The sequence below is a fragment of the Tasmannia lanceolata genome, unplaced genomic scaffold, assembly GCF_043159265.1.
Source record: "Tasmannia lanceolata isolate RefF3 unplaced genomic scaffold, GAP_Taslan_0.1 ptg000024l, whole genome shotgun sequence".
Lineage (NCBI taxonomy): Eukaryota > Viridiplantae > Streptophyta > Magnoliopsida > Canellales > Winteraceae > Tasmannia > Tasmannia lanceolata.
In genome coordinates, this window is record NW_027518701.1 from 912442 (window position 1) to 1056620 (window position 144179).

At 38.8% G+C, this 144179-nt stretch overlaps 6 protein-coding genes and 1 pseudogene across 7 annotated transcripts; all 7 read right to left on the reverse strand.

Annotated features, from left to right (window-relative positions):
* Positions 1-2099: 2099 nt before the first annotated feature.
* On the reverse strand, positions 2100-41802 carry LOC143857151 (E3 ubiquitin-protein ligase UPL1-like). Of its 2 annotated transcripts, none has more exons than XM_077367477.1 (17): positions 41685-41802; positions 41455-41579; positions 32749-32844; positions 32463-32666; positions 25458-31926; positions 23936-24978; positions 22921-23226; positions 22637-22844; positions 21860-22125; positions 21117-21415; positions 14009-15119; positions 13416-13562; positions 12981-13061; positions 12679-12904; positions 12387-12526; positions 3036-3142; positions 2100-2392 (listed from the first exon to the last, which is right to left on the reverse strand). In XM_077367477.1, the coding sequence occupies exons 2-17, from the start codon at positions 41548-41550 to the stop codon at positions 2290-2292; spliced, it is 10902 nt and encodes a 3633-aa protein (XP_077223592.1). In that variant the 5' UTR covers positions 41551-41579; positions 41685-41802; the 3' UTR covers positions 2100-2289. The 2 variants fall into 2 exon arrangements, with proteins under 2 accessions (XP_077223592.1, XP_077223590.1); XM_077367475.1 differs by having other exon boundaries at positions 23936-24987.
* A 3799-nt stretch (positions 41803-45601) lies between these two features.
* LOC143857317 (large ribosomal subunit protein uL1-like) lies at positions 45602-56378 on the reverse strand. The gene is made up of 5 exons (XM_077367739.1): positions 56262-56378; positions 55989-56026; positions 46976-47195; positions 46515-46886; positions 45602-46051 (listed from the first exon to the last, which is right to left on the reverse strand). The coding sequence occupies exons 2-5, from the start codon at positions 55991-55993 to the stop codon at positions 45998-46000; spliced, it is 651 nt and encodes a 216-aa protein (XP_077223854.1). The 5' UTR covers positions 55994-56026; positions 56262-56378; the 3' UTR covers positions 45602-45997.
* A 20521-nt stretch (positions 56379-76899) lies between these two features.
* LOC143857214 (putative mannitol dehydrogenase) lies at positions 76900-89576 on the reverse strand (annotated as a pseudogene).
* Positions 89577-99991: 10415 nt separating this feature from the next.
* On the reverse strand, positions 99992-110016 carry LOC143857160 (putative mannitol dehydrogenase). Its single transcript, XM_077367533.1, has 5 exons — positions 109859-110016; positions 108492-108605; positions 101375-101888; positions 100980-101133; positions 99992-100367 (listed from the first exon to the last, which is right to left on the reverse strand). The coding sequence occupies exons 1-5, from the start codon at positions 109954-109956 to the stop codon at positions 100168-100170; spliced, it is 1080 nt and encodes a 359-aa protein (XP_077223648.1). The 5' UTR covers positions 109957-110016; the 3' UTR covers positions 99992-100167.
* Positions 110017-122083: 12067 nt separating this feature from the next.
* On the reverse strand, positions 122084-125882 carry LOC143857171 (putative mannitol dehydrogenase). Its single transcript, XM_077367550.1, has 5 exons — positions 125731-125882; positions 125062-125175; positions 123608-124121; positions 122752-122905; positions 122084-122575 (listed from the first exon to the last, which is right to left on the reverse strand). Exons 1-5 carry the CDS (start codon positions 125826-125828, stop codon positions 122373-122375), a joined length of 1083 nt encoding a protein of 360 aa, XP_077223665.1. The 5' UTR covers positions 125829-125882; the 3' UTR covers positions 122084-122372.
* A 2831-nt stretch (positions 125883-128713) lies between these two features.
* On the reverse strand, positions 128714-130048 carry LOC143857406 (zinc finger BED domain-containing protein RICESLEEPER 2-like). Its single transcript, XM_077367834.1, has 2 exons — positions 128833-130048; positions 128714-128733 (listed from the first exon to the last, which is right to left on the reverse strand). The coding sequence occupies exons 1-2, from the start codon at positions 130046-130048 to the stop codon at positions 128714-128716; spliced, it is 1236 nt and encodes a 411-aa protein (XP_077223949.1).
* A 4472-nt stretch (positions 130049-134520) lies between these two features.
* LOC143857137 (putative mannitol dehydrogenase) lies at positions 134521-138337 on the reverse strand. Its single transcript, XM_077367457.1, has 5 exons — positions 138178-138337; positions 137503-137616; positions 136034-136547; positions 135224-135377; positions 134521-135011 (listed from the first exon to the last, which is right to left on the reverse strand). Exons 1-5 carry the CDS (start codon positions 138273-138275, stop codon positions 134809-134811), a joined length of 1083 nt encoding a protein of 360 aa, XP_077223572.1. The 5' UTR covers positions 138276-138337; the 3' UTR covers positions 134521-134808.
* Between the last annotated feature and the right edge of the window lie 5842 nt (positions 138338-144179).

The following is a 144179-nucleotide window of genomic DNA, read 5'->3' on the forward strand; positions in this document are numbered from 1 at the left end:
TATATATCATCTTAGTTTGTCTATAATAAGTAACAGTAATATAATGAATGGTAAAATGGGTAAAAGAAAAAAATTGTAGATACGTATAGATGTAGGAGTTTTCCAGTAGATTTCCTTAACAAATTCTAGGTATGATTATTTTTTACGAGAAAAAAGATTTAGCAAACTTTCGATGGGAAAGATATACTGGCCCCCTTTCTTTCTTTGGACAGCCCCGTTTAGTGTAAATGAGTAGTGATAAATAGACTACTGGGGGTTGTCCGAAGTTAGAAAAATGCTAATATATCACTTGCCTTTTGGAAACTGCTATGGTGAAGGGGGCCCACCAATGAGAGTTGGTTTACCATATATTTTTTTTACGTTTAAGAAATAAGAAATTTTAGAAGGGAGAATGTCGAAGGGAAAGCCAAAATGGGTCAAAACGTTAACAACTTTGAAGGATTTTACAAGATTTTTGACGGAAAATATTGGAAGGGAAATCAAAATACGCTGAAACAGATCAAAGTAGAGACTTTTAATAAATATTTGATAAAAAGTAGGACTGCTCGGATAATATGCTTTTCTTAAGGACTAATAAGAAATTAGAGACTTCACAAGATAAATTCTCTAGAATAAACAGATACTAGCCAAATGTGGTTCTTCAGGCCCTGTTTGGATTGCAAGAATTGTTGTAAAGGGGGTGAATTTACCAGCCCCCTTATAAATAATATAAGTCAGATTATCTGTCAAATTCACATTTAATTTTGAAATTCTGGTTTAACTCCGAAAATTCATGTTAATCCGAATATGAAATTTTTTTCATGTTTGGCAACCGTGAAAAAAATATTCCATTGAATATGGCCAGTTGTAGCCCATAAAAAACAAGGAAAACAAAAGCCCAATTTGAATTCTTTTCACTATTTCTAAGGATTTTTCATGCTATCTCTCCCTACTCTGCTCTCTCTACCCGTGCCCTGTTAAAGTCTCCCCGCTCATCTCCTCTTTCACAATTGGGCTCACAGATATTCCATGGAATAATTTTTCATGGTTGCCAAATATTCCCTGGAATTTATATCTGGAATAAAAATATTCAACATCTTTAAAAAGATTTCCAATTATTCAAAGAAAACTATGCTCTCAAAAGCTTTCACAAGCTTAGCCATTTTTTTTTAATGGTAATAGATTTCATTAAAAGGATCGAGATAGTAAGAACATACAGAAGAATGAAATAGAGCGAATAACCCAACCTTATAGAAACAAGCAAGAAGACATTCAAAAGCTTAGCCATTACTGAAGAACTTCTCTTCATTGACATGCGTGCATGGAAAATATTACTCTCAACTTCTGTTCATTGACAAGCTCTAGTACTGCAGAAATATCAAAACATGACACTGCTGATATCATTTCTCTAAATAAATACCTAACAATTTTTAAGATTTGGCTCTAGTTTTACCAGAGAAAAAATTAGTCATAAAATCTGGTAATCTTTTGCATGATAATGTTTGTGAAATGGCCAGAGGTGCCTTCGGACGCGACTTTGAAAATCCCTAGCATTCATAGTAGGTAAGTTCTTTATTTTTTGGCAGTGTGCCACCCTCTTGTAATTTCTCATATTATCAATAAAATTTAAGGTTACTAAATAAATTCAGGGTTATTAAAAAAGTATTAGTGATGAAATTTATTGAATCATTTCCTACCAAATGGTTGCTTTTAGGTAATCCCATCCGTCCAGCTGGTCAAAAAAGCCGCATAAATCGCACTGTTCATGCATTAAGCATCTACGGATTATTTGCAGCATGTAATTCGGCGTAAAATACGAAAAACCATTTATGATTTTGCAGCATCTACTAATTCTAGAAAAAAAAACTACTATATCAGCCCTCCATCCCCAACATTTCTCTCAGCAGTGGAAAACAAAGATAGAAAGCAAATATGGTAGAGGAATTGGACCAGGGATTGTGAACATCATATGAACAACTTGTAAGTTACTTCTCTTTGTTCTGAAAATCCATTAACTTATCTAAATGTTCTCTTTGTTTTGAAATCCTGTGTATGTATTCTTTTGTAAATCTATAGCCATGAAACAATTACATGAAGAAATAATAAGGAAGAAAGTGATATATGATGAGAAGAGGCATGAATGGCAAATAAAAAACTGCCCAAGTATTTCTTTTTCAAAGCAAAAATACTGTACAGTAAATAACATATACCTAATTTGATCACACCTCCCCCTTTTCCAATTTCTATTTCCCTTTCTCTTTAAACAATATCTACATGAAGGGAGAAGGAACTGATTGACCTCTTCCTTTCTCAACCAAAACCGAACCCTTCGTTCCCTTCATGGATGGCCAGAAGCAATCTCTCCTGTAGCTGTTGTTTAGAAGGATACTCTGGTAGATCTAACTGGTTGAAACTGCAGCAACCAAATAACAGAGATGGGTGGGTAAGTTGGTACATGGATGATCGATGGGAGATCTTTCTATGCGCAATATGAAAAACATAAAGAGGGATCTAGAATGGAATGTTGCATGCAAGGTCTTAAATTTCAGCCGAAATTTCAGATCTCCATCAAGATGGAAACGAAATTCGCAAGGAATCATTTTTTTATAGGATTTCGCCGAAGGTGGAAATTTCCTTCTTGCAAAATTTCCACCAAAACTTCAGACACAACGAAAATTTTCATGAAGAAAGTGAAAGGGTGTCTCAAATATTTAAAAAAGGTTTGAAAATTAGCACTTCAATACTTCAAAATTAACGAATGGCAAAAAAGAACTCAATTACTTAAAATGAATAATGGGAAGCAAGGAGTTCAGGAGAGAACAAAAGGATGGTCAATTTTTCTAGTTTGGAAAACCTAGAAAATGACCTTAGGTCATTTAACCTTAAGGAAACCCCAGCTTCTAGGAGTCATGGGCAATCATCTTGGCCCTAGGCAATCATCTAGGAGACCCCAGCTTTAGATCTCCGAGGAAAGGTGATCTTTTACCAAATAAATCAAGAAAAATGAACCAATATGACTAATAAAGAAAAGACGGTCCATGAATATAAAGGCGTACCATGTATGAGCAGAAGGTAAGTGATCAGGGCTGCCATAGGCTTTATGAATTTGAAACCGCTGTGAGCCTGAAATTCCTTGAAGTGCAGTGAAACCTTCTAAAGGAACCTGCAAAATTGGTGAAAGGACACAACAGCACACCAAGTAAGAAGGCACTCCAAAATAGTCACCGAAAAGACCAATATCAATTAGTCTTTGACAATGCGTAAGCAACCCAGAGACTGGAATTTTTGGAGGATAATAATGCAGAAAGTCCACCGAAAAGTGAATATAATAATTAAGGAAATAAGCACTTTGAAGTTTATCGCTATAATCATAAATTTAGGGGCAAGTTTCCAAAAAGAAAATAGTGGTGATATATGGTGAAACATGTTGGTGTAGTGTGGAGATGGATATGATATGTGATAGCCCATGCCCTGTAAAAATGGAAAATGGGGTCCAGGACCTTGATAGGCCTAATATATATCTTGTGGCACTGTGGTTTTTGGCTGTCCAATACATACTATAAATCTTGATACTTTAAACCTAGGATTTCAGAGAGACGTTAACTTCAATTTTTAAAGATTATATTTAACTTTAATAGTTTTTTGTTTTAATTCCATGGCGAAGTTAATTCGTGCTTGATTTATATTAATGATATAGATATTGGATATCATGTAGATTATTTTCAATTCATTAATGACAATGCATGGATGTCTGTAAGGCATTCTTTTCCTACCTTTAGGCACTCACATGCACTTCTTTTAAGGATAATGATTAATTTGCTACTTCTTGATGTTTTCATAGTCGTCTATTGAATTATTGTCATTATCTCTTACCTGTTGATGCATTTCCTTTCATTAATCTTAACATTAATTTACTTATTATCAGAAAATAGAGAAACATCAAAATTGAAATCATACACCAGACAAAAGCAAACCAATATTAGTGGACCCCAGATAATAAGGATAACATCAATTGGGGGATTGAGATCGGAGTTTACTGGCAATTATTTCTTTAGGTAATGAAATCTATGAATTGTAAATTGTGTATGTTGTAATTTTTCTAAAAAAAATAATAAGGTTTGCAAGATCTATAAATTGTTATCATTGCATAGGTTGGCCACACCTGCTGTTGATATGGACCATGGATCAAGAGCAAACCTCTTTGCTTGCACAAGGTCCAAAATCACTTGGGGTGTGTTCAGTTGTGTCTAGGAAACAGAAACGGAAAAGAAGTTAGAACTTGTTTCTGTGGAAAGAGAGTTTTTAGTCGTTTTGTTGCCAAATCACGGAAAGCGCGGAGAAACCATACGTCCCACGTGGAATCCGAGAAATCCTACGTGTCAAGGGTCTTTCCGCGACAAGAAATCCGTGTGTAACCATCGGATTCCAATTTTTTTTCCTCGAGCAGCGCCTCTTGAGAAGCGACGAAAAAAAGAAACCCTAGCCTCCTTGGTCAAGCACGCCTCCTCGCATGGCTCTTCTCCAGTCCATCGCACTTCCTCGGGTACGCCTCCTCCCTTTCTTCCTTTCTCCATTTTTTTATTTTTTCCTGCATTTTCGGTATCAAATGTCTGGTTTCTATCTTGATCTTGAAGCTATGTTTTCTAAGCTATGCTTTCGTTTTATGTTGGATCTATGAGTTATTGTTCCGGTTTCCGTTTTTTGTGCCAAGTTTTGATGTCTTTCTTGAATCCATGCTCTGTAAACCCTAGTATTCCTTGAATCATGTCTTTCTAAACCCTCGTTTTCTATATCAAATGTTTGGTTTGTCTCTTGATCTGAATCTATGCTTTCTAAGTATTGTTGATGGATGAATGTTCTTTATTGTATTTTCCTTTTTTTTGGTGGCATTTTTGGTGTTTAATCTTCGTTTTCTGCTGTCTGATTTTTTTTAGGGTTTGGATTTTGTTAGCTTTGATATTAGGGTAAGGATTTGTGGGTTTGGATTTGAGGGGTCGGATTAGGGGTTTGGGTTCGGTTAAAAATAAATTTCGACTATATTTTCTGATTTGGTTGGTTTGGGTTTATTTTTAGCTTTGATACATAATCATCTTTTTGATATACTTTGTTTTGCAGGTGGTTGGTGTCTTCATTTGATTTTATTTTTCAAGAACTGTTCAACTGAATGCACATTCCTGTTGTTTCTTTACAGTTTCCTGGCAACTGAATGCGCACTTCTATTGCTTTCTTAGCAGTTTCTTTTCCTTCCCATTTCCTTCTGCCATGTCATTTCCTTTTCCTTTCCTGCGCGTGACTGAACGGACCCTTGATGAATCTCCAAAATGCTGTCATTCCCACAATATTTTATTTGCTAGGTTCATTTTCCACATTTACTGTTTGTGCATATCATTATATACCTTAAGTTTTGGGCGATGATATTTTCACCCCCCCCCCGCATTACGCATGCGCCCCCCTTATAACGTGATTTGACGTCAAAAAGAGTTAAAGTTGCCCACTTTTCACGTCAAATTACGTAATAAGGAGAGCGTGCACGTAATGCAAGGGGAGTGAAAATATCATCTCCCTAAGTTTTGTCTCCCTAACTTTTCTGAAGTCTTTTTGGTGGCACGTGACGCCTCTGGAGTTGGCATAGGTGGTGTTCTAAGTCAAGAGGGTCACCCGTTTTCTTTAGTGAGAAATTAAACGAAAACCAAGCCACGCTATTCCACATTTGACAGCATTCTAAGCAATAGTTCAGGCCTTACGTTAATGGAGACATTAATAAGTACCGCAAGAGTTTGTCCTATACCCAGACCATTCTCAACTCACAAAAGAAATTGAGTCATAGACATGTGAAATGGATTGAATTTCTACGAGAATATACCTTTGTTCTCAAACACCGAGCTGGTGTTGGGAATAAGCCTGGCGACGAATTGAGCCATATGTTCGCACGCATACTCTTTCTGAGTATAGAAGTAGTTGGCAGAGGTTGTTAATCAAAGACTTGGGGATCTTCTGAGATGTCATCTTTTGAGTTGTCTTATGGGTGACAATGTTTTTAGTTGAAATCAGGTCCTTCATATGGCTGTATTCGCTTACAATATAGCTCAGCCAACCATTTTACAAGCCCTTTTGAGATAGTCACAGGCAATCAACCTAGGAAACATGAAGATCTTATTCATATTTCACCCGACTCTAGGCCACCTGAATTAGCAGAATCCTTTGTCCAACACATTCATGAATTGCATGTGCTAACAACACATATTACAGAACATTTGCAGATTTACACCAGAAGCATCAGGAGTTCAAAGAAGGTGATATGGTAATGGTTCACATCAGACCAAAGCGGTTTACCTAAGGGAATAGTAAAGAAATTACATGGCCGGAAGGCAACTCTATTTAAAGTGTTAAAGACAATTAGGGCCAACACATATGCCCGCAAACTACCTCCAGAATAAGGCATCAACAACGTTTTTAATGTGGAGGATCTAGTATCATTCAGGGGACCAAATTATGCACATGACTTTGTTGTATCCTTCTAACCCGCTTGGTCAGAGCAAATCCCTGAATCAAATTCTTCCATTGTTGGATTAACTTATGGTCACGGAGCTATCACATCACACCTGCCCACTCCCTTGCCAACGCTTCTCCATCTCGTCCACCACCTCTACCCCCATTCCCCAAGAAACGAGAGAAAATTAAGGGTATCCTTGATGAGCAAATAGTCACCCAATGCTGGAGGTTATTGGGAATTCTTGGTGAAGTTGAATGGACGACTAGAGACACTACACTTGGGTCATGTCAAAGGAGCTTAAGCGGCTCAACCCTGACCTGTACGAGTGATACAAGAGTCTTACCACATTGGAGTTATCTACAAGATGGGTGGGGTTGATGGGGATATCCATCTACTATTTCGAGTATACCGGTGTAGACAAACGCGCCAGCAGTCACCCATCACCTCCATTGGTTCCTAGCTTTGATCGAGATGGATCCAGACTCCAGAGCACAGATTGCACAGAATTTCAAAAATCGTTAGATGTTTAGTTATTTTGTAATAGCCTACTATGAGTACAATATATGGTATAACATTTTTTATGTGTCTTCTGTGTATATTATGTTAGTTTGTAATAGCCTACTTTTTTTTTGTTTTATTTTGTCGTGATTAATTATATTGTAAACCCTCTTTTAAAGAGAGAACCCTAGGTAATTATGTCCTCTCACAACAGTCTATTGTCATATGTTAGTCTCACTTTTAAGGAAAGAGCCTTGGATAGTTACTCTCTTTTAAAGAAAGAGCCCCATATAGTTATGTAAATATCAGAACCTCACATTGCCCCTATCTCTTGAAAGAGAGTGAATGATAGAACAGATCCAAAATTTCGAATGTCTCTTTCTTGCAAGGTGTGACTCTTTGCAGCTTCCTAGGTGAGAGATAAAGGATTTTTTGTGTAAAGCAATGTACGTCTCAATCAGTTCACGTTTCTCTTTCAATCGCCCTCCTCTTTTTCGGACTTCTGATTTCAAACTCACAACTTGATCAAAATTCATTCCCATGGCCTTAAGGTTGCGTTCGATAACTGTTAACGGAATGGGTTATGCAGATTTTCCACCGCCGAGAATGGTAAAAACTAGAAAATGAAGTTCATTAGTCGAATCTGACGCAGTCTGTTTCTCCCTTTTCCGCTTAAAGCAAGGCCGAAGAACGCGGGAAAATGAGATTTTCCGAAGGGACTCGGAGTTGCTTCAAAAGATTCTCATCATCCCGTTTCTAATTATCTTAGCCCCCTTCATTTTCTCCAACCAAGACCAAAAGAAACTAAGGGTTTGTTCAATTGCTTTCTGAGACATGGAAAGGAAAGGAAAACCCATCTTCTTTTCCATCAAAACGCATTGACTGTGCGTTATGTCGGATTTCGGGAAAACCTTTTGCGTTTAAAAGGGTGCAAACATGGTTTTCTTGTCGGGTGAGATGGCAGCCGATTTTTCTTGCTAAGCAACAGAAACGCTAGGTTTCTTTCGTCTCGAGATCGCATCTCCTCTCTCGTCGAAGAATCATGCACCCCCCGTCCCCCCCCCCAGCAGCCCGCCTCCCCTAGTTAGAGATCCTCCATTTTTTATCTGCTGCTTCGTTTTCAGAATTTCAAGTGTTCTCTTCAGATTGATAACCATCTCGAAGCCGATTCCCGGTTATAAGATAATGACCAAGGGGAAGTATTATGGGCTTTCGCGGGCCCCATTGGGGAGGCCGGACACTATGGAGGCCGAGGTTCGCATAGCTCATCATGGCTTAAAGCTATTGGCTGCAAATAGACTGGAGAATGTTGTAGTAGAAGGGGACTCTTTGAATGTTATTTAGTGGCTAAAAGGGATATTCATTTCAACTTTGGCTTAATTTCTACATCTCCAATAGCCATGAGCCAACAAATCCACCCAATTCTTGTTGGGCGTGTGGCACATTCCTCCCATTTAACCAATCCCCATTCTCCACATCATATTCCATCCCATATCTCTCCAAAGAGTCCGGAATGAGAAAATGACATGTGGCAAACCAAATTTGAGAGGAAGGACTAAGGAGGAGAACACGTTTTCCCTTGTAGGGGAAAACGTGTGGAGAGAAAGAAGGAAAGAGAAAAATAAGGCGGGAGGAAAATAAGGGAGAGAATATTTGGGTAATCTTTCCCTTGTCTTTTTCCTATTTTTGAAAGAATGAGGAATCGCAAATTACTACACATGGGATGACTAGGACTTCAAGGAGAACTAGACTTGCTACTGGTCCTGATGTGATCTTAAGATTTAAATGGTAAGGCTAGCCACTTTTTAGAGTATTTTGAATAATGTGTCTAGCTTCGGTATTTTGCAAGGTTTTTAGATGAAATGTTTGATTAGATGAGACCTTTATCGCTACAGTTCAAGAATATTCATCGGTCGGCAAACGAGGTGGCCGATAGGCTTACTAGGGAAGGAGTGTCGAAAGAGTCATTGGCATTGTTTGATTCTCTCCCTTCATGACTTTCCTTTGTTATCTTTTGTATCTTTCTTTATTTTGTTTGTCCCTCTTCCTTGTATCTTGACCATCCCGGTCCTTCTTTTTTTGCAATTACATTGGCGATCATTCAAAAAAAAATGTCAGGATATTGAAAGCGGATCTGTTTATGTTGCGCGGGAGACCGGGAATAGCATTGGCGATAGACACAACTCGGATGAAGAACCAGTTTGAAGGGTATAAAAAAACCACCTGTTTGAGGGGTTTCAGTCTCCATGAAACGATAGAAGGATATGAGAAACGAAGGGGTTTCTGTCTCCATGAAAAATGAATTAAGAATCTAGGTGTTTCCATCTCCGTTTATAAGAAAAAATCGTCATCGTATTCCTCAATCATCGCCAACCTCCTCCTTCGCAAAGAACACCTGACCGATCTGCACCGAGATCTCAGGCAGATGAAGGAAGAATGGATGCATTTCTCATTTTCAAGTTTCTTTGTGTCTTTAAAAAAAAATCTATTCTTTTTTTCTTTTTGCCATGCCATTTCCTCGGGTTCTCCGACCCGCAAAAAGCAACTGAACAAACCCTAAGGCCCTATTTGGACACCATAAACAGATACTTTTTAGGGAATTTTTAGGCATTTTATGACACCACATAAGCATTTTCTGTCGCTTGGTTGCTACTTTAGCCGAGCAATCTCTAGTGCACTTCAGGGATATCGGGTGGTTGTCGGGTGATGTGGCATCCCCACCGCATACTCGAAATATTCCTCAAAAAATAGAGGTAAAAGAGAGGAAAGTTCAGGGTTGCTCTCTCTCTCAAATCCCTCATGCCAGAAAAACCTTGCAATCAGAAGCCTTCTTGTTGGGAAAACCAAGGGTTTTACAAGCTCAGGTAATCTCTCTCTCTCTCTCTCTCTCTCTCTCTCTCTCTCTCTCTCTCTCTCTCATTGCCTCGTCGGAGAAATCCTTGTGCAAGCTTATAACCGTATTCCCGACGCTTAGTAACATCATAATTGCACTGGTGACTATCACCTCCACCTTGAGCCTCCGACCACCATCTCTCCCCTTCTCTCTGATCCTTTCTTCCACTACACTCACTATCTGGTAGGATTTCTTCCTTTTCAAGTGGTGCTTAGCCAGAAAAACCAAAAACCGGAAAAACAAAAAAAAATCAATGTCGAAGAAAGGAAGAAAGCAGAAAAAACAAAATTGGATATATAGAGTATTTGACAAAAATAGATAGCATACAATTGCCATTTTTTTTATTTCATTTTATGTTTTCTTTTTTATTATATTTATAATTTTTTATGTTCGGGATTTTGGATTCCAACTAGCCAAACATCATAAAACCTAGGTATTTCCTGGGTTTTGCGATTCTTGTCTTCTCCCTGCATTCTTCTCATCCTTCTCATCCCGCTTCTCCACATGCATCCAAACAAGCCCTAAAGGATTTTTTGGAGAAAAGGATGTGGCGTCCCTCCATGTAGAATGTAAAAACATCAACAAGTGATGTTTTTTGTGCTTGCGAGCCCTACCTCTCTCTTAGCTTTGTTGGACCTCAAATTTTAGCCCCGAGTCCAGATTACCATAGGCAACATTTTAAATTCCAGTTTCGGCCACCACCGACATCGAAATATTTCAGTTTTGGAGGAAATTTCGGCCGAAATCTTGTAAAATTAAATGAAAATTTTCGGTATTCGTAACATTTCGGTGGAAAATCCCTAAAATTTTGGTGGAAATTCCTGAAATCTTCGGTGGAATCCCAAATATTTCGATGCAAATCCTTATAATTTCATTGGAAATCTTCAAGAAAGGCGAGAAAATGAAATTTCACAAGCTGAAATTTAATTTCGAAATTTCGTTGAAATCTTGAAAAAAATGATTCCACGTGAATTTCGTTTCAGCCACATTTTGGCCGAAATTTTAAACTTTGACAACAGGTTGATCTGATCAAACCCTGTTGACTAATAAACAGACCAAAACGCCCTTTTGCCCCAATTGGTAAAATCCACCCCAAATTGAAACCAAATTTCAAAATTAAGCTTCAGACTATTCCTTTAGCCTTCTTTAAACCCTACTACTGTGTTTAATTGATTGCAGTAAACCCTAAAACCCTAAAACAATAAAATCCCCAAATCTTAGCTTGCTCCTTCAGAATTTGCCTTGAGAGGTCAAACCCTCCATATTGGGGGGCTGTTTGTGCCTCATTTAAGGTTGTGGACAACAAGCCTAATATCTATTTAAAGGGGACTATACTTATAGAACAACAACAAAGGTCTCAATCCATTTCTGTTGGAGCTTTCTTTGGTGATCTCATGGTGCCAATTGTAGGTGTTAATTTTCAACAGTTTTTTTTGGTAATGTCAAATTGCTGGGTTGATTAAATTAAGTGGTTCCAGCATGCTATTTGGGTATGATTATCATTGTTGCACTTGTTAGACATTCTCTTTAGGAGCCTCAAACCATAAGATACAGCCTTCTACACTTATCTAAAGTTTTACCAATTGTAGACACCTGTCCTATTTAGGTTCTTAGTGTCAAACGTTGTAGGATTAGTCCACTTGCGACTTGCCCTACATCAAATCTGTCCTGATTAGGTCTGCTTCATTGTGTTTTGTTTTGTTTTGTCTTTACCGGACGAAACAGAGTGAAACACCATGTTTTGGACAAAATTGCACTAAAATTTTGGAATATTTTCATATTTGTAATTTTCAGATTTCCCATTTTAATCTCAATCAATGACTATTTTATGAATGTTTGTAGGCATTTGAAGTTTTTTAACCCTCTCAAACGAATGGGAGGGTTAAAATCACATCAAAACCCCGTCATTTATCATTTTTGCAAAATTCATTTATTCACTAAAACCTTAATAAAGTTGGAAGACGGGGATTTTTCGCCATTTTCTTGGGGGAATCTCTTCATCATATTCTACACAAATGTGGGGATTCTTTGCTTCCATCAATGGGGCGATTCAAAAGACGAGTTTGGAATGATGAATGGTGAATTGATGTTTTTGCACTACATTTGATACTAATTAGGCCCATACGATCTAATTTCATGTCTAGGATAGATGTTTTAAATTTTAAGCAATAAAATGTGTCTATTGTTATATTTTTTATGTAATAGTTTTTTATTTTTTCCAATATTTTTTTTAAGATTTATAACTATTTTAAAAAAATTCACCTGTCATAACGAAGTTTCCAAAACGAAACACCAAAAAATGGATGAGACACCGGTACATTCCATTCCAGTGAGCAAAACGAAACGCTCACCAAAACAGAATTAATGACTGAACAAAACCACATTACATATTTTACACAAACCATTTTTCTGCAAATATAATTAGCCATGTTTATAAAAAGAATCTGTAAAGCACAAAAAAAAAAAAAAAAAAAACGCACAAAGAAAAAGAAGAAAAGAAAGCTTCAGGCGGAACTATGGTACCTTTGAGGTGCCAGTGACGAACTGCAAGAGACGAGCTTTATCCTCCTTGCTGAAGCCCTGAACCACCTCCCAAAACCATTGGACAACAGGTGATATAGCGCTGTAGCCAGAATACTCAGTGTTTGCCCTCATATCATCCACTGCATTCCAGTAACCACAAGAATATATATAAATAAATAGATATATTGAACCATTATTTTTTAGTACCCCCTTAGAAAAATAATGCAAGTATCAAAATGCCATCATGTACTGCATTATCATTGAAGTAGTCCAAATGATTATGAGAACTCACAATCAAGATCAGGAAGTCCACTAATCAACAATTCCAATTCCTTGTCGTTAAAGATGGATATCAAATTCCGAGGGATCAACTCGTTGAAACCTTCCATGAATGCGTTTATTTGAGGACGAATAGCAGTTGTCAGCCTATGCTCAACAAGAAGATCAACATATTCATGTTTATTCTCCTCAGTGACTCTAATGTTTCGTCCACCAGGAACAAGCTCATAATCAGTAACCTGCGGCATTACCAAATAAGTTGACCAGCAAATATTTAAGGCATGTAATTTATATAGGGATGGTGGTATCCACTACCTCAGCTCTTTCATACAATATCAGCTTCTCCTCGTCAGCATCCATGCTAAAAGTAAGGTCTAAAACATCACTTATATCATTCTGCAAAAGTTGACAAATAACCAGTTAAGATGTATAGGAAGAAGCACAAAGTGACAAAAAACTAGAAAAGGAAAACATGAATTCCTTGAAACCAATAGGGGCCGTTTGGATATGCAGATTTTAGAATCTTGGATTTCCTCAAAATCCTGGATGGCAAACATGGGAAGAAGGAGACCCTCCCTTCGTTTTCTGATTTCTCACCCCTCTTTTCGTCAAGCGAGAGAGTAGGAGATCGTCCTAAATTCAGGTCTTACTTAAAATCCAGGATAATGGATGTAAAATCCAGAATTTTACACCACTTTCAAAACAAAACCCTGATTCTAAAATCCACGTATCCATAATGTATGAGCATACCTCAAGCATCCACTTCAAGTTTTTGTAGTAATAAGGATCAATGGCCTCGATGTCATGATAGGTAACCTTAACCCCAAGAATGTGCTTGTAGAAAGATCGAGTGAAATGAACATCGAGAAGCTGCCCATCAAATAGAGCCTTCCCAACCTGGACAGGAACAAGTAATCAGATATAAATAATAAAAGGGCGGCCCAGTGCACTAGGCTCTCGCCATTGCGGGGTCTGGGGAGGGCTAGATGTACGCAGCCTTACCCCTGCTTTGCAGAGAGGCTGTTTCTGTGACTCGAACCTGTGACCACCAGGTCACAATGGAGCAACCTTACCGTTGTGCCAAGGAATCAGATATAAATATAAACATATATTTTTTTGATGACATAGGGTATCCCCACCCCTATTTTTAGGACGGGACTATTCCCTACGGATGCACGCAATCACCCGTAAACCACGTGCATTGGGTAAGCCCGGGGGGATTCGAACTCGTGTCAATGGGGAGCATACCCATGACTTTAAGCCAAAGAGCCACACCCATACGGGTTTAGATATAAATATTATCAAGGATTGGAAAACAACAAGACAACAGAGAAGGAACATACCACTCTCCCGATGAACTTGAAATACGAAAGGTGCTCCGTTTGATAAACAGAGTTAGGATTTGGCTGAAAGGTTGACTCATTGCCCACAGTTGTAAAAAGTAGAGCACCCTTGTCAAAAATGACCCTGGACAACAACTGATACCACTCCCTTGTAAGTCCACCAGCATCAATACCTTCCTCCCCTTGGAAATGAACAGTCAACAGCCCCTTGAGATCTTGAGCGGAACGCATACGCAGTTGATTATATGAATCCTCAAGAATGTATGCTCTCCTCACTGAAATTCTTAGAGAACTGTGATGATGATCGTGCTTTATTTTCGACCGGAAATGGGCTCGTTTGTTATCAAAATCAATGAAACGGGAGACTTTCAGCAAGAGCGAGAATGACTTCTCAAGCAACCCGGGGTTTTGCCGAATAAAAGCGTTTAACAATTTTCTATGCTTTTCAGAGAATTTTACAAAAGCAATTTGTTTTTCATCAACTTTAGCATGGGACCCAGATACCTTTTGTCCACCTGAAGTTGTGGCATCTTCGACATCGGAGGTAATGACAGTGCCTAAGTCATGAGCAACACCTGACTGGCCAGGGCGTAACTTTTCACAGGTTACAAAGAAGGACTCTATGTAGGGCAAAATATTTTGGGTACCTGCTGGAAGTGGAGGCATTACACCGGTGCTAGAGGACGCAGAGCTCCCAGAAAGAATAGACAAATCAGATGCAGACTCTGAATAGCTCTCTATTTTGCTTATGCAAAAGCTCAATTCTATCCACAATGGCTCCAAAACCGCATTTATGTCCGACACCTGAGAAAGAGTGTCACTATAATCTTTTTCAGGGAGTAGCTTAGGATCCTTGTCTTTCTCGAGTAATGATGAAATAAGAGAACTCAATGCCTGCAGAACTCTTAAAATCGCAGTCCCATCAGTTGAGGATGTGCTCAGAAGGGCCTTTTCTGCCTCGCCATAGCCGTGCAATTCACTCATTGCAGATTTAGTCAATTTTTGCACAGAATTTGCTAGCTCGTTGATAAATAGACGACAATGAATTGGAGCAATGGCAACTAATTTCCTCAATACCTCACCCACGAGAACGTATGCATTATCTGACAAACTGGAAAAAGAAGCATATTAGAGAAAACAAAATAAAGACAGCAATAACATTTCACAAAATGCACTAGGACTGAAACTATTTATTATAAAAGCTGTGGTAATGTACATTTTTTGAAGAAGCATGCCATAACAAAGGCTCACTCTTTCCTCCTAGCAAAAAATTGTACATGAAAATTTTGAATTCACATAAACAGGTCATTATGAACATAGTAGAGATTAAATATGATTGACAAAGAGCCTAGACCTTTCAAATTAGATATATCCTTATCTGAGATTTCCGATTTCCTACAATAAAATAAAGGAATGGTGGGGAGGGTTCAAAGTAGAGGGATAAAAACAATTCATTCTTTGTATGAAGTTTAAGGCTCCAAAAGTAAAGATAAAGGAATGGAAAAAATGATGATTTTTAGAAAAGAGATGATTTTTGAAAAAATCAAGAATTTTGATCAATTGGAAGAAAATCGGGGCCTGGAGGAGGGGAAAAAATGGCAAAGACAGGCCCTAAAGGTAGAATATGAGGAAATCTTGACGAGGGAGGATATCGGTTGGCGGCAAAAGTCTCAGGTATGGCTCAAAGGAGATAAGAAAGTTCTTCCACAGGATGGTGAGCACTAGAATAAGGATTAATTCGATTAAATGCCTTGTTAATGGGGAGGAATTAATCGAATATACGGTACGGATAAAGAGCCTAATTGTACAATGTTTTTCTAAGCTTTGTGCAAAGGATCATGCTTGGAGGCCCAAGTTGGAGGGTTTGGGCTTTAAGCAACTCAAGCAGGAAGAAATTGGTTGGTTGGAAAGAGAGCTCAAGGAGGAGGAAGTCAGAGCTATTATCATTGGTATGGAAAAGGATAAAGCCCCAGGTTAAAGGCATTCTATCAAAAGTATTGGGAGGTGATCAAAGAAGATGTCCTATCCTTCATGACCAAATTCTACAATATAAGCAAGCCGAGGAAAGAAATGACACTGACATTTGTAACTCTCATCGAAAAGAAAGAATGTGCCAATGAGCTTAAGGACTTTAGATCAATCAGCTTGGTTCACAGTGGCTATAAAATCTTGATCATTATTTCAAAGTTGCAGGGAGCAAAGTTGCAGGGAGCATTTGTGAAAGGAAGACAAATTTTGGACGGTATTCTAACAGCCAATGAAGCCATTGACACTGAGATAAGAGGTGTAGAAAAGGCGTTATATGTAAGATTGATATGGAGAAGGTGTATAACCACGTGGATTGGAACTTTGTGGAGTTCATTCAGAAGAAGATGGGACTTGGCGAAGAATGGAGGAATTGGATAAAAAGTACATTTCTACTCTTTCCTTTTCTATCTTGGTAAATGAGTCCCCAGCTGGCTTTTTCAGTAGTTCAAGAGGTATTAGACAAGGGTATCCTATATCGCCTTACTTATTAATCATGGTGGTGGAAGTGCTCAGCCTTCTCCTTCTAAAGGCAGAAGAAAGGGGCTTTATCAGAGGTCTGAAACCGAGTAGAAATGTACAAACACTTTAACATTTCCAGTTTGAGGATAATACCCTTATTTTCCTCCAGGAGATCAGACTAGAAATCTGAAAAGAGGATTCAGATGGTTTGAAATGACATGGGTTGAAGATCAATTTCTCCAAGAGCTTCATTGCTGGGATCAATATGCAGAAAGAAGAGGTAGTGGAGGAACATGTGTTTGGACTTGGATGTAGGAGAGAGAAACTGCCAATCAATTACATTGGGTTACTCCTGAGACATGGTGTACCAAGGGCCTCGTTGTGGGATCCCATGGTAGAACGGATGGAAAGGAAATTGGCAATGTCGAAGAGGCATTATCTATCCTTAGAGGGTAGAATTACCATCATTAAGGCGTGCAGAGAGGAGGGAAGACAACTAGAAAATTAAAGCACCTCATGAGTTGGGATAACGTGTGCAGAGATAAGAAACATGACAGCCTTGGAATTGTAGAATAAGGCTCATAAACAAAGCTCTCTTGGGGAAATGGCTTTAGAGGTATGGGGACTGAGAGGAGGAGGCTCTATAGTACAAAATGATTAAAACAAATATAAGCAGGGATGGGGATTGGGAGAGTGTGAACCCTCCATTAGGAAAGGTTCGAAAGCATGTAAGTCTATTTGTGTATCTAGACACTTGTATGAGCCTTTAGTTAGATTTATAATAGGAAGAGGAAAATAAACTCAATTTTGGATAGAACTATGGATAGGTGAGTCTGTGTGAGTCTGTGTTGTGCATGCTTTCCCATACTTGTACCGTTTAGAGACCGATAGAGGGGCAAGAGTGTGTGACTATATGGAAACAATGGGCGATGGGGGAGGGTTTGGGAAGTTATGCGTAGGGTAAACCTCAAGGAGAGTGAGATAGGTAGCCTTTCATTGCTTCTTGGACTCCTAGCGACCCAGTACTAATCATCTTCTAGCCCTGACCATCGTGTTTGGACCCCTAACCCTACTTGTTCCTTTTCTGTTGAATCTGTTCTTTCTTTCATAAGTTCAATAGTGATGTTAGTAGTGGCTCCAACTTCGCGAGGTCATGTCGATCGGCAGCACCCCCATGGGTGGTAGCCTCTGCTTGGACGATGGTGAACAGAAAAATTACTTTATGCGGTAGTCTTAAATTCTGCAACAGCCTTAAAAAGAATTTTCAACTTGGCAGTCGGTGTATCTTGCGTAAGAAGGGAGAGGGTTTTTTTTTATCACGTTCTTTTGCATTGCCCATTTGCTCTAAGGATTTGGTTGGCCATTCTAAAAAGCTTTGGTTTGACGTGGGTATTTCAGAGATCTATTAAGAAAACCGCCTTGTATTGGAGTAGTGACCCGTTTGATAAAGTGGGATGTACTCTTTAGCAGTTAGTATCTCTTGCTATCATAGACCACATTTGGGAGGAAAGGAACAATCAGATTTTTTTAGGAGAAAACGAATGTTATGGAAATCAAAGCAGAGCTTGTGGCAGATAGTCTTGCACGTGGTGGTGTGGGGAGGCCGGGTTTGGAGATGTTTGACTTCCTCACCCGTGATTTTATTGTGTTATTTCTTGTTCTTTCCCTTTCCTTTTCGCCTCTTGTACTTTGAGGATGACTGTCTCGGTCTTCCCCTTTTCTTTTGAATGAAATTGCAACCATTCAAATTGGCTTGGGGAAGGAAAGGGAAATCCTACTGAATTGGGAAATGGGTATATGGGCCAAAACGGCTAAGATTACTATTTCTCCAAGGTGGCGTCCAACCCCCCCGCCGGGGTGAAGTTCAAATTCGATGAAAGTTCTAAAAGGAAATCCGGGAAGCGTGGGTGTGGGGACTATTTCGACATAGCAATGGACATATGATTCAATCATTCTCTGGACCAGCTTGGGGTGTGCGACTCAAATGAAGCGGAGACGAAAGATCTTATAGGGGGGTTGGGATATTATTCGAGATCATTGTTCGACCCTCTAACGATTGAAAGGGACACTTATAAAGCGATAGCGTATGCATGCAACAAGGCTCCGGGTCCTTGGAAACTAGCAAGAATTATATTGGAGATACGAGATCTTTGCAAGATGGTGCGCCCAGAATTCAGCCATATGTAGTGGTCTGCCAATGCTCGTGCATACAAGGAGGCAAAAGACAGAGTAGAGTACCAGATTTTGACGTTCTCAGTTCCATGTGGTTTGTTGTTGTCGTTGGGTAGTGTATGGCCTAGACAGGAAAGCATGGGGTTGTAGCTGCTGTATAGGATCAGTGGGACGTCTTGCCCCTGTTGCATGTAATATTTGCTATACTTCGAATAAATGGTGTTTACAAAAGGGAGGGTGGATGGATTTACAAAAGGGGAGAAAGGGAATGAGAATGGGAATGGATTTTTGTTAGAGATGGAAGAGTGCTAGGTTTTGCGATGCGGAGGGATTTGGGCTTTTGGGTGGAGATTTGGGGATTTGGGGTTTTGGATGGAGATTTAGGGATTGGGGTTTAGGGATGGAAAAGAGAGAAGAAACCAATTGACCAATTGAAGTTGCTTACGGAGGTTCGGGATTAGGGATTTGAGATAATGGATGGAGAATGGGATTTGAGAATAGGTTTGGGGGTTTTGGATGGAGAATATGGAAGAATAGGTGGTGGAGGAAGATGGGATTACAGTTTGGGTGGAGGTAGTGGGTTTACGAGAGAGAGAGAGAGAGAGAGAGAGAGACAGGGAAGGTACTGGTTTACAGGGATATGGGCTTACTGGGTGGGGATACTGCGTGGGAGAGCTATGGGGATACGGGGTGGGGCCAAGGGAGTGAGGACTTTCGGAAAACAGAAAGAGAGGGGGGGGGGGCTAGAGCACTGGATTTGAGAGAGAGAGAGAGAGAGAGTCCTTTCGTCTTTTCTCTTTCCTTTTTCTTTTTTTGTTTTATTGGATCAGAACTTGCTTTGATACCATGTTAATGGATAAGGAAGAGAAGGAATGAAGAAGAAGCGCGAGAGAGAAGATGGTGAGTCTCCACTTAAGGGAGCTCACATGTAATATGATGTATACATAGGCCCAACTTAGGGTTACATGGTACAAGTACTATAATACCCTTCAACAATACATGTAATGACCAAAATACTCTTCAACACACACACACACACACACACACACACATATATATATATATATACATATATATATATATGAGAGAAGTGTTTCTACTAGATCGAGTAGATAACGTATCTACTTCGTCGGCCACAAACACAGTGGGCCCACATTGTTTGGATGATCCAAAGCATTCATGTGATAGACCCTGACATAGACAGAGTGTGCCCAAAAAGTCAGCTCCATAAGATCATCCTAACCCTTCGACGTTCGATTTATGAGAGAGGAAAGCATGATACCAAAACAAGTTTCATATCAAACACTGAAACTAACAGAACAGTACAGAAGTATGTTATGATAGATTGAAGGTGCATGATTCAACGTAAATGGATGCGGCTGACATACAACCAATCCAAAGAGACAATACAATCCTGTGGGTGTCAATTTCAGTGTTTTTTTTTTTTGGAATGACTGTCAATTTCAGTTTTGATGAAAACACAAGCACCAGCAGTTTGTTCCATGCTTCTTAGATACGTTCAGGTTACAGATGGACAAAAATTAGAGGGTGCATTACTATAATGGAACAACATGGATCCCTTTTCCCAAGCCCAAAATAGATTGGCGAGACTGGCAGCTCTCAACAATTTTGGGATTGCATGTGTTTGTGGTGAGTCTCTTTTATCAGGACCAAGGCGAGTTAGTGAGAATGGCAGCTCTAAAAATGTCTTAGGATTGCAGGAGTCTGGTTACTTCAACACTTTGAGGTGATCTCGCATCATGGATTTGGGAGCCAAAAAACCTTTCAGAATGTTAGTGAAATTCTTCCAACAGTTGACCTACCCCTTAAGAAAAATGAACATCGGAATGTTACAAATATTGTGCTAATATAATTAAATTAGAAGATTGAGCATGAAATTCAACCCTCTAGAGGAAATTCATATCATTTCTTCATCCGGATTCGAGGAGTCACTATTCGATGATATGAAGGGGTGGTTTTCACTTAACAACATCACTGCACAATAAAAGTTTTGATACATTCTATTGACTTTGAGTTGAGCTAACCCATCCTGTAAACTCGAGAACACATCAAAATGATGTAAGAGAGTATTGACTAGAATAGAAATAGCAAGGAAAATGGGACTAAAATACATGCTCGTAAAATAGTGAGTAAAACAGCGGAGCTAATGAAGGCAACGTAAGAGTAAAATGCATAGCTACGATATCCATGTATAAGTTCATCTCAGCATTGCAGTAGTACATCATATCATAAAAGATATTAAGACTTATTAGATTGAAATCAAGCCCTTCTGGCTAAAATGATGCGGAGTTACAGTTATTCCTTCCCAGTGAAAGAATATTTAAATGAGCAGATATTCAAACTTCATCTAAGAAGAAGATAAAGTGAGTATAAATCTTTCATCATATCCTATGCCATAAAAAAAACAAAAAAAAAACTATCATCATACCCTTCACGTGCAAGTAAAGAGCATAAAAGTCGAAGTTCTGGCTGTGGTAGGCTGAGTAGTACAGCAAGTGTATCAAATTCATTGTTTGCACCAGAGGTTGAGGGCTTTGAGTACTCATCAGTCTTGGTTGATTTAACATCCCCACTAGAAGAAGACCCGCCAGTGTCGATATTTATATGGGCATCTGGCAGGGCACTCTGAGAGCCAGATGGTTGCGCAGATGGAGACACCCCAGACTTGTCAGATAGGCCAGAATTGCTTTCTGCATTATCTATCACGACTTCCAATAGATTTAGCAACTGACACAAAGAAAAAGAAGGTATGGAGCATTAGTAATTCGAAGAAGTTTCATGCTGTCACAAATATCGTTCTCAGAAATTTCTCGGCAAGGGAAAATCCCTGATAGATTAATTTTTTTTATTTTTAGGGGTTTATATAGGGAAAAAAACAATAAAAATAAAATTATTTAAAAATATATATATAAATATATAAAATTTAAGTAAACATATAGAATTTAAGAAAAAATATAAAATAAAAATATCGTGATAATACCGTGATATTATCACGATATTTTATGATAAAAATGAAAATATCGCTATATTGTTAAAATCTCGGGATTATTTCGGGATTTTGTCGTTTTATCAAAATGTCGCGATAAAAAACGCGATGTTTTGAAAATATCGGAGATATTTGTGACATAGGTTCCGTGAATAACTGATAAACCATTCAGATAGAAGTATTACTTGTTCAAGATGAGCTACACTCCTCAAATACAGTGGTTGATTCAAGAGAATCAAAAGTAAGACTACAGGAAAATCTCCTTTCTGCTTCCTTTCTTCCTGGTCCTCTTCAATAACAGCTTTGCCGCGCACCTTATCAAGACTCTTCACCTCCTGTGCAGGTGGCCGTGGAAGTTCGAGTTGAAGTAGAAGCTTTGCCACGTATGGGTGATTTCGGGCCAAGTATGTAAGAGTCTCTAGAATACGGCGAGACACAAGGGGGGGAACTCCTAGAAGTTAATCAGTGAGAGTTGGGTAAGTACCTTAGTCAACCACATGGTTTTAAATTTCAGCCAACATCCGAAATTTCAGATTTCGGCTGGGACCGAAACCAAAATTTATACAGAAATTTTAAGATTTACACCGAAATTTCAACTGAAATTACCCCTGAAACCAAAACCGAAATTCCAAACCTTGGTCAACCATCACCAGCATAAATCAAGCCAATGATAAACTTGGCAGCAATAAGAACTCTACTAAGATATTTTATCAGAAAAAAAATCTACTAAGCATAAAAGAAATCACATCTCATAAACTACATAAAAAAAGAAACTAGGAATATACCATTCAAAAAAAAAACTAGGAATATATATATATATATATATATATATATATATATATATATTCCCTTTTTTTGGTTGCCGTGAGTTCATATTGAACACAGAGCACATATATAGCTTTCAGAAGGAAACAAAGTTGCAATAGGAGACAAGAAAAATGGTATCGAAAGAAAATTCTTACCATCCGAAAATTGAGGACAGGAATACAGAACATAACTCTGGCAAGCATACAGTCGATACGATGGTTCAGCAGTACCAGTTAATTTATTAGCAGGCCCCCATATATCCAGCACCAACATACCCATTAAAATTTGTACCAAAGCAGTTCTTATTTCACAATGTGCACACAAATTCAAGAGAAGTCTCTGTAATTGACCTTTATACAGAGGCTGCAAAAAACTTTGTCATTAGGTTGATCGTCTCAGATATGCATAGAAAGTTAAATAAAATCGAGCAAGTGATTACCTGAACAACACGAAGCAATCGAATCATGGCTTCCAGAGCTTCTCTGTCAACTAGAGGAGCCCCAATAGCTTCAACCAACTTTCCTGCTGCAGATCTGCGTGAAGCAATGGATCCCACAGCTCTATCGAGGCTTGATCCGACTCCTTCACCCCTTCTAGAAGACTCAACCCGCCGGTTTCTAGGGAACATTCCAAGAAGGGCACGGCTATGATATCGACGTGCAAACCTTTCACGCAACATATTTGCCTCCGCAACAAGGGCAGGTGTTAGATTGGCAAGAATAGCATCTGAGGATGTTAACAGCACCTGAAAATGACAACAATTTACGAGCCATGAAATTAATAAACATGCTTTCCACCATATAGAGAATATCTATCTATCTATAATCTATAATATATACTAAGCATGGTTCTTTTCATTTGTCATTCGCCTATTCCAAGAAACTTTTTTATTGGTACATCATGCTTTGTTTTAATAGGGCGGGGCCTAACAAGCATAGCATGGGTAGGGGCCACCATTTTATACTTATCTGGTAGGTCCACAATTTTACACGTCTGGCTAAGATGGGATGGCCCCCAAAATTTTATAACCATGCATAGCATGGGTGGAGCCCACCATTTTCCACTTCATGTTTTGATGTGTTGGGCCCACCATCTCCACAAAAACCCATGCCTTGGGTGGGGACCTAGCATTTTACATCTTATGTTATGGATGGGATGGGGCCAACGTTTTATACCTCAGGTTTTGGTGGATGGGACCACCATCTCTATCAAAACCTATGCACCGGGTGGAGCACAACATTTTACCCCTAACGTTATTGATGATGTGAGCAAAACCATTTCTATCAAACCTATGCATTTGGGTGGGCCCCACCATTTTACACCTCATGTTTTGATGGTGTGGGGCCCATCATTTTACACCCATGCATAGCATGGGCATAGAATACTAGTTGGATAAATAAGTAACAAGTAAACAATTCAAAAACCAGAACTGCCATCATCTATAGCTACCGTACCTCTTCCCGTATATCTGAAGGAAATGTTGCAATTATGGAAACAGTGTCCATTTCAACTGGTTGTCCTTCCAATTCCCGTGATTGATGTACTCTTTGAGCTTGCTGTTGTGCTAGTACTTCAGCTCGGATATCTGGGGGGAGGGCAGCAAGGAATTCAGGATCAATGTCTCCTGTAGATTGAGGTTGCTCATTTGATGCTTGTGGCTCTTGACTCTGTTGCGCAGAAATAACCTCAGCTCGTAACTCCTCGGGGAGCGCATTAAGGAATGCCGGATCAATTGAATCAGAATCTGCAGCCCCATTGATTCGCTGATCCTCAGCTGGATCACTCTGATCTGACCGTTGATTGGGATGTGGTGAAACTTCAGTCACACTTTGATGAGATGAATCTCCGCTGCTTATAGGGATAGCATTTCCCAGCGACACAGACACTCTTCTCAAAGGCATTGTCTCTATGGATCCTTGCCTTTCTCCACCATCATCATGCCCATCAGCACTTCCTATTTCCACTTCCAAACTACGAAGACTTTCCCCCAAAGTTGCCCCACTTCCACTGCTCCCTTGACTCACAGCCTCCACATCTCGTACAACCGCATCATTTTGCTCATACTGCATATCAATAGCCTGTGTTTCCGTATTTGGGGCACCCCTTTCTTGAACAAGGTCATTATCTGCTGACCCGATCACTGCAGGACCGGATGATGGGACAACAGCATTTCCATCAACACTGAAATCTGTAGGGTCAACTACCCTTACTCCTGTGTCCGATTCTCTCAACTGGCTGTCCTCACTTTTACATTGAGGCGGTATAGCAGTGCCATTTTGGTCAGAAGGTTGCTCGGGGGTTGGCCGTCTTAACTGGGAAACAAGCAATTCTTCGATGCCCTGGGGCACTACAGGTCCATTTGATCCACCACGGTGCAGGTTGTTACCTACCCACATATTGAAGTGATGTACTTGCCGCCCATTCCGCAGTGACCGGAAAATAGCATCCAACCGTGATGAACTATTCTCTAAGGTTCTATCAGAGAAACCTGTATCACCTGCGTTCACTAAAATAATTAAATTGTCAATAGTTACATGAGGTAATCACAATTAAAAAACAGATACATAGTTATCATTCAAAAAAAAAAAACAGATACATAGGGGCCCTGTGTTACAAGGATTCTTCTGAATAGTAGAAGAATCCGTGTCAGACACGTCTCGGATTCCAACACTTTAAAATTCAGACACTTCTAGGTCTCTTTCAATTGTTTTGTTTTTCTTGAATACTGCTACCACAACCCTAAAATTACTGCATGTTTTAAGTTTTATCCATATATATGAAAATAAAACATTATATTTACTCAACCTACTAAAAATTTTAATATATTATTAATTATAATTAAAATTTCAGAATTAAGAATCTTTCTTTTTGAGGTTTGCCAAATCCGACACTCGATACCCATGTCGGATTCCGACACTCGTACCTGTACTGATGCAACATAGATAGAGGCTAATCAACAAAAAAGAATAATAATACCTGTCCTTCTAGGAGCACCCGGATGCAATGAGGAGGAAGGTTCAACCAAAAGTGGATGTTGAAGAGGACCACCATGGTCACCAGTTCTTCCTAGAAGATTGTAAATAGACGTTGTACGACCTTGGCGCCGAGAACCGAAAACTTCAACAGGCATCATATGGAGTGTGTCATTTGGAAAATTACCATCTCTGCTGAAAACCTCAATATGGTCAATAACATTAATTCCATTGATACCCTCTTCTAACCTGAGTAGGACTCCATCCTCATCCTCATCCTCATCCTCATCCTCATCCTCTTCCTCCAATATATCCGCACCAAACTCATCCTCATCAATCTCATGATCATCCTGATCATGAGACATATGATGAACTCCATCTTCCTCCAAATCATTATTTTCTTCATCATCCCCATCTCCGTCCACTTCATCTCCATCATCCTCATCTCCGTCCACTTCATCTCCATCATCCTCATTCAACTCATCATCATCATCATCGTCGTCGTCGTCATCAGCATCACCATCATCATCATTCTCTTGCTCGTTGTGTGAGATCTCAAACGTTATTTCAACAGTTGTAATGCCATTTTCATGACCACCATTTTCCTCAGAAGTTTCATGCATAAAATCATCTTCAGTTTCATGTACAAAACCACCATTGATATCCTGGTCATGCTCCATATCATCTGTAACAGAATCTGAACTGTTAGAAGTTTGGGCTGTATTAAACGACTCAACCCGGTCAGGCAACAGTTCACTATGGTCAGGTTGGGATGTGGTTTCCAAGGATTGAAATCTTTCACCACCATTATCTGCTCTTCCTGTTTGATTCTGATCTAAAGGAGGCTTCACTGACGGCTCACCCTTCCCAGAATTGACATGTTCCTTAGTTATGGACTCAAGAGCTTTGACAATTCCAGTAACGATCTTAAGAGAGTCGGTATGATCCAAGTCTAAGACTTGGAGAGTACGAGTCAAAGAACGAACTAGTCCAACATCTATAAAAGTTGCTGACGCTTCTGCCGTGATATATGAACCTGTCGGTGAGCGAGCGGCTAGGATATCATTTAGCAGATCAGTGTAAGCATGGATTTTGCAGTCAGGTACCTTGAAACCATCAACTGGGTCAACAAAGACGTTAAAGACATTATTTATCTCGGTAAAAACCCTTCTGCGACCCTCAGTAGAACGAATACAAGATGCAACGAGAAACTGGTTTGCACTGCTAGCTAATTTGTGCCTCCAATCACCATCCACTTTCTTATCTTTGTTGTAATTTCCAGAATATGGGAGAAATTTGTGAAGAATATGATAAAATATTCCACAATTGCCGGGTCCAGTAAACCCTCGTTGAAGAGGATCTCGACAACTACTAAGTTCAGTATCTCTTCGGAGAAGGACATGCACGGATGACGCATAGGTTAAGAGAATTTCCGTCAACAACTTCAAAATGAATACTATTTTGGCAAGAGATGCTGACACCTCCTGATTATCGGGCTTGCTCTCTTCGTGTACTGTAGCAATGGCTTTTCCTTTTCCTTTACTTGCGGTTCCATCAATGTCCATGTCTACGGCTAGTGAAGGGGTATCACGGACCCCACCATCTTGTTGAGATGGCACAAAAGTTATGACAGAATCCAAGAGAAGTTCAACTACACTGACAAAACTCTGAGGCGATTTTCGATGAACTTTGACATTTTTTAAATTTGAGCTCACATCAATAGACTTCCCATCAGTAGCTTGTTGCCTGTCCTTCTCAAATGGCTTTTCTTTCTCCTTGGATTTCTCTTTATCACGATCTTTCAACAGCACAATCTGCAGCCTTTCTCCTACCATCTCAATTTGACATACTGATTTAGCGGCTTGCATAAAAACAACTGGGTCCCGGGAAATGACAGAAGCCAAATTTTGAAGAAAATGGCGTGGTGTGAGCCTTCCACTCGAATGTCTATTTGTCGCCTCTACTAGACTGCGTCGAATCTCGGTCTCCATAGCTTGCTGGAGAGTCTGGGGGTCTTCGAGAATATAACGGACTATGGTCGCAGCCACGCTGTCAAATCCAGAAAATAGGCTACTTGTCGGCAAAGAAAGCAACGAATGTAAACCTCCCGCATCAAGAAAACTCACAGCGATTGAATGAACTTTGGTAAGTGTAGCACATAGGTTAAGAACCACATGCATTGTTTCAGATGGGAGTTGGTTCCGGATACATTTGCAAGCAATCTCAATAAGTCTCTTTTGCTCCTGTACATTCATATACCGAGGAGCTAAATCCAACACGGATTGCAAAGAGTCCGGGTTACTCAGATCATCCTTTTTCAACTGTTCTGGAGCTGGAATTTCAGAATTCAATTTTGGATCAGCGAGCAACATTTGATCAATAGCAAGAAAAGCTGATGTTACCCACTTAGGGACTTGAGAGTTCTCCACATCAAGATAACTAGTCTTCCACTGAGACAGTAAGTCCAATGCGATCTTTATCAGACCATTTTTCGAGGCAACATCCCGTGCAACCGTGTCTTCGTGAAGAACCAATGCGAGAACATGAAAACAAGCAGACAACATAGTGTTGCCGCCAGTACCAGAAATCGAACTGCAAAGCTTCACCTGATCAATGATAAAGGTAATGACTTTGGACCTGTAATGACCATCATTTTGGGAGCATATAATGATGAGAAGATCCCTGACCGAAAAAGCTAAAGGTTCTTTCATCTGCAAAAGTCGTGTGCATGTTGATAACAATTCCTCAACTGGAGGAAGCTCAATAATTTCTTCTTCCTGGTCAGGATTGGTTGCATTCACGACCATATCGTCCTTTATGGATGTACCAGAGCTTCCAAGAGACATGGCAAGGGCACGGGCAAGTTCATCGTCGTCTTGGGGTTCCTCTGGATGTGAGAATAACCACTCCATTGCGATCTCCACACTGTTTGTTCCCAGTTGCCGCAGGGCTTCTTCTGCCCTAGACCTTGAAAATCCCATCTCCACAATCATTGAAATTACCGACTCATCTAAAGGAGGACCCGTTAACCGAGCTCCTGTGTTGCTATCAACATTCTTCACTTCAACTCCAGAATAAATGTGACGTACAATGGAGATAATTGCAGTAATGAACTCATAACTGCAGTCAATAAATTGGGGATGAGCCCAGATAGGAAGCACTGCCTTGAGGACCTTGGACTGTAGTACCTTTACAAACGTCTCAGAATCTCGCGGGAATGGAACATTTCCATTTGTGAGAGGTTGAGCAAGCAAATGTTTTGTTAAGGGAGAGATAATGAAAGATGATGTCACCAGGTGATCCATGAGTGTACCATAGCTAGCCAAGGGACCATAAATCCATGAATGATTTAATTCTTCGTTTTCATCGTGTTTTGAAATTCCATCATCTGTCTCCATCGGAGACGCGGGGACCCCATTAACTGCAAAAAGCAATTGACTCGTAGCTTCGAAAGTGGTCACGATGGCTTCAACAACTCCATGTCCAAAAAAGCAATTCACCAGAATTGGGTTGCAGGACTCTGGTCTGTCCAATAAAATGCCATCAATGAAATCAATAATCATACCAAGGTAGCGACACTTGGTTACTATTGATGCATTGGTATTAGAAGGATCAACATGTCCCCGAAAATTCAAGTGGTCCAATACAATGGAAGCAAATGTGGAAACAACAGATTTAGCAGACGGGGTCACATTTTGAGAATCATCGCGCCGGCGAGAAGGAGGCAACATTGCTTTTCCCAACTCCAAAAACAAATGGCTGATATGAAAAGCGAGCGACTTTATCATGTCACAGCAAGAAGAATAATGTGATGTCTGCTTGTCACCTCCCGTTCTGCTAATGTAACCAGCATTGGAGGAATTAGACACATTGAGTCTGTGATTGGATCCAAGTTGCAAGTTTGATGGACTATTCACAACACCAGTGGCACGACCAAGATCACGGTACAGGTTCATGAGGTCAAAAAATTGAGATTCAACACTCCACCCAGAGGCCCGCCGTCTCGATAATGGATCAAGAAATTGCCTAAAAGTGTTGAATCTTTGCTCTTCAATTTCATTTGTACTGGTGTCCATTCCCTGTGACTCAGCTGTAGAACCAGAACTGTCATCCTCCATCTCAAGCTTGGAATCATCAACAAGGGAAATCTGCCATAGAATTTCTCGGTGGACCAGTCCAATATCTTCGAGAACATCCTTGCTCCCATTTCCAAATTCCGAAAGTAATGCAGTCATCCAACGAGTATCTTTACAGGCGGCAAGAAATAGGAGAAATTCAACAATAAAAAGTGACGAAAAGATTTCATTATCTGGTGTAGTCCTCGGAACTAGTACAAATGAGACTGAAACCGAACTAAATCCGCTCAAAGCTTTCTTCAAATGGTCCCTGAGAGAAGAACAAAAGGCATGTGCGAGTGGAGCTGAGTGATGCTGCATAAACCCCTTAAAAACAACAGTGCTATGCAAAGCAATTGACATCCCTTCAGATGATTGTGCAATACCAGGCCGCAATAGAAGTCTCATCAAAGCTTCTATACCCTTCTTCTCCACAAATAGCCTACATGTCTCGGAATTCTCCATTATACGGTGAACCAATACCATCAAATGAAAGATACATAGCTGAACAAACCGCTCACTAGTGACGACATCAGATGTCGGGTCCACTGTGCTCGCCAAACATTCATTCCCTTCAATCTCTTTCCCCTCGGAATCTGTCTCCATAGCAATATCTCCGCCCAATTTCCCAGAGGACCGACATGTAGCTTCCCCTATCGAAACAAGTTTGTCAATAATTTCAAGTATTATATCAACACCAGTGCTTCTCAAGGTAGATACATGTCGAAAAAGCTCCTCCATAGCATTTGCTAGCTGGACTACACCTCCATTCATTGCTATCAGGTATTTCCTGGTTGTGAAGGTATCTACAAGGAACTGCAACGCAGATGTTTCCGTCACTGCCTCCAAACCTTTAGGATTAAGACAAATAGCACCAAGGCCATTAGGAACACAAGTAAGTGCTTTTGACGAAGGAAATATCCCTGATACCACTGAAGACAAAAAGGCATTTGGGAGACCCAATTCATGTAAAACAGAGAAGCATGTTGGGTCTTTGTGAATAATTTCACTCATAACAGTCACCGCTGAAAAATAAATATCGCCTCCAAATTTATTTGCATTGAGAAATATTAGTGATAAAGAAGAAGGTAAGGAATTATCATGGGAGTGCTGTGACCGAGTAGCATTTGTTGGAGCATGAGTAGCTGACCTAAGTGTCCTCAATAAAGCCTTGATTAGCCGCTTGTGGGAGTACAAGGCATCATCATCATCATTTTTTGATAGGCCGTCGCCATTGATTATTGAATTATTATTTTCAGAAAGACCAATAATCCTATGAATTTCAATCTGTAACCTCTGAGACAAGAGTTCTAGTCCCCCAAGATCTTTGAACAAAGATACAGACGTGTTACTGTAATCCATGAGTTTCTGAAGTGTTTTTGTAGCAGATAAGACAAGCGGCACATGAGAAGACTCCGCATCCTTCAGAAGTGGCAAAAGAGTGGGAACCAATCCTGACCCTCGAATAGCACTCCCCGAACTTGATGATGATATAACATGAACCAGGTAGAACTGTAGTAGAGCATCAACAAATGATAAGCATGATGGATCAATGGAGTTATCTAATGACAAGACGGCTTTCTGAAGCACACTTAAGAGAATCATACGGTTTCCCCCCGCAGAAATAATGCTCGAGCCACTCAATATCCGGGCCCGCTCATGAGATGACGAATGGGCTACCAACTGTGCTCCCAATGCAAACATGGCGAGTGTCCTGATGCTAAAAGCAATAGAATTTTCAGAGCAGACAAGCCTGATTAACTCATTCGTGTACTCAGGTTCATTTGCAAAGAAAGATACAAGTTCCTCATGGGCGTCATTAGACTGAACTAGCACCATGAATGCAAGAAGGCTAATTATACTGTATAATCTGCGGCTATTAGGGGAACGAAAAGAACGAGCAAATCTTATTCGGGTCAATAATGAGAACCTATGCTCTGGAGGTACATTGTATTGGTCAACACACTGCTTTAGAAGGAGTAAATCATCCTCTTTCCGGAGATGCAAATCTGGAATGTGTATAACACAGAAGCCCTGAGAGGTGAGATCATGGAATTCAAAATGGAGCGTAGAACCTAATCGATACTGTGATTTGTCACATTCACTTTCTAAATACAAAGACGGGCCTTCCTCATGATTTCTCTCATTGTCAACCACACATGAAAATAAACCCAAGCCTTCTTCTTTGCTTCCCCATGCCTGAGCTAGGGAGAGGAGACAGCCATTCATAGATCCACACCCAATCAATTTCCCACTCACATGTAGCTTGGAGGAATTTATTCTCACTAGAGCAGTAAGAGTCTCTAATGTAGCTATAAGAATATCCGGATCTGTGGACGCCAGCAAAAGCTTGAAATGCTAATACATAAAGAAGAAAACAGAAATGTCAGACCAACGGCACATGAGAATGATTGAAGAAATACAACACTTGAAACATAAAATGAGTATCAAAGAGAATAGTGAAAGGCAAACAGTTGTTAGCTTCATGGTGAACTACTTATCTTAAAATGGAAAACAGAATTTACAGATACTCAGGTGTAGAGCATACCTCCTAAGTCACAAATATCATTCTCGGGAATTTCTCAGCAAGAAAAAATCTCAGGATATATACATTTTCAAAAAAAAAATCTCAGGATATATTATTTTTATTTTTATTTTTTCAGGCTTATATCGGGAAGAAACGATAAAAATAAAATTATTTTAAAGTATATAAATTAATAAAAAAAATATCGTAAAAATACCATAAAAATATCGTGATATTATCTACGTAAATGAAAATATCGCTATATTCTTTAAATTCTCGGGATTATTTTGGAATTTTGTCGTTTCATCAAAATGCCTCGATAAAATCCCTATATTTTGAAAATATCGGTGATTTTTGTGACATAGCATACCTCTAAGCCACCAAATGAGCTCTTGTTGTGGCAATTCTCCAAAATTGTTCGCGTGACTCTTAAAATTTGCAGGACTGCATGCTTAGGAAACAAGTCATCATCTGAAATATTTTCGGATAAGAGAAGATCTTTCCTACAAGAAATATATGTCTTGAGGTATGTATCAAAATGTAGAAACAGTGGTCTCCAGTGATGAAAATTTCCCTGAAACAAAGGTCAGAAATTAAAATGGAAGAATAAACAGCGAAAGAAGGCAGGAGATTTAGTAAAGTATCATGTCGGTCACCTTATTGTAATCCCAATAAAAATCTGAAAGAGGAATTGCTATATCATGTAATGGAGTCTTGACCACTCTGTCGATGAATGCTTTAATTTTTGGAGGCTGCAAGTATTCGCAAGGTATATCAGTAATAATTCTTGAGATAGAAAATTTAAACATTCATATCATTAAGTTAATGTGGGTTGTATACCCCTCCATTGCATACGAGATCTCTTTTTTATCATCATCAATTCTCCATTGGAAACCCCTTTTTCCTCTTTCACCAAATGAATGACATTGAGCAAGTATGGTTTTAAATTTCGTCCGAAATAGAAAGGAAAATGGCAAAAATCCCCCCGAACCAGGCAGTGGGGAAGGAACAAAATCAGGCAAAGCTCATACATAACCAATATGGACGATGGAACATAATGGGAGATTGGTTTTGCAAATCATGTTACTATTGCAATTTCAAATGGCGGAGCAGATGCCGACGACGCCAATTAAAGAAAAGGAAATCATCCCCCCGAACCGGAGAAACCAAGGTTGCCAGAGCGGGAATCAAAACGGGAATCGAAGGCTCCCAAGGAAGAATCCTGCTTCCTTGGGAGAAACAACTTCGGTGGGGGTGATCTTAATGGGCAAAGCAACGAAGTTTCGGGATGGTGGTCTGGGGATTGGCAGTGCTCAATTTGTAATTATCCCAATTTTAAATGGCAAGGTAGATGCCGATGGTGTCACCAAGGCAGGAAATCCACAACTGTGATGAACCCTATCAATCCAGAAGTCTCAAGGATGAATGTCAGAAATGAGGGTGATCGGTAGCCTGATTCTGGGTAGATCCATTCATCTATTGAGGGAGGAATTCCGACTCTAACTATTTCGGGTAAGGAGATAGAAGTGCGAATGGATACCTTAAAAGCATGTCTGATAGGAAGAAATAAAGACATGGAAGGGTCCTTAGACGATTTATGGCTTTGGGCTAGAAGTTTTTGGGATATCCTCACCATTCCCTTCCCTTGCCCCTTGGCAAAAAATGAAGTTCTTTTTATGTTTGAGTCGGAGGTTTTAGCTTCCAAGATCCTGGCCAAAGGCGAAGAGGCCTGTGGGGATAAATTAGCCTCTCTTTCTGCCTGGAATTGGAACTATTCTCAGGGTGCGGAAGCTCTATGGATTAATTTTTACGGGGTCCCACTTCATGCCTGGGCTATCTCAACGATTGAAGCTTTGGGGAGTCTATTTGGTCCGGTACTGGAGGTGAAGATGGAAGGGAATCATAAGCAATGTATGCGTTTTGTATTGGCCAAAATTCTCGCCCTCCGGTGGAAATTGGCTTCTTCCTTTGCTACTCTCCGGATTTCAGACTATTTATCTAATTGGAATCGAAATCCAAGAAAGAGTTAGACCTAGCTCTGTTGCACCCAATTGTGAGTCTCCCTATATCTCTAGCCTAAAGATCGAGGGGGCCGGTGCCCTTGCCAGGGCTGGTTCATAAGGACGTTCCGGATGTGGAAAGGTCGCTGGCGACCATTGTAGGAGATCATCCGGTGACATCTTGGGGGCCCCTGGGCGGGAGAGTGGATGACACTCTGGGGCCCGCTATTTTGAATTCAAATTTCAATACTCAAAAGTATTAGAAGACAATGTTCAGGGTGCCGCTCCCAAGAATGTTTTATCTTTGCCTTCACTCTTGTGGTTGCTGATTACTCTTTGGGATTTGTAAGCAATCGTCCTGAGCAAACCAGCCTCTTACCTGACGGGTCTAGCTCCAAGGTGCTGGTGGGTCCCTGCCCCAAAAAAGTTCCTAACTCAATAAGTAGGTTTTCGGTTTCAAGGAAGTTTTTGGGTATCCTTCAAGGTGGGGCATCTAGAATGGGCCCTACTGGATCAATATTTAAGACTTGAAAGTTCAACTCTGGCTTGTCTCGGAGACGAGGAGTTGAATTGGAGCCTACCGGTATCCTTTTAAGGAGGTATTCACAAGGAAAATTACCGAAAAGGAAGATGGAAAATTTCATAAAACCACTTTCGAAAAAACCAAAGGATAAAAAACGCAACCAGACCCCAAATAGCCATAATCTCCCCCTGCTCAGCCCAGGGCATGCGCTGCCCTGGGGTGATTAATCCCTACAAAATCTTTAGGGGTCCCTCTAGTTTCAGTCAACGTTGAAGCTCGGGTAGGGGGAACAAGGGACTTTATTGATAAGGTTTTGAAATCTAGACCTGAGGGACTATTGAGAGGCAATAGATGAAAAGGGTGGCTAGTGCTAAGCTTTGGTTCATATGATATTAAATGGAAAATCATATGTAAAATAAGGTTCTATTTTCGATGGGGCAGAGTTGGCATTCTCCTCGACATGTGTTGATAATTTTTACTTGTTGTGGGTGATTAGAAGCCACTAAGAAATGGGATCCAGTTCCCCAAAACTTTTTACACTTTGTATACATTATCTAATACTTTACTACTTTCAGTTTATTGGGAGCCGAAGGGGTCGTCTCGATTTCATGTCAGAATGAATGAGTATTTCGGCTAAATGCTCTGATTTGAAAGAAGGGATTTCCCAACACACTATGGTGGGCGTAGGGGGATGGGCCTCTGGCAATTGGCCAAAATTAGATATAGAAGGTGATTGTAGGATTATTCAGGGGATTTGTCATACTCCGGACTCTCTGCCTTCTTATTGAAAACGATAAAAATGGAGCACCAAAGTGATATCTCCCCTTCCTCCTCCTCTCTTACTACAACTATACCCCTCCGTCCCCTTTTCTTCAGCCTTGCTTCCTAGTTTGATCCTTACTGTTATAACTACAATTACGACAGTTATTTTCCCTATCCCTACCTTGCTACTGTCCTCAGCTATTTCCCCATCTTCCTCATTCTTTCCCTTCAATTTTCTCCATCCCCTGATGATGAAACAATGCCTAGGCTGATCATGGATGCAGCTATCGCTCCAGCAACTCTTGGAGGCTCCTATGCTACGAAGTTCAAGACCAAATCCTCCATGACCAAGCTAAGGACTTCCCCCATATACCCCTGTTTCATCACAATTCGTTTTTCTACCTTCTTTGAGTCTCACCATTGGATTTACATGCATTTTTTTTTTTTTTTTGCCAGCCCCTTCCATCTCACCATATTTCATACCCTTTAGCTTCCCTGCTTTTATCCCTTCACACCTAGTTTCTTTGGGTCATACCCTCGTAGGTAAGATTTTACGTCTAGACCCATATTTCTTATTGGTTATGAATCTGATTTCTTTGGTTTGATTATATTATTTGCAAACTACTTGGCTGAATGTGCTTTTCTTGGTGATATATTTAGAAGACTAGGAATCTTTGTGAAAACCAAATTGTCATTTGACTACTATTGGCTGTTTATTCTGTCATTTGGATGTTTAGGTGCCGGTTTTACTAAAGTATAATCTATTTATGTTCCGAAAGTTCCTAGTGAATGATGCAAACCATAGGTTCGCAGTCGCACTATGTGTGTGTGCTACCTTTCATTATAATATCTAGAGACCTACATAACCCGATATGACAATATCGTCCATGATATGATTCGGCAGATAATTATAATTTGTCATTCATTAGTACTATTCCTTAAACAAAACCCCAAGTACTTAAACATTTCAAACATTTGAACACTTTGTTGAACAGTACAATGGAAAGAAATCAAGCAATTTCATTGTACAGATAGTAGCAGAATGGCACTAAACCCATTTCAATTCTATCTACTCTTTGGGCACATGTAAATATGAACAACTATCGTTTACTTATACAGCTAATCAAAACTAGTTGTCTAGAAAATATAAATAGGAGTATTGTGAAATAGCATTAGCCATGATGAATATTAGTGACAAGCCATTTCAGCTAGAGCCTAGAACTCAAGCTCTCAATAGCACGGCCAATAAACGGATTGTCAAACATACTCTTAAGGAGTCTAATTTCTATAGGGGAAATCAATTAGACGTAACCAAATCTACTATTCCTAAAGGTACTTGGCCTCATACAGTATAGCCGATAGCGTCTAGAGGTATCTAAAACCATGTATTGATGTGATTCAGCATTCTTAGTCATTAGATTCAGTTGTTTTGTACTGGAGATAGGTTATTTGTTTTCTTCTTTTATGTAAGATTTTCCTTGGATTTAATGACACTTAATTAGCTTCGACATGGGGATGTCCACATCAGAATATGGCCCACACAGGGGTTGAGCCTTTAGGTCAACTGGTTAAGAATATGTTATTCAACCTTGAGGTCGAAGGTTCAATCCCAGCTTATCTACCGAAAAAACGCCTACAGCCCACCACTACCCATTATCCATGGTCAATTACCCGAGCCCAAACACATCACTAATTCAAAATATGAACTTATTATTTCTAATAAATACAGACTTACTATTTTTAGAAAGTATGGGCTTATTGTTTTAAATAGTACGAACCTTGGCAAAAGAAGCCCTCCTTTTCAAAAAAGGAAAAAAAAAAAGAAATCCCTAGAGGAAAATTTTTAACGTTTTAAAGAAATCTTAAGGAGCTCCCAACTGCTAGCTATTCTCCCCCATTTCCCTCACCAGCACCTCCCCTCCGCTATTACTCCTCCCATTTTCTCATTTCTTATGTCCTACATTCATTTTTCTCTCCTTCCCACTTCACCCTTCCTGGCTGGGATTATAAACCGTTTCACTTTTCTCCTTACATTTCCTCCCCTTCGATATTCATTTCTCCTTTTCTTAATCTTGATATTTTCTGGATCTTGATCTCTTTCTTTTCTTGATCTTTTTTAGAACTTGATCCTTCTTTCTCTTTTTGATCTTGATCTTTCTTGATCTCGATCATTCTTGCCTTTGTTTCTTATTGTCTCAGCTGAGATCAGCTCTTCATTTCCTTCCTCTTAACTTTTTCTCATTCCTCACTCAAACATTACCTGTAGCGGGCAATCAAAGCATGACGCCAAGCCGTCACTCCAGAATTCATTTTATGCTCCTAAATTCCCATAAAGTCAGCTACGAACCCTAGGTTCGCACTAATTTGGTATCAGAGCATAGGTTTGCATCAAAATTGGTATCAGGGCTAGATATGCACCAAACTGGCATCAAAGAGTCTCACTTAATTATATGCTTTAGGTAAGTTCATCTAGCGCCCTCCAGGTGTTTAGTGAAATTCCTTTTTTTGGTAGGTAAGATGGGATTGAACCTCCAACCTCCAGGATGAAGAGCAAAGCCCTGACCATTGAGTTAGACGCTAAATCCCATTTGGCAAAATTCCTGATGCAGTCTAAGATAGCGAAAGTAGTTGAGTTTCTTAGCGTTGTCCTCGGCCTTAGAGCCTACCTCAGATTAACTAGTTGTCAGTTTTTGTATCGTGTCTTTAAATTCATATTTAAGTTTCTTAGATCATTCCAGACTAGTAAGGTTGTCATGCACGTCGAATCATCCACTTTCAACCACCGCTAGCAGGGTCAATGCTCTGCATCAGTGGTAAGGCGAGGCAAAAGGACACCGACGGTCTCTTCTGCCTCAACCAACAAGGCTCAAACCCCACTCTTCCTCTTAAGAGTTCGACCATGAGACCACCTATAGGTGAGACGAGGGGTGTAGACTTCTTGGACCTAACCTCAAGGTACCACCTTCAAATACTTCACACAGGTCACTAATTATCCACGTAGAACATTCAATCCTTGGACCAATCTAGGAGAACCCGTAGATGATGAGTATAGAATTGACCGTGAAGGAGGAAATGATCCTTGTGATGATGGTGCTCTACATGAGAGGACGAATGAACAATCCCATGAGGATGAGCACGATGCAACTGTACTTGATGGGGATCATGTGAGGATGGTTTGCGTGACTTAGTGCAGGGTAAGTCAATCCATTAAGAGTCAAACTCCCACCACCATCATATATTCCCCTATAGTCAATACTACTATGAGATTTGAGTCCATTGTTGTTATCATTGATAGGTTCTTTAATATCATTTCATATCGATTTGTATGGCTAGGTTCCCCGATGTATCACATTTCTGGAGAATTTTATGGGTCATAATAGGGGATAGATTTCAATTTGACAGCACATACTACTCCCGAGCAGATGGACATGCATAAGTGATCAGTCGCAGCTAGGGGTGCAACTCGGCTCAGGTTCAACCCGAACCTGTCGGGTTCAACCCGTCAAAATCACAAGTTGGGCTGTGTTTGTGTCGGGTCGGGTTCAGGTTTGGGTCGAGGAAGTTGAACCCAAGTCGGGCCAGGTTCGGGTTTGGGTTGAGGTGTAGGGTTAACCTGACCCGCATCAAAACCTGACATTTTAAAAAAATTATCATTTTTCTATTTTGTTTTTTTATAGCATAAAAACCTAAAGGGGGGAGATTTCACATTAACCGGGTCAACCCGACCCGAATTGGGAAATCGGGTCGGGTTCAGGTTGAGATATTAATTTTTCAGGTCGGGTCGGGTTAAGAATCGGGTCGGGTTGACGGTTTAGAGTTTCAGGTTCGGTTCGAGTTGGCTTCAACCCGACCCAACCCGAATTGCACCCCTAGTCGTAGCTCAGGGCACTTTTTGAAACGCTTAGCTTGCAAGGAATACCATCAATGGAACTTAATTCTGCCCACAACTGAAATTCCCGAAATTCGATCAAAATGGTCAGAACGACAAAAAATTGTTAAGATATTATGATTTGCATTTCATTTCATTAATGTAGAGAATGATATTTGGTAGGCAACATCATAGAACTGCACATCAACATAACTATATCTTACATGAGATGTCGGATCGGCATGGGACCATTAATAAGGCATTGACATAGAGTTAGGGTTCTTAGACCAGAGATCGGTCATTGTACTTTATTAGACTTCACTACATCGTACTTCTTTATTGAATTTATTGTTCCAAACATGTGTGACAATGCATGTCACTAGGTGTTCGATGTGATTAAGCCATTATGGATGGCTTTCTTGCCTATGTGATGGTTAATAAGTATGTATTTGTGCTTATTCTAGCATTTACCAAATTTCATCTTAAAATTTCATCATTTGCATATGTTTCCATACCATAGTTTCCAAGGTGGGAAACGGATTCGGGAAGCGAAACAGAAAACAGAAACGGGAAACGCGTAACGCAAGAAAAAAAATAGAGGAGAGACGAGAAATGGGAAAACAATAAAAAATCGTACAAGAAACGTATTAGGAAATACATTAGAAACGTTTCAGAAACAATAGAGAAACGTTAATGAAAACGTATGTGAAACACAAGGAGAACATAAAATATATGGTTTTGTAGATTTAGATTTTGTTAAGTTCAAATTTCTATTTGGATATTTCTTACTTTTAGTTTTTATTACGGTATACATTGTTTTTCCTTTTTAATATCTATTCCACAATATTTTGTATTTTTTTATAAATGATTTTCGTAAGTTTCACACATATTTCCCACACGTTTCACATACATTTTCTATAGGTTTTCCATACATTTCTCGTGTGTTTCATATAAGTTTCTTATATGTTTCTCATGCATTTTAGAAACAAATTTCCCACTTTTTAGGGGAAACGAGTTACCCACCTTTCCGAAACTGTTTTAGGGGAGACAGCTTTTTAGTTGATGATCCATTTTGTAGTTACTGGATGTTTTACCTTCTGTCCGTGGGCAATTCACCAGGTCATATTTTTGGGACTTAGGTCCTTGGTGTGTTTTGGATCACTGGGCTATATTGTAGAAACTTTAAGCTTGGAATTATGGAATTTTATTCTCCTCATGTTTGTTTTTGTTTCGCTGCACTCTGATGAAAAATTACTGCTTCGGCATCATGTCTTGTGGCAAGCATTTTAAACTTGTGGCGACCACTCGTACGCCTAAGCATGTGAGTGAAGGCTTCAGGGTTCGGGCTAGGGGCATCACGCATATCGTGTATTCAGAGTTGTTTGCAAAGGGATAATGTTTCAGAAACTCAAAATAACAGCAGACATTCATAATTGGAAACCAATGGGTAAAATTTGCTCGCCCTCCATCTTGAGGGCAAGCATTGACTACGCTAGGACAATGTCAGCCACAAAAATGAACGGCCTTTCTATCTTTTTTTCATCAGCCTTACAGTTCAGAAACAAAAGCCCTCACTCTTACTACTGGTATAGCAAGCTAGCTAGCTAGCCACATATACATATACACCAAGATCGAAAGTCAGAAATTTTATGATTTTTCTCTTTTTCCGACGTGTAAAAACCTATGAATTTTTAGTTTTTATTAGTCTTTACCCACTGGAAATTACATTCCTTATGTGCCCCTTGCATCCACCTATGATTTCTCCTCTCGAATCGACCCATGTCGAAAAGGCCTGATTTTTTAGGTTTTTTCTTCACTCTCTCCTTTCAAAACCCACAAATAGAGCTCATTCTCTCCAAATCCATTATTGACAAAAGTCTTCTGAGGACCTTTCTATCACCAAATTGAATTATTTAATACTGTGAAGCCTACTTAAGCAGTTACAAGTTTACAACCCAACCAGTATTCTGATTGATGATAGATTTTTCGTTGCAAACTAGAGTTACCTACATAAACCAACATATAAAGCACAAAAAAAGAAGAACTATCTCCAACCTAACAAAAGCCTTCAACAACTCACAAAACCCTAAAACCAATAAAACCCACATCCAACAAAATTCCCCAATAATTTCAAAACAAACAAAAAAATTGAACAAGAACAAAAACCCTAATAAGAACACAAATCGAAAAGGCAAAAAGGAATACTCACAGACTCTGACTCCAATTTAAGAGAGGGAACAACAGTCCCTTCGCCAGATAAAAGTTGCCGGAGCCGCCGCGGCAAGCTCGACCTTAGGGTTTCCATTTTTAGACCAGTTTCTCAACTATCAAAGACTGTAGAAATAAAAACAAATGATAAAATCATTAAAAGTAAGTAATAACAAGAAGAGAAACAACATAGAGAAGAAGAAGAGTAGAGAACAAGGTTTTGATACTTACACATCTAAGTTTTCACAATACAAAATCAATCAGAACCCAAAAGCAGAGAGAAAACTAGGAAGCTTTTTTTCTTCTCTTCCTCTCTTTTCCCACACACTGAAATAAACCCCGAAAGAAGAAAATGTGTTTATAAAGAGTGAGAGAAAGAGAGGTGTATTTATACGTGAGTATTTTTAGGTGTATATTCTATTTAGAGAGTAAGATTCTTCTATAGCATGGATGGGTATGTCAAGATAAATTCAAATGATCTGGGCCTTCAATTTTGTGGGCCATATCATATATGAGTCAATGTACATCGATTATATTGATTAGAGATGATCCCAACCGTTCGATTTGTAGAGTTCGACCTGTTGAGAATTGACATGTTAGCAATTACATTGTCCGAATGTGACAATTGAAATTCCTGGGGAATTATAATTCTGTATTGATAAGACCATTCACTATTTCTTGAAGCTCGATTTCTAAAATCAATATGAAGGGCATTAGTTGGAGATTAGGATTATCTGATTGCTCTGATTTCTTACAGTGAGACCTGTTTGTGGTCGAGCCCATGACATGAATGGTTCTGATCACTAGATCGTAAAGGGAAAAATAGCTGTATAGAAGTGGTTGAGTATGGATTATTGATCGTCTTTATTTCGAAAAGTTAATTATAGGATATTTATGGTATGGATCAATTTTCTATATATGAAACTTACCAAAATAAATTTTCTATATATGAAAACGCAAAACGGTGCTATCCGATCGGATCAAGATCGAGTAATCGTGATTGCTTAGAATAATCTTTTTTTAGGGAATTAATGATTTGGAAAATAAACAATTATGGGCCAGCAAGGCTAATTAATTTGAATCACGAATAAACCGGAAAGGCTATTCATCAAGAATGTGGTGAATGGGGCATCCCCGAGAATGCCACGAGTGATTGAGATACGAGATTTAGGGGTGTCAACGGATCCACTTCAGATCAGATCTACCTATGCCTTAGTCACAATCCATTCAAATCTCTTATCGGTCGGATCGGATTCAGAGTGTTCTTTGGATCCTACTTCCTATTTCGTGGTCACGATTTATGTCAAATCGAACCATCCATCAAAGTGTCCTAATAGGTCATACATTTTACACCGCTAAAATTCTCAAAAGAGGCTGAGCGCAAGCCGCAGTGGCAGTGACTGACGCATCTTATATGGTGTAAGCCCTTATAGTCCCATATTTTTCTAAACGTAAACCGCATTATAGGATGATCCAAACCGTCCACGTGATGGGCCACACCATAAATACGTAGCGCCCCAATAATCATTTCCATATTATGCTCCTAGCCATCCGATCTATAGTGGTTTCCAAAATATGCATTTCCTCTATAGATCGAAGGGCTCTGATCATCCTTTGTAAATAATTTTTTGGGCACAACCTATTTACAGTGTGGACAGTAACCCGAATATCTTTTGCCGACTTGAAAGTATCTGTTTCGTATAAAATACGTATAGGTGGGAGGGAGATACCTGATCTTTATTAAGTTAAGCTCTTTCTCTTTGCTTTTAGTGGGACCCATCTTTGAAGAAAACTTTTCTTCTAACGTGGTCCTTCCTATCAACGACCGACTATGTCACTCGCGAGTAATACTAGCAAGGCAAGGCCGCTTTTGGGAAAAGGTCTCATTGCCACGTGTCAAGTTATGAAAACATGGCTGATGATTAGGGTGGAAGCAACCATTTTCGTCGTCTTCTTTTAAAATGACCATAATACCCCGTACTTCATTCAACTATCTGTATTTCTTTTTCTTTCCAAGAAAAAACTTTTATTGGAAAACTTTTTCTTTATACTTTGTGGTTTGTTTTTTTTTTGATAGGCCAGGCCCCTAGCATTTTATACATGGGTGTGGCCCACCATTTTACACCTCGACCTTTTATGGGTGGGTCCCACCATCTCCTACCCAAACCTATAACAATAGGGCGGGGTCCGCCATTTCACCCGTATTGTTTATTGACGAGATGGGGTCCACCATTTTACACAGCAATGTTTTGGTGGTGTGGGACCCAGCATTTTTACACCCATGCATGCATGAGCCCGGAATACTAGTATTGTTAAAGGGCTGTGGAGCTCAGCCCATATTTTATTTAGAGGGCCCTTCAATCTCAGTACCCCTCTAAATAAACCATAACTATATAAATCCTTTCCAAATCATAAAAGGATAAAATTTAGAAACATTTTCCCTGCAATTCACTACTTTGTCAAACAAAAGTTGAACTGATTTATGATGGCCGATGTTAGTCATGCGCACTTTCGTTTTTTAATTCCATCCCTACATTAAAAATGAAGTGATTTTTATGGCCATATGCATCACGAGAATAGCTTTCACCATTGCAATTGGCAAACAGTTGTTTCCTCACACAACAATCAGGTGTTTGTTTTCCCTGTTTTTTTAGGAGAGGGGAAACCCTACTACCAAGGGAAAATGCCAAAATCTATAGCCCTGTTTGGATTGAAAGAAAAACATTTCAAATGGAAAGATTTTATTGGGAAATTTCTTTATTTCCACGATTTAGAGGGATATGATTATGGTTAAATTGGATAGATATTATCATAAATTGCAAGTCCCTTTCAATAAAATTTGAATAGGATTGGTTCCGATTATCTTTTTTTGTGTAGAAAAAAGTACGAAAATTTAGAATTATTTTTCCTTTCCAAACTTTTCCACAGAATTCTTGCCATCCAAACATGTAAGAGAAAGTTGAGGAGCTACAAAAAAGGGCAATGATAAATCGACCCCCAAATATCTTAAATCAACCCCCCTATGTGTCTTTCTCTCTCCTCTGGGTTGGAGAGAGAAGGAGGAGAGAGATAGGCACATAGGGGTCGATTTAAGATATATGGGGGACGATTTATCACTCCCCACAAAAAATCAAGGCCACTTTCGACAGCCTTTTGTTTTGGATTTTGAGAATTGATTTTTGAGTCCAAAACTGATTATTGGATGAGAATTGATTTGAGTCCAAAACTGATTATTTGACTCAAAATCACATTCAATTTTGACTCAAAATAAGTTCCGTACGGACAATCAGTTACCATGATCTAAAACCAACAGAGCCTAATCTTGCAATGTTCACTTAATATATATAAAAGGAATATAGACTTCCAATTCTTCAGTATTGATTTGAGAAGAGAGTTAACAATAGAAAAGAGCTTGCATTTGCAGTAAATTTACACCCGAAGAGGGGACCGCCATGTGAGTAGCAAATGGCAACCAAACAACTCTAGGAAATGGAAAATGCTTACTTTTTCTTAGATTTCCCCACTTTTGCTGAGTGTTTAAAGGGGAAAGTAAAATGACAGCATTTTACGTTTCCTAGATATGTGTAGTTGCCATGTATTGTTCATATTACTTGTGTTCTAGAAATTTTCTAAATAATAGCCTTTAGAGAGTCCGCCCAAATCAAGAGGAAAGGAGTAGGTTTTGACTTCTTTTTTTTTTTGCACTTCTACTTCTATTTAACATGCATCAAAATGGATAATAATAGCCTTTGAGCTTCCTCCCAAATCAAGATCAGTGCAAGATTTTAATTTCTACCTTGATTTTGCTTGGAAAATGATGTTATTTTACTTTCCTACTACTACTTAAGGTCATCCAAACGGACCTTAGCGAGGCAAAATTACCTCTTTCCAAGGAAGCACTATTTCTATGGCAATCGAAAGGCCATTTGGGCTCCGTTCAGTTGCATTCCTGGTGTCGGAAAACCCAAGGAAATGACGTGGCGAGAAGAAGATAAAAGTAAAACAACTGTTCTATAGCAATAAGAAAATCCTCAAAAAATGAAAAGATGAGGTGAAGGGCCGTAGGTGAACTGATCAATGGTCACAGTGAATCAAACAGTAAGACGGCTGAATAATCCAAATCCTTCTACCTAGAGAAGTGTACTGTGTAGAAGCTATAAAGAAAAACCAACTGTTTAACTGAAAAAGTAAAATGTTTCTCACTGTTTATCAATCATTAGATTCCACATCATTGATCAAAATAAGGTTCCCAGATGAGAGTAAGTTTCAAGCAGATTCCAAGGGTCTTGGCCCGAGTCTCAATCGCATGATACCAAAACTTAAGTTACCTCTATGAAATCCCAAGTACGTTAACAGTATCTAGCAGAGTTATACGAAGCTCACCATAACTAAGGGGTCTCTTACTAGGAATTTATAAAACCACATTAAACAAGAACTATAAGCAAAACTATCACATTCTTGAAAGGCAAAAGAAAGGGGAAACTGTGCGGTAACTTACTAAAACTAGCATCATCTGGATTTCTCAATTGGCTGTTGCAACACTCTTAGAATACTCGGTACGGCTTTCCCATCGTGCTCTTCAGATACAAGCATCTCACCTGGTTCACCATGAGGCAAAAATAAATCATTTCAACACACAAATGCTACAGATGCATATAGACCCAGTTGGGTTCAAGTATCAGACCCTACTAAGGTCCTGTTTGTTTTGGATTTTAAGAGATGATTGTGAGCCCAAAACTGATTAATTGGACTTAAAATTAAGGCCCTGTTTGTTTTAGATTGTGACAACCGATTGTGGAGTCTCCAACCAAATGTAATTTTGAATCCAATATAATCAGTTTTGAACTCGCAACCGATTCTCAAAATCCAAAACAAGCAGGGCTTAACAAAATAGGATAATTAACCCTCTGTCATAGTGGGCATGTGATGATACCAAAAGGACTTGGATGTTTTCCTCATGCAATTGTAAATGCATGAAAAAGAACATGAAAGTAATTTATAAGAACAGATTGTCTTCATTTATTCTGAAGAAAAAACAGAGGTCAAAGGCCTGAAACTTACATTTTGCCAGTTCTTTTTCAATAGCGAGACCAGGAAATTGACACTGAGCTGCACATTCTGGAAGATTTGTTTCTCCTCCATGCCACAGTTCCCAACAGCAACCCCCATGCAGAGGACCTTCTTAAGCTGGAATTTAACCATGGCTTTCGTCTCATTCACCTTGGATTCTAGAGACTCCTGGTGGGATACAAGCGTGGGAAACTTGCCTGCCTTGTTGAGGCCTGGGCCAAGAAGCCTTGGAATCTGCTTGATGATAGCCTCTGAAGCAAGGAAAGCATGGTATTTCTTCGCTAGTTTCTTGACCAACTTTTTATTTTTGTTCATCTTCTTTAACCCTTCAACGTCCATGTATTCTAATCCTATCTTCTCTGCCTGCAGTTCACAAAAACAGGACACAATAGTGTTCAATGATTAAGGGATGTAATGAAGATTAGGGATTTAAAATTTGGATTTTTATTCACCTCTTCTACATGCTGAGCATCACCAAGCATGCATACTTTCATTTTGGGGCGAGGAATATGAGGGAGTTTTACAGAGCCACTGAAACGCTTGTCCTTCTGTGGGTCATAGTTTTTAAGCCCAATTTGGAGCTCAATAGTTTCGGTAAATTTTCGGTTTTTCTCCTTGGCATCACCAGCAACTTGGGTAATGGCCTCCCTCAACACATCACTCTGAAGCTTACTGCAAGCAAAGATTAAAAAATAAAAGAACAAGTGAGGCTCAAACTCAAAATGGAAAACTACAGCTTGAATACTGACTGTGCTCCGAAAAAGACATATTCGCCACATGAACCAGCCTATATTGCAATAGAATAACAGAACATGTACAAAGTCCATTAACAGAAAAAGTGCAAGACCGTGTGTAGTTCTTCATATTTCTAACATAACTGCACATGGCAGTATATACACAGTGCAATAATGAACATATAATAGTTCCCAAAATTGGAAACACAGCCCAGAAACGGCTTCAACACACATCTGGGAACCCCTTTGAAAGAAGGTCCACAATACATCTGGACATGCCTAACAATTTCAAGGGTAAATTAGTCCAGTTAAGAAGACAAAGAGAGAAATCTCTAGACAGGCCAGATGTTCGATATAGATTCTATCACCAATATACCATAGTTGCCACGTCGGGCAACGAGTTTGGGTAGAGAAACATGAATAGAAATGTGAAACACGTGAAAAAAATTAAAAGGGAAACGAGAAACGATAGAAAAGTGCACGTGAAATGTATTGACAAACGTCTTTGGAATAGTTTGGGAAACACGAGGGACACATACACGAAACGTGACGGCAACACACATGTGAGAAATGCATCACACTGGTAGTAGATAGAAAATATACAACATAAGCAAATCATATGCAATTCAAAGTGATAAATATGTTTTTCATATCATATAAATTATGAAGTAAAATTGCCTCTATTACAATTAATCGTAACATATATGCTAAAAAACATAAAATCTTTCGAAAGTTTAACCAAGTCTAGCAATACTTCTATTCATCTGATATCCAAGTCTAGTAAAAGTTTAACAATAATATCATGACCATCCATATTAAACCCAAGTACCTAACAAATAGAAGTCAATGAAAAATGAAAATTTTTAATTAAATACATGTCAAACTACTAAAATATATAAAAAAATAGAAATAGTAGGTAAAAGTCAAAGAGTAATAAATGCACTTTGGTGACTTTTAGTTTTACCCAATGGGAGAGCCCTTTCAGCTCAAATTCGCATGGGCGCCTGTGTCTCTCTCTCTCTCTCTCTCTCTCTCTCTCTCTCTCTCTCTCTCTCTCTCTCTCTCTACACACACACGCACGCGCACACACACATATATAGGGATTTGTTAGGCAATTTGAGGAAAGCCATTTCGCGGCTGACTTTTGCATGAGAACAGCCACACCGGCTCACTTTTTGTCATATTCATAAGAAGTGGCTGTTCATTCATGCAAAAGTCAACAGTGAAATGGCTTTCCACAAAATTGCCTAGCAAATACCATATAATATATTATGAGGAAAGTGTTCCTGCGCTGCAGCGCAGGGAGCTACCTGCGCTTTAGTGGCTTATAAAGCCTCCCATTGGTCACATTTTGTGGACCCGCTATACGAACCAATGGGAGGCTTTATAAGCCACTACAGCGCAGGAACACTTTTCTCATATATTATATGTAATATATAATATATATATGGAAATGGTTTGTGAGCAGCTGCTCAGATAAGCTTATTTGAGGAGCTCACAAAGACATCTGGCCCCACATTTTTTGGGGGTCCAAAGCATTCATTTGGAAGGCTCTTCCATGGATAGCGTGTGTACCAAAAATCAGTCCTATAGGAGCATCCTAACCCTGCCATTTGTGGAGGGAAAAAATGGGCGGAAACATGGACACAGTGTCTGTCCACTCTCCCCTCCACCTTTGATTGGGTTAGGATGATCCTACTGATCTGAGTTTTGGTACACACCCTATCCATGGAGGGGCCTTGCAAATGAATGCTTTGGATCCCCCCAAAAATGTGCGCCCGTCTCCCCCCCCCCCAAAAAAAAAAAAAGAAAAAACCACCACCACCACCACATGGTTTGTGAGCTCTGCTCAGCTTATCTGAGCAGCTGCACACGGCCAAAACACCTTAAGCCAACCCTAGCTTAACCATAGGCATTGACAAAGTATCAATTTTAGCACTTAAATCAACCTAATCAAAGCTCACTTCTATATTTTAGAGCAGCCCAAAATTAAAAATTGAAAGTGATTACATCTTGCTGTCCATGAAACCCAAGAAATTAACTTCTAAAATTATTAAATTTATATAATTACAGTCTTAGGTAAAGGCAGAATTCAAGTTTTCTTCTCACAGGGCCCAACAAATCTTACTAAAAATTTCCCAAAATTAAATAAAAACATTAAAAATCTCCCAATCATAAAGGCCATGCCTAACAATGTGTGACAAACAACACTGTAGGGAACTACTGAAAAGTATGCGGATCGATACCCTGCATCTCCGTTCAAAAAAAAAGAAGTTAGCATGATGTTTGATCAGTACGACCCACATTTGTATCTCAATAATCCTTCCGTCACATCTGCCTTCATTTTATACTAGGGAAAGTAGTGGTTCCACAATAAAAAAAATACCAGAGAGATGCAAACTATGTGCGACGCAATTTAAAAAAGGCTTAACACCACATTCAATTAGTAATATCTCTTGTTAAAGGAAGAACTTACAATCCCAACGAGGTGCTACTACAGTTCAAAACATTGGCTATATCAAATACATAACAACCAATACAGCTCATACGAATACAACCCCTCAATTGGTATCCACTAAATTGGTGTTAACAGAAATTCACATGTTATAGATCTATGGATTGACATTTTGGTTTCAGTTTCGATTTCGCCCTTGGCCGAAACCGTAATTTCAGCTGAAATCCGGTAATAAAAAAAGTATTATTCTATAAATTTCAAACTTTCGGAATAATAATATTTAAAAAAATCATTTTTTTGCAAAATTGCCGAAATTTGGGATTTCGGGAAATTTCAGTTTCGGTCCCAACCGAAATCCGAAATTTCGGAATAATAATATTTTAAAAAATCATTTTTTCAAAATTGCAGAAATTTGGGATTTCAGGAAATTTCAGTTTCTGTCCCAACCGAAATTTCAGATTTCGGACGAAATTTAAAACCATGCATAGAACCCATATCGACCGTTAGGCTAGGTGTATCTACTATATTGGTATGTATCGGCAAATATTCAATACAGGCATCTTGTCTGTTACATTCAAGTGTTTTCTGGCTTTTTGGGTTGTGTAAAGTGCAACTTGAAACTATTTTTCAACATTTCTTGGTTGCTCCGTGTGACCTAAATTAGTCAAGATCTACAACATTCCATCACGAAAAACATAATTTGAAGAAATAAACAGATTAAAATCGTTTGAAAAAGTAAAATCAGTTACATTTGATGATGTGGATCCAATCAAGAGCCCTTTTTTGGCTCTTTATGCAAGGGCTCCCTTGTATCTATCATTGCTCATAAAAATTATGTAAGATTTATTAAATCTGCATGTTTTTCATGAGTAGTACCTGTGGGAACCATTAGTACTTCGTTACACAATTATGTTAGTATTTTAAATCTGTTTATTGCTCATTTGATCATTTTTCAATTAAAATAATCGGCTCTAAACTTTTGGTTGAAGGGACCAGCATACATAAAGGCGGCAAATATGCTCATCAGCAAAATTCCAATCTAATAAATCATAATTTTTAGTTGAAGTAAATGTTAAAAAATCATAAAAAATAAATGCAAACACACATATATCAAAACATTGTGCATTATTGGGCCATGAAAATCCTTATCACCCAAGCCGCTAAGCCTAACGACCTTTTCTGTGTCCCTAAAGGCATACTTGGCTGAGCTTTTGTTATTACAAGAGCCATTGAAGCTAAGTAAAATCTATCCTCTACCTACTCTGCATAGGTGAAAATATAACATCCAGCCACGATGTAACCGTTGCTTTCCTTAACCAGCTGACCTTACTCAGTAACCTTAGCCTCCCTTTCTTTATAGTTCGACTAAGTGACTTCGTAACCATAACTTACTTTCTCAGGTCTCACATCAAACGGGCGATTCGCCCCTCTTTTTTTGTTGAATTAGAAGGAACGGGATCCAGCTGGCCTCTCTCTTTTCCAATGCTTTAACAAATGGGCTACCAAAGGACTAGGCCCTCTCTAAACGCATGAATAAATGAGTTGTAAGTGGAAGCAATGCAAAATCAGTCTTTTAGTCAGGAGTGAGGGAGAGCCAAAGAGTCCATCAGCCCCCTATTATCCCTTATTAATATAGTACAAGCAAGATCAAATCAAGAGCAGCGCTATGTTGGTTGAGCCTACTGATATAGCAGCTATAGCAAAAGGCCAGCCAGCGAACCCGCATCTAGCAGTACTTGTTCTTAGTCTAGTCGTCGATCTGATACGATGAGGAATGGACTGGACTAGGAGCTGATGAGAGAGGAGAATAATCTAGTCTTTTAGTCAGGAGTGAGGGAGAGCCCAAGAGTCCATCAGCCCCCTATTATCCCTTATTAATATAGTACAAGCAAGATCAAATCAAGAGCAGCGCTATGTTGGTTGAGCCTACTGATATAGCAGCTATAGCAAAAGGCCAGCCAGCGAACCCGCATCTAGCTGTACTTGTTCTTAGTCTAGTCGTCGATCTGATACGATGAGGAACGGACTGGACTAGGAGCTGATGAGAGAGAAGAATAATAATTAGGAAGACGAGAAAGTTGAGTACTGACTGGCCAATGAGAGCTGGCCTTATAGCATCGATAGCAAGAAAGAATCTTCTCCACCCCCAGCCCGCCCCTGGGTGCTCGATCGGAATTCTCAGCTTATCTCATGCCGGAATCCCCCCCCCCCCCCCGGATTCACGAGGCTTGATGTCGGTGCGAGAAGGGATTTGGGGGGAGAAGTGGATCGGGATGACGAAATATCCATCCTGGAGATATAGGGGACTTTCATTTCTTCTCCTTTTGTTCCACTTCTTCCATCCCGCTCTATGCCTTCTGTCAAACAAATATTCAATACTAACATAGAATAGAAATTGGATGAATAGGAATCAGAGGTGCCTGGTGAATTGATTGGTCCGGGCTGAAATGTTCTCGCCAGTTCGAGTACGAGACTTCGGTGTAGTAGTACTATAACGGTTTTGTCACATACTAAGGACTCCTTTTGTAAAGCAGCTTATTGTGCTTTTATTCCAGCCAACGAAGCTCCGTCTAATAGGGGTTCGGTTCACCCATCATACCTACTAAGTAGAAGGCAGGCGAACTCGGACCAGTGCAACAAAGTTTGGACTCTCGCGATTGGACTCTATCACAGAAGAGGCAGTGCAAAAGGGAAAGGGGATGAAAAGAACCTATGCAAAAGGGGGTCTCACTCAAGTACTAGGAATAAGATTTCAGATTGTCTCGTATTTTCCACATAGTCCGTCGATCATATTATTGATTCCGATCCATCTTATGTGTCCCCAACGTTCTTCCAAACCAAACCTTCCTCTTGCTTTCTACTCGTTATCGTTACTGTACCTTTCTTGATTCACCCACATTCTGTTTATGTATTCATATCGAATCAATAGAAACAATGATTCTATACCCGGATCTTAATGAAAAGAATACACCAACGCCAACCGAGTAGAATATACCCTAAATCCCGAGATGGAAATCCCTAGGCATTCTACTACAAAAGAGAGAAAAATGAGCCAGACCTCGTCTTTGATTTTATCATATTAAATTCATTGAATATTTTCATTGAAAATGGAATATTTCCATTTTATTTTCACATAATTATAGATAATATAATTAATATTGAATTAATCTTTTTTCCACTGAAATCCCATCCCACACTTCCCTCATTCAAAGGCATTAGGAAATCCGATTCCACAATAACCTTGGGAAGATGCCTAGTAACTACCATAGACAACCCTTCTCTACCTAATCCCCCCCTCCTCTCTATAAAAGTGGCCCCAACCCTTCTCCTTGCTACTCTACCCCAACCTAAAGGGAAGGAAAATACTGATGCTTTCTTAAGGAAATCCAGAAGTCAGAATAGACTGTGGCCGAACCAGAGAAGCAGGATTCGTACCCAGAGTTGGGGATTCGCGAATCCCCGAATCGCGAATCTGAACCGTGATTTGATTCGAATCCCCGATTCTGGGGAATCCTGATTCCCAATTTTGGGAACCCCGATTCCCAATTAATGAAAACCCCGATTCCCACTTTATAGGAACCCCGATTCCCAGGCGATTCCCTGCGAATCCCCAGCAAATCCCAACTCCCCACGAATCCCCGACGAATCTCCGTCGACTCTTTGGCAAACCCACGATTCCCGCTTCCCACCATCCCAGGAGCCTTCGATTCCCGCCTTGGCAACCTTGGGCCGAACAGCTTAACAAAGTTTCTCCCCTTTTAGCTCTTATGTAAGTAAGCTCCGGTAGCAAGGGGAGCACGTTCAAGAGGGAAGAAGCAGCTCAGTGGGGAGAAGAAAAAGCAGGGCCGAGCTGAGCTAAACATCTGCATGGTTAAAGAAGTGTACCCAAGTTCCTGTCTTTGTTGGGGATCATAGAGACCGGACCAGAAGGGGGTAGATATTCATTCTAAAGGAAGGGTACCCGAACAAGGAGCGGATGAGTGAGCAGCTTAGACTCTTTCCGGCCGTTATGGCCAATTAACCAAACCACGAGCAATTCGTCTACTTTGAATTACCGCACGACACCTCTTTCTTCGGTTGGACCTCACTAACTAGAAAGTGCAATCCACCAGGATAATACTACTACTAAAAAGGGAACTCCACAGATAGGGAAATCTGACTCAAGAAAGAAAGAATGGGTACAATGTTGCATCATAGACTCAAAATGAGTCTCTCAAAAGGACCTATAGGGAAGGTCTGATATAATAAGATGATGATGTACCAGACTATCCTATCTGAAACAAGGTAGGAAGCTTGTTAGTGAAGCAGACGTCAAATCTTCGAAACAAGCGTCAACCCTGGTTCAAGCCTGCCTTCCCTCTGTCAGTAGTAGCTTGACTTCAACTACAACTTCGAATTCACATAAATAGTCACTCCTCTGGCCTGGCTTCCTTGTAAACTGAGCTTGATCTTGCAAGGGAAGTAGAGAGGCGGGAAACTGAATGCGTGAAGCAAGAAGCCATGGCTTTCTCGGATCGTAAGCAAGGGGTACAAAAAGCAAGAGTCAAAGAGGACATGGAGGAGGTAAAACAACTGTTTGACTTTGGCACATGAGGTGGAGGGTTTGGCTAGGTAACATAATGGAAATGTATCGGACTGGACTGCAAATCCTGGAATGACGGTTCGACCCCGTCCTTGGCCTCGGGGAGTGGCGAGCAGGACGGAACTTGAATCAATCAAATGGCATAGTATAGGAAGGCTTTCCTTTGGTTGACATCTACAGACAAAATTCTTGAACTTCAAAATAAATGCAACAAAATGAGAAGGAGCTTTTTAAGTTACGCTTCAATAGAATGAATTCGGTAAGGGTAGAATACGCCCCATGGTCGATCGAAGGTCCTGTTTCACTTGAACTCAAATCTTACCCATTCAGCCACAGCCCATAACAAAATGTAAGACCAAGCAAGTCAGGCTGAAAGTTATGAATTGGTTGAAGAAAAGGAAACCCCAGCGACCAAGCACTCCCGCCCCCAAAAGCGAAGATCGAACAACCGCCAGGTTGTCGAGGACACGTCTGAAGAGGAGGCGGGAGCCCTTTAAGTTGACCACCCCACCCATATCACGAGCGTAAGTGCGTAACAATGATGGGACACATCATCCTTTGGTTGATACTGATATTTTGAACTTTATGTATGAATAAGCTTCAACAATACTATTGGACAAGCAATTTCACTGATAGATTAGAAGCCAACAAGCCTACACAAAGTGAAAAACCCAACATTTTGAAGGGGGCAGACGTTGGTGCACGTTGTGATGCAAGGGATAATATCTAAAATAGGAACTGATATTTTGAACTTTATGTATGAATAAGCTTCAACAATGCTATTCCACAACCAATTACCCCTGTAGATTAAACCAACAACCCTACATAATGGCCCTACATAACTTGAACAACACAACATTATGAGGGAGGAAGACATTGGTACACATTATAGATACGTAATGCATGGGATGATAAATAAAATACTAATTACTAATCAATATTACGAGAATATAAGTGAGTGTTCACCATAAATCCCTAATCAGCAAAGTATTTCCCAATTACTGATCGAAAATTATGAAATGGCCAAAACGTTTAACTTTCAGGTTTTTGCCACAAACTTTTATTTTTGTATCAATACAAAACTACAATAATTTTGAATAAGAGGGACAATAAGGCTTATAATTTTTTGGCAAAAAAATAATTTTAAAAGTGACTGAAGCACATTTTTGCAACACATTAAATTCTACTTTCAACATATGTCCTTAGCTCTTCTTTTTTTAATGATAAAATGGTCTAAATCTAAAAGCATTTTTTTCAGAATTTTTTTTTTTTGTATCCCTATGAAACTACAATAGTTTTCAATATGAGAAACATCAAGCCTTATAATTATTTGGAAAACAAAATCAAAATTTTAGCAGAGATAAAATGGCATTTTCATCAAAAGTTCATGCAGCATTTACTGATATTGGAAACATCATTTAAAAAGTTAGATGTTGTTTACTAAATCACAATTCTTGATGGCTACTCAGAACATATTTTACAGATTAGAAAATAATAATAAGTTTCAACATTCTTTGAAAATTTGTAACCATAAGCAAAGATATCAACAACCCACCAACAGATCAAGGGTTAGGATGATTATTTGGGCACACCCTATCAATGTCAGAACCCATCAAATGAATTGTTTGGATCACCCAACAATGATTTAAATACAGTGTAATTGAGAAGAACAATATATGATCTGAAAATAATACCTCATCGTCGCGCCTTTTGTACAAAATTACAAAAATTCCTGAGCAACAAAATTAAAATACCAGATTGAATCAGATAGAATATAAAAGGAAAATTAGAAAAGCAAAAAAGAAACTAATTCGGAAAATGAAAGCAGATTTTCATCTTAGGAAATAAAAATTTCACGTTCTGATCCCAAGATTTTGATTCAAGCTATAAGAATATAAGCATTTGAAAAAGGTTAGAACAAGAATCTAAGGAAATAATAGGGAGATTGAGAGATTAGATGAACTTACAAAACCCTAGATTAGGGAAATGATAGAGAGGCGCAAAGCTGCTGATTAAAACCCTAGAAAGAGGTATATAAAGAGTGGGGTGATTTACGAAAATCTACTTGTTAAGTATCATATTTACGGGAATATCCCTAGTATTGTCTGAAGAACTAGCTCAAAATGGAGTCGTGCTACTGTACTTCGCGCGTTGTATGGAATGATTGGAATATCATAGCTGTTAGATCAGATGGATTTGTACATGGAAGGTTCAGATCACTTTTCTCTATTTGTAAATGAAAGGTTCAGATCTCTCTCTCCCCAATCCATACCCTTGGTGGGCCCTACAGCACTCTCTCTCCACATCCTTGGCGGGTCCAACAGCACTCCTCAACTCTCTCTCTCTCTCTCTCTCTCTCTCTCTCTCTCTCTCCACCCTTGTTGGGGCAGAAATTTGCATGGTGTAAATATTTGAAGAAGGGCTCATTGTATTTTAAAAAAAAATACATACACAAACACAGTAAATAGGTGTATTTAAAAAAAAAAAAAAAAAAAACCCACTTGCCCCTCTTTGTTAAAAGATCCAAACCGTCCATTTGTTAGGCTTAACATAAATGGGCCTGCCTATAATATCTTCTCCATAGGATGATCCTAACCCTTCGATTTGTTGATGGACAACACCCATATACTTCTAAGATTGAAGAGTTAGGATCATCTTATGGTCATTATTTTTGGGGAAATTTTTATTTACATTGGGGCTCAACAAATGAACGGTTTAGATCTTTGAACAGCGTGGGCCCTACTTTATTTTAAAAAAAATACATGCACCTACATATAGACCTCACATAACACATATTTAGTAGAAATTCATTGTGGCCCACCTTTTTTGAAGATCCAAACCGTTCATTTGTTGAGCCCCATTGTAAGTATGTATTTCCCAAAAAATTATCTCCATAAGATGATCCAAACTCTTCGATCTTAGAGGTTTATATATACTCTTGTCTATTTGTAGATTGGAGGGTTAGGATCATCCTATGGAGAAGATATTATGACCAAGCCTATTTATGTTAAGGCCAACAAATGCACGGTTTGGATCTTTTAACAAAGAGGCCCAAGTGGGTTTTTTTTTTTTTTTTTTTAAATACACTTTATACGGCATTTGTACATCGGTGTATGTATTTTTCTTTTAGGCTCCGTTCCTTTCGACGTAAAAATGGACGTAAAATTTGTTTTATGATGTATAAAACAAATTTTACGTCCATTTTTACATCATAAAAGAACGGAGCCTTATTACATCATAAAACAAATTTTACGTCCATTTTTACGTCGAAAGGAACGGAGCCTTATTATTAATTTTACGTCGAAAGGAACGGAGCCTTATTAAAATACAGTGAGCCCACCTTAAAAGATTTACACCATTCAATTGTTGGCCCCATCAAGGGTGTCTAGAGAGAGGGGGGAGTGCTGTTGGCCCCACCAAAGGTGTGGAGAGAGAGTGTTGTTGTTGGGCCCACCAAGGGTGTGATCGAATTTATCATCGCCCTTGTTTTTTTCTTGGAGAAATATGACGTATGAAATCGTCTTTCATAAAGTGACGAGTGCCATTATTAATACAAGGGGATTAGAATGGCAATGTCTCTTGTTGGGTGTAAAATCGGTACCTCCCTTAGATGGTCGACACGTGGCACCACCCTTGGATTAGAAACCGGATTTGTCTCCTAAGGGTGGAGATCTAGAAAGATTCTCGAGTCTCCTACAAAATGGCAATGTCTCCAAGAAGGAAAGTGCCTCCAAGGGAAAGACCTTGTGAAGGGCGGTAACTTTCCTTCTAAATCGATAATTCAATATAGAAACCAATTCCCACGAGGAAACTTGATAATTCTCCATAGAAATCGCTCAACAAGGAAAGACTCCTACCAAGGCAAACTTCCTACATGTAAATGGTTGTGGACTTCTTCTCTATAAAAGGACCTCACGCTCAATAGCACATCCATCCGGTAGCACTCATCTTCAACCTCTAACCTTTCTTTTCCCTATAGTGTGCCGATTTTTGACTTGAGCATCAGGGGGGTCCCCTGAACCACAATTCTGGGGCCCTAACGCTTATTCTATTAGCGCAGGTCTATTCTCGACCGGAGCTCTACCACCCTAGATCGTAGGGCCAGATCTCGGAATCATCGGCTCTCGGCTCTCGATAGCAAAATGTACAAAAGTTATCATCTCTTTCCATTAGCTGCATTTAGATTAGATTACTGGAATCATGAATCGGAATTAAAATCCTATTATGATTTTACTAAAAATGGAATGAAAGAATTTATGCTCCCTTTCTTTTGGTTAATTTTACATCCATTTTTTTACGTCGGAAGAAACAAAGTTTTAATGAAGAAAATCCAATAAAATTTTCTTTTAACCAGGGTGGAACGTCTAATAAATATCCACAAATTCAGATAAAAATGAAATATAGAAGCAGAGACCAAAGGTGACAAAAAACAAAAGACAAGGTGGTTTAGTGCAATTATAAAACTATGACAATGCCAATATCAAAAGCCTTGTAATATATGACATTAACAGACAAAAATAAGCATGAATTCAACCGAAAGTGGTCGGAAGTATTAGTACCTGCAATTTTGGTTGTCCTCTGGCTATAGGACTAACAAGAACTCCTTGCTATTAGAAATTCAAAAGTAATAGGTGACTCCATTAAGAATATAATTCATCCTGTAGGATTAACAAGAACTCCATGTAAAATGACAGCTTTAACATCTCCTTGAAGTTACCATTATATTGTTGGAAATTTGTTTCCATTTAGGTGGCCCATAATTGATACACCTAAGATTTGGAAAATCTTAGACTTATGTAAAGTGGGTTTTTGGCTACTAAAGATAACTCTCATTAAGAATCCTAAATAAGAAAGAGTGTTAGTGTAATTGGGAAACCAAATCATTTCCCTTAAGCATATATATATATATATATATCGTGTGTTGTTTAATGGGAGCAACTATTCTATTCTTTCAGAAACTTGGGTTTAGGGTTTTCTCTATCTGGTCCCGGATCTACTAAGGAACAACCAGTGATTCCATTGATCTGAGCATAAGGCTTGGATAGATCTGAAGACGACGTCAGAACCGAGTCTGTCACGTTCGTTGTAGAGCGTCTTCAACCGTTGGATCTCACGCATCATCAATCGCTTCTATCTGATCATCATGGCCGGAGGTAATGATCATTTTCCGCATAAGGTTAATTAAATTTCTAACAGTTGGTATCAAAGCAGACCTCTGATCCGCGATGATAGATTGAAGCTCGATGCTTGATCGAGAAAATTATGTACTTTCGGTTTTCTGATGTGTTGTACCCTCCTGTTTTATTATTGATCAATGATCATATATTTATGTTAAAAGGGAGAGTACAATAGATCCCTCAGATCGAAGTGTTATTTGGGCGTTTTGTAGCTGGCCGTTATGGTAACCCTATGAGTACAGAAAGAGGGTAAAAGGGGATTAGATCTCCGGTTTTGTAGCATGCCGTCTTGCCACACACACAGATGGCAGGTTTTCATGCCATGGTCGTCGGCGGGTTTTGGGAGCCTTCGTATTTAAAGAAAACTTAACTTCAATGACGCCTTTTACCTTCAAGTCTCATAGGTTTCAGGCCGATCAAGTGCCGACCAGATACCTATTCTGGCGTACTACGCCATGACATGGTCCGTCACGGCCGGAATGGTGGCTGTGGGCCCTCTCTGCAAAACTCTCGCCAACATCAAACCCTTTTTTTCTCTATTCGTTACTGGTTGGAGAAGAAGGGGGTATATGGGTAATTTTAAATATTGCTATGGCTTATTTGTCATTTGCCCTTCTTGCATTTAATGGTGGTTATTATATAATTTCTCAGCGGTTGCTTTTGTTCGTACTGCATCTTGTTTTCAAAACAATATAAAAGACTTCTCTATTAACATAATAACGATTCTGCCATTGTGATAACTTTTCTTTAGCAAGTGGGCAATTTTGACTATTTGGGCGTGAATTTTAAGATTTGGGCCCACGGTCCGGTCCCAAAGCTCAGTAGTTAGTACCTTGTTTTAGATCCAGAAACCTGGGACCAATCCCGGAATCAAGGTAACCCGGCCCAAAATCACTGTTTAAGCCCAAACATAGAAATTAAAGGCCCATAGTATATTTATAGCATGAAAATAGATTTTTTTAAAGCCCAAAACGAAATTTGGGGCCCAAGATCGATTTTTTAAAGGATGTCAAAGTCTATCCTAGGACCTGCTCAAGTAGACCATTAACTTGAATCCTTGGATTTAGGCCATATAAAGTGCTCCATTGGTCAATCAAGAGTTCAAGCTCAATGGTCAAGATTTTATCATTATGGGTTTTGGTGTATAAAGTTGTTTTGGACCATAAGGTCTGCAAATCATATGTTTTGCAAGGCCCACTTATGGATTATGTTTTATTCTGATGTGTGTATGGATGTGCTTCTAAATGATTAGTATGGGATTATGGTTTGTTTTCTTATTATCGATTCTTATGGAATTATAATTATGATATCCATACTCTACAGTTAGTACCTCCCCTAAGGAACCCTTGTGAACTGGAATCGACCCACTGGCATACGGTTTTGGGCCGATGAGTCGATTTCGGTTATCTTTATGTCACGTAAAGGAGGACGTCAAGACAACTTGAGAGTGGCCACAACATCTTAACTTGTATTGGCATTCGGTGGTTAATTTAGACCGTTGGTTGCACTCAACCACATCAAGAGAATTCGGTGCGAGTGAATCAACTAGAGATTTATTGATTCTAATCGATCTAAGGCAAGAACGTCCAATTGACTCAGGAGTAGCCACAACATCCTGGGCCATGAGGAGGTTCTCGTAGCGAAGTGCACCGGCAAAGTGCACTACGCCACATGGGGTTGATTGATTTGCATTGAATTAAGTGACACATGGCATTGCGATCAGGTAGTGAAACATGATTGATCGGCCCCACAAGGAAGCAATCATGGTTCAGTGATTGATCGGTTGAGGTGATCAGTGGGAGATCAGTTTTGGGGATATTTTTAGATGCCCACAGGTATAGGGATATCTCTGGGATTGGTTTTACAACTAGTTGACCCCATAAATAAGGATTCTGGCAAATTACTAGTGTGTTGCAACCTTTGCCCACAGGAGGGTTGCAATGACGCATTTTATTTGCAGCCAATGTCGTTAACGTGGGTTGATGACCTGATATATTTAAATGGAATCTAGCACGCATTTTTATTAAAGATGGCATGTTTTTATGTTTTACAGTTGCACGTTTTGCTATGTTAAGTAATGAAACTACTCATATTCCCTTTCTTAATGGGGAAAATTTCTCGGACCAGAAAGATAAGGTCTTGCTTACATTAGGGTGGATGGACCTTGATTTAGCTTTCCGTGTGAAAGAATCTCATAAACCCACGAAAACCAGTAAGACAAAGGAAAATGATTTGTATGAGAGGTGGGAGAAATCCAACCGATTGAGTCTTCTACTCATGCAGAGCCACATAAGTAAGAGCATTAGGGGATCCATCCCCAAGTGCGATATGGCCACGGAATTTCTAAGTTCTGTTGAAGAACAGTACGTAAGTTCTGATAAGGCTCTGGCTGGCACCCTAATGGGCATGTTATCTTCTTTAAAACACACTGGAGAGAGAGGGATTCGTGAACACATCATGGAGATGAGAGATATAGCCGCTCAACTCAACTCACTAAAGATTGAAATTTCTGAGTCTTTCCTCGTGAATTTCATACTCAGTTCCCTTCCAAGCCAATATGGGCCATTTAAGATCTCTTATAACACACATAAGGCGAATTGGTCCATAAATGAATTATTGACCATATGTGTTCAAGAGGAAGGGAGGCTGAAGCAGGAGAAGTTAGAAAGTGCCCATCTAGCTACTCATGGAAATAAGCGAGGAAAGAAGGGTCCAGATGTTCATAAGAAGAAGCATAAGAAACCGTCAGCTCGGTTTACTGGCGATAAGGATCAACGCCCTTGCTTCTTCTGCAGGAAGAAAGGACACATCAAGAAAGACTGCCCCAAATATGCAAAGTGGCTTGAAAAGAAAGGTAATCTCTATTCATGTGTCTGTTATGAATCTCATACTGTTGATGTCTTTCATGATTCATGGTGGATTGACTCTGGTTCCTTAATCCATGTCGCCAATACCATGCATGGCTTAACCAACCACAGAACCCCAACTGAAGGTGAGCAGTTCATCTATTCAAGAAACCGGATGAGCTCATGTGTGGAAGCAGTTGGGTCATATACACTTGTGCTTCAGTCTGATTTTAGTTTTCTAGGAAGTTAATTTCTGTTTCCAAACTTACAGCTTGTGGTTTTTCGTTTAATTTCTTTGACTCTACATTTGAGCTATCTAAAAACCGTTCAGTTATTGGCTATGGTAAGCTTGTTGATGGTTTGTATAAATTATAGAGAGGCGCAAAGCTGCTGATTAAAACCCTAGAAAGAGGTGAAGTGGGATGGTATATAAAGAGGGGGGGGGGGGGGGGGGGGGGGGGGTGATTTACGAAAATCTACTTGTTTAAGTATAATATTTACGGGAATATCCCTAGTACTGTCTGAAGAAGTAGCTCAAAATGGAGTCGTGCTACTGTACTTCGCGCGTTTTATGGAATGGTTGGAATATCATAGCTGTTAGATCAGATGGATTTGTACATGGAAGGTTCAGATCACTTTCTCTATTTGAAAATGAAAGGTTCAGATCTCTCTCTCTCCCCAATCCATACCCTTGGTGGGCCCTACAGCACTCTCTCTCCACATCCTTCAGGGTCCAACAGCACTCCTCAACTCTTTCTCTCTCTCTCTCCACCCTTGTTGGGGCAGATATTTTGCATGGTGTAAATATTTGAAGAAGGGCTCATTGTATTTTAAAAAAAAATACATACACAAACACAGTAAAAAGGTGTATTAAAAAAAAAAAAAAAAACCCACTTGCCCCTCTTTGTAAAAGATCCAAACCGTCCATTTGTTAGGCTTAACATAAATGGGCCTGCCTATAATATCTTCTCCTTAGGATGATCCTAACCCTTCGATTTGTTGATGGACAACGCCCATATAAACCTCTAAGATTGAAGAGTTAGGATCATCTTATGGTCATTATTTTTGGGGAAATTTTTATTTACATTGGGGCTCAACAAATGAACGGTTTAGATCTTTGAACAGCGTGGGCCCTACTTTATTTAAAAAAAAATACATGCACCTACATATAGACCTCACATAACACGTATTTAGTAGAAATTCATTGTGGCCCACCTTTTTTGAAGATCCAAACCGTTTATTTGTTGAGCCCCATTGTAAATATGTATTTCCCAAAAAATTATCTCCATAAGATGATCCTAACTCTTCGATCTTAGAGGTTTATATATACTGTCGTCTGTCTGTAGATTGGAGGGTTAGGATCATCCTATGGAGAAGATATTATGACCAAGCCTATTTATGTTAAGGCCAACAAATGAACGGTTTGGATCTTTTAACAAGGAGGCCCAAGTGGGTTTTTTTTTTTTTTTTTTTAATACGCTTTACACGGCATTTGTACATCGGTGTATGTATTTTTCTTTTACACATAAAACAAATTTTACGTCCATTTTTACGTCGAAAGGAACGGAGCCTTATTACATCATAAAACAAATTTTACGTCCATTTTTACGTCGAAAGGAGCAGAGCCTTATTATTAATTTTACGTCCATTTTTACGTCGAAAGGAACGGAGCCTTATTAAAATACAGTGAGCCCACCTTAAAAGATTTACACCATTCAATTGTTGGCCCCATCAAGGGTGTCTAGAGAGAGGGGGGAGTGCTGTTGGCCCCACCAAAGGTGTGGAGAGAGAGTGTTGTTGGGCCCACCAAGGGTGTGAATTTATCATCGCCCTTGTTTTTTTCTTGGAGAAATATGACATATGAAATCGTCTTTCATAAAGTGACGAGTGCCACTATTAATACAAGGGGATTAGAATGGCAATGTCTCTTGTTGGGTGTAAAATCGGTACCTCCCTTAGATGGTCGACACGTGGCACCACCCTTGGATTAGAAACCGGATTTGTCTCCTAAGGGTGGAGATCTAGAAAGATTCTCGAATCTCCTACAAAATGGCAATGTCTCCAAGAAGGAAAGTGCCTCCAAAGGAAAGACCTTGTGAAGGGCGGTAACTTTCCTTCTAAAACGATAATTCAATATAGAAACCAATTCCCACGAGGAAACTTGATAATTATCTCCATAGAAATCGCTCAATAAGGAAAGACTCCTACCAAGGCAAACTTCCTACATGTAAATGGTTGTGGACTTCTTCTCTATAAAAGGACCTCACGCTCAATAGCACATCCATCCGGTAGCACTCATCTTCAACCTCTAACCTTTCTTCTCCCTCTAGTGTGCCGATTTTTTACTTGAGCATCAGGGGGGTCCCCCTGAACCACAATTCTGGGGCCCTAACGCTTATTCTATTAGCGGAGGTCTATTCTCGACCGGAGCTCTACCACCCTAGATCGTAGGGCCAGATCTCGGAATCATCGGCTCTCGGCTCTCGATAGCAAAATGTACAAAAGTTATCATCTCTTTCCATTAGCTGCATTTAGATTAGATTACTGGAATCATGAATCGGAATTAAAATCCTATTATGATTTTACTAAAAATAAAATGAAAGAATTTATGCTCCCTTTCTTTTGGTTAATTTTACATCCATTTTTTACGTCGGAAGAAACAAAGTTTTAATGGAGAAAATCCAATAAAATTTTCTTTTAACCAGGGTGGAACGTCTAATAAATATCCACAAATTCAGATAAAAATGAAATATAGAAGCAAAGACCAAAGGTGACAAAAAACAAAAGACAAGGTGGTTTTATAAAACTATGACAATGCCAATATCAAAAGCCTTGTAATATATGACATTAACAGACAAAAATAAGCATGAATTCAACCGAAAGTGGTCGGAAGTATTAGTACCTGCAATTTTGGTTGTCCCCTGGCTATAGGATTAACAAGAACTCCTTGCTATTAGAAATTCAAAAGTAATAGGTGACTCCATTAAGAATATAATTCATCCTGTAGGATTAACAAGAACTCCATGTAAAATGACAGCTTTAACATCTCCTTGAAGTTGCCATTATATTGTTGGAAATTTGTTTCCATTTAGGTGGCCCATAATTGATACACCTAAGATTTGGAAAATCTTAAACTTATGTAAAGTGGGTTTTTGGCTACTAAAAATAACTCTCATTAAGAATCCTAAATAAGAAAGAGAGTTAGTGTAATTGGGAAACCAAATCATTTCTCTCAAGCATATATATATATATATATATATATATATATATATATATATATATATATATATATATATATATATATATATATGAGTTAAGTGAAGCTACACATATGTGTAGCTAACTTAGCTACACCAACGGCTTAAAATACAGTGGGCCCACATTGTTTGGGTGATCCAAACCATTCATTGATCTGAGCATAAGGCTTGGATAGATCTGAAGACTACGTCAGAACCGAGTCTGTCGCGTTCTTTGTAGTGTGTCTTCAACCGTTGGATCTCACGCATCATCAATCGCTTCTATCTGATCATCATGGCCGGAGGTAATGATCATTTTCCGCATAAGGTTAATTAAATTTCTAACAGTTGGTTTCAAAGCAGACCATCCGCGATGATCGATTGAAGCTCGATGCTTGATCGAGAAAATTATGTATTTTCGATTTTCTGATGTGTTGTACCCTCCTGTTTTATTATTGATCACCGATCATATATTTATGTTAAAAGGGAGAGTACAATAGATCCCTCAGATCGAAGTGTTATTTGGGCGTTTTGTAGCTGGCCGTTATGGTAGCCCTATGAGTACAGAAAGAGGGTAAAAGGGGATTAGATCTCCGGTTTTGAAAGGCCCTGTGAGGTTGCCGTATTGCAGCTATAGGGTGACCGGTATAGGTCTTGCCCATGCCGTCTTGCCACACACACAAATGGCAGGTTTTCATGCCATGGTCGTCGGCGGGTTTTGGGAGCCATCGTATTTAAAGAAAACCTAACTTCAATGACGCCTTTTACCTTCAAGTCTCATAGGTTTCAGGCCGATCAAGTGCCGACCAGATACCTATTCTGGCGTACTACGCCATGACATGGTCCGTCACGGCCGGAATGGTGGCTGTGGGCCCTCTCTGCAAAACTCTCGCCAACATCAAACCCTTTTTTTCTCTATTCGTTACAGGTTGGAGAAGAAGGGGGTATATGAGTAATTTTAAATATTGCTATGGCTTATTTGTCATTTGCCCTTCTTGCATTTAATGGTGGTTATTATATAATTTCTCAGCGGTTGCTTTTGTTCGTACTGCATCTTGTTTTCAAAACAATATAAAAGGCTTCTCTATTAACATAATAACGATTCTGCCATTGTGATAACTTTTCTTTAGCAAGTGGGCAATTGTGACTATTTGGGCGTGAATTTTAAGATTTGGGCCCACGGTCCGGTCCCCAAGCTCAGTAGTTAGTACCTTGTTTTAGATCCAGAAACTTGGGACCAAGCTCGAAATCAAGGTAACCCGGCCCAAAATCACTGTTTAAGCCCAAACATAGAAATTAAAGGCCCATAATATATTTATAGCATGAAAATAGATTTTTTTAAAGGCCCAAAATGAAATTTGGGGCCCAAGATCGATTTTTTAAAGGATGTCAAAGTCGATCCTGGGACCCACTCAAGTAGACCATTAACTTGAATCCTTGGATTTAGGCCATATAAAGTGCTCCATTGGTCAATCAAGAGTACAAGCTCAATGGTCAAGATTTTATCATTATGGGTTTTGGTGTATAAAGTTGTTTTGGACCATAAGGTCTGCAAATCATATGTTTTGCAAGGCCCATTTATGGATTATGTTTTATTCTGATGTGTGTATGGATGTGCTTCTAAATGATTAGTATGGGATTATGGTTTGTTTTCTTATTATCGATTCTTATGGAATTATAATTATGATATCCATACTCTACAGTTAGTACCTCCCCTAAGGAACCCTTGTGAACTGGAATCGACCCACTGGCATACGGTTTTGGGCCGATGAGTCGATTTCGGTTATCTTTATGTCACGTAAAGGAGGACGTCAAGACAACTTGAGAGTGGCCACAACATCTTAACTTGTATTGGCATTCGGTGGTTAATTTAGACCGTTGGTTGCACTTAACCACATCAAGAGAATTCGGTGCGAGTGAATCAACTAGAGATTTATTGATTCTAATCGATCTAAGGCAAGAACGTCCAATTGACTCAGGAGTAGCCACAGCATCCTGGGCCATGAGGAGGTTCTCGTAGCGAAGTGCACCGGCAAAGTGCACTACGCCACATGGGGTTGATTGATTTGCATTGAATTAAGTGACACAGGGCATTGCGATCAGGTAGTGAAACATGATTGATCGGCCCCACAAGGAAGCAATCATGGTTTAGTGATTGATCGGTTGAGGTGATCAGTGGGAGATCAGTTTTGGGGATATTTTTAGATGCCCACAGGTATAGGGATATCTCTGGGATTGGTTTTACAACTAGTTGACCCCATAAATAAGGATTCTGGCAAATTACTAGTGTGTTGCAACCTTTGCCCACAGGAGGGTTGCAATGACGCATTTTATTTGCAGCCAATGTCGTTAACGTGGGTTGATGACCTGATATATTTAAATGGAATCTAGCACGCATTTTTATTAAAGATGGCATGTTTTTATGTTTTACAGTTGCACGTTTTGCTATGTTAAGTAATGAAACTACTCATATTCCCTTTCTTAATGGGGAAAATTTCTCGGACTGGAAAGATAAGGTCTTGCTTACATTAGGGTGGATGGACCTTGATTTGGCTTTCTGTGTGATATTTACCTCATAAACCCACGAAAACCAGTAAGACAGAGGAAAATGATTTGTATGAGAGGTGGGAGAAATCCAACCGATTGAGTCTTCTACTCATGCAGAGCCACATAAGTAAGAGCAGTAGGGGATCCATCCCCAAGTGCGATATGGCCACGAAATTTCTAACTTCTGTTGAAGAACAGTATGTAAGTTCCGAAAAGGCTCTGGCTGGCACCCTAATGGGCATGTTATCTTCTTTAAAACATACTAGAGAGAGAGAGAGAGGGATCCGCGAACACATCATGGAGATGAGAGATATAGCCGCTCAACTCAACTCACTAAAGATTGAGATTTCTGAGTCTTTCCTCGTGAATTTCATACTCAATTCCCTTCCAAGCCAATATGGGCCATTTAAGATCTCTTATAACACACATAAGGCGAATTGGTCCATAAATGAATTATTGACCATATGTGTTCAAGAGGAAGGGAGGCTGAAGCAGGAGAAGTTAGAAAGTGCCCATCTAGCTACTCATGGAAATAAGCGAGGAAAGAAGGGTCCAGGTGTTCATAAGAAGAAGCATAAGAAACTGTCAGCTCGGTTTACTAGCGATAAGGATCAACGCCCTTGCTTCTTCTACAGGAAGAAAGGACACATCAAGAAAGACTGCCCCAAATATGCAAAGTGGCTTGAAAAGAAAGGTAATCTCTATTCATGTGTTTGTTATGAATCTCATACTGTTGATGTCTTTCATGATTCATGGTGGATTGACTCTGGTTCCTTAATCCATGTGCCAATACCATGCATGGCTTAACCAACCACAGAACCCCAACTGAAGGTGAGCAGTTCATCTATTCAAGAAACCAGATGAGCTCATGTGTGGAAGCAGTTGGGTCATATACACTTGTGCTTCAGTCTGATTTTAGTTTGCACCTTGAGAGAGTCTTTTACATTCCATCGTTTTCTAGGAAGTTAATTTCTGTTTCCAGACTTACAGCTTGTGGTTTTTCGTTTAATTTCTTTGACTCTACATTTGAGCTATCTAAAAACCGTTCAGTTATTGGCTATGGTAATCTTGTTGATGGTTTGTATAAATTACACCTCAAATCTCCTTCTGATTACAACCTAATGGCCCTGCATGATAAAAGAGACACTAAAAGACGTAATATGGATAAGGACTCATCTATCATCTGGCACAGGAGATTAGGACATATCTCCATAGAGAGAATCAAAAGGTTAGTGAATGACGGTATCTTAAAGAAACTGGATTTCACTGATTTGGTGATTGTGTGGACTGCATAAAGGGAAAGCAGACCAACAAAACCAAGAAAGGTGCCAGGAGGAGTACTGAGACCTTAGAGATCATACATACAGATATATGCGGACCTTTTCCTACTCCATGTTTGGACGGTCAAAGATTCTTTATCTCTTTTATCGATGACCATTCACGATACATGTATCTTTACCTTCTATTTGAGAAAAGTGAGGCACTAGATGCCTTCAAATCTTATAAGGCGGAGGTAGAGAGACAGAAGGAAAGGAAAATTAAAATCGTGAGGTCAAATAGAGGAGGAGAGTACTATGGTAGGTACACTAGAACAGGACAAAAGCCTGTTCCATTTGCGAACTTCCTTAAGGAGGAAGGTATCATTGCCCAATACTCCATGCCGGGAACTCCATAGCAAATTGGTGTGGCTGAAAGAAGGAATCATACGCTAATGGATATGGTAAGGAGTATGCTTAGCAACTCCACTCTCCCAATCTCTATGTGGAGTGAAGCCCTTAAGACCGCTGTGAACATTCTTAACAGGGTTCCCAGTAAGGCAGTTCCAAAGACTCCCTTTGAGCTTTGGAATGGTTGGAAACCCAGTTTAGGCCATGTGCACATATGGGGTTGTCCAGCTGAGGTAAGGGTGTACAATCCACATGAGAATAAGTTGTACCTAAAGACTATCAATAGGTTCTTCATAGGATATGCTGATAGGTTGAAGGGTACAGATGCTATTGTCCTTCCCACTTGGCGAAAATAGTTGAGGCTAGGAATGCCAGAGTTCTTGAGGATAATGACATTAGTGGGAGAGAGCAACCTCGAAGTCTCGAACTCGAGGAGATGCGGGTTCAGGATTTTACACTTGCACTAAAGATGGTTGCACCCCTTGACATCCCATAGGATATCACGATGGAGCAACCAACCAATACAGTGCCGCTCCATGAGGAACCGATTGTCACTGAACCCGTTGCCTTAACTCCACTTCCAGTAGACGAAGAGGTGACTTTAAGGAGACCCTCAAGAGTAAGAAGATTGGCTATTCCACATGACTATGAAGTGTACTTGCAAGAGATTGACCATGAAGCTAATACCGATGGTGACCCAATCTCGTTTTCACAAGCCATGAGTGGAGAGAATTCCACATCTTGGTATGACGCCATGAAGGATGAGATGGACTCCATGGCCAAAAATCAAGTATGGGATCTTGTTGAATTGCTAGAAGGAGTCAAACCCGGTGGATGCAAATGGGTTTATAAGGTTAAAAGAGACTCATCTGGTAATATCGAACGGTATAAGGCAAGACTTGTGGCTAAGGGATTTTCTCAACATAAAGGTGTGGATTACCATGAGACCTTCTCTCCAGTTTCTAAAGATTCATTAAGAGTAATTATGGCATTGGTGGCTCATTTTGATTTAGAGCTACACCAAATGGATGTGAAAACGGCATTCCTCAATGGGGATCTTGACGAGGAAGTTTATATGGATCAGGCTGAAGGGTTCACATCGGATAAAGGAAAGCACCTGGTATGCGAATTAAAGAAGTCCGTGTATTGGCTAAAACAGGCATCCCGCAAATGGTATATTAAATTCCACGACGTGATATCCTCGTTCGGATTCATAGAGAACATCGTGGATCAATGTATATACCTTAAGGTCAGTGGGAGCAAATTTATATTTCTAGTCCTACACGTAGACGACATTTTGCTAGCCAGTAGTGATTTAGGGTTACTACATGAGGTAAAACAGTTTCTCACTAAGAATTTTAATATGAAGGATATGGGTGAAGCCTCTTATGTTATAGGCATAGAGATTAACAGAGATAGGTTTCAAGGACTTTTGGGACTATCTTAGAAGGCCTACATTAATAAAATTCTAGAGAGATTTCGGATGCAAAACTGCTCGTCTAGTGTAGCCCCTATACTGAAGGGTGATAAGTTCCAAGAGGAACAATGTCCAAGGAATGAATTAGAAAGAAATGAGATGAGCAAAATTCCATATGCATGTGCAGTCGGCAGTCTGATGTCTGCGCAGGTCTGCACTAGACCAGACATCGGATTTGCAGTTGGGATGTTAGGCAGATATCAGAGTGATCAAGGGATGGAGCACTGGAAGGCAGTAAAGAAGGTTCTACGATACCTTCAAGGGACGAAGGATTACATGCTTACTTACAGGCGGTCAGATAATTTGGAGGTGATTGGATATTCAGATTCAGACTTTGCTGTGTGCCTCGATACTAAAAAATTCCGCTTCAGGATATGTCTTCCTACTTGCGGGAGGTGCCATTTAATGGAGGAGCGCGAAGCAGAGTCTGACCGCTTCTTCCACTATGGAGGCAGAGTTCATGGCGTGCTATGAGGCCACTTCACAAGCACTATTGTTGCAAAAAAATTTCACAGGGCTCAGGGTTGTTGACTCCATTACTAGGCCGTTGGTGGTTTTATGTGATATTTCTGCCGCAGTTTTCTTCTCAAAGAACAATAAGAGCGGCAGTGGTAGCAAGCACATTGGCATCAAGTATCTTATTGTTCAAGAGAGGATTAAGAATCGTCTAGTAGTGATAGAGCACATTCGCGCTGATATGATGATTGTAGATCCCATGACTAAGGGGCTTCCTCCCAGATTGTATGATGGTCATGTGGAGCGCATGGGTCTAGTTAGATCGTTTAATGCTTGATTGTGATACAATGAGACCATTATTTTCATTTGAGTTGCAACTATGGTTTGATGATTCTTGCTATTATTATTTTTATCTTTCAACTACAGTGTATACATAAAGTTCCCATGAAAGATAAGGTTTGTCCATGAGGACAAAATAAAGTTGGACCAGAATGGGCATTGGTTAGCCTATTCATAAAGGATTACACTAAATAAAGTGTTCAATAAAGCGAATCAGTAACATTGTGATACATGGAAGGGAATACTCGCTTTAGGGTCATACCGCCATGATTCATGCACTTGAGACTCTTTATATGAACTAAGGTAAACTCTTTAAAGAATATGGATTGAGAGTTAGTTTTCGAAATGTATGGCCATACATCAGGTTTTTAAAATGTCTAAAACCCAAGTGTCTTTTTCAACAAAAAAAAAACTTAGGCTTATCAATATGGACCAAGTGGGAGACTGTTGGAAATTTGTTTCCATTTAGGTGGCCCATAATTGATACACCTAAGATTTGGAAAATCTTAGACTTTTGTAAAGTGGGTTTTTCGCTACTAAGATAACTCTCATTAAGAATCCTAAATAAGAAAGAGAGTTAGTGTATTGGGAAACCAAATCATTCCCTTAAGCATATATATACGTGTGTTGCTTAATGGGAGCAACTATTCTATTCCTTCAGAAACTTGGGTTTAGGGTTTTCTCTGTCTGGTCCCGGATCTACCAAGGAACGGCCCGTGATTCCATTGATCTGAGCATAAGGCTTGGATAGATCTGAAGACTACGTCAGAACCGAGTCTGTTGCGTTCGTTGTGGAGCGTCTTCAACCGTTGGATCTCGCGCATCATCAATCACTTCTATCTGATCATCATGGCAGGAGGTAATGATCCTTTTCCGCATAAGGTTAATTAAATTTCCAACATATATAACTATAAATCAGAAACCTAGTCATGGCAATTAAACTAATCAACACGAGTTTAAGCAAACTTTCCTAGAGTTAGAGGTTAAGGCAACGAAAAGAAAAGAAAAGAAAAATGCAACCCAAAAAATTATTTCAACAGCTCATTCACAGTTATCCCCATCCACTTCTTCCTCTACCAAATAGAAAATAGCATACCTAACAGCTTCCCCTTCCCCTTTCCTCTTAGCCAAAAATCCATAAAGCGAACCGCACATTTTTCAATGCAAAACCACGAAAAGTGACAAGCCCTTAGAACAAATGGAAAGATACAGTAAAATTAATTAAAATAGCTCTAATTTAATGAAACCACCAGTGCCAACAATCCAGAAGATGTAATCAAGCCAGTAGGCTGAAATAAAGTGGTAAAGTATTAGATAGTATAAAAGTTAACACTACACTGCTAACAAAGATCTTATCCGATGCAGAGAAACTAATCTCGTAAGGTGTTGCAAAAACTAAAAATTTTGCTATTGAAACACCCTGTCCCCAAAGTAATTAAACAGAATTTTAAAATATATAATTATAAATTAAATAAATGTGTGGGACCCCCTTGAAGCAATCTCTTTGGGGAATTTTTCGAATACATCCAAGCCCAATCAAAGGTCAGATAGCTCATTATAGTAGTTAGATCAGATTTATCGGATTGATTAAATCAAAGGTTGAAGACTAAGTTTGTAATCGAACCCTTTTTTGTAAAATCAAATTGATGGTTAGATGTTTAGATCAATGATTGGACTATTAGAACCCTTAGATTTATGATCCGGTAATTCCGATCGATGATCAGGATATGGTTGTTAGAAAAGTTGTTGCCCAATGATCGATTAAATTGGAAATTGATTGTAATCTGAGAAGACTACAAGATCAACGGCCATTGTTCACTTAGGTTATTTGAATAATTATTGTTATTATCATTAGTATTATTAGTATATAAGTTAGTATTTGATTGGATATTCTATATTGCCCAAGCTGAGTTTTAATTCCTTAAAAAATCAAAAAAGAAAATTCCACCAATAGGAATTGAGAGATGCCCGTGAGAAATTTTAGGGATGTAAAACGTTTTTCTCCAAATTGTAGAGCTAATCTAGTCGAATTTTGTTGAATGAGAGAGATATTTAGTTGCTAAATTGTAGGGATTCTCCTTACTTTTCCAAAGTCACAAATTCTTTGGAATAGAGAGAATGTGGGAGTTTAGCTAATACAAAGGGAACCTCAAATTGGAGAGAGAGAGAGAGAGAGAGAGAGAGAGAGAGAGAGAGAGAGAGAGAGAGAGAGAGAGAGAGAGAGAGATTTTCAACTTAATATTAATTGTTACTTGGAATGAGGGAAATTAGGAAGTTTCCTAAGTTTTAGAATTTTCACTATTGCCCTAAAACACAAATTCACTATTGCACTTTTGATGTATATGAATTGGAGAGAGAGATTTTAAAAACCCACTTTTGGGTATCTATTTGTGTTAGGATGGAATTCGAAAACAATTATCTTACTAATTACCTCTTCCTTTTGATTGGTTTAGAGAATTTAAGATTTAGCAATGTCTTTTAAAAGCCCTAAATTTGCAAACGTCCAAGTATGAAATTCCATAATAGCAAGGGCATGATTTTCTATAATTTAAAAATTAAAGAATGTTTCCTAGTTTAAATTGAATTACAGTTTCCTATTCAAACTAAATTAGGATCCTTACCAGGAAATGAAGCTAATGAGTCACACCATGAAGCTTTAGGATAGGACAATTGACCATAGACTAAGAAAAGAGACTAAGGTGTCAGAGAATCAGTTTGGCTTAATGCCCGGACGATCGACTATGGAACCTATCTTCTTGATTAGGTGGTTAATGGAGAGATTTAGTGAATATAAAACGGACCTTCATATCGTTTTCATTGATTTGGAGAAAGCGTATGATAGGGTTCACAGGAAAAAAGTGCCTACTAAATATGTTGATGTGATTAAGGATATGTACGATGGAGCAATAACTAGTGTCAGAACCACGGATGGCACGTCTAATAAGTTTCCAATTACAATACGACTGCACCAAGGATCAGCTCTAAGCCCTTATCTTTTTACGCTAGTTATGGATGAGCTTACAGAGGGTATTCATGATGAGGTATCGTGGTGTATGTTATCTGCAGATGACATAGTATTAATCGACGAAACCAGAGCAGGAGTAAATGCTAAGTTAGAGTTATGGAGAACAACTTTGGAATCCAAAGGTTTTAGACTGAGTAGGACTAAGAGTATATGGAGTGAAACTTTAGTAATGTAAGGAGGCGGGACGAGGATATAGTAAATATGACTGGACAAGAGGTACCTAAGAGGGATATCTTTTGGCATCTTGGTTAAATTCTACTAAGGAAGGAGAGATTGAAGAGGATGTTAACCATGGAATAAGAGCAGGTTGTTTGAAGTGGAAGCTCGCCTCAGGAGTTCTGTGAGATCGTAAATCCCTACCAAGTTGAAGGGAAAGTTTTATAAGACAGTTGTGAGGCCAGCCATGCTGTACGGCTCAGAATGTTGGGCCACCAAGAAGCAACATGTGCATAAGATGAGTGTAGCAGAGATGCGAATGCTTAGATGGATGTGCGGCCCTACAAGGTTAGATAGAATTAAAAATGAAGACATTCGTAGAAAGGTGGGGCCGTGGGGGTGGCACCAATTGAGGAGAAGATGAGAGAGCACCGCTTATGATGGTTTGGACATATCCAACGTAGGCCTTTGGATGCTCCGGTGAGAAGAGGCGACTCGTGCTAAATTGATGGAGTAAAAGGAGGTAGGGGCAGACCGAAAAAAACTTCAGTAGAAACAGTGAGGAAAGACTTCATAGCTAGGAACATAACAGAGAACTTGACCTTGGATAGATTAGAATGGAAGAAAATGATTCACATAGAAGAACCCAACTAGAGCCAGGATTAAAGCCAGGTAGATTCCTTTCACATTCTTCATGAATTTTTCCTAAATGATTCATTTAGCCGACCCCAACTAGTTTGGGACAAAGGCTTTGTTGAGTTGAGTTGAGACTAACTATAAATACATGTATAAACCCAAAATCCTACAGAAAACCCAAAATAGAGAAAATCGTGTGGAGCTGTCGGGAGTCTTGGTGAGGAGAGAAATCTTTCTTCTATAAAGGTATGTGATGAGTTCAATTTACTTGTTTTGATCTGAAAAACCCTCCAAAAATTGTAGTTATTAATAGTGGACGGGAGAAACAAGATCTATCGTAAGAATTTGTTAAGTTGGTTGGTAGATTTTTTAAACTGTCAAAACGAACCGTGTTTTCTTCTTGAATTCTTTGGTTCAAATGAGAATTTAAAGGTGGAGATCACAAACCTAAGATAGACCTTGATAGTCTTATGCTATTCAATTAAGAAGAAATTGATTTTAAGAAAAAAAGATGATTGTGGGAATTAGTTTGGGAGATTTGGATTTTGAAAATCATCTTTCCTCACGTTTTTCAGTGATCTTTTCACATTTAAAGAATCAAATTCATCGTTAGAAAAAAGGAGTTAATTTACACTTGCCTGAATTGATCATTGGGGGGCCATGTCCACTAAGCATGCATGTAAAGTCACTAAACTAGCTAAGCATGCATGCAAGGCCATAAACCATAAAAGGGATTTTGCTATTCATTGGGGGGCCATGGCCCCTCTCATGCTATGCTCCGCCCCTGTTTTTAGGTGACAAGAAATTAGACAATCATATCTCTCATCAATGAACATCATCATTAACATGGTCTCCATAGAACGTAACCTAAGGACAAATATGTCATATCCAATAGATAATAATGCCCATAACAGGCATATAATTCATAATCCAATTTTATTATTATTAATATTGTTCAAAAACAACACACACCAAACCTTAAAACATCTCTATCAAAGGAGAACCAAACACAAGTAGGTTGTTACTAATGTTCCATTGCCGATGCCACCGAGCCGAATTGATGGTGATCATGGAGCAGTTAAGGTGTTAGCAATGTCGATTACAAATCGATATCTGACATCCGCTTTGGTGAGCCGCTCCATGGCTGTGTTGACATAGTCCATTGGAACGACCTCGACGTCTGCTGTAATGTTGTGCTTCCCGGCAAAGTCGATCATCTCTTGGGTTTCTTCCATTCCGCCGATGCAACTTCCTTCCACACCTCTCCTCCCTGCCAAAATCAAAATCATTATCATCTTGTTCGTTGGACCATATGATAATTTCATAAATGGTAGGTCAAACACACATTACATGGAAAGGGCTGAGTACAGGGATCCTCTAGATTTGATCATCCTGTACATTGTTTTGTAGGATTCAATAATATATATTGATATTGGAACTACCATGTTTTGATGAACTCACCATGTTTTACATGTTTTAATCAGCTTCAAAAGGCTATCATAATTCCCAAAAAGCTCTCAACAGCCAATCTGACAAGTGTAAAACAAAGTAATTCAACTAAAACAGTTAAAAAAGAGTTGGTATAGGATGTTTGTGCATGTTTTTCTTTGAAGAAAATACAGGTGGAAGTTCAAGGCCACTTGTTCAGTGATCCAAACAATTCATATACTAAGATTTTCTGTGGGATGATTCCAAGCCTTTGATTTGTGGAGGCTTTTTTGATAAATTTAGCAGTGCCTATAAATTGGTTCAGATTACTGTAACAAATGGCCACAACTTGTACTTCTACCTGCTAAAAATGAATTGAGTGCCATCAACAAATACAACACTCACTAACCTCCAACCAAAGCATACACTGGGAGCTCAAGTGGTCTATCCGATATGCCCACCATAACGGGCTTCCCATGAGACTTCAAAAGACCAAGCAATGGCAAGAGAGGATGAACAGCAGAAACCGTATCGATGATACCATCCATGGTTCCCATGGCAGCCTACACCAAAAAAATGCAAAATCTTAATAGTAAAATTGCACTTCTTAGAAAGATCATAAAGGAAACCCATCATTTTAGCTGAATCAAAACAAGAATTTCTAAATTGGGGTCTTAACTGTCACACCCAGTAGCAGAAGACTAAATTTACACCATAACTAGGGGATAAATTTCACTCGGAAAAATACAAGGGCAAGAAATCCATTTCCTCTAGAGGGGGTCCAAGTGAACACAAAGAAGAATCCTTACACCATAATAAAATTCTTACCTGCATTTGTGCTGAGTCATGGCTGACCAGGAACGAGTCAGCACCGAGTCGCTCAATTGCTTCCTTCTCCTTGCTAGGAGATTTGCTGATTACTGTCACCTTCATTCCAAATGCCTTCGCAAACTTCACCGCAACGTGCCCAAGCCCACCAAGCCCAACCACTCCCAAATGCTTACAGGGCTCACTCAATCCAAAATATTTCATTGGGCTGAAAACGGTGATCCCGGCACACAATAACGGTGCACCCACATCAAGGGGCATGTTTTCAGGGAAATGGACAACATAATGCTCATTAACGACTAGCATGTCAGAGTAACCGCCATATGTCATGGTGCCATCGTGATAAACAGAATTATAGGTCGAAATCACTTTAGGGCAATAATTCTCCAAGCCCTTCTCGCAGTTATCGGAACTATGGCATGCCCCGACCATGCACCTCCCTTATCTCCAACCTTGAATTTTGTTACATTGCGCCCCACCTCTGTGACTACACCAACAATCTCGTGCCTGTGGAAACCACTCATTTTAGCATAATATTTTTGCATTGTTACCAAGCAAAGAAATAGATTCGTTCCTATGTGTAGATACATGTGAGAACCGCAATGTCGCAATGTGATGAGCCCCACAAATCGTGACTACTGGATGCTGATTAGATGATGGTGATGTTGAAATTCTATTACCAACTTGACATTTCTAACCATCCAAACATAAGCCTACTAGGGGACTGTTAAAACAAAAAAATGTCTAATAATTAACATTCAACTAAAAAAGCATCATTTGAAAGTTCCATGAGTGAAACATTAATCCTACGCAGTCCACTCAGTTTTGGACCTATTGAGTCAATAAAAAACTTATTTGAATTTACCTTGGTGGAGTTCTTATCTGAGGACACATTTTTATAAACACTATATCAAACTATAAAGATTGTCCAATTGGTGGGAAGTTTCCAATCAATGGGGACTTGCATTAGATGTTTGGTTCCAACAAACACACAAATGCAACTTGAAAGACGTAGAACGAAGCAAACCACCAGAGTGTATCGTGCAACTTCAAAACCCATGGCATAGCTATATTTCCTTGTGTTTTTGCATCAAGCTAAAGAAGGTGTTTTATACCTCAATTAGTGCTGCTAGGAAGACACATCCGAAGTCCCTGACAGCCCTTCCTGTACTGCCATCTTAACATGCATTTTTATAAGACAAACATATCTCCACATTGGTAGAATTGCCAATACAGAGTGGATTGTTGTCTGGGATGATTATCCATAGGATTGGATCCTAACAAACTACATTGGGTCCCACATGGGACATATTTGATTTAACAAGTGAAAGAGAACTATCTCGTTCTTTTGTCTCCTTATCATAGATGATATGAATTGTATTTTATACTCCGTAACAGATCATATATCTAAGGTAACATGGTAAGTTACAGTTTTATCAAAACAAAGTAACATAAATTTTGCCCTAAGCATAGATGATATGGTGGAGGTCGAGGATGTGGAATGTGCTAGTTATTGGATTATTGATATATTTGAATCTTAGTGATTGTATTTTTTTGGTGCGTAAGCTGGGAATTTTTGATATATTTGAATTTTAGTGATTCTTGGATTTCATTGTTGTGATGGATGTAGTATGGATGGAGCGAGAGTTCGTCACATGTTATTGAGTTGTTCTAGGAGCTTGTTGATAGGTGGGTGATCTATCTATCTGTGGATAATGTGATTGCCAGTGATGAGATAAAATGGGTTATCAGTGTATTTTCTTTTGTGAAAGTTGGTATTGGTCATGTGATATGTTGAAGGAGTTTGTGAAGAAGTCATAAGTTGAGATGTTAAGATTGGAGGAGTGCAGATTTGAATTGGTCTAGTTATTTATGGTTGTGATATAACTTGGACATTGTTAAATGCATGTCTACTATAAAAACCTATTTTTCAAATTAGATGGTGTGATTGTAGGTAAGAGACGTGCTTCAATGTATTAGGCTTATAGAAGTGCATATTCGAGATAGGGTGTTAGTGGAAGGGGATTCTCTAAATGTCATCAAGTGGTTGAAGCGGAGACCTCCCCCTTGGCAGTTTGCACAGTAGGTTGACGAGATTAGAGATCGAGTGGAGGGTTCTTCCATATCTTTTCATCATGTTAGAAAGTCTGCTAATTTGGATGCCGACTGTCTGGCAAGATTGGAGGTCCCGAGGGAGTCCTTTGAGCTATTTGATTTTTTTCCACCATGAGGATTGGCTTAGTGCATGTGTGGGTGTGAGAGCGGTTTCATCCGTGACTAGTTTATTTTAGTAATTAGTTCTTGTATGAAATATTTAAAAAGCATAAAAATGAGCTACTAGGTAACTTATTATTCAATAATTTGACAATATTAATTTTCTTAGTAGTGTTTACATTTAGGTTCATTAGGCCTGAGTTCTGGGTGTTGGATAATGTTTAAGGATACAAGACTGAAAGAGGTTGGCGTAGCTGACATTGGGTGGAATATGTGGTGATTTTTTTTGTGGTTGACCAGTTTTGTGTAAAGCTTGTTGGCTTATTTGGTTAATCACATGCTCATAGAGATAAGTTATAAGAAAGGATCAATGTTGGATCAAAAAAAGAAATATCTTATTAGCTTCGAAGGCTTTCGAAATTGTAATACCTTGTTAAATGACTTTATCTAAAGAAGTGAGACAAACATTAGAGATCTAAGAGAGATCTCAAATGCAAGAATTCGATGGAGGTGAATACAAGTAATGACTTGGAGTGGTGACCTGATAATCTACTTGCTAGTGTTCTCTGTTAGTGTAAAATTGAGTGAAGGTTTCATCATTTCGTTGTCTTGTGTTTATTATGTCATCAAATGTGATTGCTAGGTCGAAGTTATACTCAAAGCAACTGAAAAAAAGGCGAGATAATTGATTGACTTGGTGGATTTATGAACCATGTGAAGGCAATATCTAAATAAAAGTTGAGAAAAGATTTGCATTGAGAGGGTTTTATAGTGAGAAATCATCATATATTCTATTAAAAATAACTTTAAATGATGATGCGGATTACATGTTCTGTCATACAAAGTGGACTGAAGTAAATCAAATATGGTAGAAATTTGACAGATGTTATAGATTGAGGATATGTGAGATTAAAGGTCATGAACTGCTGTAAAATTGAGTGACATCATTGTTACTTGTAATTTGTTCCTCTGTTAGATTTTTGATAATTTGTTCAAGTTGATGATCGGATACATTTTTGGTGGATAGGGTAGCATTTGAAGTGGCGCTCATACTGTATGCAACGCACATGACGAATTATTCAAACATGGGAGGCGTTATAAACAACTACAGCGCAGGGAATGGGAGGCGTTATAAACAACTACAACGCAGGGAACTCCCTGCGCTGCAGAGCAGGAACACTCTCCTCTTTATTTATATGTAGTTTTATTTTTGCTAAAACTATATGTTTACAGTCTGTTCTATGGACTACTGTCCTAAGTGGACCATTATAAGACATCCTTAAGAAGACGGCCCACAACAATCAATACTACTAACATCTCTCCAGGAAACCTAAACAAGGAGTTATAGATGTAGGGGTTAGCATCTTCCAGTCAAGGAGGGGCTAATGATAATGGGACCCGTTCATGTCCATCTGATGCATGTGAGCCCCAAGACAGCTATAGTATTTATTTATATCATTTTTCCTTCAAAATTATATACTGTTCTATTGCTGATGATCCAGCCATCCATCTCGTGACCTCCCCGTGAATGGGCCATAACTATATTACATGTAAAGTCATTTAAGTAGTTAATATTACATGTAGGTACTTACAGATTTACATGTAAATAAGGGAATGACTCCTATTTGAATCTATTAAAAATAGTTTCAAGACCCAACTCTAAAAGGATAAAAAGTTAACTTTCCAGTTCTTGTAAAAAATTCGAAAAAACGGAACGATATTTTTTCAATTTTAAAAATTCATAAATTCTATCATATCCAAACATTATTAAATCTCCAAAGTCTGCTAAAAAATCTCATAATTTGGTTTCTAAAAGTTTTTCTAACGCGATGCACTAGTCAACACAGGCATTTCAGCTGATAGTGATTTTCCTTTAAGTAAAAATTGGATCTTTTAATAAAATGTCTTTTTTTAAATATTTGGTTCATATAATTATTTCTTATATTCTTTTAGTAATTTTTTATTTTTTTTATTTTTTTAAATATTTAACTATTAAAAAAATTCTCCAGCCTTCACGCTTCCTGCTTCACACTTTCCAGAGAGCCTTCGCTTCCCGCTTCCCTTTCTGGCAGCCTTGAGAAAAACAAGTGATAACCTAAATAGGTGTGCCCATAATAGAGTAAGTGGCATTTCTTTTTCTTAAATGACAAAGAATTACTTTAACAGAAGAGGGGAACATGAGGAGAACCCTAGCGATCGAGATGAACAATACAAGACAACAAGACACAACATATAAAAAGGCTCACAATGCAAAACTCCTCCAAGGGGAGATGAAGTCGAAGGTTTTCAATGCTGCCCTAGAGACTCTCACCCTAGCTAGCCTATCGGCCTCACTATTCGCCCAGAACATTTTCGTCTTTGCACACCCAAGTAAGACAAAATGAGGATCTCCTTACACGTGTCAACCCATGCCGATTATATTCCTTATCTCCAAACGGACATCACCAACAATTTATAGGATGCAGGGCATTATAATAATTTCAAGAGGGATGATAGATGCAAAGGCTCTCTTTATGCAAGGGCTAAAGAAGGGCCCTGGAATACATCCACGTCATTAAGTTCAACCGAATTTGAAAATGACGCGGATCTGTTCTAGGGCTCTTCTCCGGCCCTTGCATAAAGAGGGCCCTTGCATCTATCATTCCTCATAATTTCAATTAAGACTAATTTGCTATTATATTTAAGAAAATGGAAAGGAAAATGGCGTTAACGTGTGACATACCCGGGAATGACAGGATAAACAGAATCTTTCCACTCGTTCTTGACTCTGTGAAGGTCCGTATGACAAATTCCACAGAACAAAATCTTCAATGTTATGTCATCGTCACCATTAGCCCTGAAAATCACATATCAAAAGAGTGCTGCCACGGAAACTGAGAGTAGAACTGAACATGTCCCCCTCCATGCCTCATGGCATTGGAGGGGTAGTTTTGCCATTTTAAGAAAACAAAAGGCCAAGAAAATAGAAAAAGATTGCTAATGTGTAAAAAGGCTATTTGCTTGGTTCTAAACTCACAAGTGCCCTTGCAAATTTGAGCCGAAAGGGCGCTCCTATTGCGTGAAAGTCACCAGAGTGCATTAGTGCATTACTAGTAGGTAAAAATCAAAGAGTAATAAGTGCACTTTGGTGACTTTCACCCAATGAGAGCGCCCTTTTAGCTCACATTTGCAAGGGCGCCCATGAGTTTAGAATCCCTCACTGTATAAAAACGGGATTCCGTTTTGGAAATAAAAACGGGCATGACATGACCATTGATTTGACTTTTTTCCAAGTGTATTTATTGCATTATCAGGATTTGTGCTCTCTGCTTTTGTCTTTTAGTGGACGTGGCACCAATGGTTAATGCCTGTTTTTTTCTCCAAAACGGAACCCCTTTTTCCTACTAGTGCTCCTATATAATTATTCAATATTAATTACAATTTCTAAATGGGAAATGTTATCGGCACAACCATATTTTGATATTTGCACAAACCCTAGCTGTCTTTTCTTCTTTAATGGGCTTATGAGAGCTTTTGGGGAAAGGTAATAACCTTTTGACAGCTCTTTAAATACTAAAAGACAAGATGGTTTGAGAAAATTTCAAAATATGGTTGTGCTGATATCATTTCCATTTAAATATTATATTAAAAAGGGGCGATTTGCTAAGAATCATCGCAGAAAGCATTTTGCAGGCCAGCTGTTGCATGAGAGAGCAGCCAGATAGGCTCATTTTGAAATAGCTTTTGTCTTATTCATTTAATTCATGTGAGGTGGCTGCACTCTCATGTAACAGCCGGCCTGCGAAATGCCTTCTTCAATGCTCCCTAGCAAATTCTTAAAAAGATGATACCCGCTTTTGCAAAAAGAGTAACCTACTATATATTCAATATTTGCAAAAACAGTAACATAGCTTGCAAATTTGCAAATGGGGGTAAAGTTGACGTCTCTGGCAGAATTCAAACACAAGATGGATTTAAATTTTAAAATGACAAAAGTATCCTTTATCTTAAGAATGTTAGGGGTGGCATTATGATCTTCCCACACCCCCTTGTTTTTAGAGTTTTTAACTGGTGTAACTGTATAAGCATGCATAGTTCAGTACTTTTCAAAACACCATAGGATGATCGAAACCGTCCATCTGATGTCCCACAATGTAAATAGGTTGTGCCCAAAAAATTGCTTCCATAAGATGATCCTAGCCTTCCGATCTATAGCTTCATGTTATGGAAACCTCCTTAGATTAGAAGGCTAGGGTCATCCTATGGAAATGATTCTTTGGGCACAACCTATTTACGTTGTGACCCATCAGATGGACGGTTTGGATCATCCTGTGGTGTGGGCCGTATACTACCTTTTGAAAATATTGAACTAAATGGACTTAAACCATGATTTTTGCTGATTAGTCCCTACATGGTAAAATAAGAAAAGCATATTATCCAAACTAGTGCTGCAACAGGGTCGGGTTTTTCAAAACCCTAGCCCAACCTTGGATCCCATTATCTCGGCCTTGACCCGCCCTGACCCTGAGTCAGGGCCGAAAAACCTCAACCCATGGCCCACCCTATAGGTAGGGCTGGCAATTTCACCCGAAAAAGAGGGGATCCGCCCCGTTTGGGGCGGGGATTCCCCGATTTGATAGGGGAAGGGGAAGGGGAAGGGGAATTTAAAAATTCCCCGGTGCGGGGAGGGGAAGGGGAAGGGGATGTAGTTGTCCCCTCCCCGCTCGCCCCGTTAATCAATGCCATTTTTTGGTATATTTTTAAGTGTTTTTTTTAGGAAAACTACTAGAAACTCTGTGGATCGGCTACAAGATTCCCCCAAACATAAACTTAGCTTGTCTTTTCCTTTTAATTAGCTTCTGAGAGCATTTTGGGAACTATAATAACCTTTTGACAGATGTTGAAATAATAAAGATAAGCTGAGTGTATGCCATTATCAAAAAATCGTAGTGCCAACATCTGTGGCGAAAATAAAATAATAAATTGCATTTTTATTTTGGTTAGGGACTTAGGGTTTCCTTAATTCCTTCCCACAAAAGAAACATTGCTCAGGTTAGGAACACAGTTCACTTTTTGCATTTTGGTGATTCCCAAGCCTCTGAACATTGCTCAGGCATCTATTTGGGTTTATAACGCCTGTTGGTGCGACTGCTGCGAGGGCACTCAAGAGTCAAGTCAGTACTTCAAGGAATTTTGCTATCTTCTGAAGAGTAAGAAATATATCTCCTTCGTCTACAAGTATGTTAGTTCATAACATTTTTATATATTGAAATTGCATCAAGTTGATTAGGGACACCCATCATCAGTGTATCAATGACTAAAGAGGGGGTGATGTTGGAGCGGAGCGGGGCGGGGATTTTGTCCCCGAAGGATGCTGGGAGGGGAAGGGGATTATATATTCCCCGCGGGGAGGGGGATTCCCCACCATCCCCACAGAGGGGAGGGGAAGGGGAGGGGGGAAATTCCCCGCAAAGGGGAAGGGGTAGGGGACCCCAACATCCGGCCCCGACCCGCCCCGTTGCCAGCCCTACCTATAGGGCTCAGTGCTGGCCCCGGCCCGCCCTGATTGGCCCTGATTGGGCAGGGCCGGGCCGGGCCGGCCCTAATTGACTCTAGTGCAAATAACTGTTAAGAGTGCCAAAAATAAAGCAACCACTTATCATATAGAACAAAATGATCAATAAGAGAAAGGGAACAAAATAAGACAATATGAATTCAACAACATGACGGGCAACAAAGACAATTAATAATAATAATCTAAAGAAACACCAATCCAAGATAATAGAAAACATTAGAAAAAGAAACATGCATAGATGGTTCAATTCTATAATAGAAAACTTAGGGTCGGGCCGGGTCAGGGTACCCGAGGCATTATCCCAGAACCCGACCGGAGCCGAGTCAGGGTCTAAAAAAATGAACCCTGACCCGACCTCAGGGTTGGAAAATCCAGCCCTGACCCTGTTCGGGCTCAGGGCTGATAGGGCCAAACTTGCACCCCTAATCCAAACAGTCCTACTTTTAGAGAATAATTGCTAAAAGGTCCCTAAAACCAACATACGTCAATTTTCTCCATTAAAATTTTTAAAATGGCAAATTTACCCCTCCAACCCGTTAATTCATTTCAGCCAATGTTGATTTCCTTTCCAATATTTTCGGAAATAAATAAGAAATAGGCAAAAATAGCATCTCTTCCAATATTTTCGACAAAAATCTTGTAAAATCCTACAAGTTGTTAACGTTTTAGGCATTTTTTTTTTAATAAAAAGGATCTCTTCCAATATTTTTGACTTTATCCCTCTAAATTAATCAGAATAATCACCCCCTTAAATCATTAATGAAAAAAAATTCGTAAGAAATACTTTTCTTGTAACCCAACCAAGATAGGAATTATTTAGAAAAGTTTGAAAGGAAAAAATATTCTTAAAATTTCTTACTTTATTTACACATGAAGAAAAGATATCTCCAACCCACCCTATTTTAATTTTTTTTTGAGAGGGGTTTTCAATTTATTATGAAATTCATCCAAATTAATCTAAATCATGTAATCTACTTTGCAATGAAAAACGAAATCAAAATAGGCTAAAACCTGTTAAAGTAGTTGCGGGGTAAAATTGTCATTTTAAAATTTTAAACGGAGAAAATTGACGTATGTTAGTTTTAGGGACCTTTTAGCAATTATTTTGTAAAAGTAAGACTTCTTAGATAATATGCTTTTCTTAGGGACTTTTAAGCAATTATTTTGCCAGACTAATCAGCAAAAATCCCTATAAAAATTCTGGTTTTAAAATAAAGTAATTTGCACATGAATAATCAGTTTATAATCCAATCCTAACACCTAATCTTTATGTTTTTTTTTGGTTAGACTTCGACTTTGTTCAAAACTATCATAGGTGGAAATCACCTAGGGGTGCAACTTGGATTGGTTAGCAACTGAATGGTTCTACGGGTAAAAGCTCAATCCGAATTCCTCTATTTACAATCAACCTGCGCAATCAACCCGAACCGACCTGATTTTAAGGTAAAGGGCAACCTGAATTCCTACAAACATCAACCCGAGTTGCACCTCTAAAATCAACAAGCAATAAACATTTTTTTTTTTTTTTTGATTTGGGAGTTATAATGCAATGGCTAGCAACTGAATGGTTCGGATCAAACAAAGGTGTGATGCATCAGGCTTTGGTTGTGTTGTAGTGTGCACAACCATGTCTCTTAATGAGTGTCATTATAAAAACCAAGGGGTGTGGGAAGATCATTATATCTCGCATGTTAAGAAGGAACGATCATAAAAAAACAAACAATAAATAGTATCTCCAGAAACAAAAGTAAATCAGTGGAAGAAATGGATTCATGAGCCCATTTAAAAATCAACATTTTTATATGGTATAAGCCCATTTAGTTAAATATTTTCAAAAAGTAGTGTACGACCCACACCATAGGATGATCCGAACTGTCCATCTGATGGACCACAACGTAAATAGGTTGTGCCCAAAAAATATTTCCATAGGATGGTCCTAGCCTTCCAATCTATGGAGATTTGCATAACATGGAGTTCCTCAAAAGATTGGAAGGCTAGGATCATCCTATGGAAATGAGTTTTGGGGCACAACGTATTTACATTGTGACCCATCAAATGGACGGTTTGGATCATCCTATGATGTTTTGAAAAATATTGAACTATGCATGCTTATACCATATAAAATCTCTAAAAACAAGAGGTGTGGGAAGATAGTAATGCCACCCCAATTGCAAACTATGGCCAAATGCCATTCCTCTTCTTGCAAATTTGCAAACTAAGTTGTTCTTTTTGAAAATTGCATAGTAGGTTACTCTTTTTGTAAAAACCCAAAATGATGTTAACACCCCTAGTTTTCAGCAGACCGCCAGGAACTGAAAATTTTCTAAAATCAAAAGAGTATGATGGCAAAGAAACAAGGGGGGTGTAAATATCAACTTCCGACTTTAAGTAAAGTCCAAGGGCCAAACATTGCAAGAAGCCCATCAATCAATATTGGGTTTTTTTTTATAGGGCGCTGATATCTCCTCCCCCTCCCGCCGCCCCGGCCCGCCCCCCGCAAGGTATATGTCACTTTTTTTCTCTTTTTTTTTATGACGTAGTGTGTCCCCACCCCCCTTGAATCGTGTTAGTGCACGTCTCTCACCTCTCTCTCTCTCTCTCTCTCTCTCTCTCTCTCTCTCTCTCTCTCCACAACAGGTACAGTTGATGGCCTCCCAAAATTCTCCTCCTTTGTGCCCAAATCCAACCCACTATGACAGTGCACCATCCAGACCATAGGATGATCCAAGCGGTCCATTTGATAGGCCACATCGTAAATAGGTTGTGTCCCAAAAACCTATTTCCATATGATGATCCTAACCCTCAGATATAAAGAGAAATTGCTTATTATGAAAACCTCTATAGATTGGAGGGTTGTGATCATCCTATGCAAATGATTTTGGGGGCACAACCCATTTAAGTTACGGCCCATCAAATGGACGGCTCGGATCATCCTATGGTTTGGACGGCACACTTTATTTTCAAAAATATGAGTGGGGCCTAAATTGGGCCTTAATGTTACTGTACGAACCACACCATAGGATGATGCAAACCATGGACGGCTTGGACCATCCTATGTTGTAGACGGTACGCTTCAATTTGAAAAATATCGGTGGGGCCTACGATTGGGCCTTAATGTTACTGTACGACCAACTCCATAGGATTATCCAAACCATGGACGGCTTGGATCGTCCTATGTTGTGGACGGGCCTTAATGTTACTGTACGACCAACTCCATAGGATGATCCAAACCATTCATTTGATGGGCCCAAAAATCATTTCCATAGAATGCAAACAAGCTCCATCAGTGCCCTTTTTATATTTAGAATAGAAAATGTTCTAAAATAAAAATCAAAATGACCCATTTAAATAAATTGATTAACATAATGTGATTGATATCAGAATTTAGTATCAAACACTGAAAAAAGAAAGAAAGATAATAATAAGAACAGGGTTCTTATTTTCTTCCATGAATATAGAAACCCTTCATTATTTTCATCCAGTTTCCATCAAAGTTAGGGGGAAAATAATATCCCCATAAAATATCAGAGTTCTACCCACACTATCTTTTATATATTGAAAAAAAAAAACGAAATGAATGAACAATCTATCTGGGTACCTTCTGGAAAAGTGAAAGGGGGAGAGCATTCCAGAACTATCTCTTGCTGCCCAACCAAATGCCTTTTGGGGGTGTTCTGTTTCTGGGGATTTCTCCATTTTCTTTGATCTCTTTGAGAGAGAGAGAGAGAGAGAGAGAGAGAGAGAGAGAGAGAGGATGGTTTTCTATAATGCTGAGAAGTGTATATATAGAGTGGGGACTGTGGGGGTGTAGGGTAAGGACGTATTCAGTGACGTGAGGTCTATCAATGTTCATTGCATGCCTTCTTTCTTAGGCAACAAAATGTAGTCGATGATTCTGAAACCCTGAAAATATCTGCGTTATCGCATGCAATACTTTTGCGGGAATACATTAAAGAGCCATTTTTGATGGAAAATGATATCAGCACAATTATGTTTTTATAATTTCAGTAACTTATATTGTCTTTCATTATTTAGAGTTGTCAACCGTAGTAGCCTTTTTAAATGATAAAAATAGGGACAGATATGGACACTACCATACTTCAAATTATCAATAATTTGTAGTATTGTCGAGTGCGACGAGATTGCCGCTGAAAAATGATAACGCCCGATGAGATTAGTTTTAAAATGGAGCGGCCTAAACTCTTGATGACGACATGCGTAATGATAACTAATTACAAGACAAGGGAGAAGGAAAGCAATGCAAGATCTCATTTTTCACCAGCTAGTACTCAATCTTCAACTTTGAGGACAAGGTTGATTTCATGGCGGGTGGAATGTTAGGTGCCGAGATGGGTCCCACTTAGAGTCGAATAAATGAAGGGAAATGATAAATGCACCGCTTTTCATTACTTGGGACACCAAGTTGCAGTTTACGACGGCAATCAGGTCCCTTAAATCCATCGCATGTGATGTACAACAGCCTTTTGCAGTCATAGATAAAGTGCAGCTGGGTATCCCGAGTAATGAAAAGGGGTGCATTTATCATTTTTCTAAATTAATTAGATATATTAGTGAATATGATCAGATATGATATATTTAGTAATTATGTAGATTAGGATACCTATTTAGATTAGGATAATCTTTATTTGGTTATTTCTATTCTTATCATAAGATCTTTCTAGATCTTTCCATGTTTATCATTGAGTACTTTATATAAGCACATGTTAAATATTAATGGAAATCAAAGAAGAAATTATCATAGAATTTGTGTATTTTTGCACAAAGGAGGATCGATCCTTCCCCTAAAGTGGATTAAGAGGCTGATCTTCCCTCTAAGAAGATCAATTCTGTTGCAAACTGATTCGGGTTTGTAACAATTGTTATGAACCCCAATCGATTCGTAATGTGATTGATTGTCTTAGAGGGAAGATTGGACTCTTGATCCACTTTGGGGGAAGGATCAATCGTCCTTTGTTAAAAAAGACAATTTCTAAGATGATTTCTTCATTCTTTTCATTAACAGTAACATGTGCTTATATAAAGCACTCAAAGATAAACTGTAGACACACCATTTTGTCAAGACCAGACTGATGATAGGTTGCTGTGATGATATATCATATGATGAGTCTGGAAGCTTCTCTGGTCTTTCTCTCGGTATCTCTCTCAGTATTTCTCTAGGTTTTTCCAAAATACAAAGTTACTCAAACCACCCTAACAATCTGAACACTCGATACCCAAGACAACCTGCAACAAATCTTGCACACAGAACCCATCGAGTTCACCAAAACTTTTCGAAAGAGCCCTAAAATGGTCAAACAAAGGTCCCAAGGATAAACCTAGATAGATTGGCACCTGCTTTTTACAGCAAACACAACATCCTGAAGATCAAAACACCAAAACTCAGCAAAAGCTCTACCGGAAGCCATTTCTAGGAACCAGAACTACCCTTCGGTCACCACAAACCTCCTTTTGGAAACCAGAAACCACTTTGGCTACCAGGGAAAATCTTCCTAAAGCCAACGATCACTTCCTATATCATCTACAAACGCACCAATGACTGGGAACCCGGTACCAATTTCCGAGGACCCAAACCCATTTCAGGGCCCAAAAACCACTTTTTGGGAATCGAAAATCACTTTGGTTACCAAGAACAACTTTCCTAGATCCAAGAACCACTTTTCAAGCCACCCACAAACCGAAGATAAAGGAACCCGGTACCAACTTCCAGGGATCCGAAAATCACTTTTGGTCACCATAAACCACTTTCTAAGAACCGGAAATCAGCCCCGGTTATCAATAAATATTCCTTAGCATGCAAGAACTATTTTTGGTCATCACAAACATTTCATTAGGAATAAAAAACCACTCATCAGCAATTGAGACACAAAAACCACTTTTCAGTCTTCAAAAACCATGAAGTAACGACCAAAAGTTACTTTTTCACTTCTCAGAAACATTTTCCGCCAACTGGAGATTAGTTTGGGACTTCAAAACAATCGATTTGAAGTATACTAGCCCTCTCGCACCCAGAAAATCACTCCTTGAAACCCAAAACCATTTTCTAGAGCCCCGAAAACCCACCCAAACTAACCGAGACAGAAATCGGGAGGTGGGACCCACCCTAAAATCGTCGGGAGAGTCCTGTGATTTTAGGGTCCCCGACAGGAGTCCCGGGGGACTCTAAAATCGTAGGGGACTCCCTCTGCGATTTTGTCTTAAAAATTTATAAAAGGAGAGCCACCCCTCCGTCATTTGTCATCCCTTTTTCCATCCCTTTGCCTTTTCACTTGCTTTTTCTCTGGTTTGTACACCCATTTAGCATTAGGACTCCTCCTTTTTAGTTAGTACACCCCTCTTAGATTTAGCACCCCTCTCTCTTTGGTATTCACACCCACCTTTCCCGTTTGGTTTAAAAAACCCTAGAGAGAGAAAGAGAGAAAGTGAGAGAAGCTTGGGGAAACCAGTTTCTGCTGAAATCTCTTCTACTTTATCATCGGGTATTGGAGTTCTGCTGCAATTTCCTTTAATATAACACCAGACATCAGAGTTCTACCTTTTTTTCTAAGGATTTAGAGCAACACCAACCTTAAACTAGGTACTTTCACAACCTTTTTGCACTTTCTTTCGCCAAAAAATAGGTTGTGGGTAGCTATAGGGTTTGGGCATCCTTTGGCCCCAAACCCTTAGCATAAATCCCCTCGTTTTCTCCAATTTTCTTAAACAAAGGTTATTTCCTTAAATTCGGTTATTTGTACGCAATAAACAATCTGATTTACGATAGACCGCTCTTATCAGTATTCGATATGGGGAAGCATGGGCCTCGATGCCCCCCGATATTAGGAATCCGCAGTGCATTCTATCTTACTCATTTTGGTGTTTTCGTCTACAAATACACTAGATTAAAAAAATATCCTTTTATATAAATAAAGTCTTTAAGCAAAGGCCATTTCCTTAAATCCGGTTATTTGTACACAACAAACAATCTGATTAATTATGTACCGTTCTTCTTGGTATTCGATATCGGGGAAGCATGGGCCTCGCTGCCCCTCGATATCAGGAATCCGCAGTACTGTCTATCTCAATCATTTTGGTGTTGTTGTCTACAAACACACTAGATTAAAGAAATTTCCTTTTATTTAAATAAAGTCTTAAGCAAAGGCTATTTTCTTAAATCTGGTTATTTGTACGCAACAAACTATCTGATTAAAGATAGACCATCATTCTAAGTGCTTGTATAATGAAGTGTTGTGCCGTCTATCTCAACCATTTTGGCATTGTTGTCTACAAACACATTAGATTAAAGAAATTCCCTTTTATTGAAAAAAATTTCTTAAGCAAAGGCTATTTCTTTAAATCCGGTTATTTGTACGCAACAAACAATCTGATTAAAGATAGACCGTCCTTTTAGGTGCTTGTACAACGAAGTGTTGTGCCGTCTATCTCAATCATTTTGGTGCTGTTGTTTACAAACACACTAGATTAAAGAAGTTCCCTTTAATGCAAATAAAGTCTTAAGCAAACGCTATTTCCTTAAATTCGGTAATTTGTATGCAACAAACAATTTGATATGATTAAAGATAAACCATCCTTCTAGGTGATTGTACAGTGAAGCGTTGTGTCATCTATCTTAATCATTTTGGTGTTGTTGTTTACAAGCACACTAGATTAAAGAAATTCCCTTTAATGTAAATAAGGTATTGAACAAAAGCTATTTCCTTAAATCCAGTTATTTGCACGCAACAAATAATATGATTAATGATAGACCATTCTTCTCGGTATTCGATACAGGGAAGCATGGGCCTCAATCCCCCCTTGATATCATGAATCCGCATTGCAGTCTATCTCACTCATTTTAGTGTTATTGTCTATGTCAAACATTTTAGTTTTGTTATTTATAACCGCACTAGATTAAAGAAGTTCCCTTCATTGTTTAATAAAAAGCCCTTTTACTCCCTTGTAAAGACTTTCCTTTAATTTTCACTCTCCGCTTTCGATAATCAACTAGCTTGAGATCACCTGCCCTTCTAGGTCCTATTTTGACTTGTTCAAGAGAGCTTACATCTAAAAAGTAGATTTAGGGGCGATCTCAATCTTTTCAGTGTTACCGTTTGTCAAAGATTGAATTAAAGAAAACCCTTTACTTCTCTTTATAAAATGACTCTAAAACTTTCACTTTACTTGCTTTCTTTACTTCTTTATGTATGCGTATTCATACTGACCAAAAGACCCCTCTTTCCTCACCATTTTACCCTTCCTTCCGTTTGAAATCCAACTCAGGAATAAGTTTAATCGTAAAAAGAGTTTAAAATCGATTTTGCTAAAGTTTTCTAACATCCACCAATTCAAGTCAAGAGATCGGGTTTCCTAGGCATGCGGGGTGCATAACACCTTCACCTCACTTAACTATATCCTTTGCCCAAATTTCTGACAAGGCCATGCCGAAAATAGAGTTAATTCGGGGCTTAGGCCCCAAACTAGAAGGCAACATCGATCGTTGTCTTTCTCGTGGAATTCAGATTTGTATCTCAAATTCGGGGCTTAGGCCCTAACCTTGGTGGTGACTTTGAAAACCTCTTTTTTCCCATAAAATTAGGATCTTTATCTCAAGTTCACAGGAAACACAGACATAAAAATACCCCTGACCAAAAAGGGAACATGAAAGAACAACACAACAAAGAGCACACCACTGACACACCCTTGAGTGTGGGGAGATGACGGGAGAAGGCGCAACCACAACGCCCCTCCACCATCCGAGATCCACATAAACATAAAAATTATTGGATATAAACATAGAAATTACTAAATCAAGATTATCCTAATCTAAAGTAGTATTCTAATCTATCCTAATTAATAAAAATAACAGATATGGTAAGATATGATATTATTAACTAAAATATCAAATTAATTTATTCTACCACAAGTGGGTCCCCATTTAAGGACATACATTCCACCCACCTTGAAATAAACCTTGTCCTCAAGGTTGGAGATTGCGGACCAATAGGTGAAAAATCAGATCTTGCCCAATAGGTGAAGGACCCAAGATAAGTAATTGTTGCCAGTAATGTCATTCTAGCCAAAGCAACAAACTCCAATTTTGAATAATTAGACATTTTAGCAAAAAAATAAAATATTAATCATTCATGAGCAATGATAGATACAAGGGAGCCCTTGCATAAAGAGCAGCAAAAGGGCCTTTCATTGGATCCACGTCATTTTCAGTTACATTTTAAAATCAATTGAAAATGTAAAATCAGTTACATTTGATGACGTGGATCCCATCAAGAGCCCTTTTGCGGCTCTTTATGCAAGGGCTCCCTTGTATCTATCATTCCTCATCATTCATATATTCATTTAAAAATTATTGAAGCGTAAATCAAAATTGGAGCCTCATAGGTGGGTACTCATCGGCTGTTGCTCATGTTCCCCCGAGTTACCTAGGGCATGAGATCATCTGATATAATTGGGTTTGCGCGACTCGAACCCAAGACGTTGAGTGTATTTAGATTGAGCGGCTTCCTACCACTAAGCCACTACCCCAGATGATGATAGAAATATGTTTATACATATATATATATATATATATATATATATATATATATATATATATATGTATGATAAATAAATTCCCATCAAATGACATGCGGTTATCCGCGAAACAAAGGTGTGACCTTATAAAAGTAGATTAGCAGATTACACAAAATGAAAAATGGAACCGTGTTCCTGTTACATAGGCGGTAATCCGCACAAATGAAATGAGACCACCGAATAAAAATTAAGTACTGTAAATGAATTAAATTTGTGTTCTCGCTACAAAGGCGGTAATCCGCTCAAATGAACGGGCCCACAGAATAAAAATTAAGTACTGGAAATGAATTAAATTTGTATTCCCACTACAAAGGCGGTAATCCGTTCAAATGAACAAGCACACAGAATAAAAATTAAGTACTGGAAATGAATTAAATTTGTGTTCTTGCTACAAAGGCGGTAATCTGCTCAAATGAACGAGCCCACAGAATAAAAATTGAGTACTGGAAATGAATTAAATTTGTTTTCTCGTTACAAAGGCGGGAATCCGCTCAAATGAACGAGACCACATAATAAAAAATTAAAGCACTGTAAATAAATTAATTAGCTTATAATTTTACTGTTGTAATTTGTATTGATCCAAAGTGTGCACTGATCTGTTCAGACAGAACTTGAGCTGATCGGAGCAAATTCGTCTTAATGACAAATAAGTTGGTCAGAGCTTCGTGCTGATAATGTGTTATAAATATAACAAAAAGTAATATATATATATATATATATATATATATATATATATATATATATGAGAGAATAAATAGAGAGAGAGAGAGAGAGAGAGAGAGAGAGAGAGAGAGAGAGAGAGTGTATATGAGAGAATAAATAGAGAAAGATTTTCTCATTGTCCCATTCATCAAGTGATACCCCATATTTATAGGGGAGGAGGTGAGATGGTCAGACATTAATGGCCACCTAATCTGGTGGTCATTTATAACACTTGTAACGTTCTAACAATGATAGCATATGTGGATCAGCCATTTTTCAGTGACGTCTTCATGACTGATCAGCTGCAGCAAAATACGAATATGTGTGACCGACCAGCTGCAGCAAAATATGAAAAATACAAATATGTGTCAGATAACGAGCACATCACAAATATTCAATCTGATAATACCCAATAGATGTCATGAAATATTTTCTTTATTAATATTTATGTGACAAGATATACGAAATGTACTGGCTTTTAGGGCACTAACTCTAACATTGGTTACCTCTGGAACACTAAAAAAACCATGTTTCAAGAACCTAAATAGTAATAAAGATTGAGAGAGTAACATCAATCCTTTTAGTCGTTTTGCCTTCCCCTGATAGATTTTATCTATCCAAGCAATATGGCCCATCAATATTATGTGTTGGCCCAAGCAGGGGCGAAACCAGGAATTTACACCTGGGGGGCCGGACTTGTAGTAAAAAAAAATGCATGATATATGGTTTGTGCTCTAGAGCTCAGCCTGAGCTAGAGTGCACAAACCATATCTCCCATAGTTGGTTGAGTCATCCAACCCATTAGGTTTATAGGTTATAGTTATGGTTATGGTTTATGGTTATTGTTTATGGTTATGGTTATGATCTGTGGAAGTTTAAAAGGGACAGTTAGAAATTGGGCTTCTATAGATCAGATGGTTAGGATTATGGTATGGAGGTTGTTTCTTAGGAACATCCTATCTATGTGAGGTCCTATAAAATTAATGGGTTGGATGAGTCAAACAACTATGGGAGGAGTGGTTTGTGAACTCTAGCTCACGGTGAGCTCAAGCTCATCAACCATGAAAAGGTTTATGAGGTATCCTCTCATAGAAAAGAAAAATTAAACCAAGGTTTATGAGGTATCCATTCATAGAATAGAAAAATTAAACCATATTTATCATGTACTAAAATATTATACCATATATCCTTTCAAGTCTCTCCTCTCACTCTCCTTACCCCTCTAGCCCTCTCTCACCACATTATAAACTATTTTTCCGTGATATTCCCCTCTAACTTCAATCATCATATCTTCGACCCTCATCGCAATCGGCCCTCTCAAGTCTCATATCTCTCTCCTTCTCCCTCTAAAAAAAAAAGAAAATCAGAAGAGGAAAGAACCCTAGAAAAAAAACAGAAGCATAAACTGATAAACCCTAGAGAAAATGAAATAAAAAGTACAAAAAGAATTAGAAACCTTAGATATACAGGGGGGAAAGAAAAGAATAGAACTAACCTTTTCTCCTTCTTCTTGAGATTGAAGCAACTCAAGCAATTTTTTATCAGACCTTCTTGAGCGCTCAAGGAAAAGGGGCGGTGAAGAGTTCCCAAAAAAAAAAATTATACGAAAAAACCCTAAATATTTGAATTCAATTAGCAAAAGAAAATTGAAGTTTTAATAAAGGGCCATGATATTTCCCTCCATCTGACGGATAAAATCGTCTTTAACATTATTCGTTAATTTTTAAATGCAAAAAAAAGAAGGTTAAAGGGTTGAATTGATCCTCTAGTAGTTAACCATTCTCACAGAAACGTTAGGGGGATTTTATCCCTATTTTAAAGGGAATATCACGGATAAAATCGCCTTTAGTATTATTCGTTAAGTTTTAAAGGCAAAAAAAACGTTAAAGGTGGGGAGGTGGGGAATATATCCTTGATCAGTTAACCGTTCTCACAGAAACGTTAGGGGGGATTTTATCCCTATTTTAAAGGGAATATCACTTCCCTTTAATAAAATCCCTATTTTATAGCAATAAATTACCAATAAAATTGAGATTTTTTAAAATTCTATTGGAAAGTATATGTTTTAAAGTTAACGATTTTGCAAATCTTTGGGCCCAAGTGCTGCCAGTTACAAATTAACGATTTTTAAAATTCTACGTATGGCATGGCCCCCCCACGCTATACGTAGTTCCGCCCCTGGGCCCAAGTGCTGCCAGTTACAAATTTATGCAGGCAAAATCACTAATACAAACCACAAATTATACAACTTAATTTCTCATACATGAGATGATTGTCAAGAATACTTTATCAAAAAGCAAATAAGAACAACAGAATATGGCTGTAGCATGATTGCAACATAAAACAAATTAGGAGATGCCATAGTTCAAATCAAATAACATTTGATCAAAGCAATTCAACCAAAGAAACTTCAAAGAAGCAGATCCATAAATGTCATGGATCCGAACCAAAGCAAAAATCATTACACAACTTAATTGCTCATATATGAGATGATGGTAAACAAGACTTATCAAAACTCTTCATGTGTCTTGTTGCAGGCCACTGGTAGATGGGAAAAGGTAACAATAATCTGCAGATGAATATATAATAAAAAATCTGCAGAGGAATATATGGACCGAAGAGATGGTGCATGAGGGTTTAAAGGGAGATTTGGAAACGTTGTTTACTGGGGTTGTTTGGAGATTTGGTCCCCATTAGGCACGTAACAAAATGGTTCCTGGATGGGTTTCAAGAGAGAGATATTTCTTGGACTTCAGAAGACTTTGGAGTCCAAGCTTTCTATATGTCTATATGTAGTAGGCCAATTGGTAAAGAGACCGAATTAGTTTGGATTTGTTTCTAATGAGTTTTCTTGTCCAATTAACTGGAGTGATCTTGCAAGGCTATTTGGGCACTAAATAGTAGGCATATGGTTCGAGTCACGGAAATAGCCTCTCTGCAAGGCAGGGGTAAGGCTGCTGACATCTAGCCCTCCCCGGACTTGGCGGGAGCCTCGTGCACTGGGCCGCCCTATGGTGATAGAGTCAGGGAAGTTTCACAAGAGGTTAATTTACTCGTTGAAGGGTCTTGAGAATTTGTGTTAACCACGTAATTTATTAGAATTTAGAATTCTTCATTAGGTATCTTTATATTAAAAATATGGAAACAAGATATAATGGAAGGCTAGGAGAGTTGGATGGCATTTGAGTCTTTCCCTTTTTATTCTCTAGTTTCCAAATCAATTTAGGACTCTTTCCCTTTTTATAAAAATCATTATTTCACTTGCAATAGGGAAACCATCTATATTGAAGAGTATAAGAAATTATAAAAATTTGAGTTGTTTGACTAGGAAGGGAAGTTTAATTTTATTGGATGAGGGTCCTTTTGTCACGCCCCAAACTACCACCGTATCTTGAAACATAACAGCGCCACATACCTGTAAAGAGAACTCTACAAGCATGCAAGGCTAACAGTATAACAGAACCATGCTCAAAATAACTATACTATATTCAATCCATAAATCTTCCACAATTGGTAATCTTCCATCGCCGCTGCAACTTCAAGCTGGAATCACGCCTTGGGATCTGAAATTTGTAAAGCACAGGTGATCCAAAGCTCATACGAAGGAATAAAAACTTCACTGACAGATAGAATATCAATAACGGAGGTAATCAAAAGCGAGTTGGTCAAGTTAGATTTCAGATAATGGTTCAGTACTGGTATGAATATTAGAATTCAATGCAATCATATCTCTCAGCAATGAGCATCATCATTAACATGATCTCCATAGAATGTAACCAAAGGACAAATATGTCACATCCAATATGATAATAATACCCATAATATACATGTAATCCATAATCCAATTTTATTATTATTAATATTTGCTTTGTAGGGCATACAAATCTTTCAAAAACAACACACTCCAAACCTAAAAACATCTATATCAAAGGGGAACCAAACACAAGTAGGTTGTTACTAAAGTTCCATTGGCGATGACGCCGAGCCGAATTGATGGTGATCATGGAGCGGTTATGGTGTTAGCAACGTCGATTACAAATCGATATTTGACATCCGCTCTGGAGAGCCGCTCCATGGCTGTGTTGACATAGTCCATTGGAACGACCTCGATGTCTGCTGTAATGTTGTGCTTCCCTGCAAAATCGATCTCTTGGGTTTCTTCCATTCCGCCGATTAAACTTCCTTCCACACCTTTCCTCCCTACCAAAATCAAAATCATTGTCACCATCTTGTTTGTTGGACCATATGATATTTCATAAATTGTAGGTTAAACACACATTACATGGAAAGGACTGAGTACAGGGATCCTCTAGATTTGATCATCCTCTACATAATCTACATTGTTTTGTAGGATTCAATAATATATATTGATATTGAAACTACCATGTTTTGATAATAGACCGAACTCACCTTGTTTTACATGTTTTAATCAGCTGTAAAAGGCTATTATAATTCCCTAAAAGCTCTCAACAGCCAATCAGAGAAGTGTAAAACAAAGTAATTCAACTAATTACAGTTAAAAAAGAGTTGTTATAGGATGTATGTCCATGTTTTTCTTTGAAGAAAAGACAGGTGGAAGTTCAAGGCCACTTGTTCAGTGATCCAAACAATTCATATCTAAGCTTTTCTGTGAGATGATTCCAAGCCTTTGATTTGTGGAGGCTTTTGTGATAAATTTAGCAGTGCCTATGAATTGGTTCAGATTACTGTAACAAATGGCCACAACTTGTACTTCTACCTGCTAATACATGTATCGTATAACAACTCCTAAAAACAAATTCAGTGCCATTATCAAATACAATACTTACTAACCTCCAATCAAAGCAAACACTGGGAGCTCAAGTGGTGTAACTGGTGCGCCCAACATAACGAGCTTCCCATGAGACTTCAACAGACCAAGCAATGGCAAGAGAGGATGAACAGCGTAAACCGTATCGATAATACCATCCATGGTGCCGATGGCAGCCTAAAACCAAAAAAAATGCAACAAACATCTTACTAGAAAAATTGCACTTCTTAGAAAGATCATAAAGGAAACACATCACTTTTAATAAACAATTCTAAGTTGGGCTCTTAACATTCACACCCAGGAGAAGACTAAATTTACACCATAATTAAAATACGTTTCATTGAAGTATAAGGGCAAGACAGTCATGGGTTCCAACTGAGAACAAATGAGAATCCTTATACCATAACAAAATTCTTACCTGCATTTGTGCTGGGTCACTGCTGACCAGGAACGAGTTGGCACCGAGTCGCTCAATTGCTTCCTTCTCCTTGCTGGGAGATGTGCTGATTACTGTCACCTTCAATCCAAATGCCTTGGCGAATTTCACCGCAACGTGGCCAAGCCCACCAAGCCCAACCACTCCCAAATGCTTTCCAGGATCACTCAATCCAAAATATTTCATTGGGCTGTACACAGTGATCCCGGCGCACAACAGTGGTGCACACGCATCAAGGGCCATGTTTTCAGGGAAACGGACAACAAAATGCTCATTGACGACTAGCATGTCAGAGTAACCGCCATATGTCATGGTGCCATCGTGGTCAACAGAATTATAGGTGAAAATCACCTTAGGACAAAAATTCTCCAAGCCCTTCTCGCAGTTATCGCAAGTGTGGCATGCCCCAACCATGCATCCAACACCTGCCTTATCTCCAACCTTGAATTTTGTTACATTGCGCCCCACCTCTGTGACTACGCCAGAAATCTCATGCCTGCAGAAACCACTCATTTTAGCATAATTTTTTTGCATTTTACAAGCAAAGAAATAGACTCATTCCTATGTATAGATACATGCGAGAACCGTAACATCCCAATTTGATGAGCCCCACAAATCGAAATGTAATGAGTGCAAAGGAAGGTCGGAAAATGTAAATAGATATAAAATAGAAGTTGATGTAAATGAAATATGAGACAAATGATATGGTGGAGGTGGAGGATGTGGAATGTGATAGTTATTGGAATTATTGATATATTTGAATCTTAGTGATTGGTTTTTTTGGTGGGTAAGCTGGGAAGTATTGATATATTTGAATTTTAGTGATTCTTGGATTTCATTGTTCTGATGGATGTAGTATGGAAGGAGTGAGAGTTCTTCACATATAATTGAATTGTTCTAAGAGATCGTTGATAGGTGGGTGAACTATGTCTTTGTGGAGAATGTGATTGCCAGTGATGAGATACAATGGTGATCGGTGTATTTTCTTTTGTGAGTGTTGGTATTGGTCATGTGATATGTTGAAGGAGTTTGTGAAGAAGTCCTAAGTTGAGATGTTAAAATTGGAGGAGTGCAGATTTGAATTGGTCTAGTTATTTATGGCCGTGATATAACTTGGACATTGTTAAATGTATCTCTACCATAAAAACCTATTGAAAATGTGTTGTATTTTTCAAATTAGATGGTGTGATTATAGGTAAGAGACGTGCTTCAAGGTATTAGGCTTATAGTAGTGCATATTCGGGATAGGGTGTTAGTGGAAGGGGATTCTCTAAATGTCATCAAGTGGTTGAGGCGGAGACCTCCCCCTTGGAGGTTTGTGCAGTGGGGTTGATGATATTAGATATCGAGTGGAGGGATGTTAAAATTGGAGGAGTGCAGATTTGAATTGGTCTAATTATTTATGGCCGTGATATAACTTGGACATTGTTAAATGTATCTCTACCATAAAAACCTATTGAAAATGTGTTGTATTTTTCAAATTAGATGGTGTGATTATAGGTAAGAGGCGTGCTTCAAGGTATTAGGTTTATAGTAGTGCATATTCGGGATAGGGTGTTAGTGGAAGGGATTCTCTAAACGTCATCAAGTGGTTGAGGCGGAGACCTCCCCCTTGGCGGTTTGCTCAGTGGGGTTGATGATATTAGATATCGAGTGGAGGGTTCTTCCAGATCTTTCATCTTTTTAGAAAGTCGACTAATTTGGATGCCGACTGTCTAGCAAGAGCGGGGGTCGAGAGGGAGTCCTTTGAGCTAGTTGATTTTTTTCCACCCTGAGGATTTCATATTGTATTTTTTCCTTTCTTGTTCTTGGTGTTCATTGTGGTGACCATCTCAGTATTTCTGATTAAATATTCTTTACCATTAAAATAATAATAATAATAATAATCAGATGGTGTGGTTATAAGTGAATCTAGCATGTTTAAAAGGATTTCATTAATGGGGGTTGATGCAGTGCCAATATGGCAGCCATGTCATGCCTAGGTGGTTTTGGTGGAGTTCCAAGGTGCAGTCCCTCATTAATGTTGCTGGATCGTTTTGAACCTGATTTTTGAGCTTCTAAATGGAACAATTATGGAAAGTGGTAAACTACAAAGTTGTAGGTCTCTTTGAGATCTTTCCAACAAGCATTTGTGCTTGAAAATTGGACAAGAGGGTAGAAAGTTATGGCAGTTTTTGTGGACTGTGTCTGGGGTTCCCAAAACAGTCAAAGTTAGTGAGTTCCTATGCAATTAATGTTATGTTAAACCCTAAGCTAGCTAGTGGAGGAGCTTGAACGAATTTGCTTTGGTTTTCTTTTATTTAAAGAGTTAGAAACTATCTTGAGAGGGGATTTTAGATGTTGATTAACTTATGTAATTGATGGAATATCAATTGGGTTGAGCTTTGCTCCCATTTTCTTCTTCTTTTCTTGTTGTGTTCTTGAGTTGTAATTTTCTTCTTCTTCCCTCTTAGGCACCCGCATTATCTGGTATTAGAGCCAACGTTACTCTCTTGGGCTAGCTTCGATTTGATTTTCATGGCGGCACGAAGAGGTAGAGGAAGGCGTGGTAACCAAATGATGGAAGATTTGAGAGATGAAAGAGGTGATGAACTTCAAGCATTTCGAAGACAAGTTGAGTAACTTACCATGCGACTTGAACGCCAAGAGGCTCGTAGTGAGCATGGTAGATCAAGCTGTGGAGGTTCTAGTGATGAATCCGATGTGAATCCCTTCGCCAATACTCGTGAAGAGGCTAGGTTGGGAAGGTTCTATCGTGATTTCGACACCGTCAAGATTGACTTGCCGGAGTTCCATGGTCGTCTACAACCCGAAGATTTTCTTGAATGGCTTAGTGCCATTGAGAAGTTCTTTGATTACAAGGAGACACCCGAAAGCCAACGTGTGAAGCTTGTGGCTACAAGGCTTCGTGGCTACGCTTCAACATGGTGGGATAAGGTTCAAGAGATGAGAATCCGCAAAGGAAAGCGTAAGATCTCTTCTTGGGAGAAAATGAAGTCAAGGTTTAAGGAGAAATTTCTTCCGTTGGATTTTTCCCAAATTATCTTTCTCAATTCAACAACCTACGCCAAGAATCCAAGAGTGTGTTGGACTACACCGAAGAATTCTACAAACTCATGGCTCGTAATGATATTCAAGAGGGTGAAGATCAACTTGTGGCAAGGTATGTTGATGGTTTGGAGTTTTCCATTCGTGATGAGGTGGAAATACCTCGATCATTGAGCGTCAATGATGCTTATCAACTAGCCTTGAAGGTGGAGGCTAAGCTTTGTGGTGCTAAAAAGTATGTGGATGTTCGTAGTCTCTATCCTTCTTCCGAAGGTGAATCTTCACATGGTGGAGGTACAAAGTCAAGGTCTGAATATTTCAACAAAAATTCTACAAAATCAGCTCCTACATATCAAGTTGGAAATCAGCTCAATCGTCCCAACAATTCAAATGCTTGTTTCAAGTGTGGTCAAGTTGGCCATCGTTTCAAAAATTGTCCAAAGAGCCAAGTAGTTGCCTTCGGTGATGAAGAAAATGATGATAATTTTGTTGATGATTCAAATCAGCCCATATATGATGAGGATCTTATTGACTATTCAAATCAACCCATATATGATGAGGAAGATGGCATACAAAATGAAGAAATCGAACCTGAAGAAGGAGAAAGTTTGGTGATCCAAAGAGCACTTGCTACACCAAAGGTTGAATATGATGATGATTGGCTTCGTTTCGATATTTTCAAGACTCGATGCGAATCTCATGACAAGGTTTGCTCAATTGTGATTGATGGTGGGAGTTGTGAGAACATCGTATCTCATAAAATGGTGAACAAGCATAAGCTCAAAACCGAACAACATCCAAAGCAGTATCGGATTGCATGGTTCAAGAAAGGATATGAGAGTAACTTTTTTATTTTCAATAACGAATTTGATCAAGAGACAAATGATAATGGTAAATTCAATGCTCTACTTGTTGTTGAAACTAACGAGGAGTACGAGGAACTTCAACCGCAATTCAATGAATTCATCACCAAAGAAATTGGATCCGATTGCATATTAGGTGAACCGATGGATATTGAAGTGATGGGTGAATGGAAAAATATTACATCAATTTTTTCATCCAATTACATCGATCCATTTTTATTCGATCCTACATTGAAGCTCACAGTTGATGTTTATATATTCAAACATGTTCAAAATCTAGACAAGTTATCACTTCTTCATGGAGATTATGAAGCGGAGTTTGATCTTGGGAAGTTTCAATTGATGATCATTCTTCGATACTTCAAGGTTCGAAGGCGAGTTTTCTTGAACCAAGGAAGTTTAGCAAATTTCAAGGTCGTGTGGATGCCCTTTTTCAAGTGCTTAAGAAAATTGGGGATAATGCATTCAAGGTTGAGCTCCCTCCAAATATTAATACTCAGCCAACTTCAATGTTAAAGACTTGACAACTTATCATGGAGAGCTTGATGAGAACTCATGGGCAAGTTCTTTCTCACCTGGAGATAATGATGCAGTGCCAATATGGCAGCCATGTCATGCCTAGGTGGTTTTGGTGGAGTTCCAAGGTGCAGTCCCTCATTAATGTTGCTGACTCGTTTTGAACCTGATTTTTAAGCTTCTAAATGGAACAATTGGAAAGTGGTAAACTACAAAGTTGTAGGTCTCTTTGAGATCTTTCCAACAAGCATTTGTGCTTGAAAATTGGACAAGAGGATAGAAAGTTATGGCAATTTTTGTGGACTGTGTCTGTGGGTTCCCAAAACAGTCAAAGTTAGTGAGTTCCTATGCAATTAATGTTATGTTAGTCCCTAAGCTAGCTAGTGGAGGAGCTTGAACGAATTTGCTTTGGTTTTCTTTTATTTAAAGAGTTAGAAACCATCTTGAGAGGGGATTTTGGATGTTGATTAACTTATGTAATTGATGGAATATCAATTGGGTTGAGCTTTGCTCCCATTTTCTTCTTCTTTTCTTGTTGTGTTCTTGAGTTGTAATTTTCTTCTTCTTCCCTCTTAAGCACCCACATTAGGGGTCTATGGGCTAAAAAAGATTAAATTATATGGAGTAGGAGAAATTCCCTGAGTTGATGCTGAAGTGATTCGTATAAATTATGTATGAAAATGCTGAAAATCAAATGGGAGTCGTAATTTATTTATGATGAATGAAATGAAAGGGAGGTGAAGGTATAGTAGATGACTGAGGGTAATGGAGGTAACATTCTAAATATCGTTGTGCCCATCTATGTATGTGGTTGAGGGTTGGCTTAGAGCATGTGTAGTAGTGAGAGTGGTTTCATCCGTGACTACTTTATATTTAGTAATTAGTTCTTGTATGAAATATTTAAAAAGCATAAAAATAAGCTACTAGGTAACTTATTATTCAATAATTGACAATATTAATTTTCTTAGTAGTGTTTACATTTAGGTGCATTAGGCTTGAGTTTTGGGTGTTGGATAATGTTTAAGGATACAAGACTGTGAAAGTGGTTAGCGTGGCTGACATTGGGTGGCATATGAGGTGATTTTTTTTTTTTTTTTTTTTGTGGTTGACCAGTTTTGTGTGAAGCTTGTTGGCTTATTTGGTTAATCGCATGTTCATAGAGATAAGTTTTAAGAAAAGGATTAATGTCGGGTCGAAAAAAGAAATATCTTTTCAGCTTCAAAGGCCTTTTGAATTGCAATACCTAGTTAAATGACTTTATCTAAAGAACTGAGACAAACATTAGAGATCTAAAAGAGATCTCAAATGCAAGAGTTCGATGGAGGTGAATACAAGGAATGACTTGGAGTGGTGACCTGAAAATCTATTTGCTGGTGTTCTCTAAAATTGAGTGAAGGTTTCATCATTTCGTTGTCTTGTGCTTATTAGGTCATCAAATGTGATTGCTAGGTCGAAGTTATATTCAAAGCGACTGACGGAAATGGAAGATAATTGATTGACTTGTAGATTTACATCCGATGATCCTGGCTGTCCATCTTGTGAGCTCCACCATGAATGGGCTTAGCTAGATTCATCAGAATATGATGCTGGCCATCCATCTTGTGAGCTCCAACATGAATGGGCCAAACTACATTCATCAAACTATCCTAACCGATAGAAAACCGTGTCTTAAGCTCCGTTTCGTTGCCTGATTTTTGGTTCTTGGGATTTCTGTGGAACAACAAATTCCCTGGGAGATTGCTGGAAAAAAAACTCCTTGGAAGTATCCCGGTAAAATAAAAATCCCATGTTTGGTTGACCGGACTATGGTGGGGAAAAAAAATGCTTTGTTTGGTTGCTTGAACTATTGGGCAGAAAAAAAATTCTTCTATAAGCTTATTTTTGGTTCTTGGGAGTATTTTTTTTTTTCCAAGGTAGGGTTTCGTGCGGGCTTATTTTGGTTCCTGGGATTATTTTGGGCCCAACAATCAAACGTGGGTTTCCTGTGGAAATTCCACAAAAGTCCCAAGAACCAAAAAAATTCCAGTAACCAATTGATAAATGTGAACCATCAATGTATCGAACAGATGGTAGATATTGAACCGATGGTAAAGATTGAAGAGAAATTATTCAGAAGTGTATGCTAATGAGATGGGGTGCCACAATAACATCTCTACTTTGTTTGTATTCCCTAGCAAACAAGTGGGGCTAGAAACACAAGTGATAACCTAAATAGGTGTGCCCATAATAGAGTATGTGGCACTTATTTTTCTTGAATGGCAAAGAATTTCACTAATGAAAGAGGGGAACAAGGGGAGAACCCCAGCGATCGAGATGATCAATACAAGACAACAAGACACAACATATAAAAGGATCACAATGCGAAACTCCTCAAGGGGGATAAAGTCGAAGGTTTCCAATGGTGCCATGGAGACTCTCACCCGAGCTAGCCTATCGGCCTCACTATTCGCCCAGGACATTTTCATCTTTGCACACCCAAGTAAGACAAAATGAAGATCTCCTTACACGTGTCAACCCATGCGGGTTATATTCCTTTTTTCCAAACAGACATCATCAACAATTTATAGGACGCAGGGCATTATAATAATTTCAATTAAGACTAATTTGCTATTATATTTAAGAATTGGCAAACGAACAAATGGAAAGGAAAATGGCGTTAACGTGTGACATACCCGGGAATGACAGGATAAACCGAATCTTTCCACTCGTTCTTGACTCTGTGAAGGTCCGTATGACAAATTCCACAGAACAAAATCTTCAATGTTATGTCATCGTCACCATTAGCCCTGAAAATCACATATTAAAGAGTGCTGCCATGGAAACTGAGAGTAGAACCGAACATGTCTCCCTCCATGCCTCATGGCATTGGAGGGGTAGTTTTGCCATTTTAAGAAAACAAAAGGCCAAGAAAATAGAAAAAGATTGCTAATGTGTAAAAATGCTATTGTCCTCGGTTCTAAACTCACAGGTGCCTTTGCAGATTAGAGCCGAAAGGGTGCTCCCATTAGCTGAAAATCACCAAAGTGCATTAACAACAGGTATAAGTCAAAGAGTAATTAATGCAATTTGGTGACCTTCACCCAATGAGAGCCCTTTCAGCCCAAATTTGCAAGGGCGCCTCTGAGTTTAGAATTCCTCACTGTATGAGTATTCAAAATTAATTGCAACCATATTTTTATATTTGCACAAACCCAGCTGTCTTTTCTTCTTTAACCGGCTCCTGAGAGCTTTTGGGGAAAGGTAAGAACCTTTTGACAGCTCTTTAAATACTATTGCAAGATGGTTTGTGAAAATATCAAAATATGGTTGTGGTGATATCATTTCCATTTAATGACATCAAAAGAGGTGTAAATATCTACTTCCGGCATAGAGTAAAGTCCGAAGGCTAAACATCTCTCTCTCTCACACATGGAAACTCAAGATAAAAAAATGGCATGCAAGAACCCAATATAATATTGGGGATTTCCTCAAAATATATTTAGAATAGAAAATGTTCGAAAATAAAAATCAAAATGACCCATTTAAATAAATTGACGAACAGAATGTGATTCATGTCAGAATTTATTATGAAACCCTGAAAAAAAAAAAGATAATAATAAGAGGGATTTGCTAAGGGCCATTGCACAAGACATTTCGCGGATGGTCTGTTGCATGAGAGAGCGTACACAAAAGACAATATCTGTTGAAAAGTGAGCCCATGTGGCTTCTCTCTCATGCAATAGACCACCCGTGAAATGCCTTCTGCGATGGTCCCTAGCAAGTCCGAACAGAGTTCTTATTTTCTTCCATGAATATAATAGAAACCCTTCATTATTCAGTTTCCACATCAAAATTAGAGGAAAAAGAAATACCCAAACTCTGATCTTTTATAAAAATCGGAAATGAAAGAAGAATCTATCTGGGTTTTCTATCATTTATAAAACTGAATAAAAACAAACACAAGATAGAAAATCAAAGAAGAAAAGAGATATACATTTGATGGGAATGAATATTAGAGAGTAAACAGAGAGAACCTAGCTAGTTTGAGGGATATATATACCTCCTAGAAAACTGAATTGGGGAGAGGATTCCAGAAGAATCTCTTGCTGCCCAACCAAATGCCTTTTGGGGGTGTTCTGTTTCTGGGGATTTCTCCATTTTCTTTGATCTCTTTCTCAGAGAGAGAGAGAGAGAGAGAGGATGGTTTTCTCTAACGCTGGGAAGTGTATACATATAGAGTGGGGGTGTAGGGTAAGGACGTAATCACTGACGTGAGGTGTTTCAATGTTCTCTACATGCCTCTCTTTTTTCGGCTACAAAATCTCTTCGTTGATTTTGAAACCCTGAAAAATCTCGGCGTTATTGCATGCAATATTTTGTGAGGCACGGAGCTACCTAATTAGGGGTGTAAATAGGCGCTCGGCTCGGCTCGTTAAGCTCAAAAGGCTCGGCTCGAGCTCAAACCAGGCTCGGTCAGGCTCAGCCAGGCTCGCGAGCCTTACTAAGCTCAGATTATATTAAGTTCACACCCCTCATCTTCCCTGGACAGCCCTATCTAGTGTAATTTGACTACTTTTTTTACACTATGGGGGTGGTCCAAGTAACAAATGGGGTTCCAAAAAAGAAGTAACATATTTTGCCTCCCTCTTTCACTCCCTGGACAACCCTTTTAGTGTATATATTAATATATAATATATATATTTAAATATATTAAATTCTTAACGAGCCTTAACGAGCCGAGCCGAGCCGAGCCTGGCCTAAATCCGGCTCGGCTCGGCTCGGCTCGTAAAGGATTTGAGCCGAGCTCGAGCGAGCTTCTGAGCCCGAGCCAAAATTGACACCCTTATACCTAATACTGGCAATGCATTAAAGAGCCATTTTTTTATGGAAAAATGATATCAGCACAACTATGTTTTGATGATTTCAGTAACTTATATTGTCTTTTATTATTTAGAGTTTTCAACCTTAGTAGCCTTTTTAAATGATAAAAGGGAATTGCTAGAGTCCATTGCAAAAGGCATTTCGCGGCTGGTCTATTGCACGTCAGACCAGCCACCTCGTGAATGGAGACAAAAGCTGTTGTTTGCATTCACGAGGTGGCTGGTCTGACGTGCGACAAACTAGCCACGAAATGCTTTTTGCGATGGACCCTAGCAAATCCCATGATAAAAATAGGGAGGGGCATGGACACTCCCATATTTTTTGTATGGGAATTGCTACGGACCATCGCTGAAGGTGGCTGTTGCATGAGAGAGCAACCACCTTTTTTTTTTATGGCCATGAGAGAGAGACCACCTCACAAGAATTAAATGAATAAGACAAAATCTACTGCTCTCACATGCAACAACCAGTGGTGAAATGCCTTTATGTGATGGTCCCTAACAAATCCCTTTTTATATTGTCATAACTGACTTTGATTATTTACCGAGTGATTTTGAAAATTGGAAGTTACTTGGTACTTTGGATGAATGGTTTTGATTTGGTATCGGGATGGCGAGAGAGAGAGAGAGAGAGAGAGAGAGAGAGAGAGAGAGAGAGAGAGGTACTCTTGGTAATCGCAGGCTGTGATTACCCGAGGAAGGGTTATAAAAGGGGCCGAGAGAGGGGGGCATCTCTCTCTCTCTCTCTCTCTCTCTCTCTCTCTCTCTTTCTTGTTTGTTTGTTTGTTTTTGTTTGGCTCTCTCTCCCGCTCATACCCTTTTGCACATAGAGTGCTCTCTGGAAATGCGTAGGCGGTCACACTAGAGGACGCAGGGAGGTGATACAGGACCGCACCAGCTCAAATGATGAGGACCAAGGAGCTGCTCAAAATTGGAAGTAAAGTGGTACTTTGAATGAATGGTTTTGATTTGGTACTGGGATGGAGCCAGAGCGGGGGAGGGGGGGACCCTTGGTAATCGCAGGCTGTAATTATGAAAGGACCAAGTTTTGGGTTTAACATTAATCCTAAGTGATTTAGAGTGATTAAAGATTAGTTTTTATTATTTGATTTATTTAATTATTTAAGCTAGAGGGGTATTTTGGTAATTTCACTAGGGGCACAAGTGTAATTAATAAAAGGCCAAGTCTAAAAGTCAAGGGCATTTTGGGTATTATCTATTTGCATTGCTTGGAGAGAGAAGAGAGTGACACATGGAAATCCAAGTGTCATCTCTCTCTCATGCAAGGTTATAAATCCATTTTAATTCATTTTAATTAGGATAAAATAAAGAGAAAAATAGAGAAAATTCAAGAGAAATTTGTGCAAAAATGGGAGAAAATATATTTATTTGATTTTTGATCTGGAAGTGTTTTAAACAAAAGTTTGATTGCAAAGAAGTGGAAAAAGAACAGAAATTTCATAAAATTTGTAAGTTTAATCTTGTCTTTCTTGATTTTTTATATTCTTGTGTGATTTACAATCATTTTTAGCAATTTTGATTGACTATAAAGTTGTTGATCTTTTTAATCTAGGATGATTACATATAAATGTTTCTTGATTTGGTTTTGAATTGAGAAAGTTATAGTAGTTTTACTAAGCTGCAGTTTTTAAAGACATTAAATGGTGATTTTCATATTTTCGGGTAAACTCCAGCGAGATTTGGCCAGAGGGATGAACATAAAATTTCCTAGAAATTATATGTAGAATACTTTTTATGTTTTATGACTTATGCCAGTTTTGAGTTTACAAATAGATACACTAAGTTTAAAATTTCAGTTTTACTCGAAACCCTATTTCAAGTACCAGACCAGAAAAGCTACTTTTCCGGCAAGATTTGGCCAGAGGTGTCAACATGAAAGTTTTTGAAAACATTTTGCCTAACAACGTTTATGTTTTGATCTAAGCCAATTTCAAATTTTTTTAAGAGTTACGATTATTACAAAATTTCAATTTTGGAAGAAAAAGGCAGATTTTATGCATTTTGAAGTTTTAACTTTTCTGGCCATTTCCGGTGGGATTTGGCCGAAGTTGTCAACTAAACAGATGTTCTTTGGTTTATAATTTACAAGTTATATGTTTACAAGTTTTGATAATTCATGCATTTGATTTGAGTTTAGAGGATGCAAAAACTAAGTAATATGAATTTCTGCTTCACGGCGGTATACTAGTAACACCAGTATACCACGACCCCTCTAGAGTTTACATAGTATAGTTGTGGGCCCGGTACACCGGCAAGGCCGATATACCGCTACCCAGTTTAAGTGTAGTTTACACTTATAATTGTGTTTTGGATTTTGAATCGTAGTATCACCACCTTGTATGACTTATACTTGATTTTTAAGACCTAAGAAAGGCATTGATCTGGAAAACCTCAATATTGTAGAGTTTCAAGAAGGAAAAGAAGAAAGAGACAGAAAGAAAGAAAGAGGAAAAGAAAAGGTAAAGTGTTATCTAGTAAGTGACTCAGTACCTTTTTGTGTGATTATTTTGTTACGCAAACCAAGTGAATTAAAGACATGATTGATAAGAAGAAGAGTTAATAAGGCATATATATATATATATATATATAAGTAATTAAGTACTTTTCCGTGTGTATATCTTGTTATGCAAACCTTGTGAATAAAAGACATAATTGATAAGAAGAAAATGAGTTAATAGGTATATATATCTTTGTATATATACATTGTGCTAGGTGATGTCTTTCTGTCTTATATTACCGAATGTGGCTACAGTTAGACTGTATTTATATCATTAATATGTCTCACTTGTTGAGTACCTGTATGAGAAATATGGATCCTGACCATTTATGTAACTAGATATACATTGACTCCGACCAGTGGTGTAACTAGATATAACATTGACCATGACCAGTGGTGGAACTGTATACTTTGACCTTGATCAGTAGTGAAACTACCTATAATTGACCCTTTAATAAAAACATGCTTTCTAAGAATCGAATGAGATATAGTGTATATATATGTATAGAAATGAAACTATGATAAGTAAAATGACCTTCTAAGCATAGTTATGAGCAGTAATGACTACTGATACTTACAGGCATGAGTGCCAAGTTGATAGCTCTATGAGATCTTGATGATCTCATGTTGGTTGATAGCTCTATGCAGCCCCGTAAGTAATCTAGTATCTTCCCGTGTTATATTATATGTTATGCAAATCAAATGAACAAAAGACATGTTTGATAATGGATTGATTGAGATATACTGTAATACCCGGTCCCACAACTACTAAATAAGAGGCTTATTTAGCTAGAAATAACAATTGAAGTAGGGCCTATTGAAGATACCTATAAGAGATTAGTACAAGTACATCTTTGTAGATCGGGGGCTAGATGTTCCAAAAGTAATCGGAGTGATCGGAACGTCCAGATCAACGGTTAACGACTAAGGATTTGTGATTAGATCAAGGGCCAAAAATTAAGAGATCCATGATCGGACCGTTATTAAAATTTAATAGTTTATATTCCCTAATGTCCAAAGTGTAAAAAGGCTAGTAATTGGACAGTAGGGGTTAGGAGAAAATACTTTGTTTGCCAAGAGGAGGAGACTACAAATCACATCATGAATAGAGTGCCAAACTCCAAATGCTCCTCCACTCCGTATGAGTTATGGCATAAGCATCCTTGTAGATATGACACTCTTAAGATTTGGGGCTGTATTGCTTATGTAAGGATACCAGCCCTAGGAGACCTAAAGTGGGAACTAGAACAAACACTTGTGTTTATTTAGGAGGTGAAGAAGATAGTGCTGTTGCTCGGTTTTTGGATCTATCAACCAATATGGTTATAGAATCTCGAGATGTAGTTTTCTTTGAGAATAAATTTCTCAGAGATCAGGGTTTCACCATACCAGGCGATACAGAGATGGTTACAGAATTGCCGGTTGAGTCTGAGCTAGTTACTTCTGACACTTGTCCCAATCTGATTTGTAATTCAGTTCCTGTAAGAGTTTCTACATGTGATAGAGTACCCAAGAATTTGGTGAGGACTTTGTGACCTACCAATTGGAGAATGATCCATCATCCTATCAGGTGGTGATGAGATCTAAGGACTCTATGTTGTGGGCATAAACCATTCATGATGAAATGAGCTCTCTGTTAGAAAATCTAACTTGACAGCTAGTCGATTTGCCAAAAGAGGCTAATACTATGGGCTGTAAGTAGATATTTGTATGTGATTATATAAAGTTTGTTATGGTCTTAAACAAGCACCTAAATTGTGGCATAAAAAAATTTGACAAAATAGTAAAGAGCTTTGGGTTTCTGACAAATTACTCGGATAAATGCCTTTACTATCATTTTGTGTCGAATACGGTTATGATTATTTGCTTGTATGTAGATGTTGATTCTTGTTTCCAATCTCTCTCTGTTATGAGTAATGTGAATCTAACATTGGGTAAAGAATTCGACATGAAAAGATCTGGGTGTTGTTAACACCATTCTTGGTATGAAAGTAAGTTTTGAAAGGCAAGGAATCACCCTTGGCCTAGCCCATTATATGAAAAACTACTTTCCTTTTGAGGATGCAGTGAGTACAAACCGATTGAGACACTATTTTGATTATACCAAGAAGCTGATCTCTAAGGAAGAGACAGTATAAGCCAGTTAGATTATTCTAAACTGATAGGTAGTCTCAGTCTGTTTTGTATTGTACTAGGCCAGACATAGCCTTTATAGTTGACATGCTGAGTCGTTTTACTAGCAATCCTGGCCATGAGCACTGGAATGCCCTTATGAGGCCGATGAGAAACCTTAAGGGTACTCAATATTATGCTCTTTGCTATGGTGGCCATCCTCCTGTATTTGAGGGATATTCTGATGCATCATGGGGCTCAGAATTAAAAGACAGTAAATCTACTAGTGGTTATGTGTTTACCCTGGGTGGAGCTGCTGTTGCGTGGAAGTCGAAGAGACAAACTTACATTGCTCTGTCATCTATGGAATCAGAACTTTATGCTCTAGCTTCTGTAGGAGATGAAGCAGAGTGGATAAAGAATCTGATTATGGACATTCCACTAACTTGGTGAAGGATTATTTCCTTAAGTGTGTTCTGTGATAATCAAGCCACAATTACGATTGTGAAGAACTCACTATTTAATGGTAAGAGGAGACATCTTAGGCTGAAACATGCCATGCTAAATTATCTCATTGAACACGGGATTATCAATTTGATTGATGTGAGATCGAAGGATAATATGGCCGATGCTCTCGCAAAGGGACTGAACAAAGATCAAATATTCAAAACTGTGGGGGAGATGGGGTTAAAGTCTGTATAGACAGGACTTAACCTATATTAATAATATTTTGAATTTTTGAATCTCCCTTTTGGCCAAGATAAACACTTGATATGTTTCAATAATGTTTATAGTTGTCTTTATGTCATTCCACATTTGATGACATGTTATTCTTGGGAAAGGTTGTTTCATTCCAAACTTGATGATTCAGCTTAACTCAAATATGGATAAGATGACTGTAATATTTCAAATGGAAACATGAAATGGTTCTTTGCAAAAGAAACTATTAGGTCTTGTTCTTTATTGAAACTTGACAATGATGAATGGTTCTTTTCAAAAGAAGCTGTTTAGATCTTGTTCATTATTGAAACTTGACAATGATGCTTATGGTGAGAGTGATACTGATACTTTTTCAGCTATTTTGGAATTGTACTAAGTTCTTCAGGTAGAACTAGATACTTTCGTTAATTATGGAATTGTACTAACTTCTCCTTCAGGTAGAACTAGATACGTTAGTGTTTTACACAAATGATTGGATTCATTTTCATGAAATCTATATTTGGTAATTCACAGGGAATGGCGAAAAAGGAGGAGTTTGTCTTAATTTGGACTTTGATGAAGATAACTTACTTGATGAGTAAATCTTCGAAAGTCATAAAGACTAGCTTGCATTTCAGTATGCATAGAGTTCACTTTTTTGTGGAACTTTATTTTGGATCTCGATGAGAATCATACCCCATGAATGAATTAATCTAAGATCAGTGGGGTTCACTTATATGTGAAACTACCTTTTGGTTGAGTTTAACTTGTTGTATATCTAAAACTCTTGGTTTGTCATAAAATGATTCATGTTTTCAGTTGGATTACAAATCTTTTATGATATAAACCATATGGTGATGTGGATGATTCAATATTTTGTTTTGACCATTACACTATCTATCTATTGGATTGTGCTATATGTAGAACATATGAGGAGATTGTTGGGTATATAATATAACCCATGTATGTTCTAATATAAGCCCAATAAGATAATGGACCGGTGTAGTGGGCCTATTTGGGCTAGAGCCCACTAACCTATTAAAACCCTAGTGTATCTAATATATATAGGGGCTGGAGGCAACAAATTTGGTATTCCAAATTAGATACCTTGGGTGTAATGCTTCAAGCAACCTCTTGCTTGACCTAATTCCTCTAACACTAATTTCCTTGTTCAATTTTGATAGGTTTGGTAGACTTAGTCACTAAGCCCCAAACTTTTCCTTTATGTTAAAACCTGTGTTTTAGCTTTGATAGGGCACATGGTCTTTGTTGGAAACTCAATTCGTTATGCACAAGTACTCAGAATACAAGTTTCTTTATCTTGGATCTTGAATTATAAATGTCCCAGCTAGTTCTATTTTTCTATTAGCAGTCCAAGTTTATCTCTAGTTCGGTGCCTAGTTGTTTAGTATGAGTGGAATTTCACTTCCACTAGAAGATCTTTCTTTTGGTTATTATTTCCTAGCTAGTTGGCCGGTCATGGCGGTTCCCTTCCTATCCAATCTCGAGATGGGCAAGGTTTCATTTTTTTGTATTTTTTTGCTCCCTTATTTAGTTATTAGTTATAATCTCTATATACTGTTACTTGTAATCGGGCCCCATGCTATTCATGATTGTAATATTTTGGGCCCCACCCCATCAAAACATATGTAAATTAGTGGCCCCCACCACATCAAAAGATTAAGTTAAGTGGTGGGCCCTACCTGATGAGTGGGTTTGAGTGGATTTGGTGGGACTCACCACATCAAAACATGCATGGTGCAAGGATGCCTCTCTTTTTTTTCATTGAAAGTGGACTCTTGAAAGAGATATTTCCCAGGATAAAAACAAACAAAGCGGTGTCCTAATAAAGAATGTCAAATGTTGTAGATTAGTTTGTGATGTTGCCACCCAAAAAAATTGCCATTTCCACTCAGATCAGTTTATCCGTAATATTTGATAAAGTATCAAATAGGACAAACTAACCCAAGTGGAAGTGCCTAAATTCCATCACATGAGCCTTTGTGGACGAACCCCATGAAAAAAAGACATGTTTCTATTAAAATGGCTATTTTGTATAAAGCTTCTCCCCTCATCTTCCCCATTTACACTACTATTCTTTCCCAATTTCTATATGGGTCCGTTTGGATACCCCTTAGATTTGGATTTGGATTGCCAAAATCCATGGATTTGAAATTAAGAAATTTAAAATTCACAAATTTATAAATAATGCCGTTTGGATGACCACGTATAGATTTGGAATTCAAATCTAAATTAATTAATTTCTTGTTTGGATGCTCTTTGGATTTGAATTTGAAATCTAAAAAAATCAAAAAGCCCTAAAATACTTGATACAGGGGCATTTCAACCATTTTCCATGTTCCAGGGGTATTCTAGTCATTTTACCCTATATGTGGGTATTTTGATCATTTTTATGTCATAAGAGTGTTTTAATCATTTCCATGACTCAGGGTATTTGGTCATTTTCACCCGGTATAGGTGTATTCCGGTCATTTTGCATGACCCGGGGGTATTCTAGTCATTTTACCTAATATGACGTATTTTTATCTCATGAGGATTTTTTTAGTCATTTTTCATGAGCCATAGGTCATTTTTACTTGATATAGGGGTATTTCGATAATTTTCCATGATCTTGGGGTATTTTAGTCATTTTACCCTATATGAAATTATTTTAATCATTTTTATGTCATAAGGGTATTTTAGTCATTTTGCACGACTCGGGGGTATTTTGTTATTTTTACCTTGTATAGGGGTATTTTTAGTCATTTTACTTAATATGGCGTATTTTTATCATTTTTATCTCATATGGTATTTTTAGTCATGTTTATGAGTCATGGGTCATTTTTACTTGATCTAGGGGTATTTTAGTAATTTTCCATGATATTGGAGTATTCTAGTCATTTTACCCTGTATAAGGTTATTTTGATCATTTTTTTGTCATAATGGTATTTTGGTCATTTTGCACGACTCGGGGGTATTTTGTCATTTTTACCTGGTATAAGGGTATTTCGGTCATTTTGCTTGACTCGGGGTTTTCTAGTCATTTTAGCTAATATGATGTATTTTGATCAGTTTTTAATGTAATGGGGGTACTTAAGTCATTTAACACTTTTTTGGTATATTTTGGTCATTTTACCCCTTACGGGTCAGATTTAAATTTATAAATAACCTCTCGTAGAAAGGATTTATAAATCTAAAAAATTACACTAACATGAGGAATTTGTAAATCTTGTGGATTTCACTCAAATCCAAATCCAGATGTCATAAAGGCTTGCCCAACGCTGAATTTGGATTTAAAATTTCAAATTCACCTCCAAATCCAAATCCAAGAGGCATCCAAACGGGCTCTAAAGTGATTTCCACAATCCTCGTAAAAGAGATGCCAATTTCTATTAATTTCAAATCAATTTCTACTGGAATTGCCAAGAAGAAATTTTTTTTTCGACTGATGTAGCCAACGTGGTTGAGAGCAACTTCTGCGACATAGAAGAAGATTCTGTTCTAATCTCCATTCCAAGGACCATGAGATGCCAAAAGACATTTCACTGCACCTGTGCTCTTCGCTGATTTGATGAAGTATCCTGCAGCCTAGGGTCCACCACCTCCAAGCACGACAAGACCTAATCCGACAATGCTCTTCCCTTGTCAAGGATCTTAAAAAAACAAAGGATAAGACTAATAAGGCCCTGTTCGTTTGAGATTGTGGCAGTCGATTGTAATTATTGGACTAAAAAATAATGTAATTTTGAGTCCAGTAATCACAATCGGCTGCGACAATCAGCTTCCACAATCCCAAACAAACAGGGCCTAAGAAGGGAAAAGATAATACCTTTGATGCGAGGACGGTTGCAGCCTTCAAAGTGAGCCCCCACCCTCAAAGGTATCAGGATCTTCTTTTTCTCCCCCCCACTTACTATTCTCTCCCTTGGCTTTAAACTGCGGTATCAATTTCTGACTTGAGTGTCGGAGTGGCTTCCCAGAGCCACAAATCTCCGCCCCCCTAATGCTTTCTCTGTGACCGCGGATCACATATTGGACCTCTACCAACCCTTATATCAAGGGAGCAGATTTCATTGGCATCACATATGAATGTAGGTTGTCAAGGGAGACACTGCTTGACAGAACCGGACTTTGATAGAAGCCCAGCTCAATTTTATAGCAGTTGCAAACTCGATCATCATGTGCTCGTAAAAAGGGCAGAGTAAGCTTGGGCGCGAAACACCCTTTCGGATTTTGATCCAACCAACAAGTTAATAGGCTTGAATTCATTTTGGAATTTGATTCCCAAATTAGGCAGATAACCCTGAGCAGTAAGGGGCATCCTTGAATTTTGATTACCATCTAGATTATGGAAAGGATGGTTTTATATGGAGTATCCCCTCTCTTGATGTAATTAGTCTTTTAACTTGCAGTTGAAGGCTAATCACTCTAAAACCGATTCTTGTCCTCTCACCAGGGTATGAAGTCCTCTTGCTATTTGGCACCGGCCCTGTCCAGAAACATATTCTTGCCTCCAATACATTGGTGTCTGGATATAAAGAAGAAGGAATATTGTGTTCTAAGTCTAGTGGTAGCCCCATCAAATCCGAAATTGGTCCATTAAAAGGGCTTCCCAAACATGGGGCTGGTTGGAATGCATGTCGTAGTGCAGGTAATTCCATCCTGTCCCAATCCAGAGATACCAACTAAGATCAAATCCTAAACACAGAGCCTGACTGATTTCCGTCGAAGGGCACACTCATGGGTTTCATGGCTCATGGCAGTCTTTGACACCAGCACTGACTGATTGCCTAAGAGCACCGGCTCGGGTCCAGCGTAACTGAAATCTATTTCATCTGCGATCTAACCTACTAGGGGAGGATGCGGGTTTTACTAAAGCCTGCAATCACTCCTGAATAAATCTGTACCGAAGAATCACGATTTGACGCAATATAATGGTTAGATAAGTAGCCCATATGATGATTGGGTGCCTTGAAAGGGTGCTTTTCAACTAAAAAAGACACCAAATGATCTATAAAATGACCTCGAAGGGAATCCGAAAATAAAAGTAGGAACTTTGAATATTCTGGCAGAGGTCAGCCTAGCCCCAGCTTTCCCATAAAAAAAAAATCTGAAAATACAAGTAGTGACTTTGAATTTAGAAATTCCCAAAAAATATTGTCTGCTAAGTCGTGTTTTGCCCTCTGCCCTCTGCCCTCTTTTGAAGTTTTCTCTCTAGTGCACTGTTATTCTGCAAACACAGACACTAGTTTCTCAAATACTTGACAAATCTAATGTTGATGTAAGTTTATTACGGTTAGAGCAAAACATCCACAAACAAAAGGGTGGATTTCACGGGGCTTCATTGTATCTTGGAGAGAGTTCATGGCTCCCCTGTGCACACAATTGGCGGGGAAGAATACAGTATAAGGAAAGCAACATATGTAACATGCCTTGAAGCATCTCATTTTCTCATCATCTCCACCAACACATATTTTCCAACACATAACACAAGTCTCTTGGAAGAATATTTTTGTTTGTTAATAGGGAAATGATATCACCACTGCAATGTTTTAACAGATGGGCGAATGCATCTTGTCATTTAGTATTTAAAATGCTGTCAAGTGGATATTACAGTTCTCGAAAAGCTCTTACAAGCCCTCTAAGTACTAAACAACAAGATGCTTCCGCACATGTACTAACACATTGCAGTGTTGATATCATTTCCCTTGTTATATTGTTCAAGGATTAAGACTTCCTGCATTTCGATATCCTATTGCATCTCCACAGTTAACACCATTATTGTACGCACTCTGTTGATACTCTCGTTATTATAATGACACTCTTTATTAACATTTTCTTAATTACCTGCTCAGGAGGCTATCACCTGTTAGGAGGCTGTAACAACTCCCAAAAAGCAATCAAAATCCAAATAGGAAAAGTGTCGAGGTTCCATTCAAAATGAGGGCTTATGCTAAGGTAGGCCCATGTTCTTCATATGAAATCCCTTTTTTTAGCATGAAAATGTCACTGGCAAAATCATATAAATGGGTCGATGGGTCCCTGCTAAAAATATGAATAGTGACAAAAATAGGGTCTTAAGAAAAATAAAGGTGTGCCATTATTAGCTCCAAGAAAATTAGAGAAAACACAAGAAAGACCAATCTAATAGTACTTAACAATCTATTCTTTCAAATTCTCATAACAATGATGATGCAGTAGTTCATCAAGATGAATGTGGCTACCAGGGATATTGTAATAGCAATGACAATCCTAAAACAACTTCACACTCCAAACCTTAAAAACTTCTCCATATCAATGGGGAACCAAACACAAGTTCTTACTAAAGCAACATTGCCGACGCCGCCTAGCCAAATTGATGGTACTCATGGAGTGGTTAAGGTGTTTGCAATGTCGATGACAAATCGATATCTAACATCCGTTTTGACAAGCCGCTCCATGGCCGTGTTGACATAGTCCATCGGAATGACCTCGATGTCTGCCGTAATGTTGTGCTTCGCTGCAAAATAGATCATCTCTTGGGTTTCTTTCATTCCGCCAATGCAACTTCCTTCTACACCTTTTCTTCCTGCCAAAATCAAAATCATTGTCACCGTCTTGTTCTTGTTCGCTGTACCATTGTGAAGCTTTCATAAATTGTAGACCACACCCATTACAAGGCAAGGATCCTCTAAATTTGATCCTCTTGTACGTTTTTTTAAAAGATTGAATAATATATATATAACAACTACAATATTTACTTACCCCTGAGTAAAGGAAAAACTGGGAGCTCAAGTGGTCTATCTGGATCGCCCACCATAATGAGCTTCGCATGAGACTTCAACAAACCAAGCAATGGCATGAGAGGATGAACAGCAGAAACCGTATCAATGATACCATCCATGGTGCCCATGGCAGCCTACAAAAGAAATGCAACAAACATCTTATTAGTAAAATTGCACTTCTTAGAAAGATCATAAAGGAAACCCATCATTTTTAGGTAAATCTTTAGTTGATTTCACCTCTGTCGTGACTAAGGGCACGTTTGGCAACCATGAAGTGAGGGGAGGGAGAGTAGGAGAGGGATAGAAACAAGAGGGACTAAGTGAGGGGAGGGAAAGAAAAGCCTGGAAAACCAGGAAACGGAAATCTCATCCCAAAATATGATGGACTTTTTCCTTCTTTTTTTAGCAACTTCCCACCCTCAACTCAGCCGTGCCCTCTCAAGTCTCTCATTCTCCCACCCACACTACCCCTCTCTCACCACTTAGAGAAGCTAATTTATCATGAGAAAAATTTCATGGTTGCCAGACATGCCCGAAGTGCGTCTGCCAAAATCAGCCAACGGCTGATATTTAAAAAATAGTTTCCAGATAGACTAATCTGAATGTGCTGATTTTGGGTGACACACTTAGTCACAATGGAGGTGAAACAGCTTCAAATCTGAATAAGCATTTCTAACATAGGGTATTAACCTTCACACCCAGGACAAGACTAAATTTAAACGACAACTAAGGGATACATTTCACATGGAAAATTTTAAGGGTAAGATAGCCATTTCCTCCTTAGAGAGACCAGGCGAACACAAATAAGAATCCTAACACCATAACAAAACTCTTACCTGCATTTGTGCTGGGTCACGGCTGACCAGGAATGAGTCGGCACCGAGTCGCTCAATTGCTTCCTTCTCCTTGCTAGGAGATGTGCTGATTACGGTCACCTTCAGTCCAAATGCCTTAGCAAACTTCACCGCAACGTGCCCAAGCCCACCAAGCCCAACCACTCCCAAATGCTTACCGGGCTCACTCAATCCAAAATATTTTAGTGGGCTGTACACGGTGATCCCGGCGCACAACAGTGGTGCACCCGCATCAAGGGGCATGTTTTCAGGGAAATGGACAACAAAATGCTCATTGATGACTAGCATGTCAGAGTAACCACCATATGTCATGGTGCCATCGTGGTAAACAGAATTGTAAGTGAAAATTATCTTAGGACAGTAATTCTCCAAGCCCTTCTCGCAGTTATCGCAAGTATGGCATGCGCCAACCATGCATCCAACTCCTCCCTTATCTCCAACCTTGAATTTTGTTACGTTACGCCCGACCTCTGTGACTACACCAGCAATCTCGTGCCTGCCATAACCACTTAGTTTAGCACAATTTTTTTGCATTGTTACCAACTTGACATTCCTAACCATCCAAACATAAGCCCACAAGTGGATTGTTACAACAAAAAATGTCTAATAATTAATATTCAACAGACAGAAGTTTATTGATCAGGCCCCCGTTTTAGAGTTCCAAGAGTGAAACATTAACCCTCCCAAACCCACTCAATATAGGCATAAATGTTTAGGATGATTATCCGTAGGATTGGATCCTATTGAACAACATTGGAGAATGTAAATAGATATAAAGTATACTGTAATCGATAGAACAATGTCTTTGGGTGTATAAATATTAAACATCAGCGTATAGAATGGACGGTAAATATTGAAGAGAAATTAATTCAGAAGTGACACACTCCGACGGATCCCAATCCTATGTTAATGAGATGGGATGCCAGCACCACCGGTTAGGGGTCATACTCGGGTCGGTTTCAACATGGAAAAAAGTTGGGTTAGGGTTGAGTTCGGGTTCGGGTTGAGGGCTTGAGCAACCCGACCCGAGGGAAACCCGACATTTTTTATGAAATATTTTTTGTAAGCCTAAAATCTCGGGTTGCGTCGGGTTGAAATCGGGTCGGTCTCGGTGTCTGGTCGAACCTAGTCGGGTTGGGCCAGGTTCGGGTCGGAAATCGGGTTGGGTCAGGTTCGGGTTGTGAAAATGGTTCCTGGGGTTCACTTAAGATTATTATAGACATTTAACTTAAGATTATTTTATTTTGGGAATGATATGTTCGCTCCATTTCCTTCCCTGAATTACCCCAATATAGTATAAATAAGTACCGAATAAACACACTAAAGAGGGTGGCCCTGGGAAAAATTGGAGCCAATATATAATTTCGTGTTGCCGCATAGACTAAACTCTGAATATAAGAACAAACGGAAAAGATAACGGCGTTAAGGCAACATACCCTGGAAGGACAGGATAGACAGAACCTCCCCAGTCGTTCTTGACGGCGTGAAGGTCCGAATGACAAATTCCGCAGTAGAGAATCTTAAGGGTTACGTCATCGTCACCGTTAGCCCTGAAAATCACATAATCAAATATTAAATACAGTCTTTAAATTTTATATTAAAAAGTGATATTCACACCCCCTTGTTTATAGCATAACCCTTCTCTCCTTTCAGGAGAAAACCCGGATGGGAAATTTTTCAAAAATAAAGTCCAAAGTCGAAAGAACAAAGAAACAAAATATGACCCATTTAAAGAAATTAACCAACATAACCTACTGGGTATCAATATTATAGTATGAAACCCTTAAAAAATAGGGATTTGCTAGGCAATTTTGCGGAAAGAAATTTCGCAGCTGGCTTTTGCATGTGAGAACAGGTCCCAAAAAAAGATATTAATAGGGAAATATTATTAGCAGCATAGGATGATCCAAACTGTCTATTAGATGGGCCACAGCCTAAATAGTTTGTGCCTCAAAAATCATTTCCATAGGTGAATATAGAACCCTCCTTTTTTTTTTCATCTAGTTTCCATTAAAATCAGTAAAAAACTCAAATGAAGAAAAGAATCTATCTGGGTTTTGATTATTAGACATAAAACATAGCCTAATTTGAGGGATAGAACATACCTCCTAGAAAACTGAAATGGAGAGAGGATTCCAGATGTGTCTGTTGCTGCCCAACCAAATGCCTTTTGTGGGTGCTCTGTTTCTGGGGATTTTGCCATTTTCTTTGTTCTTTTTCTCAGACAAATAGAGAGAGAGAGAGAGAGAGAGAGGTGTGGATCTCTTTAACGATGAGAAGTCTATATATAGAGAGAGGGGTATAAGGTAGGGACGTAATCAGTGACGTGAGGTCTTAGGTTCGACCACTATATATTTGTGCCCCTTTATTCTCAAGGCCACCCCTTTTATTGTAGACTAAGTAGACATAAAAACCCTAGATGGCGTAGGTGAAGGAAGAAGCAAAATCCCTTTTTGTTTTGGTACGTAAAAATAAATAAAAATAGAAGCAAAATATGCGGGTCTTCCCTTTCCCATATATTCCACATGAAGCGTATTTATAACAAAGTAGTCTTAATTACGCATGCAGTTTTCTGAGCCGCGCAATAAATTTGACCTTTCTGTTTGGTTGCTGGGTTTTTTTTGTTCCCAGGATTTATGTGGGTAAAGGTTTAGTGGTCACATCAGCTTTTTCTTGCTGACATCAGCAAAATCTTATCTTGAAAAGGGTGTTCTCTCTTTCTCTCTCTACCCTCTCTCTCCACTCAGGTGATGTCCAATTTTTAAGAATACAAATAAGGGTCAGATATGGACACAACCATTTTTTATTTTTTTTAAAATAATGGTGCCACTAACTTTGTTTGACACCTTGTTAGTAGCTTTCACTTTTGATTGGGAAAGTGAACTTCACCCACTTTTCCTCTGCTACCACCCCTCTTGTGTATTAATGAATACTATTATTACATGACAAGGGTTGGCTGGGAAAGAAAGGAGGTCTAGTATATCATTCCCTATTATAGTACTAGCAAAAAATTCAGTGCGATGCACGGCCGACAAACAATTGTACAGACCACATCATAGGTTGTTCTAAACCGTCCATGTGATGGAACACAACATAAATAGGTTGTGCCCGTAAACTAATTTTCATAGGATGATCCTAGCCCTCCAATCTATAGAGGTTTCGATAATTGTTGTTCCTCTTAAGGTGCTTAGAATTTGTCAATATTTTTACAGGTGTCCTGCATTCGTAATATCAAACTTTCCTTAATTTGACCCGCACATAGTGAATAAGGAAAAGTAGTTCCCGATTTCCAACCCGACCCAACCTGAGTTCCAATTCGGGTTGGATTGGATCGGGTTGACCCGATTTGATATGGTACCAATTGTTGACCACCTCAACTCAAGCCGGGTTGTTTTGGATTTTAAGAACCAATAGTGAGTCACCAATAATTAGTTTTTAACTCACAATCGGTTCTCAAAATCCAAACCAAACAGGGACTAACAATTAACAAAGGGAAATGTTATCCGCAGTACTATATTTTGATGATCACACTCCACACTTTATTAAAGTACGGTATGGCCGCACCATAGGATTATCCAAACCGTCCATTGTGGACTGTGGAGACTATTTCAATGTTGAAAAAGAAAAAGAAATATACAGAACTTCTTCAGATGGAACCCAAATTCAGGTTTCGGGTCAGGTCGGGTTGCCCGACAGCCCAACCCGACCCGACCCGATTTCCAATTCGGGTTGATTTTTCCAAACCCAACCCAAACCGATTTGCGAAAAAGCTTTACCCGACCCAACCCAAATTCGGGTTGAACCCATCGGGTTCGAGTTGAACCCGACCCGCGTGGGAACATCCAAGTAACAACGATGGTTTCAAATTATGTATAGTGCTAACTTAGGGAAGTGATATATTGGCCCTTTGTTTTACTTGGGATCATGCCCTCTAGTGTATTTATGACTACACTTTTATACTAGAGGGGGCGGTCCGGAGTAGAAAAAGTGTGAATATATCATTTCCCATAATCTTTTGCCACATGTGTAGGTCCCCATTGGTTTTATTTATCGACGGGCCCATCTTAGCCCCATTATTTATGGGCAGTGATAAATCGACCCCCATGTGTCTCTCTCTCTCTCTCTCCTCTCGGTTAGGGAGAGAAAGATACATAGGGGGTCAATTTAAGATATATGGAGCTCGATTTATCACTCCCCTTATTTATGTGTGCTTCATTATTTATTTGCCATTAAGCCCTTTGTGTAGGTCCCACTAGTAAAAAATGCATTACTTTATATGGTCCGAGTTTATTTTTGTCACTAGAGTAGATCAGTGATCAGTATTAGGGGTGGACATGGTTTGGTTCGGTTCGGTTTTGGGCTAAACCCAGAACCGAACCATATATAATCGGTTCCCTGAAATTGGAACCAGAACCGAACCATATATGTGTGGAACCGAACCGAACCAGAACCATATATAATCGGTTCGGTTCGGTTCGGTTCTGGGTTTACCCAACCTTCACCAATGGCCCTATTTATATATGAATAATGAATTAAAAGCACTAATAATAACAGTAACAAGCACAAATTTGGGCAATGCAAAACTTATATGAAGTATGAAGAAGTACAAACAGGTGGGATAATCATGCATAAATTTTGGCAATGCATGAAGCCATGACCTACAAATTTGGGAAATAATCAGGCCCTAATATCCAAAGCAAACAGGCCTTAATATCCAGAGCAAAAATCACATTAAACCAATTCCTCGACCTGCATATAAAAGTCAAGTTCCACAAGAACCTATCTTTAAGGGAAATAATCAGGCACAAATTTGGGATAGAGTTAACTTATAGCAAAAGCATAGCCTTGGCCCTTGGGTCAGTCCCAAGCTGTAGAGTTCAAAACTTCAAATAATAGTTCAAACCACAAAAGGATGTAACATAACATAACATCCAAACATCCCAAGCCATAAAACATCCATATAGAAAGGAAAAGTAAATAAAAAGGAATGACATCAAATGATTCAAATCCTCCATTCCAATGCCAAAGTTCACGTTTCTTTGCATCATCCTCCTCAACATGAGTGAAGTGACAGTTGGACTTTCAAGGTCAATCAAGAGAAGTAACAACTGCAAAAGTATACAACAATTAATGTGGGCATACAAGTTACAACAATTAATTATAACAAAAGAATTAAGACAACAATAAAAAATCAAATAAAATGCTACCTGATTCAAATTCTTCAAGTTCATCTAGCTTTTCTTCTACTTCAATAGGGAGTGGCGAAGCCCGTAACCAATCTTGTCCACAAATCAAGCACTCTACTAATTTAGGGGTTAGAGAACTATGAAACTGATCTAGAATACGACCCCCAATGCTAAAAGAGGATTCTGAGGCAACAGTAGAGACGGGAATAGCTAGAACATCTCTTGCTATTTTGGAAAGAATTTTGTATCTAAAACTATTCACTTTCCACCAACCCAATATTTTAAATTTTGGGTCTTGCTTTTCACATCCTTCTTCTAAGTACTTATCCACCTCAGACTTAGTATCCACGCTCTCCTCATCTTCTAAAAATGCAACAAAGTCCGAATCAACAAGATTTATAGTTTGCTTACAAGCGTCTAGGTTTTGCTCATCAACCTCCATCTCATCTAAGTTTTGAACTTTATTGGGAGGCGATGTGGAAAGAGATTGGTAATGCACAAAAAGACGATGAAATACTCCATATACTCTATTAGTGAGTGCACTAACCTTTTCCAAAGCATAGAGTTTAGAGTAACAAAATTTAATATACTTCAACTTAAAGCGAGGATCCAACACCACGGCAAGTAATAACATCATGTTAATTTTATCGATGTTCCCCCAATACTTGTCAAAATTTTCCTTCATTTTCAACGCCATAATGCTCAAATAAACATCTCCACTCTTTGACGACTCATGCAAAAGACGTTCAATCTTAAAAATTTCATGAAAATACGAGTTAGAGGTAACATATAAAGATCCGGATAACCGTAGAGTAGCCTCATAGAAAGATTTCAAAAATTGAGTCAATACTCGAGCATTATCCCAATCATCATCATTAGGGCACCCATCTTTCAACTCTGCCATAAAAAATACATCTTCCTCTCCAAACCGTTCAAAAGCTTTTCGAAATTTCAATGCAATTTCCAACATAAGGTAAGTAGAGTTCCATCTAGTTGGAACATCTAGGGAAAGTGAACTCTTACATGTAATTCTCTCTTTCTCCACACAAAACTTAAATATTTGTGCTCTTGATGGAGAACTCCTAATGTACCTCACAGCCCCACTTAAAAGGGCAGAGTAAGCTTGGGCGCGAAACACCCTTTCGGATTTTGATCCAACCAACAAGTTAATAGGCTTGAATTCATTTTGGAATTTGATTCCCAAATTAGGCAGATAACCCTGAGCAGTAAGGGGCATCCTTGAATTTTGATTACCATCTAGATTATGGAAAGGATGGTTTTATATGGAGTATCCCCTCTCTTGATGTAATTCGTCTTTTAACTTGCAGTTGAAGGCTAATCACTCTAAAACCGATTCTTGTCCTCTCACCAGGGTATGAAGTCCTCTTGCTATTTGGCACCGGCCCTGTCCAGAAACATATTCTTGCCTCCAATACATTGGTGTCTGGATATAAAGAAGAAGGAATATTGTGTTCTAAGTCTAGTGGTAGCCCCATCAAATCCGAAATTGGTCCATTAAAAGGGCTTCCCAAACATGGGGCTGGTTGGAATGCATGTCGTAGTGCAGGTAATTCCATCCTGTCCCAATCCAGAGATACCAACTAAGATCAAATCCTAAACACAGAGCCTGACTGATTTCCGTCGAAGGGCACACTCATGGGTTTCATGGCTCATGGCAGTCTTTGACACCAGCACTGACTGATTGCCTAAGAGCACCGGCTCGGGTCCAGCGTAACTGAAATCTATTTCATCTGCGATCTAACCTACTAGGGGAGGATGCGGGTTTTACTAAAGCCTGCAATCACTCCTGAATAAATCTGTACCGAAGAATCACGATTTGACGCAATATAATGGTTAGATAAGTAGCCCATATGATGATTGGGTGCCTTGAAAGGGTGCTTTTCAACTAAAAAAGACACCAAATGATCTATAAAATGACCTCGAAGGGAATCCGAAAATAAAAGTAGGAACTTTGAATATTCTGGCAGAGGTCAGCCTAGCCCCAGCTTTCCCATAAAAAAAAAAATCTGAAAATACAAGTAGTGACTTTGAATTTAGAAATTCCCAAAAAATATTGTCTGCTAAGTCGTGTTTTGCCCTCTGCCCTCTGCCCTCTTTTGAAGTTTTCTCTCTAGTGCACTGTTATTCTGCAAACACAGACACTAGTTTCTCAAATACTTGACAAATCTAATGTTGATGTAAGTTTATTACGGTTAGAGCAAAACATCCACAAACAAAAGGGTGGATTTCACGGGGCTTCATTGTATCTTGGAGAGAGTTCATGGCTCCCCTGTGCACACAATTGGCGGGGAAGAATACAGTATAAGGAAAGCAACATATGTAACATGCCTTGAAGCATCTCATTTTCTCATCATCTCCACCAACACATATTTTCCAACACATAACACAAGTCTCTTGGAAGAATATTTTTGTTTGTTAATAGGGAAATGATATCACCACTGCAATGTTTTAACAGATGGGCGAATGCATCTTGTCATTTAGTATTTAAAATGCTGTCAAGTGGATATTACAGTTCTCGAAAAGCTCTTACAAGCCCTCTAAGTACTAAACAACAAGATGCTTCCGCACATGTACTAACACATTGCAGTGTTGATATCATTTCCCTTGTTATATTGTTCAAGGATTAAGACTTCCTGCATTTCGATATCCTATTGCATCTCCACAGTTAACACCATTATTGTACGCACTCTGTTGATACTCTCGTTATTATAATGACACTCTTTATTAACATTTTCTTAATTACCTGCTCAGGAGGCTATCACCTGTTAGGAGGCTGTAACAACTCCCAAAAAGCAATCAAAATCCAAATAGGAAAAGTGTCGAGGTTCCATTCAAAATGAGGGCTTATGCTAAGGTAGGCCCATGTTCTTCATATGAAATCTCTTTTTTTAGCATGAAAATGTCACTGGCAAAATCATATAAATGGGTCGATGGGTCCCTGCTAAAAATATGAATAGTGACAAAAATAGGGTCTTAAGAAAAATAAAGGTGTGCCATTATTAGCTCCAAGAAAATTAGAGAAAACACAAGAAAGACCAATCTAATAAAAGAGAGAGAGAGAGACTGATGTAGCCAACGTGGTTGAGAGCAACTTCTGCGACATAGAAGAAGATTCTGTTCTAATCTCCATTCCAAGGACCTTGAGATGCCAAAAGACATTTCACTGCACCTGTGCTCTTCTCTGATTTGATGAAGTATCCTGCAGCCTAGGGTCCACCACCTCCAAGCCCGACAACACCTAATCCGACAATGCTCTTCCCTTGTCACGGATCTTAAAAAAACAAAGGATAAGACTAATAAGGCCCTGTTCGTTTGATATTGTGGCAGTCGATTGTAATTATTGGACTAAAAAATAATGTAATTTTGAGTCCAGTAATCACAATCGGCTGCGACAATCAGCTTCCTCAATCCCAAACAAACAGGGCCTAAGAAGGGAAAAGATAATACCTTTGATGCGAGGATGGTTGCAGCCTTCAAAGTGAGCCCCCACGCTCAAAGGTATCAGGATCTTCTTTTTCTCCCCCCCAATTACTACTCTCTCCCTTGGCTTTAAACTGCGGTATCAATTTCTGACTTGAGTGTCGGAGTGGCTTCCCAGAGCCAAATCTCCACCGTTCCTAATGCTTTCTCTGTGACCGCGGATCACATATTGGACCTCTACCAACCCTTATATCAAGGGAGCAGATTTCATCGGCATCACATATGAATGTAGGTTGTCAAGGGAGACACTGCTTGACAGAACCGGACTTTGATTGAAGCCCAGCTCAATTTTATAGCAGTTGCAAACTCGATCATCATGTGCTCGTAAAAAGGGCAGAGTAAGCTTGTTCGTGAAACACCTTTTTGGATTTTAATTCAACCAACGAAGTTAATAGGCTTGAATTCATTTTGGAATTTGATTCCCAAATTAGGCAGATCACCCTGAGCAGTAAGGGGCATCCATGAAATTTGATTACCATCTAGATTATGGAAAGGATGGTATTATATGGAGTATCCCCTCTTTGATGTAATTAGTCTTTTAACTTGTTGAAGGCTAATCACTCTAAAACCGATTCTTGTCCTCTCACCATAGTATGAAGTCCTCTTGCTATTTGGCACCGGCCCTGTCCAGAAACATATTCTTGCCTCCAATACATTGGTGTCTGGATATAAAGAAGAAGGAATATTGTGTTCTAAGTCTAGTGGTAGCCCCATCAATCCGAAATTGGTCCATTAAAAGGGCTTCCCAAACATGGGGCTGGTTGGAATGCATGCCGTAGTGCAGGTAATTCCATCCCGTCCCAATCCAGAGATACCAACTAAGATCAAATCCTAAACACACAGTCCGACTGATTTCCGTCGAAGGGCACACTCATGGGTTTCATGGCTCATGGCAGTCTTTGACACCAGCACTGACTGATTGCCTAAAAGCACCGGCCCGGGTCCAGCGTAACTGAAATCTATTTCATCTGCGATCTAACATCTACTAGGGGAGGATGCGGGTTTTACTAAAGCCTGCAATCACTCCTGAATAAATCTGTACCAAAGAATCACGATTTGACGCAATATAATGGTTAGATAAGTAGCCCATATGATGATTGGGTGCCTTGAAAGGGTGCTTTTCAACTAAAAAAGACACCAAATGATCTATAAAATGACCTTGAAGGGAATCCGAAAATAGAAGTAGGAACTTTGAATATTCTGGCAGGGGTCAGCCTAGCCCCAGCTTTCCCATAAAAGAAAAATCTGAAAATACAAGTAGTGACTTTGAATTTAGAAATTCCCAAAAAAAATTGTCTGCTTAAAGTCTTTTCAAAGTCGTGTTTTGCCCTCTGCCTCTGCCCTCTTTTGAAGTTTTCTCTCTAGTGCACTGTTATTCTGCAAACACAGACACTAGTTTCTCAAATACTTGACAAATCTAATGTTGATGTAAGTTTATTACGTTTAGAGCAAAATATCCACAAACAAAGGGTGAATTTCACAGGGCTTCATTGAATCTTGGATAGAGTTCATGGCTCCCCTGTGCACACAATTGGCGGGGAAGAATACAGTTTAAGGAAAGCAACATATGTAACATGCCTTAAAGCATCTCATTTTCTCACCATCTCCACCAACACATATTTTCCAATAGAATATTTTTTTTGTTAATAGGGAAATGATATCACCACTGCAATGTTTTAATAGATGGGCGAAGGCATCTTGTCATTTAGTATTTAAAATGCCGTCAAGTGGATATTACAGTTCTCGAAAAGCTCTTACGAGCAAGTACTAAACAACAAGATGCTTCCGCACATGTACTAACACATTGCAGTGTTGATATCATTTCCCTTGTTATATTGTTCAAGGATTAAGACTTCCTGCATTTCCATATCCTATTGCATCTCCACAGTTAACACCATTATTGCACGCACTCTGTTGATACTCTCGTTATTATAATGACTCTTTATTAAAATTTTCTTAATTAGCTGCTCAGGAGGCTATCACCTGTTAGGAGGCTGTAACAACTCCCAAAAAGCAATCAAAATCCAAATAGGAAAAGTGTCGAGGTTCCATTCAAAATGAGGGCTTATGCTAAGGTAGGTCCATGTTCTTCATATGAACACCCTTCTCTCTCATCTCTTTTTTTAGCATGAAAATGTCACTGGGAAAATCATATAAATGGGTCGATGGGTCCCTGCTAAAAATATGAATAATGACAAAAATAGGGTCTTAAGAAAAATAAAGGTGTGCCATTATTAGCTCCAAGAAAATTAGAGAAAACACAAGAAAGACCAATCTAATAGTACTTAACAATCTATTCTTTCAAATTCTCATAACAATGGTGATGCAGTAGTTCATCAAGATGAATGTGGCTACCAGGGATATTGTAATAGCAATGACAATCCTAAAACAACTTCACACTCCAAACCTTAAAAACTTCTCTATATCAATGGGGAACCAAACACAAGTTCTTACTAAAGCAACATTGCCGACGCCGCCTAGCCAAATTGATGGTACTCATGGAGTGGTTAAGGTGTTTGCAATGTCGATGACAAATCGATATCTAACATCCGCTTTGACAAGCCGCTCCATGGCCGTGTTGACATAGTCCATCGAAATGACCTCAATGTCTGCCGTAATGTTGTGCTTCGCTGCAAAATAGATCATCTCTTGGGTTTCTTTCATTCCGCCAATGCAACTTCCTTCTACACCTTTTCTTCCTGCCAAAATCAAAATCATTGTCACCGTCTTGTTCGCTGTACCATTGTGAAGCTTTCATAAATTGTAGACCACACCAATTACAAGGCAAGGATCCTCTAAATTTGATCCTCTTGTACGTTGTTTTAAAAGATTGAATAATATATATATATATATATATATATATATATATATATATATATATATATATATATAAACTACAATATTTACTTACCCATAAGTAAAGGAAAAACTGGGAGCTCAAGTGGTCTATCTGGAGCGCCCACCATAATGAGCTTCGCATGAGACTTCAACAAACCAAGCAATGGCATGAGAGGATGAACAGCAGAAACCGTATCAATGATACCATCCATGGTGCCCATGGCAGCCTACAAAAGAAATGCAACAAACATCTTATTAGTAAAATTTCACTTCTTAGAAAGATCATAAAGGAAACCCATCATTTTTAGGTAAATCTTTAGTTGATTCCACCTCCGTCGTGACTAAGGGCACGTTTGGCAACCATGAAGTGAGGGGAGGGAAAGAAAAGCCTGGAAAACCAGGAAACGAAAATCTCATCCCAAAATATGATGGACTTTTTCCTTCTTTTTTTAGCAACTTCCTACCCTCAACTCAGCCGTGCCCTCTCAACTCTCTCATTCTCCCACCCACACTACCCCTCTCTCACCACTTAGAGAAGCTAATTTATCATGAGAAAAATTTCATGGTTGCCAGACATGCCCGAAGTGCGTCTGCCAAAATCAGCCAATGGCTGATATTTAAAAAATAGTTTCCAGATAGACTAATCTGAATGTGCTGATTTTGGGTGACACACTTAGTCACAACGAAGGTGAAACAGCTTCAAATCTGAATAAGCACTTCTAACATAGGGTATTAACCTTCACACCCAGGACAAGACTAAATTTAAACGATAACTAAGGGATACATTTCACATGGAAAATTTTAAGGGTAAGATAGCCATTTCCTCCTTAGAGAGACCAGGCGAACACAAATAAGAATCCTAACACCATAACAAAACTCTTACCTGCATTTGTGCTGGGTCACGGCTGACCAGGAATGAGTCGGCACCGAGTCGCTCAATTGCTTCCTTCTCCTTGCTAGGAGATGTGCTGATTACGGTCACCTTCAGTCCAAATGCCTTAGCGAACTTCACCGCAACGTGCCCAAGCCCACCAAGCCCAACCACTCCCAAATGCTTACCGGGCTCACTCAATCCAAAATATTTTAGTGGGCTGTACACGGTGATCCCGGCGCACAACAGTGGTGCACCCGCATCAAGGGGCATGTTTTCAGGGAAATGGACAACAAAATGCTCATTGATGACTAGCATGTCAGAGTAACCACCATATGTCATGGTGCCATCATGGTAAACAGAATTGTAAGTGAGAATCATCTTAGGACAGTAATCCTCCAAGCCCTTCTCGCAGTTATCGCAACTATGGCATGCGCCAACCATGCATCCAACTCCTCCCTTATCTCCAACCTTGAATTTTGTTACGTTACGCCCGACCTCTGTGACTACACCAACAACCTCGTGCCTGCCATAACCACTTAGTTTAGCACAATTTTTTTGCATTGTTACCAACTTGACATTTCTAACCATCCAAACATAAGCCCACAAGTGGATTGTTACAACAAAAAATGTCTAATAATTAATATTCAACAGACAGAAGTTTATTGATCAGGCCCCCGTTTTAGAGTTCCAAGAGTGAAACATTAACCCTCCCAAACCCACTCAATATAGGCATAAATGTTTAGGATGATTATCCGTAGGATTGGATCCTATTGAACAACATTGGAGAATGTAAATAGATATAAAATATACTGTAATCGATAGAACAATGTCTTTTGGTGTATAAATATTAAACATCAGCGTATAGAATGGACGGTAAATATTGAAGAGAAATTAATTCAGAAGTGACACACTCCGTCCGATCCCAATCCTATGTTAATGAGATGGGATGCCAGCACCACCAGTTAGGGTCCAACTCGGGTCGGTTTCAACATGGAAAAAAGTTGGGTTAGGGTTGAGTTCGGTTCGGGTTGAGGGCTTGGGCAACCCGACCGGAGTGAAACCCGACATTTTTTATCAAATAGTTTTTGTAAGCCTAAAATCTCGGGTTGCGTAGGGTTGAAATCGGGTCGGTCTCGGTGTCTGGTCGAACCTAGTCGGGTTGGGCCAGGTTCGGGTTGAGTAAATGGTTCGGGTCGGAAATCGGGTTGGGTCAGGTTCGGGTTGAGAAAATGGTTCCTGGGTTCACTTAAGATTATTATAGACATTTCACTTAAGATTATTTTATTTTGGGAATGATATGTTCGCTCCATTTCCTTCCCTGAATCACCCCAATATAGTATAAATAAGTACTGAATAGATACACTAAAGAGGGTGGCCCTGGGAAAAATTGGAGCCAATATATAATTTCGTGTTGCCACATAGACTAAACTCTGAATATAAGAACAAAGGGAAAAGATAACGGCGTTAAGGCAACATACCCTGGAAGTACAGGATAGACAGAACCTCCCCAGTCGTTCTTGACGGCGTGAAGGTCCGAATGACAAATTCCGCAGTAGAGAATCTTAAGGGTTATGTCATCGTCACCGTTAGCCCTGAAAATCACATAATCAAATATTAAATACAGTCTTTAAATTTTATATTAAAAAGTGATATTCACACCCCCTAGTTTTTATAGCATAACCCCTCTATCCTTTCAGGAGACAACCCGGATGGGAAATTTTTCAAAAATAAAGTCCAAAGTCGAAAGAACAAAGAAACAAAATATGACCCATTTAAAGAAATTAACCAACATAACCTACTAGGTATCAGATTATAGTATGAAACCCTTAAAAAATAGGGATTTGCTAGGCAATTTTGCGGAAAGAAATTTCGCAGCTGGCTTTTGCATGTGAGAACAGGTCCCAAAAAAAGATATTAATAGGGAAATATTATTAGCAGCATAGGATGATCCAAAGTGTCCATTAGATGGGCCACAGCCTAAATAGTTTGTGCCTCAAAAATCATTTCCATAGGTGAATATAGAACCCTCCTTTCTTTTTTTTTCATCTAGTTTCCATTAAAATCAGTAAAGAAAACTCAAATGAAGAAAAGAATCTATCTGGGTTTTGATTATTAGATATAAAACATAGCCTAGTTTGAGGGATAGAACATACCTCCTAGAAAACTGAAATGGAGAGAGGATTCCAGATGTATCTCTTGCTGCCCAACCAAATGCCTTTTGTGGGTGCTCTGTTTCTGGGGATTTTGCCATTTTCTTTGTTCTTTTTCTCAGACAGAGAGAGAGAGAGAGAGAGAGGATCACACAAGTTAACGATGATGAGTCTATATATAGAGAGAGGGGTATAAGGTAGGGACGTAATCAGTGACGTGAGGTCTGAGCTTCGACCACTATATATTTGTGCCCCTTTATTCCCAAGGCCACCCCTTTTATTGTAGACTAAGTAGACATAAAAACCCTAGATGGCGTAGGTGAAGGAAGAAAAGGTGGGGTATATCACTTACTTTTTGAAAAAGAAGAAGCAAAATCCCTTTCTGTTTTGGTAAGTAAAAATAAATAAAAATAGAAGCAAAATATGCGGGTCTTCCCTTTCCCATATATTCCACATGAAGCGTATTTATAACAAAGTAGTCTTAAATACGCATGCAGTTTTCTGAGCCGCGCAATAAATTTGACCTTTTTAGAGAGCTGATATGAAGAGAAATATATGTGATGGAGGTATCTAACAACCGACTTAATTGATGTCCAATTTTAAATAATAAAAATAAGGGTCTGATATGGACACTACCATTTTTTTTTTTTTTTAAATAATGGTGCTACTAACTTTGTTTGACACTTTGTCAGTAGCTTTCACTTTTGATTGGGAAAGTGAACTTCACCCACTTTTCCTCTGCTACCACCCCTCTTGTGTATTAATGAATACTATTATTACATGATAAGGGTTGGCTGGGAAAGAAAGGAGGTCTAAGTATATCATTCCCTTTTATAGTACTAGCAAAAAATTCAGTGCGATGCACGGGCCGACAAACAACTGTGCAGACCACATCATAGGTTGTTCTAAACCGTCCATGTGATGGAACACAACATAAATAGGTTGTGCCCGTAAAATAATTTCCATAGGATGATCCTAGCCCTCCAATCTATAGAGGTTTCGATAATTGTTGTTCCTCTTAAGGTGCTTAGAATTCGTCAATATTTTTACAGGTGTCCTGCATTCGTAATATCAAACTTTCCTTAATTTGACCCGCACATAGTGAATAAGGAAAAGTAGTTCCCAATTTCCAACCCGACCCAACCCAATTTGCAATTTCCTCAACCCGACCCAACCTGAGTTCCAATTCGGGTTGGGTTGGATCGGGTTGACCTGATTTGATATGGTACCAATTGTTGACCACCTCAACTCAAGCCGGGTTGTTTTGGATTTTAAGAACCAATAGAACTCACAATCGGTTCTCAAAATCCAAATCAAACAGGGACTAACAATTAACAAAGGGAAATGTTATCCGCAGTACTATATTTTGATGATCACACTCCACACTTTATTAAAGTACGGTATGGCCGCATGATAGGATTATCCAAACCGTCCATTGTGGACTGTGGAGACTATTTCAATGTTGAAAAAGAAAAACACATATACAGAACTTCTTCAGATGGAACCCAAATTCGGTTTTGGGTCAGGTTAGGTTCGACCCGACCCGATTTCCAATTCGGGTTGATTTTTCCAAACCCAACCCAAACCGATTTACGAAAAAGCTTTACTCGACCCAACCCAAATTCGGGTTGAACCCGACCCGCGTGGGAACATCCAAGTAACAACGATGGTTTCAAATTATATATAGTGCTAACTTAGGGAAGTGATATATTGGCCCTTTGTTTTACTTAGGATCATGCCCTCTAGTGTATTTATGACTACACTTTTATACTAGAGGGGGCGGTCCGAAGTAGAAAAAGCGTGAATATATCATTTCCCATAATCTTTTGCCATATGTGTAGGTCCCCATTGGTTTTATTTATCGACGGGCCCATTCTTAGCCCCATTATTTATGGGCAGTGATAAATCGACCCCCATGTCTCTCTCTCTCTCTCTCTCTCTCTCTCTCTCTCTCTCCTCTCGGTTAGGGAGAGAAAGAGGAAAGAGAAAGATACATAGGGGGTCAATTTAAGATATATGGAGGTCGATTTATCACTCCCCTTATTTATGTGTGCTTCATTATTGATTTGCCATTAAGCCCTTTGTGCAGGTCCCACTAGTATAAAATGCAATACTTTATATGATCCGAGTTTATTTTTGTCACTAGAGTAGATCAGTGATCAGTATTAGGGGTGGACATGGTTCGGTTCGGTTCGATTCGGTTTTGGGCTAAACCCAGAACCGAACCATATATAATCGGTTCCCTGAAATTGGAACCAGAACCGAACCATATATAATCGGTTCCCTGAAATTGGAACCAGAACCGAACCATATATGTGTGGAACCGAACCGAACCAGAACCATATATAATCGGTTCGGTTCGGTTCGGTTCTGGGTTTACCCAACCTTCACCAATGGCCCTGTTTATATATGAATAATGAATGACAAGCACTAATAATAACAGTAACAGGCACAAATTTGGGCAATGCAAAACTTATATGAAGTATGAAGAAGTACAAATAGGTGGGATAATCATGCATAAATTTTGGCAATGCATGAAGCCATGAACTACAAATTTGGGAAATAATCAGGCCCTAATATCCAAAGCAAACATGCCCTAATATCCAGAACAAAAATCACATTAAACCAATTCCTCAACCTGCATATAAAAGTCAAGTTCCACAAGAACCTATCTTTAAGGGAAATAATCAGGCACAAATTTGGGATAGAGTTAACTTATAGCAAAAGCATAGCCTTGGCCCTTGGGTCAGTCCCAAGCTGTAGAGTTCAAAACTTCAAATAATAGTTCAAACTACAAAAGTATGTAACATAACATAACATCCAAACATCCCAAGCCATAAAACATCCAAATAGAAAGGAAAAGTAAATAAAAAGGAATGCCATCAAATGATTCATATCCTCCATTCCAATGTCCAAGTTCACGTTTCTTTGCATCATCCTCCTCAACATGAGTGAAGTGACAGTTGGACTTTCAAGATCAATCAAGAGAAGTAACAACTGCAAAAGTATACAACAATTAATGTGGGCATACAAGTTACAACAATTAATTATAACAAAAGAATTAAGACAACAATAAAAAATCAAATAAAATGCTACCTGATTCAAATTCTTCAAGTTCATCTAGCTTTTCTTCTACTTCAATACAGAGTGGCGAAGCCCGTAACCAATCTTGTCCACAAATCAAGCACTCTACTAATTTAGGGGTTAGAGAACTATGAAACTGATCTAGAATACGACCCCTAGTGCTAAAAGAGGACTCTGAGGCAACAGTAGAGACGGGAATAGCTAGAACATCTCTTGCTATTTTGGAAAGAATTTTGTATCTAAAACTATTCACTTTCCACCAACCCAATATTTCAAATTTTGGGTCTTGCTTTGCACATCATTCTTCTAAGTACTTATCCACCTCAGACTTAGTATCCACGCTCTCCTCTTCTTCTAAAAATGCAACAAAGTCCGAATCAACAAGATCTATAGTTTGCTTACAAGCGTCTAGGTTTTGCTTGTCAACTTCCATCTCATCTAAGTTTTGAACTTTATTGGGAGGCGATGTGGAAAGAGATTGGTAATGCACAAAAAGATGATGAAATACTCCATATTCTCTATTAGTCAGTGCACTAACCTTTTCCGAAGAATAGAGTTTAGAGTATCAAAATTTAATATACTTCAACTTAAAGCGAGGATCCAACACCACGACAAGTAATAACATCATGTTAATTTTATCGATGTTCCCCCAATACTTGTCAAATTTTTCCTTCATTTTCAACGCCATAATGCTCAAATAAACATCTCCATTTTTTGACGACTCATGCAAAAGACGTTCAATCTTGAAAATTTCATGAAAATACGAGTTAGAGGTAACATATAAAGATCCGGATAACCGTAGAGTAGCCTCATAGAAAGATTTCAAAAATTGAGTCAATACTCGAGCATTATCCCAATCATCATCATTAGGGCACCCATCTTTCAAGTCTGCCATAAAAAGTACATCTTCCTCTCCAAACTGTTCAAAAGCTTTTTCAAATTTCAATGCAATTTCCAACATAAGATAAGTAGAGTTCCATCTAGTTGGAACATCTAGGGAAAGTGAACTCTTACATGTAATTCTCTCTTTCTCCACACAAAACTTAAATCTTTGTGCTCTTGATGGAGAACTCCTAATGTACCTCACAACCCCACGAATTCGAGAAATCGAATCGATGACCTCACTTATCCCGTCTTTGACAATCAAATTTAATATATGCGCACAACACCTCATATGAAAAAACTCCCCATCTAAAATGAAACTGTTCCTATTAGAAATTTTTTTCTTCAAGTATCCAACAGCAGTATCGTTTGAACTTGCATTATCTACTGTAATTGTGCACACATTTTTTATACCCCATTCTATCATGCATGACTCGACGGCTTGTCCAATTGCCTCACCCTTATGACTAGAAATCACACAAAAGTTTATTATTCTTTTATGTAATTTCCAATCATGATCAATAAAGTGAGCTGTAAGGAACATATAAGAAAGGTTTTGTAAAGATGTCCATGAATCTATTGTTAGGAAAATTCTTTGGTCTGTTTTATGCAACAAATCCTTTAATTTTTTTTTTCTCAATTGCATACATTGCCAAACAATCCCTAGCGACTGTACGCCGCCCAATCAACTTAAATCTAGGTTCCTTGACACAACAAAAATGTCAAAAACCCTCTCGTTCTACAAACTTGAAAGGCAATTCATCGATGATAATCATCCTATTAAGCGCTTCCCTACATAGCTCTTGGTCAAATTTCCATGCCACAAGACTACTATCCCCTTCCTGTGACAATGATTGATATGAAGAAATGAGTGTTTGCCTCGTGTCTTGAAAATTGGGATACTTAGTACAATTTTTAATATGCTACCATAAGAACTGCTATAAGTATAAGAATTTTGGCAATAATTGCATGTTGCCTTTTCAAGTTTCCCCCCTTCCGGATTTTTAAGTCTAGCAAAATGCTCCCACACCCCAAATGTAAAAGACCTTTTCTTAGTTTGGTATACCTTTGCTTTACTTTGAGACGTGCCTTCCTCAATAGGACTTAAACCTCCAACAGGTACGTCATTAGGAATGTTGGTGTCTCCCGTGCTCGGCATCTAACAAGATAAACAAGATATGGAATATGGATGGTTCGATGCCTAGATGGTGTGACAAGAAATTCTAAGACAAGCTGCAACAATAAAATGAATTGAACTCAGACAATAATATGAATATGAATTGAACTCAAATTCTAATAGTAATAAATCTTGAGAGATGCATCAGAGCAGTATGTTAGAATATGATTTGAACTCAGACAAGCCGCCAACAAGAACATCTAAATGCCTCAAGAAAACGTGCAATGTGGTTTCAGAAGAAAATACCCTAATTAATTATGCCCTTTCACAAAATATAAGAATTCTAAGAAAATAAAGTTATCTAAAATTAATGTTGCAAAGGACAAAATCACAAACCCTAATCTTTAAGTTTAAACCCTAACAAAGCTAAATGGATCAAAATTTGTAGCAAAGAAAAACTACTCAACAGAGTCAAAAACACTAATCTAAGTATCTAACAGATACCCCTCTTTCTATAACCAATCTGCAAAACAGAAACCCCCAAAAAAAATCCTAAAATCTATAAATCTTTACAAAAATATAGAAATCAAGGCCATGAGAAACAAAAACCCAACAATCTAATAAGTAATAACATGCATAAAAAACAGATGGTAGAGGGTTAGAAATTTAGAATCATAAAGTTTCAGGGAAATAAAAACCCTAAATCTAGGGTTTCAATGTTTCATACACAAATCACAATGTGAGCAGTGAGAGAGAGAGAGAGAGAGAGAGAGAGAGAGGGAAATGAAACCCAAAATAGGGTTTTTGCCCCAAAAAACATAAATAAATAAAAACATGAAATGGGGTTTTTCAAGGGTCTTTGGTTAGAGAAAATGGAAGAGAGAGAGAGAGAGGGATGGAGGGAGGGAGGGAGAAATTAATC

Bases quoted from the DNA above. Each gene is read 5' to 3' on its own strand.
- LOC143857151 (XM_077367475.1), bottom strand. From the start codon at position 41,550: ATGGAAACCCTAAGGTCGAGCTTGCCGCGGCGGCTCCGGCAACTTTTA. The intron at 21,416-21,859 runs GTAATACTTCTA...TCTTTGTGTCAG, and splicing joins GTGTAGCTCATCTTGAACAA to TTGCTAAATCTATTGGAAGT. The intron at 3,143-12,386 runs GTACCATAGTTC...CCAATTTTGCAG, and splicing joins TCGTCACTGGCACCTCAAAG to GTTCCTTTAGAAGGTTTCAC.
- LOC143857317 (XM_077367739.1), bottom strand. The intron at 46,887-46,975 runs GTGAATAAAAAT...TGTGAACTGCAG, and splicing joins ATGCTCAGCATGTAGAAGAG to GCAGAGAAGATAGGATTAGA. The intron at 46,052-46,514 runs GTAAGTTTCAGG...ATGGTGAACCAG, and splicing joins TGAAAAAGAACTGGCAAAAT to GTGAGATGCTTGTATCTGAA.
- LOC143857160 (XM_077367533.1), bottom strand. From the start codon at position 109,956: ATGGAGAAATCCCCAGAAACAGAACACCCCCAAAAGGCATTTGGTTGG. The intron at 108,606-109,858 runs GTATATATATCC...TGTGATTTTCAG, and splicing joins CCAATTCAGTTTTCTAGGAG to GGCTAATGGTGACGATGACA. The intron at 100,368-100,979 runs GTTAGTAAGTAT...TGATTTTGGTAG, and splicing joins AGTGTTTGCTTTGATTGGAG to GGAGGAAAGGTGTGGAAGGA.
- LOC143857171 (XM_077367550.1), bottom strand. From the start codon at position 125,828: ATGGCAAAATCCCCAGAAACAGAGCACCCACAAAAGGCATTTGGTTGG. The intron at 125,176-125,730 runs GTATGTTCTATC...TGTGATTTTCAG, and splicing joins CCATTTCAGTTTTCTAGGAG to GGCTAACGGTGACGATGACG. The intron at 122,576-122,751 runs GTAAGTAAATAT...TGATTTTGGCAG, and splicing joins AGTTTTTCCTTTACTCAGGG to GAAGAAAAGGTGTAGAAGGA.
- LOC143857406 (XM_077367834.1), bottom strand. From the start codon at position 130,048: ATGCCCCTTACTGCTCAGGGTTATCTGCCTAATTTGGGAATCAAATTC. The intron at 128,734-128,832 runs GTAGCATTTTAT...ATACTTTTGCAG, and splicing joins ACTTGAAGAATTTGAATCAG to TTGTTACTTCTCTTGATTGA.
- LOC143857137 (XM_077367457.1), bottom strand. From the start codon at position 138,275: ATGGCAAAATCCCCAGAAACAGAGCACCCACAAAAGGCATTTGGTTGG. The intron at 137,617-138,177 runs GTATGTTCTATC...TGTGATTTTCAG, and splicing joins CCATTTCAGTTTTCTAGGAG to GGCTAACGGTGACGATGACA. The intron at 135,012-135,223 runs GTAAGTAAATAT...TGATTTTGGCAG, and splicing joins AGTTTTTCCTTTACTTATGG to GAAGAAAAGGTGTAGAAGGA.